A 144,179-nucleotide genomic window follows, 5' to 3' on the forward strand; every position below is an offset into this window, starting at 1 on the left:
TATCCCATATGGTCCCCATAGAGTTCCACGAGTAATTTCTGAACACAGAGCCAGAAGTAACCCCTGAGTACTGCTGGGTATGGTCCCCTAAAAAAGTATTCATGGGGCCAGAGTAACAGCACAGTGGTAAGGTGTTTGCCTTGTATGCGGCCAACACAGGACAGACCCCAATTTGAATCCCGACATCCTATAAGATCCCCTGAGCCTGCCAGGAGCGAATTCTGAGTGAAGAGCCAGGAGTAACCCCTGAGCACCACCGGGTGTGACTCAAAAACAAAACAAAACAAAACAAAACAACAAAAAAGTATTCATGAAACTATATACTAATGGTCTTGTAAAATCACTGTGCCTCAACTAATTTTTTCTGGGGAAGCAGTCACAGTCAGTAGTGCTTACTCCTGGCTTTACGCTTAGGAACAACTCTTGGTCAGGCTTGGCAGAGCATCTGGGGTACCAGGGGTGAAACCCAGGTCAGCCTCTCACAAAGCAAGCACCATACCCATGGTACTATCTCTCTAGGCTCAGTAGTTGCTTTTCTATATGTGCAATTGTCAATCAGCAAAAAACCATTATATGTATATGTGTATACGTATATGTATATACGTATACATATATATAATTGACTTAAGGCATACAATTTTTATATAAGAAGGTTTTAAACCTTAATTTTATTTTGTGGAAACATGGGAGGGGTGAGACACACCTGACAGTGCTGAAAGCTACATCAGGTTCTGTGCTCTGGAGTTGCTTCTAAATGTGCTTGGGGTACTATTTAGGGCTGGGGACAGAATTTGGGTTTGGGTCAGAGAGATAATACAGCAGTTAGGGAATCTTACCTTGATCCAAGTTCAATCCAGGCACCACATATGGTTCCTGAGCTCTGCCAGGAGTGATCCAGAGCACAGACTAAGGACTAAGCCCCTGGGACTAAGTCTGGTTCAAATCCTAAAACCAAAAAATGTGGGGAGTGAACAAACTGTAGTTTGCCACATTGGAAACCCCTGTACTATTTCTCTGGTCCAAGGAAAGTTGATTATAGGCTGATGAAATAACTCAATTGGTTATAAATAATTCACTCATTGGTATTAGGAAATTCATGTAGACACTTATTGAATAGCATGATACTTGGGAACGAAAAGACTCAAGCATCTGGGCAGAAAAAAATTAAACACATAAAGATGGTTCTAAAATGCTATGCTTACCAGGTATTTTAATTCTAAATATCAATGTTATTGTTATTTGAGAATGATGTTTTTGTGTTTGGGGTCATAGCATATTTTTTGGTTTTGGGGACATATCCAGCAGTACTCAGGGGCTACTTTTAGCTCTGTTCAGGATTAGTACTAGTAGGTTCAGGGGACCATATGGGATGCTGGGGGTTGCAAACACTGTGCTATCGCTCCAGTCCCTGGGTCCATAAATTTTATGTGGTGCTCAGGGACTACTCCTGACAGTGGTTGAGGACCAGGCCGTGCTGTGGATTGAACATGGGCTCCTGCACATAAAGGCTACATTTTAGTCCTCTGAACTATCTCCTTGCTTCTAGAATAGCTTTTTTTTTTGGTTTTTGGGTCACACCCAGTGACCCTCAGGAGTTACTCTTGGCTATGCGCTCAGAAGTCGCTCCTGGCTTGGGAGACCATATGGGAGGCCAGGGGATAGAACCGCAGTCCGTCCTAGACAAGCACTGGCAAGGCTTACCTTACCTCTAGCGCCACCACGCCGGCCCCTTGGAATAGCTTTTAAGCACAGAATTCATGTCATATCTTATAGACATAACTCCATATTTATACAGTTCAAATAATATCTCATATCTTTTACCCAAATTAATATCCTATTTGTAAGTTATGTAGGCAATTATCCCCTAAATATAATTCTAAAGTTAATATAGCCCTCAGGGTAAAAAAACAGTTTAGAGCTTAGAAGATTAATGTATACAAAAATGTACCCAGCAAAGGAAGAATAGAATAAAGCAGTTCAGGGTTTTTTTTTGTTTTTTTTTTTTTTTTTGAAAAGTTAAAAATTCCTTAATTTTTTATTCCTGGTACTACTACCACAATTTACAGGGTAATATACCTGATGTAATGAAAAGAAAAAGACAAAGATACAACAGATAAAAAGACCTCAGGAATGTACATCTAATTGACACTACATTGCATTAATCAATAGCTGCACTTTTGCAAACTGTGGCTATGACAGTCCTGAACAAGAAGGGTTTCCTGTTTGAGCTGCAGTAATTTTTCTGACAATGGGTCATTGCTCCTTCTGTGGCAGATTTTTACAGTTCCATGGATTTGGGACGACTGCAGCTTTCCTGACAACTCCTTGCTCTCTCTCCTGCTAAGAACTGTAGGCCTTTGCTGTTGAGTTTTTAGAACCTTCTGCTATCATAGCCACCACTTCCACCACCAGATCCATAATCACCACCATATTGACTGCCTGAACTTCTGACACCAAAACTGCTCCCTTTCATGGGTCCATAATTTGATTGTTGTTGTCCACTATAATTTCCAAAATCATTTTAGTTGGTACCACCACCATAGTCACCACCACCAATATTTCCTCCTTCATTGTAACCATCATATCCTCCACCACCTCCACCATATTCACCTCCTTGGTTTCCATATCCTGGTCCTCCACCATCATAGCCTCCTCTACTACTATAGCCAGGACCTCTGCCATAGTTGCCACCATACCACCAAATCCATTATATCCACCATCACCTCCTCCATAACTACCTCTGCTGCCACCACCTCCACCACCATAGCCTCCTCTTCCACCAAAGTTTCCACCACGGCCAAAGTTTCCTCCACCACCTTCAAACTTGCCTCCACGACTCATAAAGTTGACAGATCCACCTCCATGACCTCTTTGAGATCCGGCAGACTGCATTTCTTGTTTAGAAAGGGCCTTTTTCACTTCACAATTATGCCCATTAATAGTGTGATATTTCTGAACAACAATTTTATCAACTGTATCATGATCATCAAAAGTTACAAAAGCAGGGGCCAGAGAGATAGCATGGAGGTAAGGCGTTTGCCGTGCATGCAGAAGGTCGGTGGTTCAAATCCCGGCATCCTAGATGGTCCCCTGTGCCTGCCAGGGGCAATTTCTGAGCTTGGAGCCAGGAATAACCCCTGAGCACTGCCGGGGTGACCCAAAAAATAAATAAAAAGGTACAAAAGCAAATCCTCTCTTTTTTCCACTCTGCCTGTCTTCCATAACTTCTATGGTTTCAATTTTGCCATACTTTTCAAAGTAGTCTCTCCAATTATATTCCTCTGTATCTTCTTTAATACCACCAACAAAAATTTTCTTCACTGTTAGATGGGCACCAGACTTTACAGAATCCTAGAAACAGCTGTCTTTGCTTCCGCTACTCGTCCATCAACCTTATGTGGTCGAGCACACATTGCTGCATCCACCTCTTCAACACATGAGGAAGTCACAAAACCAAAGCCTCTGGAACGTTTTATCTGGAGGTCTCTCATCACCACACAATCTCTAAGTGTGCCCCATTTCTTAAAATGTTCTCTGTAAGCGGCGTTTGCCTTGCAAGCAGCGGATACAGGACCAAAGGCGGTTGGTTCGAATCCCGGTGTCCCATATGGTCCCCCGTGCCTGCCAGGAGCTATTTCTGAGCAGACAGCCAGGAGGAACCCCTGAGCACCGCCGGGTGTGGCCCAAAAACAAAAACAAAACAAAACAATCCAAAACAGTCATGTAAAGAACACCCCCCTTCACCAGTGCAACATTCCCACCACCAATTTCCCAGATCTCCCCCCTCCTCACCCCCCCACACCTGTACTCGAGACAGGCTTTCTACTGCCCTCGTTCATTCACACTGAGTAACATTGTTTTTTGGGCCACGGGGATCAAAACGCAGTGTGTCCTAGGCTAGCGCTGGCAAGGCAGACACCTTACATTCTGCGCCACCGTGCCGGCCCCTAGAGTAACATTGTTACAGGGAAATGTCAAAAAACTGTAAGAGTGTAGTTTTGAAAAAAATGACACTAACTATATAAATACAATGACAACACCAAGAAACTAGTTAAAGCTGTTGGTACAATGGATTTTATTTTCCATTTGAAACTTGGGTACAATGGTCTTTATTTCTTGCATCCCCAAACCTCCCCTCTATCTGACGATAAAGGTCAAAAGAAATGGAGACAGCCGGAGAGATAGCACAGCGGCGTTTGCCTTGCAAGCAGCCGACCCAGGACCAAAGGTGGTTGGTTCGAATCCCGGTGTCCCATATGGTCCCCCGTGCCTGCCAGGAGCTATTTCTGAGCAGACAGCCAGGAGTAACCCCTGAGCACCGCCGGGTGTGACCCAAAAACCAAAAAAAAAAAATGTTCTCTGTAGTTTCAAAACTCAAACCTACTACTCTGGTTTCTTTGGATCATGGCCTCCTCTCCACCCGGCGGCGGCAGCGACGGCCAAAGTCGGGCTGGCTGGGCGACTGGGCGGCAGTTTTACCTCCATTTTGAGACCGGACTCGCCTCTTCCAACTCGAGTTCAATATGGGACTGAGAGCCAGGGTAGTTTTTTAGTGGGCAAACTAATTGGAAATGTCATTACTTTACTCTAAACTTTTTTATTTTAATTTTTGGACCACACTCAGTGACGCTCAGGGATTACATCTGGCTCTATGCTCAGGAATTACTCCTAGTGGGCATGGGGACCATCTGGGATGTCGGTGAATGAACCTGGAAAGGCAGCATACAAGGCAAAAACCCTACAATCATTCTGGCCCTACTTTAGTCTAAACTTTAAGGATGCCTGCTGATTGGTTCTGTGAAATATCCCAATCTCTGCTCTTAATATAGCCATTGAAAAATGGTTTTTTTGGGTGCTGGAGAGATAGCATGGAGGTAAGGCGTTTGCCTTTCATGAAGAAGGACGGTGGTTCGAATCCCGGCATCCCGTATGGTCCCCCGAGGATTTCTGAGCGTAGAGCCAGGAGTAACGCCTGAGCGCTGCTGGGTGTAACCGCCCCCCAAATTTTCTTTGTTTTTGGTCATACCCGGCAGCGCTCAGAGGTTATTCCTGGCTCTACACTCAGAAAACGCCCCTGGCAGGCACGTGGGACCATATGGGATGCCGGGATTCCAACCACCGTCCTTCCACATGCAAGGCAAACGCCTTACCTCCATGCTATCTCTCCGGCCCGAAAAAAAATTTTTTTTACTTTTTGGGCCACATGTGGCTGTGCTTAGTGGTTACTTTTGGCTCTATGCTCAGGGATCACTCCTGGAGAGGGACCATATGGGGTGCCAGAGATTGAACCCAGGTCAGTCACATGCAAAGCAAATGCCCTGCCTGCTGTACCATCTCTTTGCTCTTGCAACTGGATGTGTGACTCTGGCAATGACCAGGACTAACTGGGTGCAGGCACCCCCAGTCATGACCATGGTGACAACTAAGGAAAAGGCAGGGTAGAAATGGGCTAAAAATACTAAGAATATTTTCTTCTGTATTTTGGGGTGACAGGGATGGAACACTGTTTTGGTGCTCACACACTTCCGTTGTGCACTGCCCCACATGCTGACTGTAATCACTGGTACTGCTGCTGTGGTGGTGTCCACAAGTGTGATCTCTTTTGTATCACAAATAAGAGCTCAATCCCCAGTGAGTACCACAGTCAAGTGTTTGTTTCTTTTTATCCTTTGACATTGAAACAGCAACAAAAGGAAGAAGTGAGAGGAAATGAAATGTTAACATTTAATCTCCTGTAAACTCTAAACTTTCAGAATGGCCTTGACACACCCACCTGGGCATCTAAAGGAATCTCAAATTTAGACATGTGTCAATTAAGATTTTTGTTTGTTTTGTGTGGGTCTTTTTTTTTGGGGAGGTTGGACTTAACCAGTGGTGCTTGGGGCTGTGCTCAGGTCTGTGATACTGGGGATGAAATCATGATCCCAGGACAATATATAGAGTACTGGTGATTGAATCAAATTGGCAACATGAAAAGCAAGGTCCCCTCCCTCTGTTCTATCTCTCCAGCCCCCATTGTGTACTTTTGGGGGGTTGGAGCAGCACACCTGACAGTGTTTAGGGCTTATTCCAGGGTCTATGCTTAGGTATCACTACTGACAGTCTTGGGGGGACTTTATGTGGTGACAGGGATCAAACCTGGGTGGGCTGCTGCAAGGCAAGCATCTTGCTCACTTTATGTTTTTAAACAGAAACATTTTTGATCTTTATATTTTCCATAAAAACACAATAAACCTGGTCATCCCAGAAAACTTTTATACCAGACTGGCCTTGCATGTTCTCATTTTAATTGGGATGTAAAGGCTCACGACACTCTATATCTAACAAGAGAATTTGAGAGAAATTTTACTACTTAAGTCAAATTCCCTGAGAAAGGTTCCCCTCCTTCCCCCGAAAAGTAGAGGGGTGGTAACAGATCTGGGCCGGCATGAGAGACAGAGGTTTCAGTTTCTAGGAGGTGGAGAGAAAGCAAAGTTTTCTCAGGGTTGTAGATCCTCAACTTTCAGATTTCTTAGTTAAGAAGGGAGAGGTGTTGGGCTTAGTTATCAGTCTGTTCAGACGTGGGTAATAATCTGTAAGTGCTGCAGGATTTCAAACTTTTCCAGTGTCCATCTTTGAAAACTTGATCTTGTCATTTCTCAGAAAACATTTGCAGGGAAATCAGAGAGGCCATCTCTAACAGCAAAGGACAGTAGAGATGATTGAAGAAACCAACTGAAACCGGCTTGAACAGCTAAAATTCAGTTTTTAAAAGAATGTAAGAATACTCGGGAAGCAGTTGATAGATTTTAAATCAGGCAAGCATTAGATAAATGGCCCGAGTAGTTTCGTGCTTTCTTTGCAATTGTGAACACAGTGTTCCGAGGCTGGAGAGATAGTAATGGGGAGGGGGCAGGGCGCTTGCCTTTCACTGGGCCTCCCAGGGTTAGATCATCTACATCCCATCCTGAGCCCCTCCAGGCGTGATCCCAGAGTGCAGAGCCAAGAGTAAGCTGAAGAGGAACGCCGCCGGGTGTGCTCAATCACCCCCGAAAAAGAACACAACGTTTGGATGAGTTTCAGCAATCCTTTGGTTCACATATATTTTTTTAATAAATGTCCTTTCTTAACATACTAATAATCAGGAGATGGGCACTTCTATGACAGGAATAAAAGATGCCAGCAGAAACTGGATGCATCAAACAAATTCAGCCGCAGAAACCAGCAGCTTTACTTGACTTGCATCCATCCCCTTTTCTCGGCTCGGTAGCCTCATCTCGCAGCGCAATTTGTGCGGTGCTGGTTGATTTGATTTGATTTGATTTGATTTGATTTGATTTTTTTCCCCAAACAGAATTTGTGATAAGCTGGTGTGCCTCCAGTACAGCAGGCAGGACCCCGAAATAGACGTTTACAGATTCTTTGCTACCTTCTTGGGGGGTGGATCGCTCTTTCCCCGGAGGGGCGGATATGGCCATCCCAACCATGGCCACGGCAAGAACGTCTGGGCCTTCGAGGACTTGTAAATTGCGCACATGTCCGCGCTGGGCCTCTCCGGGCGATTCAGAAAAGAAACCCGGATGTGAGGGGAGGGGGCAGGGCCGCGCCGGAGCGAGGAGCTGAAACTTACCCAGGAGGCACCGCGAGGGCATTTAAATAGCTGTGTCGGCGCTGGGCGCTCATTCGGCGCTGGGAGTCACCGAGGCAGTCCTTGCTTCGGTGGCCACCGCCGGCGGGTTTCGCAGCCCCGCTGGCCGCCGTCGTCCTTCTCGCTTGATTCGAACCCCAGACAGGTGGATGTCCGGAGCGCATGGTAAGTGTCTTCTGGGTTGCCCATATTGCGCACACAAAAGCGATGTAAAGAAATCACCACCCAAATTGTGGAAGCGCTTCTCCCGCGCGCGCAAGTGGCCTCTGGGCTTGGCTCGCGCCATCGGGCCGGGGCCGGGGAGAAAGCGGGGGATGGTGGGGATCGGGCTTCCCCCCCCCCCAAAAGCGGGGAAGGGAACGGCTTGGGCGGCGCGGTGGCGGGTGGGCCACCATCTTGCTCCAGCCCCAGCGGGGGAGGGATGGCCTGAAGGTAAAACTGCGCTGGAACGAGGCGGCTGCATTGCCGCCGGGGCCACTCGCCAGGGCGCCCCTTTCCCCCCTTCAGGGAACTAAGGTGTGTGCGTGTGTGTCGGGGTGTGTATGTGTGTGTGTGGGGTGTCGCGTCGTTCCCCAGTGGTTGGGTTTTCTGGAGGCAACTCCCCCTTGGTCTTTTGTACCTTGGATGCCGACGTTTAGCAGCGATCCGCCCCCCCCACGCCCACCCCTCTTTGGCGCCCCCCACCCCCAGATCTCATCCGATTTCGGGGGGAGCGAGTGGCGATGGCTGGAACTTTCTCATTGGCATGCAGGGCCCGAGGAGAGAGTCCTCCCTTCGGTCCCCGGCTTTCCCGCCCCCCGGTTCCCCGCCCCCACCCCTCCCTCTCCACTCCCCCCCCCCCAACCCACTGGTTGGTCATCCTACTAGGCCTGAGCCTTGCAAAGATTGCGTGTTTGCAAGACGGACTTGGTGCAACTCCTCTTCCATTCCGTTATTGTCTAGAGGTGGGGAAAAAATAAAAGGGAGAAAAACGCGGAGTGAAGATGCCTCCGGGTGGGAAGCAATTCGCCTTCGCAGCTTTTAAGGAGCCTGGGAAAAGATTTCTTCCGTGGCTGATTCTCTAGCTCTTCGCCATCGCCGTGGAGGGCGGGGGTCCTTCTAAGTTGAGTATTTTTTTTTTGATGTATTTTTTTTTCTTTCTCTTTTCTAAAGGAGAAGTAAAAAACCAAATGTCTCGTGAGCTTAGCTTCTACCAGCATGGATGATCTTCACCCCCAGAGCCTCTCTTTGTTTGCAAAGCTTTTTTTTTCCTTCCAGGTTCTTTTTTTTTTTTTTTAATAAAAACAGGTGACCTTTCATTATGTCTTAATGTTTTCGATTTCGAATGTGAGCTCGAAATTTTTTTAAGTGCCGTTAAAGATTAAACTGAAACCTCAAAATGAAGTCTTAACCTGAGAAGTTTCCTCTTTAGCATTTGGGACTCGTCCTGCTTTGGGGCCCTCCTGTGAACTCGCCAACTTTCTGCCGAAGCTGGTTTTAATGAGTGGGTAAAGGCGATGGTTTGCTCATAAATTTCACTTAGCAGTTATGAACCTTTAAGATAAATACAAAAGCCAATTAAAATCTTGTTTTGCATTTGTTTATTTTGTGGCCCTCCTTTTAAGATAGAGGATGGACTGTGGGCGGTTGATGGAACAGTTCAGAAACTGAGCAAATCACTTGGAGAGACTTGAGAGTTAATATGGCTGGAAAGTGATACTAATTCTTGAACCAAGATCTTGTAACTTTAGGTAATAGCCCACTTTTTATGGGAGATAATCGAGAATTAGGAGCAAAGGGACAGAACCATGGTCCAGGGTATAGGACGATTTCCTTCCAGGTGACAGACCTGGGTTTGATCCTTGAATGCTAAATGTTCCTCCAAGCCAGTCAGTCCGGAGTGTTCCTTGAGTACCGCTTGGTGTGGCCTAGAAACAAAAAATTAGAAGCAAGGATGCACACTTACATTTTGTGGGGGAAGGGTGTTGATGAGCCAAACCAAGAAGAACTCAAAATTAGAAGCAAGGATACACACTTACATTTTGTGGGGGAAGGGTGTTGATGAGCCAAACCAAGAACTCAAGAGCTACGCCTGGGGTTTTAATCTGTATTTACATATGTTTAGAACATTTATATACTCATACCCCTATGCCTCTCTTAACTCAGGTTCTCAGTGGTGCTTTGGGGACCATGCAATACCCAGGATGGAGCCCTACATGCAAAGTATGTGTTCCAGGGGGCAGGAGAGATAACATGGAGGTAGGGCAGGACCCGGCAACCCATACGGTCCCCCGATCCTGTCAGAAGCAATTTCTGAGTGTAGAACCAGGAGTATCCCCTGAGCACCATCGGGTGTGACCCAAAAACCAAAAATAAAGTATGTGTTCCAGTCCATTGTTCATCTTTCTAGCCTATGTTTATATTTTTAAAATTTATCTCCTAACCTCTTTAGTATTTAAGTAATATTATCACTTTATCCAGGGAACTGGAAGAGTTGAAGTAAAGCCCATTGAAAAAGACATCCTAGGAAGGATACCAAGTCTTAACTTTGATTTTTTTGTTTGTGTTTTGGGGTTACACCCTGAGATGTTCAGGGGCTATTCATGGCTCTGCACTCAGAAATCATTTTTGGCAGGCTCCTGGGATCTTATGGGATGCTGGGGAATAAAATCCTCGGTCAGCCCAGGTACAAGGCAAGCCCAGTGTACTCCCCCTCATCTTATTTTTTTTATTTTTGCATATTGAGCCATACCCAAAGGTGCTCAGATGTTAGTTACTTCTGGCTCTGCGATCAGAAATTATTCCTGGCAGGCTTGGGACTGGAACCTTATGGGATACCAGGGATCAAACCTGGATAGGTCACGTGCAAGGCAAACACTCTCCCCATGTGCTATTGCTCCAGCCCCACAATCTTAACTTCTTGGTTGGCTCATTTCCCCCCAATTAGGGTCTCTAGTCCAGTGTAGGTTCCAGGCTCAGGGCCATAGTTTAGGTCTAGAGCATCCTCTCATGTTTGAGGCCCTGGGTTCAGTTAAATAAAAATAAATTAATTAATTAAAAATTAAAAAGTTAGGGGGTGTGGGGAAAAATTAAAAAGTTTAGGGGCATGGATATGGCTCAAATGGAGCCTGACATGTCTGATACCATAGATTTAATCTCCAACAGTTATAGCCTAGATGACCACAGACACATGCAGTACTTGGTGAGTACTGAACCATCATTGGTTCTACACTGCCAGTGGCCTCTATGAAAAAATACATAAATACATGGGGCCGGAGCGGTGGCACTATAGGTAAGGCATCTGTCTTGCAAGCCCTAGCCTAGGATGGACTGAGGTTCGATCCCCCAGCGTCCCATATGGTCCCCAAGCCAGGAGTGATTTCTGAGCACATAGCCAGGTGTAACCCCTGAGCGTCAATGGGTGTTGCTCAAAAACAAAAACAATACATAAATAATATTTTTCTGTTTCAATTTCTAATAAAAATAAGCATAAAAGTCTATTTGGGGCTGGAGAGCGTATAGCATGTAAAGTGCTTGCCTTGCAGCTCACCTGAAAGAAAGCCCCAACACCACATATGGGTTTCCATGAATACCACCAGTATTAGCACAGTCATGAGTAAGCCCTGTGTTCTGCTGATTATGGCCCAAACACCCCAAAACCCCGCATAAATAGAAAGCTCATTGGAGTCCATGTAAGCTTTATTTGTTCTTAGTGTTTCTGAGACAGCATCTCATGGTGCTATACTGGGATGAGGAAGAGGGCAGAGCAGATGACTGAACTTAGAACCTTTCACATACAGGGCAGGTACCTTATGGGTCATATTCCTGGCCCTCTGTAACTTAAAACTGAAAATAGGTCCATAAAATTTGAGACTTGCTAATCTAGTGTATATTGAACTAGAAATTTTCTATTTATCAATTTATACTATGATTTTCAGTAAAGAAAGAAATTTGGAGCCTGGAGAGACAAGTATAGGGGTTAAAGTGTTTGGGGCTGGTGAGGTGGCACTAGAGGTAAGGTGTCTGCCTTGCAAGTGCTAGCCAAGGAAGGACTGCGGTTCAATACCCCATATGGTCCCCCCAAGCCAGGGGCAATTTCTGAGCGCTTAGCCAGGAGTAACCCCTGAGCATTTAAGCAGGGGTCTCAAACTCAATTTAACTACGGGCCGCAGGAGGCAAAGTTGGGGTGATCCTTGAGTGCAAAGTCAGTAATAAGCCTTGAACATTGGGGGGTGTGACCCAAACAACTAAAACAAAACAAAACAAAAAAGATTCCTCTAGGAATATTGTACAGAGGGCCGTTTGTGGCCCACGGGCCGCAAGTTTGAGACCCCTGAACAGGTGTGGCCCCCAAAAAAGTGTTTATCTTACATGCATCCAATACTGATAGGATCACAGGAACTGTATATGGCCCCCTGAGAACTGTCAAGAGAAATTGATCCCTGAACACTGAGTTAGGAATAGCCCCAGAGTGCTTCTTTCTAGATGTGGAATAACAGCGCCCCCCCCCCCCAAAAAAAATAAGGGAAAAGCTGAAGAAAGGGGAGAACCAGTGAACTAATACAAATTACCAAACAATAGTTTTCCATGTCTTATTTAATCTCAAATTGTAGTACTGCAAGGAAAACATGACATGCAGAACTAAAATTCAAGGAAGTTCTATAGTTTTCACAGAAAGTGATAGGCTCCTGATTCCCATTCATTTAACCTTTATGTCCAGTGTCCCCATCAGGTTCATCTGTTACTACTTAACGATTTTCATTAGTGGATAAGTTCTGTGCTTATAAAGTATGAGTTTTGTCATTAGGAAGGAGACTGGTGAGGTGTCACCATTTGTCTTTCCCTTAGTCTCTGCGTCTTTCCCAGAGCTTCTGTTGGCACAGTGTTGGGACTGAGCATCCAAAGGCTCATGGCCTCAGTGGACTGTAGGTGCCACATGAGGGTGCAGGGAAGAATTTACTTTTGTCATTGCAAAGCAAGTGGCAGTTACTAGTGACAATTGCTGTGTGCTTCAGGTCTGGATTTGCTGCACCTTTTATGGTAAAACACCAGCTACTTCTGAAATAGCACCTGCTGATTCATCTGTGAAACAAAATGAAGAGGAACGTTATAAGAAGTGGAATCTTGCTCATGAAAATTGCATATAGAATGCTAGATATATTTGTAAATAAAAATGGCATGAGAAAAAAGTATGAATGAATATATATTTCCTGAGTTTCTTTAGGAATTAGTGATTACATAATATCTTATAAAAACGAAAGATCATGTATATGGTTAGACTTTGATAAGAAAAATACAGTAGATATTTCTCCAGGTTATATGTTTTATACATCAATTATAATGAAAGCATATTTGGTTTGTTAGCTTTTGGAGGAGTGACATATCTGGCTATGCATAGGGATTACTCCTGGCTCTGTACTCGGGAATTACTCCTGTTGGTGTTTGAGGGAACATATGGAATGCTAGGGATCGAACCCAGGTTGGCTTCATGCAAAGCAAATGCCCTAACTGTTGTACTATGTTGGGGGCTGGACCATATTTACCATACAGGGGTTGTTCCCAGGGACCATATAGTGTTCGGGACCAAACCTGTGCCTCTAGCATGCAAAGTATGAACTCCAGATCATACCCTCAAAAATGATTTCTCAGTCAAAAGTTGCAATTCATATACATATATTAGTGGGAAGCTCTCCCCAGCCCAACAGGTTTGTTATTTCAGGTGTGTTATTTCAGTGAGGGTTTTGACTGAGTTTTTTTCTGAGCAAAACACAGTGGTGCTTGGTGGAGCATATGCCAATGATCAAACGGGTTCTACATTGGTTTGGGAGTCATACTTGGCAGTGATTGAGGGGTTACTCCCAGCTTAGTGCTCAGGGATTACTCCTGGTCGTACTCAGAATTAGCCTGTGCAAGGGACAGAAATTGGATCTCCTATGTGCAAAAAAGGTGTTCCACACCTTTGAACTATCTTTCTATGCTTATTGTTCTGTTTTGAGCCTTCTCGTTGATTCTACAGCCGACCAGGGTAGTCTTTGGAGGGGCATGTGCTACCAGGGATTGAACTGGAAGCATCCAAGATAAGGTAACTAGCGTTTACCCATCTACTTGACCCAAATCACATCCTTTTTGGGGGGTGTGGGCCACACCTGGCAGTACTTAGGGTTTACTCCCGGCTCTTCACTCAAGTATTGCTCTGGCCTCAACACAGCATATTCTTAAGATACAATCTTTATTTTAATTTTTATGTATAAAAGTTATTGTGCAGAGGGCTGGAGAGACAGGCACTCCCCAGAACTGCCTGATCTTCCAAGCACTGAGTTGGTTGTAGACCCTGAGCACTGCTATTTATGTTCCCCCAAAAGAAGACAAAGTTACTTCTCAGAAAGTAGATTCTATAGTCCCCATGACACAAATTAAAATAGAAAAATTATATTTATGCACTGAGGTTACAAAATTGTTGATGATTGAGTTTCAGTCATACAGTGTTTACCACCCTTCACCAATGCATATTTCCTGCCACCGAAGTCCCCAGTTTCTTCCCACTCTCCCCTTACCTGCCTTGGGGCAGGCATCTTATTTTCCCCTCTTTTTTTTTAACACTGTGGTTTGTACTATTGCTAATAAAGGGGTAACATGCATATCGTTTTACCCCCTTTCAGCACCCAGTTCTTGTCCAAAGCGATCAGTTCCAAGTATCATTGTCACAGTGGACTGACCATTCACTACTCTTAACTATATTCAGCACTCTTTGTGGCAAGCTTCCTACTATAGACTTCCTCTTGATCATCATCTCTGTTGTCTCTGGGTATTATTACCATACTGTCTTATTTTTCTTAGATCCCACAAATGAGTAAAATTATACTATGTCTATCTCTGTCCCTCTGACGCATTTCCAAACTTCATATCCATATATAGGCAAATTTCATGCTTCATTTTTCCTGATACCTGCATAGTATTCCATTGTGTAGATGTATCACAATTTCTTTAGCCACTCATTTGTTGGGCATCTGGTTTGTTTTCAGATACTGGCTATTGTAAATGGTGCTGCAATCAACATAGGAGGGCAGTTTTGTATTTTCATGGGCACCCTCTTACCTAAAATGTTTGAAATACTCTTAGAAACTTTAACACAATCATAAAAAAGGAGGATCTTTTCTTTTTGTTTGTTTTTTGTTTTTTGTTTGTTTTTTTTGTTTTTTTTGGGTCACACCCGGCAGTGCTCAGGGGTTATTCCTGGCTGTCTGCTCAGAAATAGCTCCTGGCAGGCACGGGGGACCATATGGGACACCAGGATTCGAACCAACCACTTTTGGTTCTGGATCGGCTGCTTGCAAGGCAAATGCCGCTGTGCTATCTCTCCGGGCCCAAAAAGGAGGATCTTGTACATTCCTGCTGACCCTGATTCAATCCTTGAATCATATATGGTTCCTTGAGCACTGCCAACAACTCTGAGCACCCCTCCCCCCGAAAAATGGGACTACAAAAGTGACATTTGAATGAACTTTAATACATTGAATGATAGTTTTTTTTGGGGGGGGTTGGACATCCGGCATCACTCAGGGATTACTCCTGGCTATGCGCTCAGAAATTGCTCCTGGCTTGGGGGACCATATGGGATGCCGGGGGATCGAACCACAGTCAGTCCTAGGCTACTGTACACAAGGCAGATGCCTTACACCCTGCACTACCCTCCAGCTCCCAGGAGCTATTTCTGAGCACACAGCTAGGAGTAATCTTTGAGCGTCACCGGATGTGGCCCAAAATCCACCAAAAAAATGCATATTTGCAACAATGTGAATAGTAGTTCTTAGAAGCTTAATGCTAAGAGAAATAAATCAGGCAAAGAAAGAAATACTAGGGGCTAGTGCGATAGGACAGCTTGTAGGGCATTTGTCTTACATATCTCAACATTGGTTCAATCCCTTGCATGAGCCCCAGAGCACTACCATGAATAATTTCTGAGTGCAGAGCAAGGAAGTAACCCCTGAGTATCATTGGGTGTGCCCCCATGACTATTCATTGTGAAATATAAAAACAAAACCACATTCAGATATAGAGAAAAAATTGGTGATTGCTAAGAGGCAAGGATTGAGGGGTGGGCACATAGGATGAAGCCATCAAAAGGTAAAGATTTCAGCAGTAAGATCATTGGTAATGTAATGCACAGCATGATTATAGTTAGCAAGACTATAGTTTATATTGAAAAGATGCTACCGGAGTAGATCTTAAAGGTTCTCATCACAGGGCTGGAACAATAGAATAGTATATGTATATAGTAGTAGGTACAGGTCTTGCCTTGCATGAAACTGACCTGGGTTCAATCTCTGGCATTCCCCAAGCCCCTCCACCAGGAGTGATCCCTGAACAGGCCAGGGGATGTGACAGTGATTATCACCTGCTTTTTTGTTTTGTTTTGTTTTTTGGGGGCCACACCCGGCGGTGCTCAGGGGTGACTCCTGGCTGTCTGCTCAGAAATAGCTCTGGCAGGCACGGGGGACCATATGGGACGCCGGGATTCGGACCAACCACCTTAGGTCCTGGGTTGGCTGCTTGCAAGGCAAATGCCGCTTCTCTCCGGGCCCATCACCTGCTTTTCATGTGCGAAGCTAGTCCTAGATTTAACCTCTGACCTCACAAAAAGAGCTCTCAGCACAAGAGAAAAAAATCATAACTGCATGGTGATAGATTTCAGAATATATAAGTTTACCAAACCTTTATGTTGCACACCTTAAACTAATGTTATATGTCAGAATTTTAGAAATGAGTACCAGAACTACATGACTGAGCTTGGTTTTCTTCCAGAAGTGTATATCTTTTGAAACAGCAAAAAATACAGAATTATATTGTTTTAGAGCTCCATTGCATCATCTGGAATATATCTGTTTTCTCCAAGGTTACATTAGTTTGAAAAATCTGTTGGATGCAAGTGTCAAAAACCTAGGGGCCCGGAGAGATGCATGGAGGTGGGGCATTTGCCTTGCATGCAGAAGGATGGTGGTTCGAATCCCGGCATCCCATATGGTCCCTTGAGCCTGCCAGGAGTGATTTCTGAGCACAGAACCAGGAGTAATGCCTGAGTGCTGCCGGGTGTGACCCAAAAACCAAAAAAATAAAAAAGTAGATTAAACCAGAAAATGAGCTATTCTGTTTTGTTACTGAAGTCTTGGTAGTAGTGAATTTGCTTCAAGCAAATTAAATGTTCATCCCCTTTTCTGCCCCAAAATGTTAGGTTTTACTATTTTTTTTTTTGTTTTTGGGCCACACCCAGCGGTGCTCAGGGGTTACTCCTGGCTATCTGCTCAGAAATAGCTCCTGGCAGGCATGGGGGACCCTATGGGACACCGGGATTTGAACCAACCACCTTTGGTCCTGGATGGCTGCTTGCAAGACAAATGCCACCACTGTGCTATCTCTCCGGGCCCAGGTTTTACTACTTTTTTAAATTGCTTTTGAGCCACACCTGACTGCACTCAGGTTACTCCAGTCTCTGCACTCAGAAATCGCGCCTGACAGGCTGGAGGACCAAATGGGATGCTGGAATCCAGCCCAGGTCTGTTCCAGGGTATCTGTGTGCAAGGCAAACGCCCTACAGCTGTGCTATCACTCCAGCTCCCAGGTTTTACTACCTTTGTTGACTTTTTTGTTGTCATTGTTGTGATTTGGGGCCTACCCTGTGGTATTCAAGGTTTATCTTCTGTTTTAGTTCTTGTGGAGAGGTGATGGTCATCCCTCCTACCTGTGCTCAGGGGACCATTTGTGTTTGAGATTGAACCTGGGTATGTAAGCCCACTATTTCTCCATCTCCTGTTGGCTACTTAGCACTTTTTTTGGTTTTTGGTGGACTACACCTGACAGTGCTAGGGGAGCATTCTGGGGTGTCAGGGATTGAATTTGGGTTCATCACATGCAAGACAACTGCCCTAACCATTGTACTATTTCTCTGGCCCCAGTTTCTTGTTTTCTTAAAATATTTGTTGAATAGTGATTCATGTAACGAAACTTATCTGTCTGAAGTGCATGATTCAGTGATTTTCATATATCCAGGGTTAATAAACATCATTGCACCAAAAATTAACCTCAGGTTTTAGCTCAATGGTGGAACCACTTTCTTGCATGTGTGAGGCTCTGGTTCAATTCCTGACACCCCAAAAGAAAATAAATAATACCATTAGGAGAAACTTAAAACCTCTTAGCCCTTCCAGCCCAACCCTAAACAATCAGTAAAACATTCATGTACAATTTTTTGGTGAACATATGTTTTCAATTCTCTTTAACTAGGAGTTGAATTGCTGGGTCATATGGTGACTTCATATGTAACTTTGTGAGGAACTGCCAAAATATTTATTTTTTTTTTGCCAAAATATTTCTTATATTGCCTACCATTTCACATTCCCACAGTAGTACATGAGTGTTCCTGTTATTCCATATCCATGCCAACACATACTGTCTTTTTTAGTATAGTCCTCTTGGTACGAAATAGCATTCATTAATTTTAAAAATACTTTTTCTTGGGTAAAGTACATAATCTATCACTTCGATTATTTTGATCCATTAATGCTTTATTTTATTTTTTAACTTTATTTATTTTTGGGCCACACCTGCTTAGGGGTTACTCCTGGCTTTGCATTCAGAAATCACCCCTAGCAGGCTGGGATCCCACATGGGATGCTGGGAATGGAACCGGGTCCCTGTGGTCAGCCACATGCAAGGCAAACGCCCTACCACTCATTGTTCTATCTCTTTGGCCCTCCATTAATGTTTTAAACACAATTCACTCTTAAAAGATAGTGGAAATTTAGATATACTAATAGTGACACCGATGGTGATGGTGAAGGTTGTTGTACATCGGATAATGGTAACGAAAAACTTTATCTGTGAAGAAAAAAGACAAAAAGTCACTTAATTTTGATTGTGTTTTGGGGCCACACCTGGCACACTCAGTAGTTACTCCTGGCTCTGTACTTGGGAACCCCTCCTGGCGGGCTCAGGGAACTATATGGGATGTAAGTAACTATATGGGATGTTCATAAGTGACTTATGAACAACCTCATAACCATGGTGTTAAAATAAAAAAGTGACATTATGGGGCCGGTGAGGTGGCGCTAGAGGTAAGTAAGGTGTCTGCCTTGCAAGTGCTAGCCAAGGAAGGACCGCAGTTCAATCCCCCTGCGTCCCATATGGTTCCCCCAGGCCAGGGGCAATTTCTGAGCGCTTAGCCAGGAGTAACCCCTGAGCATCAAACGGGTGTGGCCTGAAAAACCAAAAAAAAAGTGACATCAAAATATCTATGCAGTAATTGTGTTTTTTAATATAGGCAGATATCAAAAGTTGAGTTGGTTGTATTCCAGGATGTCTCTTTTTAAATGGTGCTGGGGCTTAAACTGAGGGCCTTACATTCCCAAGGCATGAGCTCTGCCATTGAGAAACATACCTTATAAAAAAATGTATAAAAAAAAAAAAGAAAAAGAAAAGCTCCAGCAGGATAAAAAAAAATGTATAAAAAAAAAAGAAAAGCTCCAGCAGGATAAAAAAAATGTATTAAAAAAAAAGAAAAGAAAAGCTCCAGCAGGATTAAAAAATGTATAAAAAAAAAAGAAAAGCTCCAGCAGGATAAAAAAAATGTATTAAAAAAAAAAAAAGAAAAGCTCCAGCAGGATAAAAAAATGTATAAAAAAAAGGAAAAGAAAAGCTCCAGCAGGATAAAAAAAATGTATAAAAAAAAGAAAAGCTCCAGCAGGATAAAAAATGTATAAAAAAAAAGAGAAAAGCTCCAGCAGGATAAAAAAATGTATAAAAAAAAGAAAAGCTCCAGCAGGATAAAAAAATGTATAAAAAAAAGAAAAGCTCCAGCAGGATAAAAAAATGTATAAAAAAAAAAGAAAGAAAAGAAAAGCTCCAGCAGGATAAAAAAAATGTATATTAAAAAAAAAAAAAGAAAAGCTCCAGCAGGATAAAAAAATGTATAAAAAAAAAGAGAAACATACCTTACAACCACATGACAATTGGTGGTTGCTTTTGGAGGTACCAGTGACCAAGTCTAGGGTTCCTGCATGCAAAATATGGGCTTTGGTCCTGTGGGAAATTATCTTGCTATCACCCCAAGGTAAGGATAGTTCCTGGGGCAAAAATTGTTTGGGTTTTAGAAAATAAATGGTCAGCAAAAATGTACCCAGGAAATAATAAAGTAGTGTAGAATTTTCTAGAGTAGAAGACAACATGGGCAAAATAGAATAGGTAACTGTCATGACCTTACTTTTAAGGATGCTTTAAGAATAGTATCACTCATCTATGGGTTTCAAGAAAAATAAAAGGCTTTCTTTTTGGGTCACACCTGGCAGTGCCCAGGGGTTATTCCTGGCTCTACGCTCAGAAGTTGCTCCTGGCAGACTCGGGGGACCATATGGGATGCTGGACTTTGAACCACCATCCTTCTGCATGCAAGACAAGCAACCTACCTCCATGCTATCTCTCCGGCCCCAATAAAAGACATTTTTTGTAATAATTCTCAGAGACTGAGATGAGGGCTGGAAGTGAAAGGTCCAGCTCTATATGAAGCTCACCACAAAGAGTGGTGAGTGCAGTTAGAAATAACTACACTGGGGACCGGAGAGATAGCATGGAGGTAAGGCGTTTGCCTTTCATGCAGAAGGATGGTGGTTCGAATCCCGGCATCCCATATGGTCCCCTGAGTGCTGCCGGGTGTGACCTCACCCCCCAAAAAGGAAAAGAAACAATTACACTGACAACTAAATATGAATGTTGAAAGCCTGTTTCAAATACAGGCGGGGAGGGGGTAGGGAGGTGGGAGATTTGGGCCATTGGTGATGGGAATGTTGCAGTGGTGTAGGGGGTGTTCTTTATACGACTGAAACCTAACTACATCATGTTTATAATCAAATTATATAGATAAAGATATTAATAAAAGAAAGACAAAGAAAAAAGGATGCTTTTTTTTTTGGTTTTTGGGTCACACCGGCACTGCTCATGGGTTACTCCTGGCTCTGTGCTCAGAAATCGCTCCTGGCAGGCTCGGGGGACCATATGGGACGCCGGGATTCCAACCGATGACCTTCTGCATGAAAGGCAAACTCCTTACCCTCCATGCTATCTCTCCGGCCCCGAAAAAAGGATGCTTTTAAGTCTCTGCTCTTAATATATTCACTGAATTTTGATGTGCTTTCTTTTTTTTTTTTTTTTTTTTTGGTTTTTGGGTCACACCCGGCGGTGCTCAGGGGTTACTCCTGGCTGTCTGCTCAGAAATAGCTCCTGGCAGGCACAGGGGACCATATGGGACACCGGGATTCGAACCAACCACCTCTGGTCCTGGATCGGCTGCTTGCAAGGCAAACGCCACTGTGCTATCTCTCCGGGCCCTTGATGTGCTTTCTAATTGTTCTTAGTCTCTGTGGGTTTTTTCCTCTTCTGTGAATTAAATATAATTTAACGTAACAAACACCCTAATTTTATTTTTATAAGTTGAAAGCTAGTACCTAATCTTTTTCTTTCTTTGTTGGAAGATTGACAATAGGCTCAAAAGATTTCTGAATTCCAAGTTTTACATTTCAGTATTTGGTATATTTAAAGTGACTTAAGGTTGGGACAGGAGCAGAAGTACAGTGGTTGGAGCCTTTCCACACAGCTGACCCAGGTTCAATCCCCTAGCATCCATCTCATATAATTCCCTGAGCCCACCAGGAGGGGTTCCCAAGTGCAGAGCTAGGAGTAACTACTGAGCATGCCAGGTGTGACCCAAAAACAAACAAACAAAATTAAGTGACTTATGAATTTGATTGATTTCTTTCTTTTATGCTTAGGTGACCCCAAAACTTTACGGATGACAGTAGTCCTTTTCAACCAAAAAGTAAGTATTGCAACCAATACCCATATGCACTACTTTGTACTGGTAATCTTGCTTTGTGGGAAAAGATGAAAGAGACAAATGATGGGTTTATTAAAAAGACAAAGCACCTTATTAAAGTGTTTATTAAGAAGCTGAAAAGCTAAGTGCAAGTGGGTAAGACACTTGCTTGCCAAGTGGCCTATCTGGGCTCAGCCCCCAACCCCCAGCTAGCACTGCTAGGAATAACCCCCCTCAACACAGAACTAGAAGTAAGCACGACTGGGTGTTGCTCCAGCTGTTGAGTTTCAGTCATACAATGTTCCAACACACAGCCCTACAACAGTGTTCATTTCCCATCACCAATTTTCCCAGTTTCTGGGTCCCAATCTCAACTCCAACCTACCTCTGTGACCTCCCCCCCCCTGCCTCTGTGACACCTCTCTCTCTCTCTCTCTCTCTCTCTTTCTCTCTCTCTCTCTTTTTTTCTTTTGGTTTTTGGGCCACACCCGGTGTTGCTCAGGGGTTACTCCTGGCTGTCTGCTCAGAAATAGCTCCTGGCAGGCACGGGGGGACCGTATGGGACACCAGGATTCCAACCAACCACCTTTGGTCCTGGATCGGCTGCTTGCAAGGCAAACGCCGCTGTGCTATCTCTCCGGGCCCACTCTCTCTCTTCTCTCCCTTTCTGCCTCTCTTCCTCCTTTATTCCTTATAGGCACTATAGTTTCTAAAGAGGGTGGCTTAGAGCAGCCTATATTTTTATTTGTTATTTATTGATTTGTGGCAACCCTCAGCAGTGCTCAGGGCAATTCCTTGGTATGTGTTTGGATGTGACTCCTAGATGTGCTAGGGAGACCATATGGAGGGCCAGAAATTAAACTTGGGCCAGCCGTGTGCAAGGCCAAGTGTCCTATCCAGTGTACTATTTCTCTAACCCCCACTTTCTTTATATTTTTGAAGATGTAGATTATAAAAGAAAATCAATAAAAATTAGTTACATTTATGAGGGTGGAAAGTTTTTTTGGTTTTCTTTTAAATGAACAACAAAACATTAGACAACATAATTAATGCCAAGAATGTATTCTTACATTCCTTTACAAAGGGGAACTTATATTTTATAAAATTAAGTAATTTCAGGGGCTGGAGAGATAGCATGGAGATAAGGCGTTTGCCTTGCATACAGAAGGTCTGTGGTTCAATTCCCGGCATCCCAAATGGTCCCCCGACCCTGCCTGGAGTGATTTCTGAGCATAGAGCCAGAAGTAACCACTGAGCACTGCTAGGTGAGACCCAAACCACCCCCCCAAAAAAGTAAGTAATGTCATCAGTTTGTTAATGTGTTTATTTTGTATTCGAATGCTCCCTAACACATAGTACCTTTAGATCTTGAGTAAAATGTAAAAATGTTACGTTTATTAGTAAAAATTATCTTTACAAATAGCTGCATTTAAAAATTGGATTTAAAAAATTATCCAAAAAATAAGATGTCATTTTCTAAATCAGAACCCTGAAGTCAGTTATATTTTGTGTGTGAATTTTGGGGGTTGGGCTGCCTAACCAGTAATCAGGAGACCTCTGAACCACTCCTGACACTACTTGGCCACCAACTGGACCAGATGTTTCAATGCTTTAACCCAGTGCTAAAGTATTTCTTGGGTAAGCTTGTGCTAGGAGCAACCAGGACCACCTCAGTGTTGCTCCGGCCATATAATACCAGGAATTGAACTGAGCTATAATTCCTGGGCCCCCTTTGTTTTTCAGTTATTTTTCCATACACTTGTCACTTCATATATCCAACACTGCTTGTATTCTTTGCTATTGCTATTATTTTAATTTTTCCCTCTATACTTTGATAAATTAGAATAATACATAGATCAATGCCATTTCAAATCACAAATTAAAACCAGTCTTATGAATGGTAAATATACACATGAGGAGCTGGAGAGATAGCATGGAGTTAAGGCGTTTGCCTTTCATGCTGAAGGATGGTGGTTCAAATCCTGGCATCCCACATGGTCCCTTGTGCCTGCCAGGGGCGATTTCTGAGCATACAGCCAGGAGTAACCCCTGAGTGCTGCTGGGTGTGACCCAAATGAAAAAACAAATAAAAAAAATATATACACATGAATATTGGGACCTGTGTACTTTGTTTCTTTTTTTTCCCAAGACATCCACTTTCAGTAGTTCAGCTGGTCTTCTAAAATATTTTTTCATGGGGCCAGAGAGATAGCATGTAGATAGGACATTTGCCTTGCATGCAGAAGGACGGTGGTTCAAATCCCATAGGGTTTCCCTTGCCTGCCAGGAGCGATTTCTGAGAGTACAGCCAGGAATAACCCCTGAGCACTGCCAGTGTGACCCAAAACCCAAAAAAAAATTGTTTTATTCATATTTTGAAATCTTAAAAACATACACATATATATGGGGCCAGACAGATAGCACAGTTGTAGGGCATTTGCCTTGCATGCAGTAGACCCAGGACAGACCCAGGTTCCATTCCCGGCATCTTATATGGTCCTGTGAGCCTGCCAGGGGCAATTTCTGAGCACAGAGCCAGGAGTAACCCCTGAGCGCTGCTGGGTGTGGCACAAAAACCAACCAACCAAAAAAAAAAAAAACAAGCAAAAAAATCCACACACATCTATTACTCTCTTGAATCATCATTTTTGCCACTACTTAATGATTTTTCACCAAAAAGGATTTTAGTTTTCCTTGTTTAGAATATGTTCTTGTTAGCTAATTTTTTTCAGTAGTATTGATAATTATGCCCTTGGTACAAAGTTACCTCCACCACACTAGTGCCAAAAGGATTTTAATTTTCTTATGCCTTCTCTCCCTCCACGTGTCTCCTATTATTGTTTAATCTTAATTTGAAGACTATAATAAATACTGTTTCCTAATAAACGTAGTACTGCAGTATTAATTTATATGCATACATTTACTTTTTTCATCTGTATGAGAAAGTGATTGTGTGTGTATGTGGCGTCTCTTAGAGACATTCCTCCTGGGACTAATATTATCCTGCTTTTACTCCGCCTGGTTGCTCTCTTAATCTATTGAACAGCTATTGTCCTGAGACCTTCCTTTGTCTTTGTATTATGTTAAATGTCATGTTTTTGCAGCTTGTGTTTTCTTCCTTCTTAAGTCTTTCATGTTGACCGATTCTTCCTAAGAAATAGTGAATGGGAGGTAAGTTTTATATGATGTCACTTAGGGGATTGCTCTCAAAGGGTAAGGGCCACTCTGCATTTCTTTGCTAACTGGGATAGAGAATACTAGGGCTAAAAAATGTGGTGCTGCTTGTGTCCTGCTATGCCAAGGACCATCATGGTCACCTTAGTGGTGTTTTGGGTTCACCATTGCCATAACTTGCAGTGCCACAGATCAAGCCAGGGTCCTGTGTACGTACCTTAACCATCTCCCCAGTCATTTGTCTTTATGCCCAGTGAAAAATATGGCTAGGTGAGGGACAGAGCAATAGCACAGCAGGGAGGGTGTTTGCCTTGTACACAGCAAACTCAGGTTCAATCCCTGGTATTCCACGTGGTCCCCCAAGCCTGCAAGGTGTGATTTCTGAGTACAGAGCCAGGAGTATCCCTGAGCACCACTGGATGTGACCCAAAAAATAATATGGCTGGGTATAGAATCATATGTTAAACTATTTTTACTAATATATTTAGTGAAAAAATTAGTCCTTTTCTCTCTCCCTAAGTTTTTGAGGGGCCACACCCAGTGGCGCTCAGGGGTTTCCTGGCTTTGTGCTTAGATTTCACTTCTTTTTTTTTTTCCCTTCGGTTTTTGGGCCACACCCGGCGGTGCTCAGGAGTTACTCCTGGCTGTCTGCTCAGAAATAGCTCCTGGCAGGCACAAGGGACCATGTGGGACACCGGGATTTGAACCAACCACCTTTGGTCCTGGATCGGCTGCTTGCCAGGCAAACGCCACTGTGCTATCTCTCCGGGCCCTAGATTTCACTTCTGTCTGGCTCAGGGGACCATATGGGATTGAGGGGATTGAACCTGGGTCCGTCCTGAGTTGGCTGCGTGCAAGGCAAATGCCCTATCACTATGCTATCACTCCGGCCTTCTCTCCCTTATTTGTAGTTACTTTCCTAATCTTTAACATAGTGAAATGTCATTATATGTCTATCATTTATTTTTTTTTATTTATTTTTTTTTTTTTTTTGGTTTTTGGGTCACACCCGGCAGTGCTCAGGGGTTATTCCTGGCTCCAGGCTCAGAAACTGCCCCTGGCAGGCACAGGGGACCATATGGGATGCCGGGATTCGAACCGATGACCTCCTGCATGAAAGGCAAACGCCTTACCTCCATGCTATCTCTCCGGCCCCTATCATTTATTTTTTATCTTTGAGGCTATTGTATTTTTCATGACTCATGGATATTAATGGGCTTTTTCTTTGCTTTTTTTGGGGGGGGGGGCCCACACCTGTTTGATGCTCAGGGGTTACTCCTGGCTAAGCGCTCAGAAATTGCCCCTGGCCTGGGGGGACCATATGGGACCCCGGGGTATCGAACCATGGTCCTTCCTTGGCTAGCGCTTGCAAGGGCAGACACCTTACCTCTAGCGCCACCTCACCGCCCCCCCTTTTTTTAATGGGCTTTGTCAAACTTAAAATTTGTGGCTAGAGTACAGTAGATAGGGCTCTTACCTTGGATGTGGACAATTTGGGTTTGATACCCAAGAACTCATATTTTCCCTTGTGCACCACCAAGAGTAATTCCTGAATGCAGAGCCTGGAAGTAACCCCTAGGCATTTCTAGGTGTGTCACATACACACACAAATGCTTAGGGGTTATTTCTAGCTCTGCGCTCAAGTTACTCTTGACTATTGCCTTACCTCCTTAACTATCTCACCAGCTGAGGCTGGAGCAGTGGCCCAAGCGGTAGGGCGTTTGCCTTGCACGCGCTAACTTAGGACGGACTGCAGTTTAATCCCCCGGCATCCCATATGGTCCCCTAAGCCAGGAGCGATTTCTGAGTGCATGGCCAGGAGTAACCCCTGAGTGTCACTGGGCATGGCCCAAAAAGGGAAAAAAAAAACCCTATCTAGCCCCCAAACTGGGAATTTTTCTTTTTTTCTTTTTGTTTGTTTGTTTGTTTGTTTTTGGGTCACACCAGCAGTGTTCAGGGGTTACTCCTGGCTCGACACTCAGAAAGCGCTCCTGGCAGTCTCGATGTCGGGGATCGAACACGGTCCTTCCCTGGTTAGCAGCATGCAAGGCAAACACCCTATGTCTGTACTGTCTCTTTGCCCCGGAATTTTTTGGTGGTGGTGTTATTGGTTCACACCCGGCAGCGCTCAGGGTTCATTCCTGGCTCTATGCTCAAAAATCGCTCCTGGCAGACTCTGGGGACCATATGGGATGCCGGGATTCGAACCACTGTTCTTCTGCATGCAAGGCAAATTGCACCCTACCTCTGTGCTATTTCTCCGGCCTGGAATTTTTCTTTTCTTTTCTTTTTTTTTTTTTTTTGGACCACACCCAGCGGTGCTCAGGGGTTACTCCTGGCTGTCTGCTCAGAAATAGCTCCTGGCAGGCACGGGGGACCATATGGGACACCGGGATTTGAACCAACCACCTTTGGTCCTGGATCAGCTCCTTGCAAGACAAATGCCGCTGTGCTATCTCTCCGGGCCCCCGGAATTTTTCTTATATTTTACTTTGATTACATCCTTTTTTTTCCTCTTGTATCTGGAAATTTTATTAACTGGTTTTATCTTTGAAGATGGTATTCTAGCAGTCCTGTCTTCTAGTATATACACAATCGTTTGTTTTTAGTAACATTTATTGCATATTTACACAAACATGACATTAGGTTTTTTTCACATTTTTAATTTTGGTGCTGTTCAAGACTTACTCCTGGCTCTGTGCTCAGGAATCATTCCTAGCAGGGCTCAGGGACCATATTTGGTATCGGGGGAAGAACCAGGGTCAGCTTACATGCAAAGCAAGTCATTTACCTGCTGTACTATTTCTCTGGCCATCTAGATATTTATTTATTTATTTATTTATTTTTGTTTTTTGGGTCACACTTGGCAGCGCTCAGGGGTTACTCCTGGCTCTATGGTCAGAAATCGCTCCTGGCAGGCTCAGGGTACCATATGGGATTCCAGGATTCGAACCACCGTCCTTCTGTGTGAAAGGCAAACACCTTACCTCCATGCCATCTCTTCGGCCCCAATATTTATTTTTTAACATACTTTTGGCTTTTATTTTTATATTTTTGGTTTTGGGGCCATACCTCAGGATTTACTCTGGCTCTGAACTAGGGAACATTTCTGTGCTTAGAAAGCCATAAGAGGTAAAGGAGATTGAACCCAGGTTGATTATATGCAAGGCAAGTACCCTACCTGCTGTATTGCATTGTCTGGGCCAACTGCTTGGAAAACAGCTATGTTGACAACTATACCTACATGGCAATTACAGAATTGTTGAAACTTGGTTGTGTTTCAGGCAGGGACACAGAGTTTAAACTCAAGATCATATACTTGCACGATAGTTACTCTAAGCTGCTGAACCCTCCTCAGATTTCTTTTATTACTATTTTTAGTGTTTTACTATGAATATTTTATTGTTTGGACCCCACACTGAGTGTTCAGGGGATACTGTCCCTGGTGATGCAGGAGGGACCACATAGTGCAGGGATTAAACTCCAGCCTCCAGTATGCTAGGCATACTAATCCTTTCCAGTGGTCCTCAAACTTTTTTTTTTGTTTTTTGGACCACACCCGGCAGTGCTCAGAGGTTACTCCTGGCTATCTTCTCAGAAATAGCCCCTGGCAGGCACGGGGGACCGCATGGGATGCCAGGACTCGAACCAACCATCTTAGGTCCTGGATCGGCTGCTTGCAAGGCAAATGCCACTGTGCTATCTCTCCGGCCCCATCCTCAAACTTTTTAAACTGAAGACCAGTTCACTGTCCCTCAGACTGTTGGAGGGCCAAACTATAGTAAAAACAGAAACTAAGAACAAATTCCTATGCACACTGCATATATCTTTTTTTTTGAAGGGGGGGTCACACCCGGCAGCGCTCAGGGGTTACTCTTGGCTTTATGCTCAGAAATCGCTCCTGGCAGGCTCAGGGCACCATATGGGATGCCGGGATTTGAACCACCATCCTTCTGCATGCAAAGCAAACGCCTTACCTCCAACTATCTCAGGCCTCACACTGCATATATCTTACTTGAAGTGAAGAAACTAAAACGGAAACATACAATATGTGGCCCACGGGCGGAAGTTTTAGGACCTCTGCTAAGCTATCTCCCTGACAGTGTTCAGAAATTACTCCAGGCAATGCCTGAGGACCACATATGGTGCAGGGGCTCAAACTATAAAGTTATCAATTATGTAAGGCAAGCACCTTAACCCCTGTACTATCTCTCACTATTTTTTCACTATCTTACTATTTGGACCCTCACTATATATTTTTTGGTATTTGGGCCATACCTAGTAGTGCTCAGGACTTGTGCCTGGCTTTGTTCTCAGTGATAACTCATGGTAGTGGTCAGGACACCATATGGTGTCCTGGGGATTGAACCCATGTGGTGTCCTGATCATCTGACCATGTGCAATGCAAAGGCCCTACCCTCTGCACTGAGAATTTGATCACTGAGAATTATTATTTATAAAATTATCTAGTATGTGAAAATGTATCATAACATGGGATTTGAACCACCGTCCTTCTGCATGCAAGGCAAACACCTTACCTCCATGCTATCTCTCCGGCCTGAAGCTCAATTATGAACAACTTTGTAGCTTATCTCATAGTAATTCTATTTTTTAAGAATTTTTTTGTTTTGAGGGGGAGGGTTTTTTGTTTGTTTGTTTGTTTGCTACACCCAGCTGTGCTGAGAACTTACTCCTGGCTCTGTGCTCAGGGAGCACTCCTGGCAGGGATTAGGATATAGCAGGTAGTATCAGGTTCAAATCCAGGTTGTTTAAAAAGAAATTTCTCAACTCCTGGAATATTATAAAAACTAGTCCTTAGCATACCATCAAGAATGATACCTCATCAATGATACCCAAGCTGAGCAACTAAAAGAAACTCCTGAGCACTATCAAGTTTGGCTTGAAAAATCCCCCAAAAATGTGGAAAAATTGAGCTCTAATGCTTCTTAGAATCTTTACGTTTATTCAGTAGCCATAGGCAGTATCCCAGATTCTTTGCTTAGTTTCTTGAAGGTGAGAAATACCTTGAGGTACTGAGCCTCACATAACCCCCAACCCCCTTTTTTATGCTAGTGATAAATCCCTACTTTTTTCTGTTCAGATATTTCTGAATCTGGCTCAAGTTTTCTACTACTTGTATCTCCTCATCCTATTCTTAGTTTAACCTCCCTTTTGTTATCTAAGAATTTTCTAGCTATAGGGTAGAAAACTCACTTTGAACTTACTTGATTGTTCTAAGATTTATTGGCCACTGTAAAAAAAACTGTCATCCATTATATAACTAGTTTAATTTTACCAGGTGAGTTTCCTACTTTTGTTAATACAAATAATCAGTTCAGTAGTTACTATCGGGACTTATTAGTAATAATAGTTAAAGTATTCAGTAATTACTACTAAAATATATCTTAAACAAGCTATATATTGTAGGAAAAGTATTTTTAGGAATATAGATTTGGAACGAGAGCAAAAGCTTATCAGATAGGGAATTTGCCCTTCATGAGGCCAAGTCATGTTCAATTTCAGGCAGCCCATATGGCCCCCCCCAGGCCTGCCAAGAGTGATTTCTGAATGCAAGAGCCAGGGTAGTAACACCTAACCACAACTGGGTGTGGCAAAAAATATGGGGCCTGGAGAGATAGCACAGCGGCGTTTGCCTTGCAAACAGCCGATCCAGGACCAAAAGTGGTTGGTTCGAATCCCGGTGTCCCATATGGTCCCCCATGCCTGCCAGGAGCTATTTCTGAGCAGACAGCCAGGAGTAACCCCTGAGCACCGCCGGGTGTGGCCCAAAAACCAAAAACAAAACAAAACAAAACAAAAAAAAATGTATAGACTTGCTTTTCTCCTTGTGAAAATTAGGTAATTTCAGAATGGCAGAACTTTTTATGGAATGTGAAGAAGAAGAACTGGAGCCATGGCAAAAGAAAGTAGAAGAAATGCAGGATGAAGATGATGATGAGCTGATTTTTGTTGGAGAGATATCAAGTTCAAAGCCAGCTATTTCAAGTAAGCATTTCTTGCTAAGATAATCCTAATGGAAGAAACTGGCGGGTTTTCTGAGTATTAGACATAATACATTTTATTATCTGGTTAGATTTGGAGGTAAGAGCAAGTTTAGAATAGTTCAGTATTGACATTAGAGATGTTTAATGGAGTGGCATTTTATTAAATACACTAGACATGTTGGTATGTTTAATTGCTGATGGTGGTGAAGAATATTATATTCTCTATTTTGTTTTCTTAGTCCGTGATTATTTTTATTTGAAAATAATTGTCTTATTGCAAAACTATTCAAATCATCTTAAAAACATGACAGTTCAAGTAAAGTTAAAAATAGTACTAAATTTCTGGCTGGAGAGATAGCCTAACATACATGATATTTGTAGTAGGTCTGGATTCAGTCCCAGGCTCCACATGGTTGGTTCCATGATCAGTGCTGGAAGCCAGTTTTGAGCACCAGTCTTGAGAAGTCCTGAGCACTGCTGTTGTGGTCCATAAACAAAAAAGTAGTGCTCAGTTAGAAACAGTGTATATTTTAAATCATTCTATCAAAACAAAATGGACCCCACTACTCAAATGCTTTTCTTGATATTTTTTGTCTTGGGGCCACACCTGGCAGTGTTCAGGTATTACTCCTGACTCTGCACTTAGAAATTACTCCTGGCAGGCTCAGGGGACCAGATGGGATGCCAGGGATTGAGCCCAGGTTGGCTGTGTGCAAGGCAAATGCCCTAGTCGTTGTGCTATTGCTCCAGCTCTTTCATTGATGTTTTATTATAAGTTGTAAAATATTTTAGCATCTGGAATATGAGCTACGTGTGTTTATATATAAAATCACCACAAAGAAAGGAAGCAGAAACTTATGTTAAATGGCTTTAATACCTTGAGGAACTAGAGACATAGCTTGTTATCGTCCCACAGACCCCAGTTTAAATTTCTGGCACTACACGTATAGGATACACCAACACCCCCAGCACTGCCAGTGGGTCACTCTGGAGCACAGAGCCAGGAATAATCTCTGGAACTCCTGAATGTGGTCTAACTCCCCCAAATGCCCTAAAAACTTCTGAATGAAAATACCATTGTATGAATGAGCATATCTTTCCTCATTGAACACTACTATAGTTCTTGACTCTACATTTTTATTTTCATAAAAAATTAAAACCACTACTTTGTTTTGCTTTTGGGTCTCACTTAGCTGTGTTCAATCCCTGGCTCTGCTCAAGGAGTTATTCATGGCTCTGCAATTGAAGGTTGCCAGGGAGTGGTCTACATGCAAGGCAAATGCCCTACCTCTTTACTATCACTCCACCCCCTTTATACAATATCCTTTTATACTAAAAAAGTAAAGAAGGAATTATTTTAGGTTTTGGGAGGCTAGTTTTCTTCCAAAACCAAATATCTATTTTGCACAAGTGTTAGGAATTTTTTTAAAAGGTTTCTATCCTTTCCCTAATTAATAATTTTAGGCAAATCTCTAGTCTTAAAATTTTTCATTTGGTTCATCAGTTTAGAAGTTTGGATGGAGTTCACATCTATACAAGAGTGAGCGATCTTGAGCTGATTACAATATCTTTTCATGTTAGGCTAAAATTGATGGTTGGTAGAGGCAATGGATTTAAGATTTGCTGATAAACTTGAGATTCAGTTTAGACTGTGGTCTCTGTTACTTTTTCAAAACCCTTTTCAGACCCAAAGAATAAAATGGAGGGAATTAGCACATGCTTTGCATACAGGAAGATCTGGTTTGATCCCTAGCACTGCATGGTCTCTCCATGCACCACTGGCAATAGGCTCTCACGTGGCAGGTATAGCCCCATACTAACAAAGAAAAAGATTAAACATGCAATCCAGTTTTACCCATAACAAAACTTTGAGGGATATAAACGTAGCAGGGCACGTTGGGGGCATCTTGATTTTGAGCCAGAAACATGAGTGTCACCATCAAGAGAAACGCATTTACTTCAATTATTGGTTGTATATGGATATATTTTTGTAGGTTTTTTTCTCATCTTACTATATATTCACTCAAGCAACACATTTTAAGATAAATATATATTTTAGATATTTTGAACAGAGGTAACCCCAGCTCATCTTCAAAGGGAATAAAGAATGAGACACTCAGTCAAGGTACAGTAATTATCTTAATTTCAAAGTGAAATAGTTTGATAAAATGGGTTATATAGAATGTATTCACTGTATTGCATAATTTTAAAAATGTAGGTGGTACTGATCTGATGAGGTCTGCAAGTCAACAGAACAAAAGCCCCGCATCAAGTCCAGTGACTGCACTGTCTATATTTAATCTTGATTCTGAATCTAAATCTTCACAAAGCTCTATAACTGTTTCCAATGTGTCTAAACCTGTAAGTATTTTTGAAAATATATAATTAGCTCGGGTCCACTGCGGATATAATTGTAGGCTATCATAGTTGGCCACCATTGCTAGCCAGAAGTGTTAATGCTATCAGAAAATTTTACCATCTTATCTAAGATAGTTCAGCCAATGTCTAATATCTGCAGAAACGAATCAGGTAATATGCTAAAATAGGTATTAAAATTGAAGACTGGTCAGGGAACCCAAGGAAAGTGTGGGTGCAGAGAAGGGAGGAGGGCGGGATTGGGCAGCACAAGAAAATAAATTTAAGACTGTCATCTAAAAGTGAGCAAAGGTATTATCAATGATGAATAATGGATAATAGCATAAGATGGTGAACGGAGCTATATTTCCTTTATTGGGATGTTTGTTCCAAGGCCATTGTGATTTATTCTGAAAACATTTTTGTAGTTTAGTAGGTAATGGTAATATTTAACTTAATTTTACTCTATTAATATGGGTAAGTCTTGTGTTAAATGATACATACATGTAAATTATTCTCGCCAGGTTCTAATTGGCTCTACACTTAGGGATCAAGACAGGCAGTGCTTCACAGACCATATGGCTATATGAATAGTACTTTCTGTTATATTTATAAGCTATATACTTACCAACTCAACTAAGGTATTTAAGACCCTTTATAGATAATACTTAATTTTTACTCATATAAGTTGTACCTAAGTATAACCTACTTTGCCAGTAATATTATCATTATTTTAAAGTTTTTATTGTATTTTAAACTCTTCCGGAAAAGTTCAAAATAATATAGAAATTCATGGGGCCGGGCAGTGGTGCTAAAGGTAAGGTGCCTGCCTTGCCTGCGCTAGCCTTGGACGGACCGTGGTTCGATCCCCCGGTGTCCCATATGGTCCCCCAAGCCAGGAGCAACTTCTGAGCACATAGCCAGGAGTAACCCCTGAGCATTACCGGGTGTGGCCCAAAAATCGAAAAAAAAAAAAAAAAGAAAAAAAAAAGAAATTCGTATATGCCTTTTTCCCAATAGAGGCTAATTTTCACAGGTTAATAATTAATTTTTGTTATTTAACTGAAAGCAAATATTATCTTTCTAATATTGACATAGTTAAAAAAGTTTATAAAAGAGAATCATTATAATTTTTACAGGATTTTACAAATGATTCATTAGAAATTGATTCGGATGATTCTCCAGAATTATTTGACTTGACCCAGGATTTAGAACCACTGTCCCAAGAGAAAATAACAGTTGATGCAGAAGGTTTGGCTTTTTTAATTTTATCTATGGGTAATAGATCATTGATTGCAAATAAAATGAATTTTTATTTGTTTTATATTTTATACCTTCATTTTAAGTGTTTCACATGCTATAAGATAACCTGATCATAGTTCCTAAAAGCTCTTTTAGGATGATTTTATATAAAATTTTATAGGATACTGTGGTCAGAGCGATAGTGCAGCAGTAGGGTGTTTGCCTTGCACACAGCTGACACAGGACAGACCTGGGTTTGTTCCCTGGCGTCCCATATGGTCCCCCAAGCCAGGAGCCATTTCTGAATGCATAGCCAGGAATAACCCCTGAGCATCACCAGGTGTGGCCCAAAAAAAACAAAACAAAAAATAATTTATAGGATGTGCTTGAAGGACCTGGCTGTGCTTGAGGAACCATGTGGTGCAAGGGATTGAACTCAAGGCACCAACATGGAAAGTACGTACTTGAGCACTTTGAGCTAGCTCCTTACCTCTCAGTTTTGTTTTTTGTTTGTTTGTTTGTTTGGGTCACACCCAGCAGTGCTAAGGGTTACTCCTGGCTCTACACTTAGAAATCGTTCCTGGCAGGCTCGAGGGGCTATATGGTATGCCGGGATTCGAACCACTGACCTTCTGCATGCAAGGCAAATGCCTTACCTCCATGCTGTCTCTCCGGCCCTGCCCCTCAGTTTTAATATACTTTATATTGGGGCTGTGGATATAACTTGACCATAGAGAATTTGCCTTGCATCTGTGATAATACGTATCTCGCATGAGTGGAAACCTGTACTGCTGGGGAAAAAAATCCCCTGGTTGCCTGTTATTTTCAAGAGTAATTTTGTTTGATTTAATGATAGACTAAATAGTCCATTCCTGCAACCAGCGGATACTACAGTAGGTAAGGTTTGCTTACTGCCAACCCAGGTTCAGCCCCCAGCATCCTATATGGTCCCCAGTCCCTGCCAGGAGTGATCCCTGAACACTGACTGCTGGGTATGGACCCAAGAATTAAAAAAAAAAGTTATTCTATTAGAATATCCTAAATCATATAATAATTTAGCTGTTGGAATGGTTTTAAGTTCAAGACATTTTAGTAATAAAATCTATTCAAATTGGGGCCAGAGAGATAGTACAGGGTAGGACCTTAGCCTCGCACACAGCCAACCCAGTTTCGGTCCTCAACATCCCATATGATCCACCCAAACCCACCAGAAGTGATTCCTGAGTGCAGAGCTAGGAGTATGGCATCTCTGTGTGGGACCTGAAATCCAAAAACAATTAAAAAATAAACAATAAAGTAAAATATGTTCAATGTCTAAGAGGATAAAGGTAAAAAGGAGTTTACCTGGCATTCCCATTGATATCCCATTATACTGAGTAAGTATGTTCATGATAGTGTGGTGGTTTTTCTGGTTTTTGCTTGGGATATTTTTAGTCTGATTTCCTTCATGGTTTATTTTTTTGTTTGCATGTTTTAGTTTTTGTTTGTTTGTTTTTGGTTTTGGGCCACTCCCGGCCAGCCACACTCAGAGATTACTCCTGGCTCTGCACTCAGAAATTGCTCCTGGCAGGCTCTGGGGACCATATGGGATGTGGGAGATCTACTTGGGTCTGTCCAGAGTCCGCAGCTTGTAAGGCAAATACCCTACTCGGCCCCCTTCATGTTTATTTTTTTAATTATTCATTTGGAAACTTACTTATAATTTTCTGGCATAAAAAGTTTATTTTATGAGTTGTTTAAGTATTTGTTGAGTAGGTATTTGTGCTATCTCTATTCACATACAAAGTTTGGATAGTTTTTTTGTCAACTCTCATGTCATAATTGAATGCTCTTGTGTTTAATTTAGCTCAAATTATGTTTATTTAAATGGTAAGGCCATTTTAATGGCATTTGTAAGCTATATTCTATATTAAGTACTTATAAATATTTCTCTCACTATTTAAATTTTTGTAGCTGTGGATAAAAGTGTGTCCTTAAAACGTACTTCTTTGAGAGCAAACAGTATTAATCCTAAAAAGCCAAAGATAAGTGGAGATGTTACCCAAATAAAAACTTCGGCTTCATTGTCTTTACGACGCTCTCCTTCAGAGACGTCCTCTTACGGTATGTTATTAAAACGTAAGTATAAAGTCTACATAGAATGAAGAGAAATTGTATTATCTTTAAATTTTTGAATTATAAATTTTAAACTTGTATTGGTTAAAGTTTAAAAGCATATGGGCTGAGGATGTGACTCTACTAGAGGGCATACATACAGGCATATCAGGGTCCTAGATTTGATCCTTTACATTACAGGAAAATATTGAAGATTTTGACTCATAACTGTTAATTAATTTATTTTAGGCGCAGATAACTCATCAGCTCAACATGAAACTGGAATACCTGTTAGATGTTGTCCAAAGTGCAGTGCTCACTTCAATCTTTTTGATACTTTGAAAATTCATATGAAGGTAAATCATTTTCAGAATTCAATTTTGTTTTTGTTTTTGTTTTTCGGCCACACCCGTTTGATGCTCAGGGGTTACTCCTGGCTAAGTGCTCAGAAATTGCCCCTGGCTTGGGGGGACCATATGGGACGCCGGGGAATCGAACCTCGGTCCTGATCCTTGGCTAGCGCTTGCAAGGCAGACACCTTACCTCTAGCGCCACCTCGCTGGCCCCCAGAATTCAATTTTAAAATAGTCACCAGGGGCCGGAGAGATAGCATGGAGGTAAGGTACTTGCCTTGCATGCAGAAGGATGGTGGTTCTAATCCCAGCATCCCATATGGTCCCCTGAGCCTGCCAGGAGTAACCCCTGAGTACTGTCGGGTGTGGCCCAAAAACCAAAAAAAAATAAAATAGTCACCAAGCAGACTGGAGGGATAGTATAGCAGGTAAGGGCACTTGTCTTGTATGCTGTTGATTTAGGTTTGGTCCCTAGAACCCTATATGGTACCCTGAACTCCTCCATTTGTAATCCCTGTGTACTACTGATTGTGTTCCAAATGCTAAAATAAAAATATAAGGGAGGGCCCGGAGAGATAGCACAGCGGCGTTTGCCTTGCAAGCAGCCGATCCAGGACCAAAGGTGGTTGGTTCGAATCCCGGTGTCCCATATGGTCCCCGTGCCTGCCAGGAGCTATTTCTGAGCAGACAGCCAGGAGTAACCCCTGAGCAAATGCCGGGTGTGGCCCAAAAACCAAAAATAAATAAATAAATAAATAAAAGGGAAAGAAAATTACCAGTCTGAAAATTCTATAGCTTAATATATAGTAAAAGGCTAGTTTGTCTAGATATTTAAATTGATCATAATATACATGAGGGTAGAGAGGTAGTATGGCAGGCAGAATACTTGCTTTATATGTGTCCAACTCAGGTTTGATCCTCAGCACCCTATATGGTCCCCTATATCCACCAGGAATGGGCTTGGAGCACAGAGTAAACCAGGAGCACTTCTGTGTGTGGCAATTAAACAAAAAACAAGAATGCAATTTCATAATGATGATACAAGATTTTAAAATTCTCCCTAGTGACCAGTTTGAATAAATAGTTTAAAAATATTTTTTGTTTATTAATTTTTAGATGTTTGAGCCACATCCATCTGTGCTCAAAGGCTATTCCAGAGCACTCTCTGACCCTCAACAGATTTTTTTTTTTTGGGTCACACCCAGCAGCACTCAGGAATCACTTCTGGCTCTTCGCTCAGAAATTGCTCCTGGCAGGCTCGGGGGACCATATGGGATGTCGGGATTCAAAACACCATCCTTCTGCATGCAAGGCAAACGCCTTATCTCTGTGCTATTTCTTCGGCTCCATAACAGTTATTTTTGAGGGGGCTTTGGGCCACACCCAACCATGCTCAGTGATTGCTCTTGGCTCTGTGTTCCAGGAATACTTCTAGCAGTGCTCAGGGGAACTATATGCAGGGCCAAACCCACTGTACTATCTTGATCCTGGAAATATTTTTTTTATTAACGTGTATCCTTTTTTTGCTTTCTGTATATATAGGAATATGTGAATATTCATATTCATCAATTTTATATGAAAATCATAGCATATTATGTAAATTTTCACATCTGTTGAAATTAACATTATTGGGATGTAGTGGGGGAGCTGAAGAGCTAGTACAGAGGTTAAAAGCTTGCTTTGCATGCAGTTGAACCCAGTTTTATTCTCAGCATTACATATGGTACCCTGAGCACTTCCCACAGAGTTGGAATAGCCTGGAACACAAATGTGTTCCTCAGATAAGATATGTAGTATACCAAAGGGATAGTGTTTCTTCGTTTTTTGGTTTTTGGTTTTTGGGTCACATCTAGTGGCGCTCAAGGGTTACTCCTGGCTCTATGCTCAGAAATCGCCCATGGCAGGCTCAAGGGACCATATGGGATGCCAGGATTCAAACCACTGTCTTGCGTGCAAGGCAAATGCCCTACCTCCATACTATCTCTCTGGCCCCATGAGATAGTGTTTTATCCTATAGAAATAATACTTAGTTTCTGGTGCCGAAGAGATAGCACAGTGGTAGGGCGTTTGCCTTGCACACTGCCAATCCAAGGCAGACAGTGGTTTGAATCCTGGTATCCCATATGGTCCCCCAACCTGCCAGGAGCAATTTCTTTTTTTTTTATAAATTATCTTTATTTAAACACCGTGATTACAAATATAATTGTAGTTGTATGATTACAGCCATGTAAAGAACACCCCCTTCACCAGTGCAGGATTCCCACCACCAATTTCCCAGATCTATCTACTCCCCACCCCACCCACACCTGTACTCAAGACGGGCTTTCTTTTTCCCTCATTCATTCACATTGTTATGATAGTTTTCAGTGTAGTTATTTCTCTAACTGCACCTATCACTATGTGGTGAGCTTCATGTCATAAGCTGCACCTACATGGGAAGATGGGGGGAAATAAGGGTTGGGACTGAGGCAGTAAAATATTAGAAATGAGATTTGTAGGGCGGTATCAAGGTCACAATACAAGATGGATGTTATGGATATATAAAATATATGCATACAATACTATCAATAGGAAAACAAGGAGAAAAAAATTCTAGTGACTGTCCCAACATAAACCACTACTAAAACGGCCCACCCTCCTCCCAAAGCACATTTCTATTAGTGTAGGGAAAGGTAGGGGGGAAGCTTGAGGACCACTAAGAGTCCACCTGAATCCACATCTGAGCTGGCACCCAGGGAAGGCCTGGAGTCAAGGGAAAAAGACAAGGACGGCTGGGGGCCTGCCAAGCCTCCCAGCACTCCCCAGGCCAGGGAGAAGGGCTCTGGTATGGGGCCTCCCCAAACCCCATACCTGGCAAGAGCTGGTCTCCAGAATCAAAGAGGGAACTGGAGGCCAGATGTCTGCCCCCCCCCCCCGTGCACCTCCCCCCTGGAGTATGGAGGAGCAATTTCTAAGTGCAGAGCCAGGAGTAACCATGAGCATCACTGGGTGTGACCCAAAACCTAAAAACCAAAAAAAAAAAAAAAGAAATAATACTTAGTTTCTAAGTCTGAGGTCCAAAGAGAGTACACTAGGTAAGATGAACACCAAAGACCTGGTTTGAGCCTCTCTAGAAATGATCTCTGTGTACAGAGCCAGAAGTAAGCCCTGAGCATTGCTGTGGTGTAATTCAAACCCCCCACCAAGTGCAAAAAGTAACACTTTATTGATCTAAGACAGCATGAATTTTTAAATATTTCACTGGATATCTAGAAAATTATGTTTTGGATGCACCCAGCAATGTTCATGTTCAGGAATCATTCCTGGGGCTGGAGAGATAACATGGAGGTAAGGCGTTTGCCTTGCATCAGAAGGACGGTGGTTTGAATCTCGGCATCCCATATGGTCCCCTGTGCCTGCCAGGTGTGACCCAAAAACCAAAAAAAAAAAAAAAAGAATCATTCCTGGCAGGGCTGGGGGATCATATCTGATACTGAGAATGGAACCTGGTCAGCCAAGCACCCTACCCATTGTACTATCCCTCAGGCCTTAAATCCTTAGAAAATTCTTTGGTATAGTTCTTTTCTCTGTTGACATAACTAAGATTCAAACTTCAATCTCTTTAATTATAAAGTCCAAGTTCTCATAATTCCCTCAACCCATCATATGGTGGGACTAGCAGGTACATATGGTGGTACAACAGGTAGGGCATTTGCCTTGCATGTGGCCAACCTGGGTTCAATTGCCAGCATCCCATATGATTGCCTGAGCACTGCCAAGAATGTTTCCTGAGTGCAGAGCAAGGAGTAACTCCTAAATGTTGCTGGGTGTGGGCCAAAAACAAACAAAATGACATGGCGTAGGCCAGGAAGCTGGTTCTTGTTTAATGGCTTAACCTGCTTGCTTGGCAAGGGCAGAGCCTAGTAAAAAGTACGGTTCTGCAACATGTACTGGATTTTTTAAAGAATCCAATCTTTGGTGAATCTTTTTTCCAGAAATTGCCAAGAATAGTTTGATATGGATTGATCCTAAGTATATATATATATATATATATATATATATATATATATGTTGAATCATTTCTTGTTACCTTTAAAGAGATGTATAAACACATAACCTTTTTTTCTCTTTCAGCATTGTTGTCCAGATATGATACATAAAATTTTGGAGAGCACTAAAATTGACCTTACAGATACTGAAAATACAAATAGGACTAATGCAGAAAAAGGAAAATTGATCATGCTAGTTAGCGACTTTTATTATGGCAAACACGAAGGAGCTGTTGATGATGAACAGAAGACTTACACAACCTTTAAATGCTTCAGTTGCGCGAAAGTTCTTAAAAACAATATTCGGTATGTATATACTTATTAGAATGCTGTGGGTATAGATTTTGTTTTCTTTTTGGGGGGGGGTCACATCCAGCAGCACTCAGGGGTTGCTCCTGGCTCTATGCTCAGAAATCGCTCCTGGCAGGCTTGGGGGATCATATGGGATGCCAGGATTCGACAGTGACCTTCTGCATGAAAGGCAAATGCCTTACCTCCATGCTATCTCTCCGGCCCCTAAATTTTGTATTTTTAGTTGTATTTTGTTTTTGTTTTTTGTTTTTTGGGCCACACCCGTTTGATGCTCAGGGATTACTCCTGGCTAAGCGCTCAGAAATCGCCCCTGGCTTGGGGGGACTATATGGGATGCGGGGGGATCGAACTGTGGTCCTTCCTTGGCTAGCGCTTGCAAGGCAGACACCTTAGCTCTAGCGCCACCTCACTGGCCCCAATTTTGTATTTTTATATTATTACCGTAATACTTTTCTACTAAGAACAAAAGGCAGATTATTGTGTTATAAAGTTTTTGTCCTTGCTGCAAGTTTAGAAGCTTGGCACTTAGATCTAATTTGTTATATTTCATATAGTTTAAGAAAGGAGAAATGGGGGTGGGGAGAAATAAAAGGAAAGAAAGGGGATAATATATTACTATATATTTTTTTTTCTTTTTTTGTTTTTTGGGCCACATCCAGCAGTGTTCAGAGGCTACTCTTGGCTCTACGCTCAGAAATTGCTCCTAACAGGCTCAGGGGAATATATGGGAAGCTGGGTATCAAATCTGGGTCAGTCATATGCAAGGGAAATGCCCTAGCCACTGTGCTATTGCTCTGGTCCCAGGGCAATATATTTTTTTTTTTTTTTTTTTTTTTTTCAGGAAGAATCATCTTTATTTATGCCCTTGCCACCACAGGTGTGTGGCCTATGTCAACCTTTTAAGCATTCGCCCTGCATCTTATCTCCTGTTAGCCATCTTCCCTTTGGGCTCCATGCGGCCCAAAGATCCAAAAGCCAGGAAGCCAAGCCGGGCCAAGAGAGAAACGGCCAAAGGGGCAAAAAGGCAAAAGGGCCGAATCAGGGCAATATATTTTAACATAGAGGAAAATAGCTTCTTTATAGTTATTGTTGGACTAAGAATAGTCTAAATATATATAAATTTTAACTCTTGGGCCGGAGAGAGAGTTCATCATTCTTGACCTCCCTCCCAGGAATGGACCCCCTGTGCACTACCAGGAATGATTTCTGAATGCAGATCCAGGAATAAGTCCTGAGCACTGCCGACTGTGACCCCCCCTTCAAAAAAATGATATTTTAGCTGCTTTTGATATACACCTTCTCTGTGCTCAGGGGTCATTCCTGGCAGGGCTTTTGAAACCATATGAGATGCAGGAAATCAAACTTGAGTCAGCAGCTTGCAATGCAGGCACTTGCTGTCCTGTTGCTCCGGCCCACTGAGTTCTTTTATAAGTGTTTTGTGTTTGTTTCTTTTCATTTGGGAACCATACCTGCAAGTTCTTAGGGTGTACTTCTGGTCCTGTGCCCAGGGGGACTCTTGGTTGGCTCAGGAGACCATCTGGGGTGCTGGGGATCAAATCTGGTTGATTGCATGCCAGGCAAGTGCCCTGTCTGCTGTACTGTCATCCCACTCCAATTACATTTTTCTTTTATATATTTATTTTTGTTTTGGGGCCACACTCTGCAGTGTTCAGGGTTACTCCTGGTTCTACCCTCAGGAATAATTCCTGGCAGTGCTTGGGGGATCATATGGGATGCCAGGGATTGAACCCAGGTCGGCTGTGTACAAAGCAAGTGTCCTACCCACTGTACTAGTGCTTTGCCCCCCCCCCCCCCGATTATGCCACATATGGGCCAGAAATATAGCGCAGTTCTTTTTTTAATTAATTAATTTTTGTTGGTTTGTTTGGTTTTTGGGTCACACCTGTCGGTGCTCAGGAGTTACTCGTGGCTCTATAGTCAGAAATTGCCCCTGGGAGGCAAGGAGGATCATATGGGATGCCGGGATTTGAACCACTGTCCTTCTGCATGCAAGGCAAACGCCTTGCCTCCATGCTATCTCTTCAGCCCTAAATTTATTTATTGATTGATTAGTTTTTGGGCCACACCCAGCAGCACTCGGATTACTCCTGGTTCTGCACTCAGAAATTGCCCCTGGCAGGCTGGGGGACATTATGGGATGTCGGAATCGAATTGGACCTTTCCAGGTTGGCCGCAGGCAAGGCAAATGCCCTACTGCTGTGCTATCTCTCCGGCCCTAGTTCAGTTCTTTGTATGAAGAACACCTCGGTTTGATTCCCCCCTTGAGCCAGGAGTAGCCCTTAAACACTACCCGGTGTGGTCTCAAAACCAAACCAAACCATCACTTTTGCTGCTTTTGAATAGTTTTCTATTACTTAAAACTACTTTATCTGGTTTGACTTTCATACTAGTGCTATTTAATGCTAACTGATCTATCTGTAATTTTTATCATATTTAGCATACAGAGAAATTATTTGAAGATGAACCAGTTCTGTGAAATACGTCTGTTGGTTTATAACTTAGTCTCATTTTAAAAATAAGAGGTTGGAGCCAAAGCACATATGACATTTGCCTTTGCACACGGCAGATCCAGGTTTGATACCCAGCATCCCATATTCTCCACTCCCCAGCCTGCCAGGCGTGAGCCCTTAGTACTTCCAGGTGTGGGTCCCCCCGAAAAAGAAAACAAAAAAGGAAATAAATTATCTGTAATCTTGGAGTTTTATACATGTATGCCATATTCCTAGTCTTAATTTTTTCCCCCAGAAATATTGCATGGTCACAGCATCCACTTGGCAGTGCTAAGGAGCACATGCAGTTCTGAGATTAAACTGAAGGCATGTGTGTGACATGCATGTGCTCATACCCTTTGAGCTGTCTTCTTCGTTCATGACATTCTTTTTAAAGACAGAAAACAAAATGTTTACTGAGCCACTTAGTGGAAGTGGTTATTTAAAATAAAATGTTTGCCTTTCTAGTGCATTTTAGAACTTTAGAGATTTTCTTTTGGAGAGGTAACCTCCCAAGCAGTATCTAGCAGGTCCTGACACCAGCCCCAGCTAGCCAGGGGGTTCAATGTTTGCACCCTGTGATGTGGTGCTTGTTGATTCCTGGAGTGCTAGGGTCTCTCGTGCTACACCTGGCTTTGCTGGGGGGGGGGTTTGGTGAGGGGTTTGAACTTGGTTCTCCTGTGCACATAAAGCATGTGCTTCTGACCACTGAGCCATCTCATTTCAACTGCTGCATTTTTAATATTAAAGTTCAGATTCCTCTTTGTAGGGCTGGAGCGAGAGTACAGTGAGTTGGGTACTTGTCTTGCACAGCGCCAACCCATGTTTAATCACCTGTACCCAATTTGATCTCCAAACCCTGCCAGGAGTGAGTTTTGACCACCACGAGGTGTGGCACCAAAACAAACAAAAAACAACGACAAATGGATCTTCTCGGGGAGATTTTTCTTAGGTTATAAATCTGAATACTTAAAACCTATTACATCCTTTGCAGATTTATGAATCACATGAAGCACCATTTGGAACTGGAGAAGCAGAACAGTGAGAGCTGGGAAAATCATACTACCTGCCAGCATTGCTACCGCCAATATCCGACTCCTTTCCAGCTGCAATGTCACATTGAGAGTACACATACACCCCATGAGTTTTCTAGTAAGTCGCCATTTAGTTGAACTCTGGAAGTTCAGTCATACAGATGATCGAAACTACAAGGAATCCTTGATCATTCTGGTAGATATGTAAAAATAGGAAATAAATTTATACTTTATGGACATACTTTAAAAGCACAGGTTTTTACTTGTACAAGCCTTCATTAGAATTTCTCAAATTGAAGTCCTTGAAGTCCCTCTTGTGAATGAAAACTTCCTTGACTATTAATTTCACACAGTAATAGGGCATAATAGGAGAAAATTCCACAGCTTTCTCGGTGAAACCTGTAGTCTTGGTTAGTTTATATTTTACAAAGTAAAATAAGTGTTATCCAGGAAGGTAGCTTAAAGGATTGGGGTGCATACTTTGTATTCAAGAGCCTCTCATATGATCCCTGATCTCCCATGCATTGCTGCTAGCAACCCTTTTGGATTCTTGTGGGTGCCGCCTCAAAGCTCCTGTGGGTGTGCCAAACCCCAGATCAAAGATAAGGAAAGAAAGTGGAAACAGAGTCTGGAATTAGACAGAATGACTACAACTCCCAACTCAGCCTCTTAATAATATGTGAGATCTCATTCACTTGAATCTTTCTGTCTTAGTCCCTCATCTGTAAAATGAGTATTAAAATAGTACCTCTCTCTTTAATGATACGAAGAACAAAAAGTTCTTAGAATGACATTAAAAGGTTATCAATTATAGAATTTTGAAAACTACCAGCACTCCTGTAATTACTGTTATTCATATTGTTGGTTTGAATGTACAAAATATTTATACATACTTAAAATTCTTTTTTCCCACTTTCAGCTATTTGCAAAATATGTGAATTATCATTTGAAACGGAACATAATCTTTTACAACATATGAAGGACACTCATAAACCTGGTGAAATGCCATACATTTGCCAGGTACACACATTTTCTCATTAGGTATTTGGGGTTTGGTTTAACTCAAGTACAGTAGCAGGGGTTGGATTTGGCCTGTGGGTCATATTTGAAGATCACTGTACTAGATAAACAAAATCACCTGCTGGAGAATGGCGAACAGGGTTGTTTTCACCGTTTTTAGAGATTAATAGTCTTCCAGAATTTGAAGTTGTGTCTGATTAGGAAGCAAAATTAAGGCAAAAATCTATCTGTCGGGGGCCGGAGCAGTGGCACAAGTGTTGTAGGGCATTTTGCCTTGCACGCGCTAACCTAGGATGGACTGTGGTTAGATTCCCAGCATCCCATATAGTCCCCCAAGCCAGGAGCGATTTCTGAGCGCATAGTCAGGAGTAATCCTTGAGTGTCACTGGGTGTGGCCCCAAAATCAAAAAACAAGTTCTATCTGGCATTGCTTAGGTGCCACTTGAAAGACACTAGTCCATTTTAAACAAAGAAAAAAATTATATGATGGGGAGTGTCAAAGTTTAGCATCTGAAGTTAAGATAGATATGAAAATCTGATTGAAATCTATTTGTTCATATCTAGATAGTCTTAGTTATGTTTAGGAATATCTCTGTAAACTTTAAAAGTAGTTTTCAGTGTCAGAGCCATAATACAGTGGGTAGGGCCTTTGCCTTGAATGTAGTTGACCCAACGTTTGATCCCTGGCATCCCATATCACTGGGTGTAGCACAAAAACGTTTGCTGTTTCAAAGATTACTTTTATTACTTGCAATGGGACTCTTGGTTGCATAGCAGCAAAACTGAGTTAACAGTTCATAAGGTTTCTCCAAAATTACTTATTTCTACTCTAATGGAAATTACATATCAGTTACAGTTTTTCAAATTAAACTAAACTTTTTTTACATTTAAAGGTTTGCCAGTATAGATCATCAACATTTTCTGATGTAGAAGCTCATTTCAGAGCATCCCATGAAAACACTAAGAACTTGCTATGTCCTTTTTGCCTCAAAGTTAGTAGAATGGCAGCTCCCTATATGAATCATTACATGAAGCATCAGGTAAGATTTAGCAATTTTTATTTGTTCATTTTTTCTTTGTGAAATGGTATAGCAGTTGATTTTCATTGATTCATTGTCTTGGAAACTGCAACTTCAAGTTTGGCTACAGGCTAAATGTATAAATAGTTATGTTCCTGCAGCATATTTCTGATTACAAACATCACTGTACTTTAAGTACCCCAAAGACAAATGAGTGAAATCTAATTATTTCTAATATGTTTAATATTATATGTAAACAGAAAAAAGGAATCCATCGTTGTACAAAATGCAGACTACAATTTTTGACCTGTAAGGAGAAACTGGATCATAAGAGCCAGCACCGGACATTTATAAAGCCCAAAGAGCTTGAAGGACTGCCTCCTGGTACAAAAGTGAGCTTTGAATAAGTTGTCTTTTCATATTTTATATGAGAATAAAAATAAACACCTGCCTGGTTTTATTTAATGGTAAAAGTTCATTTATGATTAACACTAAAATTTTAATTTTAGCTTCAGTCAAAATTTGGGAAATTTTTTTGAATAATACTTGGAAACCATTGTGTGTTTTTTTTTAAGTGATTGCTATGTGCCCCAAATTGGATCATAATCATGTGTAGTAAATGCAAGCAGATTAACTGTAGACTGAGTCATTGGGTTGTTTCAACATACTGTTGATTTATTTTTGGCAATTTCAGTTGGCAGTATGTAATGTGTCTGCTTCAGCTGTTAAACTATAAGGTCGGGTATCATGTTTAATTTATTTTTGTGTTCCCATCATCATTCATTGTAGTTGGAATGCCGTAGTTAGCACAAATTGGTATTTTTAAGTATGTTATTAGTGAAGTAAGTTCATTTTATTTCTGAATAACATTGTCCTCTTAAGTGAGCTAACATCTGACTACAAAGTTATTTTCCCCTTTTAACTTCTGTATCTGTTTTCTCTGAAAATTTTTTCTTTTTGTATCTGGGCCAGACCAGGTAGTGCTCAAGGCTTACTCTTGGCTCTAAACTCAGGACTTGGTGAACTCAGAAGGCTGTATTTGGTGCTGGGGATCAAACTTGAGTCTGCACCGTATCTCCAGCCCTACTGATCTTTTTCTAAGCCTATAGCCCAAATATTCCTAGGTTCTCTCCTGTCCTTGTACTAAACTGACTTTTTAATGTAAAGTCAACTCTTCCCTGTTCCAGTGGAGGGAATAAAGTGAAATAATGAATGGTCTTGTTACAATATAAATATACTTGCTCTTTGAATTGACTAAAATTGTACAAATAAATGCTCAGAAGTCATAGATTGAGAAATATCATTTAGTATCCTCTTCTGAAATAGTTTACTCCATGTTATACTAGGCATGTAGAACACTGATATTTGTGGGGACAGAGAGATAGCACTGTGGGTAGGTCAGGTGCCTTACAAGCAGCTGAACTGGGTTTGATCACTGGCATCCCATATGGTCCCCCGAGACTGTCAGTAAGAGACAGTAACCCTTGAGCACGGAAGGGTGTGGAAATACTGCACTGCAGTTCTTTTTCATCTTTCCTCATTAATAATAGCCATAAGTACATTGTTATCTCTAATGATAGTAAATGTCTTGCAGCTTATTAAAATTAAGCTGTTCATTTTGATATTTTTCCTGTTTTTTGATTTAAAGCGAGTTAGACCAGGTATGCATTTTTCATATTATAAATGAGGGTTAGAGAAGATAAATTACTTATTCAAGGCCTCATGACCAGGAAAGGTGGAATCAAAGTTTAACAACAGATCTTTAGATTACTAGTTGGGTGCTTTTTGTTTGATACCAAGCCATTTGTATTTCATTGAGCTTCCTCACTGACTGTTCAGTTGCATGAGGTAGTATAGTCAAATGTTTTCCATTATTTACCAACATTTTGTTTTTCTGGATACTAAATAGTACATTTTCCCATTTTTTTAAAGAAATAATTGACATATGTCACAGGGATGTTGGTGGTGGTGGGAAATGTGCACTGCTGAAAGGATGGGTATTAGACATTGTATAACTGATAAATCATAAACAGCTTTGTAACTGTATCTCATGGTTATTTCATTAAAGAATTTTATTTTAAAAATAAATGTTTGAAAAAAAAGAATTAATATATCACTAAGCTTATATCATATGAAGTGATGATTTGAAACATAGAAAAAATTTTTGAAAATGTAAAAGCAGGGTTTATTAATCCAGAGCTCTGGGCACTGGGGACAGCCATACAGACTGAAACTGGAAGTTCCGGGTAATCTAGGAAGGTGTCTTTTATAGGTTTAAGGAACCTTAGGAGGAGGGTCAATATGGAAAGTAGGGCTTGTAGAATGCACCTATCCCTAACTAGTTCAGGTTTAAACACAATGTCCAATCAGATGGTGAGCTTGTCCTTTTTCAAATCAGGTGAGAACCTTAGGAGGGGCGAGGAGAAGTAAATTCTTTTGCCCAAATATGTCAAGTTCCTGTTAGGAGGGCCCTTGGCTGATGGTTATCAGGGCAGCAGGCCATTGATATCTTAGATGAAATTCTAAATCAAGGAGGATCAAGAAGGTGGGGTTGAGAAAGGCTTAACAGGAATCTTATATCTGATCAAGGTGGGATCGGGGAAAGGCTTAACAGGCATCTTATAACCTATCTTAGTTATTATACCATTTATTTTCATAAATTTTCCCCTTACACACCCCTTTTCAAAAGCTTACACTGAGGAATCTTCCTCAGAAATAGCATCGTATGAATACTGCTGGCTTAAACCAAAAAGCTGTACTCTATTAACACGATCCTTAACATCTTGATCCTTGGGAACAGAAATTTTATATTTTAGCTCCCTTTAAGGAAATTTTGGCTATTCTTAAGTTCTTCATGTTGCCTCTTGAATTACTGTAAGTGCAACAATAATCTTTAGAACCATAAATCCTGCCCCATAAGCTCCAGGAAAGAGTGGGTCTCATCTGCTGGCGAGCTTTACAGTACCAAAGAGAAACAAAGGACTTTCCAGAGTCACTTCAAGCTTGGAGATTTCATGTTTTTGTCTCTATTTATGAAAACTATTTAGCTTTATCAGAGAACATAATAGCCATAGGATATGCTTTTGAAATCCATATCATTTTTACTAGTAATTATCCCTTAGTATCTGTGTTAATATAAAGATACCTTGATTATTAAGCTGCTATATCAATGACTGTAAACTAATATTAAGGTAAATTTTACCTAAGTGAGATGACCAGTTGAAGCAAATGGGAAATTTATCTAATTGTATTTGACGCTTTCAAAATAATCATGGTTAACCTTTTTTATTATTGTATTGTAATAGCGATTACAAGATTCATATACTATGTAATTTTTCTATACAAGGAATAAAATTCAACAGTGGTTTTTAGCATATTCAGAGTTGTGCAAACATCACTGTAATACATTTTTGAGGGGTTTGGGCCACACCCACCATTACTCAGGTTATTCCTGGCTCTGTGCTCAAGGAACCATATGGAGTTCAGGAGACTGAACCTGGGTCTGCCAAGTGCAAGACAAGCACTCTACTCACTATACTATTGCTCCAGCTGCAATATATTTTATTTATTTGTGTTTTGGCAACACCTGGCAATGATCAGGAGTTGCCCCTGATTCTGTGCTCAGAAATTACTACTGGCAGTGCTCAGGAGACCATATGGAATGCCGGAGATTAAACCTGTGTCAGCCATGTGCAAGGCAAGTGTGCTACCTACTGTGCTATCACTCAGGACCCTTAACCACTGTTGTGTCCCTCTGGCCTTGGTCTGTTTGTTCGTTTTTTTTTCTGTAGATTTTCTTATACTGGAGATTTTATTTAAGTGTTGTCTTGAAGTATGTGATCTTTCATGATTAGCTTCTTCCACTTGCATATTTAGTTGTATCAGGACTTAATTATTTTATGTCTGTATAATATTCCATTGTATGGATCAAATATTCATCATTTGACAGGTATTATATCTTTTTCTGTTATCTTTCCCGTTGGGATATTGTACATTCAATCGTAAATGTCTTTGTTACTTTGTTGTTGTTTTATGAGGGGGCACCCTGCGGTGCTTAAGGGTTACTCCTGACTCTGCACTCAGGAATTATTTCTGGCGGTGCTTGAGGGGACATTATGGCAGGGGTCATATTGGGTGCCAGGGATTGAAACTAGGTTGAGTCATGCAAGGCAAGTGCCATACCTGCTGTACTATTGCTCTAGCCCTCTTCGTTAATTTGGAAAGGGAAAAGGTCGCTCTTTCTCACCCTCTAGGGTCTGTAATGCAAACATGAGTGGTTTTTATCTGTCAGATGGACCCCCATGTCACAGCGTCCCACAGAGGCAAAAACAAGCATAGGTGGGTGGGTTGGTCAGTGGAGTGGACAGAGGCACAGAGAACTCCTTGCATCAACAGTTGCCTAAAGCGGGTACACGTCTCGTTCGACTGCCCCTTTTGCTGCCAATACCTCGCCCTCCCCAGTACCCTGGCTGTTATCCTGTGTCCTGGGCCAGGACACTTTGTTGTGCATGTACTTGCATTGTCTCTGAAGGCTCTTGCTGCTTTTGTGCTGCCATCTTGAATATTGCAAGAGCTGCCTGTTTCTGGGACCCTGCTTGCTTTTGTACTGCTCCCTTCTTCCAGTCCTTTTCTGCTGTTCGCTATAAGTTTAAGGAAGGAAGGCAGCGTTACAGGGCCTGTGGATTGAGGAAGAATCTATTTTCCAGGCCTCAGTTTCCTGTTTTCCTCAAAGCAACTGTCATAATAAAGCAAGTTATATAAGCTTTGTGGTTTCCATTAGCACTCAAAATTTCTGTATTTTGTGTGTGTGTGTGTGTGTGTGTGTGTGTGTGTGTGTGTGTGTGTGTGTAGTTTTTGGGTCACACCCGGCAGTGCTCAGGGATTATTCCTGGCTCCATGCTCAGAAATTGCTCCTGGCAGGCACGGGGGACCATATGGGATGCCGGGATTCGAACCGATGACCTTCTGTATGAAAGGCAAACGCCTTACCTCCATGCTATCTCTCCGGCCCCTAAATTTCTGTTTTATATACAGAGAGACAATACAGAGAGGGTTCAAAGAGATAATACAGGAGTTAGGTTCCTTACCTTGTATTTTATCAACCTGATACCAATCCTTAGTACTACATGCCGTATCCTGAGCCTGTACAGAGCCAGGAATAGCTCCTGAGCAACTTCAAGTGTGACCCCAACCCCTGCCCTAAAACGAAAGTTCCATTTGAAAGAAACAGTAGTCTATTAAGTATGCAAAAGTACTATGTCAAAAAAATTACAAATGCTGAGGCCGGAGAGATAGCACAGTGGTAAGGCATTTGCCTTGCATGCAGAAGGATGTTGGTTCAAATCCCGGCACCACATATGGTCCCCCAAGCCTGCCGGGGCGATTTCTGAGTGTAGAGCCAGGAGTAACCCCTGAGCGCTGCCGGGTGTGACCCAAACAACAACAACAACAAAAAATTACATATACTTCATTGCTGAGGCCAGAGTTCTCTCCCTGGCACCACATGGTCGTGAACACAGCCAGGAGCAACCCTGGAGCATCACTAGGTCCAAAACAAACCAAAATACTTTAATGCAAAAGTTAATATTAGTGTGGTGATTACATTGTTTCCTAGTTCAGGGAATCGAATCTAGGTTCGATCCATGCATGTAAGTAGGTACTCTGCTACTGAGTTTTATCCCCAGCTAATGATTACTTTCCTAAATCTCTTGCTTCTATTTCTGTAGGTTACCATTCGAGCTTCAATTGGATCTGTTCATTCAAGACCAGCTATATCACCTCCCAGTAGTCCTCCAAGTACTTCTTCTTTTCAGCTCTCATCTCCAAAATCTAAAAGTCCAACTGCCAAAAGCTCCACAAAATCTAATGCTGGCAAAGCTAAGGCTATCAAAGCAAAGGTGAACAAAGTTAATGCCAGCAAAGCCAAAGCTAAGGCTACCAAAGCTAAGGCCGGCAAAGCTAAGGCGATCAAGGCTAAAGCTATCAAGGCTAAGATTTGCAAGGTTAAGGCTGTCAAAGCTGCTAAGGCAGGTAGAGCTAAGGAAGTCAAACCTAAAACCAGCCAATCTAAGGCAAGCAAATCTAAACTAAAGAACTCTCATGCGACTACATCTGCTGCAAGTAAACCTAAACCAAGTAAACAAGTGAGAAATAAAATAAAACGTAAAGCAAAAATTTCTCAGCAGCTAAAGCAACAGAACAAAAAGACAACTCTTACTCTAGCTTTGAAGAATTTGAGGTAATACTTTTTATTCCTTATGTGCAATATTAATTTGCTTTTAAATTTGAAAAGTTTGTTTGAATATGATTTACCATACCATAAAATTCCCACAAATACTTATGTGATAATCACTTATCTAACATAAAGGAGGGAATAAAACAATATTGTATATAGCTGCTGAACCTAGCTTTAACTACTGTGTATTCTATCGTCATCTCTTAGATTGCACTTTGTGATAATTAAATTGAGTAGATGATCAATTTTGCAGAGCAACATTAAGAGATTTTAGATATTATATCTAACTTATTTCAAAGCAAATCAAATATAAGTATGAAACAATTAAATAATTTTGATTTAGTTAAGAAAAGATCAATAAAGCTTTCCCTTCCTTACTATCTTTGTTTTACTTTTTTGTCATTTCTTTCTATCTCCCATAAGGTGTCATCGGGGACTTCACAAGTGCATTGAATGTCATTCCAAAATAAAAGATTTTGCAGGCCACTTTTCAATATATATTCAGTGTAATTTTTGCAAATATAACACTAACTGTAACAAAGCCTTTGTAAATCATATGGTGAGGTAAGTTAATTGTCATTAAAGATGTTTGGTTTTTTAAAACAAAGTTGTCATGTTAAAAGCCAGTTTTTCACATCAAGGAGCTAACAGAAATCTAGCAGTAGGAACTTTAAGAATATTACCCAATATTGTTTCCTAGCACAAAAATTAATAAAAATCAGTAAGACAAAAGAAAAATAAAAATTTTAAAAATCAGTGAGACAAAAATTAAAATAGTGCATAGACTAAGCAAATTAAAATACATTTGTTAGGGAAGTTAATTTATGTCTTCCCAAAAGGGGTTATTTAAAATATTTTTAAGACATATAGCAAACCCATACATTCAACCAATAGTTACTCTTTCCAAAGTAGTCACTTTGAGAGTTTCCAGATTTATGAAACATGCAAAGAACATTATTGATTAATACGTATTGGCACATATGCATTCTTTCTTTTTTCCTCCTCCTTGCCCCCTCCCTTTCTCTTATCTTCTCTGTTCATACCTTTGCATTAATTTAACAAAATCAGAGATTTCAAGTGAGAGACTATGGGGATAGTCCAATCATAATAATAATTCTGTAAATCTTTTTTGTATATCCTTTTATATTGTGAATATGTTCCATGTACTTTCTGCCAAGGAGAGGTTCCAAATCTCACATTATTCCTTTAAGCCTCATTTATTGGAGCATACTTTATTTCTACGTGTAGATTTTGTTTTGCTTTTGAGCCACACCTGATGGTGCTCAGGGCTTACTCCTGGCTCTGAAATCAGGATTTACTTCTAGTCATGCTCAGGAGACCAAAGGGATCGAACATGGGTTGACTATATGCAAGGAAAGACCCTGCTCTTGCCCCAGGTTTATTTTTTTAAGTAGACAGAAAAGCTATTTATTGAAAGCCATCATAGCAAGACCTCTGTTAACTTTCTGATTGTAGTCAACTGCCATGCTCAAGGATTTTCTCCTATTTTTATGACTTTAGTCATAAAACCCTGAAAAGGCTTTTCTTGCCTGTAGAAATCAGTTTGTGTGTGTGTGTGTGTGTGTGTGTGTGTGTGTGTGTGTGTGTTTGGTCACACCCGGCAGTGCTCAGGGGTTACTCCTGGCTCCATGCTCAGAAATTGCTCCTGGCACGGAGGACCATATGGGAGGCCGGGATTCGAACCGATGACCTTCTGCATGAAAGGCAAACACCTTACCTCCATGCTATCTCTTCGGCCCCCTGTAGAAATCAGTTTTACTGCCGGGTACATATACATTTTTTTTTTGGTTTTTGGTTTTTTTGGGTCACACCCGGCAGTGCTCAGGGTTACTCCTGGCTGTCTGCTCAGAAATAGCTCCTGGCAGGCACGGGGGACCATATGGGACACCGGGATTCAAACCAACCACCTTTGGTCCTGGATCAGCTGCTTGCAAGGCAAACGCCGCTGTGCTATCTCTCCGGGCCCTACATATACATTTTTAATTCCAGTATTTCACATTAATTCTGATGTTGTATCTATTCATTACCATTCTCCCATTTTCATCATACACAGTATCTATTCTTTTTTATATTCTCGGGACTTTGTTTTGACTTTCCAGTTCAGCAGCATCAATCCAGCTTCATATCAGTCTCACCCTTCCAGTCATCTGTTTTGAACGTTGCTTCCTTTTTCTCCTCGAATTATTTTCATCTTCAGTCCTCATTACGTTAATCTTCCTATCTGTCTTTGAGTCTCCCATCCTTTTCTAATCATTTGCTATGCTCAGTTGTAGACTACCCAACTGCTACTCTTGGAATCTCTTGAGAGGTCATTAGCCATATACATACTAATTTCTGGCATACTTGCTTTTTCCACTTTGGGTGGTCATGCACACACAATGATGCTAAGACTTAATCCTAGCAGAGCTTAGGGTTTTGCCCACTACACACACTCTCCTTCTCCCTCTCTCCCTCTCCATCTTCATCTCTCCCTCCCCACTATTTTATTACCTTTTTTCCTTATAACTCTTATGCCTGTGCCTTTCTTGGTACCAAAACTGCTCTTGAGTATTTACTTTTACCTTTTATCTATAAATCGTCCAATTTCAGTGCTAAGTTTTCATGAGTTCCACCTCTTCAACTGTAAGTTATTTTTTGGATTTGGTTTGGGGCCACACCCAGCAGTGCTCAGGGGTTACTCCAGGCTCTGCACTCATAAATTACTTCTGACCTGCTTGGGGGACAATATGGGATGCCAGAGATTAAATCTGAGTCGACCGCGTATAAGGCAAACACCCTACCCGCTGTGCATCACTCCGGCCCCTGTAACTATTTTTTTTTCCTTTGGCCACACTTAGCAGTGCTCAGGAGCTCTGAGCTCAGGAGTCATTCCTGGTGGTGCTCAGGGGACCATATGAGATACCAGGGATTGAACCTGGTTTGACTGTGTACAGGACAGATGCCCTACCCACTGTACTATCATTCTGACCTGTTATAGGAGTGTAACTATTTGATGTGTGTTTTCACATTTGATTCACTTTCATCTATACAGAGCACATATCACTCAGAGATATAATTCAGGAAGTAAGGCACTTGCCTCATACACACAACCCCTATTTGATCCCTTGCACTGCTGGGTACCTTGTTTGTACCACCTACCTCCATAAGTCCTATATTAAATGTCAGGTATCCAAACAGTGTCACCCAATGCCCCTTTGGCTTTCTTTGTCAAAGCCTCAATTATATAAACATGGAGCATCAACTGGAAATAATACACTTTTAGTATTTGAAGCCTCTTAAAAGTTCTTTTAATTTGACATCATCTGCATCTAAGCCAGGTTCCAACCAGTCTCAGAATATTGCTAAGATAAATTCTAGCCTCTAATTTGAGTCAAATACATGCTTGGCCCAAAATAATTTCTTAAACTTATGTATTATTCTCTCCTATCTTCTTCCATTTTTCACAGGCTCTCTAATTGTTTTTTATAACCCCCAGCCTTATTTAATTGCAGAAGATCTGGATTGGTCCCAGATTTCCCAACTTAAGTGAAGCTTAAATCCTGTTCTTCATTGTCATCTCACATATGCTCGGCACTCTCCATTCCTCTTCTAGAAAACTGAGCATACCCACTGCAATTCTAAGGACCTCATACGTCTCTTAGCATTTCCCCTTTTTTAGTACATCATTTTTCTTGTTCCTACCCACTGTGGACTTTATGTAATAGATGTGAATTCTGCATAATTGACAGAATATGTGAAATGGTTTTTCCTTATTTATTTTTGGGAGTGTCCCTGTCTTTCCCTCTGTTTCCTCCTCCTTTGAAGCATCATAGCCACTCACAGGAATCAACCCTTTCAATATGTATGTCTTATCTGAGTTAAGAATTCCTTATTTTTACCATAACACCCACTCTGAGGATATTTTTCAGTTATCCCCAATCCCATGTCCAGTGCAGTTCCCATCACCATTGCTTCCTGACTCCATCATCTCCCTCCCTTTTCCTGCCACCATGGCCGGCACATTACAAAGTTTGATGATTGCAGTTTAGATCTCATTTTTTCAAGGTTGTTAAGTCTGTGGTTTGGATGAAGAGCTAAACCACTCTCTCAAATCACCAGAATAACCAAAGCCTTGACTCATGTTCCCCCATTACTTCCCTTTCTCATCTTCATTCCTTCCTTTATTTTCTTTTTTTTCTCTCCTCCTTCCTAAGTTCTGGATTCAAGGGTGATCTATGTTTCCTCACTTTACTACATAATATTTCCTCATCCAGTGATTCTATATACCACAGATAAGTGAGATCATCCTTTGTGTCTTTTGATTTCAGAATACAGTTAATCTTTTGTGTAAAGGTAAAGTTGGCTGATTTGGGAACATGCTTCTCAAACTTCTTTATCTTATATTCTTATATGTGAACAATTGGAAAACCTTAAGACTGATTTCAGAAGCCCTACAGAAATTATTTTATAAAGCTTGGAGTCAAAACTGACACTTTAATTATCCCCTAGGCCGTGTAAGTGCTCAATTAGCTCCTAGTATGATTAAATAGCTGCTAGGTGTTATAGGCACTTCCATGGACCACACTTTCAATTTATATTGTGCTGTGCTGTTTTTGGAGAGGGTGAGGTTTGGGCCACACTCAGTGATGCTCAGGGATTACTCCTGGCTCTGCTCTCAGGAATTACTCCTAGAGTGCTCGAGGACCATATGGTTTGCTGGAGATCCAACCCTGGTCAACTGCGTGGAAGGCAAGTGCCCTACCTGCTGTAAATTGCGCTGGCCCCTGTGCTATGCTAATTCTGGCCAATCTGCCAAGTTTTCTAAAACAGGAAAGCTTTCCTTACCAATTTAAAAGGGGAAGTATAAAAACTGTTACCATTGGCTACAAAATCTGGTTAGTGGTTTTCTGTATATAGAGGAAGTGTTTTTTTTAAAAAACTCATGAGCTTTGCTTTCTTTCATTCACTTTCTTTTGAAGCTTTCCTAGTTCTTATAAAGGATTTTTTAAATGTTTCCTTTTACTTATGGTAAGTAATGCTATTTAGCCCATGTACCATTTGCTTTGAGAATCATTCAGACTCTCCTCCTCCCTAATTGCATTAAGATTAGAGAGCAATAATTTATGGCAATTTATTTTCTAGAAAAATACATTATTAATGATCACCCATTAAACTGTTTTCAACTCCTAATAGCTGAAAAAAATAATTTTCTCTGCATTTTCACTTTAAGTTTTTTTTAATAGTGAGGATACTGCGGATCATATAAAAAGTTTAGAAAATATAAAGGTTAAAAGGAGTATAATATACAAAGTTTGAATTAACGAAAGATGACTAACAATTTTATTTTATACTTTAAATTTTTTTAATTCGAGACTTAGAAATTAAAAGTAGATTTGAAGTATATATTACTATATAGTAAAATCTCTTTGTTTCTTATCCAGCTCTCATAGCAACCCTCCGAGTAAACGGTTTTATATTTTTAAGAAGCATTCTGGAGCTCTCAGGTAATTGTTCATCTTTTTTCATTCTCTATTAATTATGACTTGTGGCTAGTCTGATGCTTGAGTGCCTAGAAATTTTAATGATTGCTATTTGGCTTAATATACTTTTAGATAAAAGAAGAGAGCATAAAATTTTTAAATAAAAGAGGGGAGGAAATAGAGACTATAGTCTATATTCTCTTATCAAACATTGTTTCAGTGATATTAGGCATTAAGAAGAAAATTTCAGGCTGGAGCAATAAGCAGCAGGTAGGGCACTATCTTGCACGTAGCCTACCTGGGTTCACTCCCCAGCATGAAATATGATTCCCCAGCCCTTCCAGGTATGATACCTTTAAGCACAGCTGGGTATCACCAAAAATCACAAGATTTTTATAAAGCATTTGCTTTATCCAATAAAAATATGGTTATCTGGGGCCGGGCGGTTGCGCTAAAGGTAAGGTGCCTGCCTTGCCTGTGCTAGCCTTGGACGGACTGCGGTTCGATCCTCCGGTGTCCCATATGGTCCCCCAAGCCAGGAGCAACTTCTGAGCACATAGCCAGGAGTAACCCCTGAGCGTTACCGGGTGTGGCCCAAAAAAACAAAAAAAAATATATGGTTATCCAACAATATTTGAATAAGTTTCAACTTATATGGTAACAGTGACTAATATTTAGTTTGATCAATATATTATAGGCTATAATTTGGGGAATTTGAAATAAATATGTACAATGCTGGGGCCAGAACAATAGCACAGCGGGGAGGGCGTTTGCCTTGCATTCAGCTAACCTGGGTTTGATCCCCAGCATCCCATATGGTCCCACAAGCCTGTCCGGAGTAATTTCTGAGCACAGAGCCAGCAGTAAGCCCTGAGTGCTGCCAGGTGTAGCCTCAAAAAAAAGTACAGTATACAGCTTGCTTACATAAAATTAACATTTCAAAGTAATTTATAATTGAGGCTGGAGCAGTGGCACAGTGGTAGGGTGTTTGCCTTGCACGCTGCTGACCTACTATACAGTCCCCAAAGCCAGGAGTGATTTCTGAGCACATAGCCAGGAATAACCCCTGGGCGTCACTGGATATGGTCCAAAAACAACAAACAAACAACCAAAAAAACCCCAAAGTAATTGATAATTAACTTTGGTTTGTACCATACACACACGAACTCGGAATTCTATAAGCATCTTCATGGGGTTTTTTGGGGGGAGGTGTGTCAGGGGTTAGGCCACACCTGTACGGTGATTCAGGGATTATTCCTGACTCTGTGCTTAGTGACTTCTCCTGGTGGTGCTTGGGATTGTGTGGTACTGAGGATTAAATCAGTATCAGGCTGCATGCATACATGCACCTTGGAGCCAGAGCAATAATGCAACAGGCATGCAGCCAACCTGAGTCGGATCCCTGGCATGACATGGTATGCTGAACTCCACCAGGAATAATTCCTGAGTACAGTTAGGAGTAACCCCTGCATTGCTGGATGTAGCTTCTCAAAATAAAACACATTCCATGGAACAGGCATCGAGATAGTACTGGGGTAAAGCCTGGCCACGGGCTGACCCTGCCTCTATTTGGCACAGCATAGGTCTCCAAGCCCTGCCAGGAAGTGATCTCTGAACATAGATTCAGGAGTGAGCCTGGAACACAGTGGGTGAGGCCCCAAACCAAACAAGATACATGGGGAAATGTTTCTTGAACTTGTATATGAATTTTCATAAAAGATAAGAATGTTTGGGGATATAACTATATTACAGCAGTTAATGGCAACTGACCAATTCTGGGCACTACAGGTGGTCCCCTTATCCCTGACAGCCAGGAGTGATCCCTGAGCACTGCCAGGCATAACCTCCAAAAGCAAAATGATAAAACTCTTTTGGGAGGCCAGTGATAGTACAAAAGGTAGGGCTCTTGCCTTGCATACAGCCAACTGAGGTTCAATCCTGGTGCTCCGTCTGGTGCCTTGAGCACTGCCAGGAGTGATCCCTGAGTGCAGAGCCAAGAGTAAGCCCTAGAGCAGTACTGATATGTGTGTCCCTCCACCCCAAGAAAAGGGGAGGAAGAAAAAACTTTGTCTTTTTTTTTATAGGGGCATGACTCTAGTGTGCCTTAAGTGTGATTTCCTAGCTCATTCTTCTAGTTTGGATCTCATGGCTAAACACTTAAGTCAGCGTAAAACTCATACTTGCCAAGTTGTTGAGGAGAAAGGTATGTATATATAATTGTATCACTTTGGAGTTCTGATATTTTAGTTTTTCAATTCGTCACAATCTTGGCTCTTACTATTATGTATACTATTTTTAATGTAAACTCTTCTTATAGTTTCAGTTCCTGGCAGTATTTCAATATCTGAAACCAATTATGAGTAAGTTTAATTTTTATTGAGTACATTTTGGACAAATTTTAGTCCTGTTTTTATTTTTTAAAGAATGAATTCTTAATAGAAATGAAAAATACTAAAATATTTTTCTTTCTGCTTTTAAAGATGCTTTTGAAATAAGATTCCTGCTCTATGGAGCTCGTGCAACCTGGTGCAAGACAAGTTGGAATTAGTTCAAAGTCCTGAAGTGTTTTCTTACTCAAATACAGTTTCCTAAGTTCAGAGTTCCTAAGTTCAAAGTTCTGAAGAGTTTTCTCACAGGAAAGCAGTTAAAACAGCCGAGTTCATGACTCTAGCTTTCATTATTTAGCTCTTTGTAGGTCTCAGATGGCACTAGATTCTTATTCCACCTTATCTTTCTGTCAGGTTAACGTATCTTAGTATATGAAGTTGATGTCAGAAAAAACTTTTCCTTGCTATGGCCTTTTCTTGCTTTGCTAAAATGTGGTTTTCACTGCTGACTTGCCTTCAGAATATCGCAATCCAAAAATATGGCTGTTTATCTTTTTTCTCTGTGTGTTTTTATATTGTTCGTGTTTAGACCAGGTGGTTGGTTGTCTTTCCCTTATTCCTTGTCTGCCATTGTTCTCAGAAGCAACGCAGAATTTTTAAAATATGATCAGGGACTTCCTGGTCAGTGTCCCCCTTCTACGGACACAGCTAATGCCTGTTTTCTCTTTCCAAGGAATGTGAATTATTTGACTGTGAGACTTCCTCTAGGTTGTGGCCTTAAGAAATCATATTGGGGAGAGTCTCTTCTTCATGACTGGCCTCCCATAAGGCTGATGCTAATTTGGCCATAGATCACTCCCAAGGCCCACCAAATTGAGCACAACTTCGTCCTGGGTGGCTTTGCTTATTGATCTTAATGGATTTATGGGTAGATACTGACTGAGAAAAGTTCAACATTCATGTTCAAGTTTGATCTGTTTTGACTGCTGCTTTTTAATCTTCTAGCATGCATGCAGTCCAACTGGTTGTGTAGGGAACCAAGTTTACTTTTGTATTCTTGGAAAACAAGTTTTTTAAATTATAGTTCCAAAGCTACAGTTGTTTGTACTGTTGTTTAAAGTTTTATCCAGTATTAACTTTAGGAGTTTTCAACTATACTAATAGTCATTTTTTTTAAGTTCGGTATCTTGTTTTTTATGTTGCTCTTCGTCAAACTATTGATGTCTGTTTTATGTCCACTTTTATTTCTTCTCTTTAAAACTCTAAAAAATTATTGAAATTCTATACAAATTCCATGTACTGATAGCTCTTCTTAATGTTCATAACATTAGATATTATTACATCCTCTATTAAAATTATCAACATTACCTTAGTAATTGAGTTCTAAAAACAAAGATTTGGCATAACCTTCCTACACACCTTAAAAAAGTTTTAAAGTCAACATTTCTGTACATCTAATACATAATATCTCTTAGCCATTAATGTAATTCCCTTGGATAAAGATAATATATTCAGAAAATATTGGGACCAAAAAAAATGCACTTGTTTCTTGCCCATATATATATAGATGTATATTTTTTTTAATTTGGTGTTTGTTTATTTTGGTTACATTGAATATAGATTTGCTGAACAGTTTTGATGTTATTTTTTTAATAAAAAATGTTTAAATAAAGATTGTTAAAGTTCTTCATGAATTATTTTCTAATAATTTCATATAGAGCTATAGGTTATTTTTATTAGAGATTCGCTTGTTTATAATACTGTTACTAATGGTTTCTCGTGCACATAACTCCAACACCATACCTATCACCAGTGTACCCTCTCCCAAAGGTCCCAATAACTCTCTCAGATCACTTCCATCTCAATTGTACGGATCTGTTTTTCCATTGTGTTGCCTTCAGACCTTTGGTGATAGCTTGTTTTGTAACATTTTTAAGTCCAACATGTGAGATAAATAATTCTGTATCTAATTTTCAGAAGTGATATAAAACTGGGAGCATTGCTTTACTGCTTACATGGGAACCTGCTTACTAGCCTTAGAAACTAAGCATTCATCTTACCTATTGAATTGATTTTGCCCTTTTATTTTTTTCAAAACAGCAACAACAATAAAGGATTGAATCCAGGGCCTCAATCATGCAAAGCAAGTGCTCTGTGCTGAGCTGTATCCCCAGTCCACCATTGCTTAAATTTTGATGAGTCTCTTTGTGATTTTCTTGTTTGTTTGTTTGTTGTTTTGAGTCACACCCGGCAGCGCTCAGGGATTACTCCTGGCTCTACACTCAGAAATCGCTTCTGCCAGGCTCAGGGGACCATATGGGATGCCGGGATTTGAACCACTGTCCTTCTGCTTGCAAGGCAAATGCCTTACCTCCATGCTATCTCTCCGGCCCTCTTTGTGATTTTTTTTTAAAAGACACCTGCTGGTGCTTAGGAATCACTGGAGATTCCAAAGATTTAGCCAGAACTCCCACTTGTAAAGCATGCATTTCAGCCCTCCAGTGATCTCCCTGATGGTCCTTTGTAAAGGCATTATTAGTCTTTTTATTCAGTCATGAGTGAGGTTTATCCCTGTCTACCCCTAGCCATTAACATCAGAATGTATTTTAACTATACATTAAAATGATCTTAGTTCATTTGAGCGACTGTTAAAAGAAAGGCATAGTCTGGATGGTTTATAAACAACTGGTATCTTTCTACACAGCTATAAAAAAAAGAGGAAATTCGTACAATTTTCTGCAACCTGGATGGAACCAGAAGAAGATGCGATGAGTGAAATTAGCCAGAGGGAGAAAGACAAGCCCTAGATGATCTTACTCAGGGAAAAAAGAAAACAAGAATAGCCTATATCAATTGATAATCAACTGGGTACTGAAGTACAAACTGAGAACACCAAATTGAGAGTGGGGTGAGTAGGTAGATGGAATGGGACAAAAGGGTATGGGGAGGACCTTGGGACTTTGGTGATGGTAAGGTTAGTAGTTAGGCCAAGACCATAAATGTCAACACCATTGTAAACCCACTACTTACTATAATAAAACAACAATTCCCCCCTAAACTTGGTTTTACCAAAAAAAATTATTTTCTTTAGGGGAAGGTGAGTTAAATGAGTGAGCCATACCCAGTGGTGCCCCAGAGGCTACTTTCGTAGCTCCACTTAGAGGCTTTTGAATGCTCTGAGGACCATGTTGTACTAGGGATCAAAATTAGGGTGTAAGGCAAGCCTTTTTACACCTATACTTATCTCTGGACTGAGATTTTTTTCTCATGTTACTAGAGACCGGGATGTTAATAATTGAGATACTTCAAGATTCAGTGGTTTATAAAGGTACTAATTCCATTCATTTGGTAACCTAGTTATCTTGCAAAGGTCCCACCTTCAAATACCATCATCTTGTGGATTAGGTTTCAACATGAGTGTGAAGACATGCTCAGGCTCTAGGGAGAAACATTGGGAGCCAGTTTTCATGAAATGGGATTGGGCCAAGTCCTCCTGCACCCACCTTCCACTGAAAACCTGGCAGCCCCCACCCACCACCCCAGGTCCCAGCAGAAATAAGGTCTTAACTCCTGCGTCAAGCTCTGAAAGAAAAAAGTGGCTGCTGTTACCAGGAAGCCCAGTCCAGGCTGATACCTCTGGCATTCTCAGAAAGCGAGGAACAGATTTCCCTTTCTGCAGGAACTACAGCAGCCCAACACCAGCCTCTATACCGCCCAGCTCCATGATTGAAACCAAATGATAGTAGCAGCTAAATTCTCTAAGGTGAGATTAGACTACCTGGTTGAAAACTAGGTCACTCCTTGAGAAATGGAATTGGGGCAAGTCCCCGGGCATCCGACCCACAACCAGAAAACCCAGCAGCAGCCCCCTCCACTGCCACCATCTTCCGAACAGAAAAGTCAATTCCTCCACCAAGTTCCAAAGAAAAACAGTTGCAGATACTTCCCAGGTAGTCTGTTCCTGAAAGAGGGCTGTTTATGAGCTAGGGCAGCCCAATGCCGTACCCTGCACCCTCTGACAGGAACACCCCAGCTCTACGACTTTATCAAACTTCCAATCCATCAAATTTGTTTTAGATCTCTTAATTCCTGAACTACTTGGCCACACACCACCTAAATATCTTATAATAGTATCAGCCCAGTGGTATCACAGGAAATCTAATGGGAAAATTACAAAGTAATCTACCAATCTCAGTGAGCCTCAACAGTAAGAGAAGGCTCAGCTGGCACCAACCATAGCCCAGTAAACCCTCACACTGACTTTAGTCCTTACACAACATAGAGATATGTAATAATCATTTCAGGTTTTTTTGTTGTTTTTTGGTTTTTGGGCCACACCAGGCAGTGCTCAGGGGTTACTCCTGGCTGTCTGCTCAGAAATAGCTCCTGGCAGGCATGGGGGACCGTATGGGACACCAGGATTTGAACCAACCACCTTAGGTCCTGGATCGGCTGCTTGCAAGGCAAATGCCGCTGTGCTATCTCTCTGGGCCCTTGATCTAAGTCTTGGTCATTTATTTGCCTTTATGTTGTAACATATGGATGGAGACAGGCTATGGTGATAGGTGTGAAATTGGGACACCATTGAAGGGAAGGTCATACTGGTGGTGGGATTGGTGTTTGAACATTTAAAGCATGAAGCAACTATACTGTGAACAATTTGATAAGTCTTGGTGATAAAAATAAAAGTTAGAAAAAATATTTAAGTCAGTTTTTTGTGCGGATTTTTTTGGTCCACACGTAGCAATACCCAGGGATCACTCCTCATAATGCTGGGAGATAAGGGGGGACAACAGGACACAAGACCATAGGCATTGCTAGGGATGGTTTTCAGATTGGCTGCATGCAAATAAAGTACCACTGTCCTATATTTTGTGCCTACAAGTAATTTTTACGTTTTAATTAAATGTCTTTATTTTAAGCATTGGTTTACAAAGTTCTCATAATACACTTATTTCTGGCATAGTTTAACACCAATCATACCACCAGTGTAACATTCCCTCCACTTTTGTCACCAGTTTCCTGACTTCCCTGAAATCTTCCCCTTGTCAGGTACAAGTAATTTACTTAATATTCCTTGGTACAACTAAAGAGTAATAGAATTATAGAAAAATTTTATTATAGGGCATAATGCTTGCCTTGCACGTGGCCAACCCGGGATGGACCCAGGTTCAATCTCAGCATCCCATATGGTCTCCCAAGCATGCCAGTTGCAATTTCTGAGCACAGAGTAACCCCTGAGCGCCACCAGGTGTGGCCCAAAACAAACAGACAAAACAAATTTCTCCTTTGTAGCATAAAATGTAGGTTTATTTTAATAAACAGAATTAATTTTTGGGCACACTTCATTTTGAAGTCACCCACATCCATTTTATTAAAGCACCATGCCTTACAAAATTATTCATAATTGGATTGCTGGTTTAACATCTTTTTTGTTTGATTTTTGGTTTTTGGGTCACACGCAGCAGCGCTCAGGGGTTACTCCTGGCTCTCTGCTCAGAAATCGCTCCTGGCAGGCTCGGGAGACCATATGGGATGCCGGGATTCAAACCTCCATCCTTTTTCATGCAAGGCAAACGCTTTACCTCCATGCTATCTCTCTGACCCCTAACTTTTGCTTTTTTTAAATTATTTTGTTTTGGGGCCACACCCTGTGGCGCTAGAGAGTTACTACTGGCTCTCTGTTCATAAATAACTCCTGGCAGTCTTGGGGGACCATGTGGAATGTTGGGGATCAAACCCGGGTCTGGCCCGGGTTTAACTATTTTCAAAGGAAAATTGAGCAGTGTTAGTACAACCACGTTTTTTCTTTTCCAATTTTACTGAGGCACAAAGTATTTTAAGCATGTAATGTTTCTTCTCTGCACCCACGATCAGTGTCAATATCCTTTCATCAGTGGCTCAAGGTCCCCTAACTAACCCCTTGTTAATTGATTTTAAACTAAAAAGATCCAAATTATGATTAGACCAAATTTTGAAGGTTTGCCTGGAGATTTTTCTTTTAATGTTTTCACATAGGTTCTCACTCCCTTGGGGTTTTTTTCTTTTTCTTTTTTGTTTGATTTTGTTTTGGGGTCACACCCAGCAATGCTCAGGGGCTACTTCTGGCTCTGCACTCAGAAATCGATCCTGGCAGGTTTGGAGGACCATATGAGATGCCTAGATTAGAACCACTGTCTGCCTTGGAACGGCGGTGTGCCTTACGGCTGTGCTATATCTCCGGCCCCTCTTGTTTTTGTTTTTGGACCATACCTGGCAGTGCTCAGGAGTTTCTCCTGACTCTGTGCTCAGAAATTACTATGGGCAGGCTGGGGGAACATGTATAATGTCGGGGATCGAATGTAGATCGGCAACATGCAAGACTTGCTATCCCTCTGGACCCCATAGGGTCTCTTTCAATTGGAAATTGCTTCCCAAACTGTTCACAGATCCAGGTGTCATTTCTAGTGATAGTCTGACCCACCAGTGTGTAGGTAAAGTGGTTCAAAGCTTGCCACACCTAGTCACAAGGTACTGTGGATTGAATTTGACCCAACACATGCAAAGCATATGCTCCAGTCCTTTGAGCTTCCTCCCCAGCCAGGTTCACATTTTGTTTTGGGACACTTGGAGATGCTCAGGGATACTCCTGACTCTACTCAGAAATCACTCCCGACAGTGGGGGGGGAGCACACAGGGGTGCAGCATATGGGATGCTGGGGATTGAACTAGGTTAGCCGCATTCAAGGAAGTGCCTTACTCATTGTACTGTCTCTCCAGCCCTGGGTTCACTTTTTACATACATACATTATCCTCTCGTCATAGTTCAAAAAATGACAAAGCTGGACCAAGAGAGATAGCACAGCATTTGTGTGCTTGTCTTGTATACACTGACCCCTTTCAATGCTCAACCCTATATAGTACCCTTGAGCATAGTCAGGTATGGCACAAACCCCCTGCCCCAAAAGAGTAGACAGCTTTCTTAGGTAGGGGTAAAACTTCCTATTATTTCATATTTATAATCCCTGCAGCTGTTGATGCAACGACCAGGGCTTCCACAGAAGCCTGACTTTGATGAGGCTGTGGTTGTTCACCAGGATTACACATCAGCTTATAGTGTTTGCACTCTCAACCTTGGTCATCATCTAGGGCTGCACTTTCCTGTTTTGTGTTACATCCAGCTATGCTCAATGCTTACTCCTGACTTGGTACTCTGGGGAGCATATTTGGTGCTGTGAATCAAATTTAGATGAACCACATGCAAGGCAAGCCCCCTACCCACTATTCTATCACTCTAGCCCCTCCTGTTTTGCTTTTGATCCACACCTGACAATGCCTAAGGGTTTCCTACCAGTTCTGTGCTCAGTTACCATTCCTGGCAGTGCCTGTGGACCCTTCGTGTTGATCCTGAGAACCAAACTAGGGTCATCCACAAGTAAGGCAAGCAGCTTAACTTAACTTCCTTTTTTTTTTTTTTTTTTTTTTTTTTTTTGGGTTTTGGGCCACACCCGGCAGTGCTCAGGGCTGTCTGCTCAGAAATAGCTCCTGGCAGGCACGGGGGACCATATGGGACACCGGGATTCGAACCAACCACCTTTGGTCCTGGATCGGCTGCTTGCAAGGCAAATGCCACTGTGCTATCTCTCCGGGCCCTAAACCACCGTCCTTCTGCATGAAAGGCAAATGACTTACCTCCCTGCTATCTCTAGCAAGTTTTAAGTTTTACTAATGGGTTTTTACTTGACTATCTTACCCTTTTTTACCTTAAGCCACTATAAATAGTTCTTTGACCTGATAAAGAAATAACCATTTCAGTGCCAGAAAGATAGCTCAATAGACTAAGAATAAGAAAAGCTCTGCGTGATCCCCAAACAACTAGGTATGGGTGATTCAACTGACTCCCCATAAATACATAACTTGTAAATTTTCTTTGGTCTAGGGGCAAGACCCAATGGTTCTCTGGGATAACTCCTGGTTCTGGGGATCATATGGGATTCCAGAGATCCAACCTTGGTTGGCTGAATGCAAGACAAACACACTACATACTGTGTTACTGCTCCAGCCCTTATTCCATAATTCTTTTTCAGTTTTTTTGGCCCTGTGATTTACAAAATTGTTGACAATAGTTTCAGGGCACAATTTTCTTATTATAATCCCACCATAGGTGTCTGCAGCTCCCCCCTATTTCCCTACCTATGGCAAATACATTTTAAGTTTAATTATTGTAATTCAGTTCCCAGATTTATAGTTGTTTGGGCTGACTTGTGCTTCTTGGTTATAGTGAATAAAAGGTATGATTGGCTTGGTTTCAATCCACTGCCACTATGTCAAAAATCATGTATAAATGATATGAATTTTGTTTCTTGTTTTTCTTAGTTACACTTTACCAAAATACCTCTTTGGACTTTTTTTGCGGGGGGGGGGGGTCACACTTTATGGTATCCTGAGTTAGTCCCAGCTCCAAGCCCATGGGTCACACCGTAGGGGACCATACAGGACTGGGAATCTAACCTAGACCTCCATCATGCAAAGCATGTACTCAGCTCATTGAGCTAACCCTCCAGCCCTGGACCTTGCTTATACGGTTGACAAATATAATTGAGCACTTAACTATATAGCTGATACTATTCTAGATGCCAGAAAGACAAACTTCTTGGAGGTTGTCGTTAAAGATTAGGTAGTTGAGGGCCAGAGACATAGTATAGCGGTAAGGTGCTTGCCTTTGACACAGCCAAGGGTGTTCAATTCCCGGCATGCTATTTGGTCCCCTGAGCACTGCCACAGGTGATCCCTAAATGCACAGCATGGTTTGTGGGCTGGAGAGATAGTACAGGGGCTAAGATCCTTACTTTGTGGAGCAAGAGCGATGGCACAGCAGTAGGGCGTTTGCCTTGCACACAGCTGATCCAAAATGGACCGCAGTTCAATCCCCCAGCTTCCCATATGGTCCCCCAAGCCAGGAGCGATTTCTGAGCACATAGCCAGGAGTAATCCCTGAGTGTCACCAGGTGTGACCCAGAAACAAAATTAAAATTAAATGATCCTTACTTTGTATGTGACCATCCCTTGTTTGATCTCCAGCCCAAACGTGGCTAGATATGAGGCTGGAGCTATCGCACAGTGGTAGGGCATTTGCCTTGCATCCTGCCGACGCAGGATGGGACCTGGGTTCAATACAAAAAAGTATCAGGGTTGCCACAGGGTGAGGTGAGCCAGGTGAGGATGAGAATGTGAACATGGGGGGGAGGGAGTGAACATGGAACAGCGCTTATAGGCAATTGTAATTATTTGCTATTTGCAATAGCACAGCGGATGGAGCATTTGCCTTGCACGCGGCCAACCCAAGTTTGATCCCTGTTCTTGACTGTCTAAAGACACTACATTATTGAAAACCAGAACAATGGGCAGGATACATAGTACAGTGATAGGACCATTTGACTTGTAAACAGCCAACCTGAGTTCAATCCACAGCACCCCTTATAGTTCTCTGAGCCTACCAGAGTGATCTCTGATCACAGTCATTAGCACTGTCCTGAACACTGCTGGAGGTGGCAAAAAATAAATAAGTGAAAACTAGAATAAAATCTCATCTGCTTCGCAGGAAAACATTCTTTCTGCACTGAGACAATCCATTTGTATCAAAAGCATGGTAATTATTACCAGGAATCCATTTCCAGAAATCTTGGCAACTTACCCAGTTTGATGGATTTTATGAAGAGAAAGTTTTATTGTAGGGCAAGGGATCATGTTTATTTGAAAGGCACATGCCTTACATATCAGACCCTGGGTTCCATTTCCAGCCCCCCCCAATTAGTAAATAAGAAAAGTGAAAGTATAAATAACAGCAGTAAAGTAGTTTTGGGGTAGGACTGAAATTATTAGTAAGTACCTGCCTTGGGGCTGGAGAACTAGTACAGAAGGTAGAACAATTGCATTGCCTGCAGCTAACCAGATTTGATCCTTGCCACCATATACAGTCCCTCAAACTTCCAAGAGTGACCCTTGAGTACTGAGCCAGTACAAAGCCCTGAGCACAGCCAGATGTGGCCCTCCAAGAAACACAAAAAATGAAAGACCTGCTTTTCTGAAAAGAAAAAAACCAGGAGGGTTGTAAAATCAATTATATTTGGCCTTCAGCTCTATTTACTCTTTCTACCTTACCCTTCTTCCATCTTTTTCCAATATATCTACCTGAATAGTTGTATTAGAACAGAATAAAAGGAATGTTCCACTAGGAAATTGAACACATTTTTTTCTTGATGAAATGAACTATTTCCATCTGTGCTCTCTCTCCAAAGCACAGAATCCTTGAGCAAATAAATAATGGTCTCAAACTTAGCAAACTAGGATATTTAACCCACTTGTCTGTTGATCGTAGCAAAAATCCTAAGAATCACAATTTTAAATGATTTAAATTTTTATCTGGTTCTTTTAGTGAATTTCAAGTGGCTTTATAGTCAAATTGCTTCAGTACTGACTGACTCATTTAAAAGAATATGCTCAATTCCGCTTTATTTTTTTAAACTAGATGACAAAAATCTAATCCAATCTATCATTTTTTTTAGTTTCTATTCATCCTTATATGAGGGGAATTGAATAAATGGCCTGTAAAGTGCATTTCACACATATTATCTTTTTTTTTTTTTGGGTTTTTGGGCCACACCCAGTAACGCTCAGGGGTTACTCCTGGCTATGTGCTCAGAAGTTGCTCCTGGCTTGGGGGACCATATGGGACACCGGGGGATCGAACCGCGGTCCGTCCAAGGCTAGCGCAGGCAAGGCAGGCACCTTACCTTCAGCGCCACCGCCCGGCCCCACATATTATCTTATTTAAATCTCCCCCCCAGGTTCTGTAAAGATTTGGGGGGCCACACTCAGTCATGCACAAAGTTTACTCCTGGCTTTGTGCAGGAATCACTCCTGGTAGGGCTCGGGACCATATGTGTGCTGAGAATCAAATCCAGGTCAGCTGAGTAGAAGGCAAGCACCCTACCTACTAAACTACATTCCGGTCCCTGTAAAGATTATTTTAATCTTTTAGAGATAAGTAAACTGAGGTCACTTGTCATTCTTTTCTGGGTGGTGCCCAGAAATGCCCAGTACTTACTACAAGCCCCAAGTCAGGGATCATTCCTTTTGGGGTCAGGAGAACCACATGTGGTGCTGGGTATTGAACCCAGGTTGGCCATGTGCAAGGCAAGTGCTCTACCCTCTACTAATTCTCCAGCCCCATTATTCTGAAAACAAAATAGTATCTGGAACACTATTGTGTTCATATCACAAAATACCATTCTCTCTGCCCTGGGTATAGTCCAAGCTCAGCATTTTCTTTGTAATGAAAGATTTGTGCGTTTGAAAGCTGATGTTTGAGCCACAAATAAGCAATGCTCTCTAGAGACCAAAAACTTATGTTCATAATTTTCTTAAAGTGTAGATGATGATCAGAAAGGGTAAGTTTTACAATCATCACTATCTTTTGTTGTTATTCATTTTTGTTGTAGAAAATTGGAAAGGATCCTAAAGGTCATTTCTTAAATGGCTCCAGATGCACCAGGGGCTGGAGAGATAGTACAGCAAGGAGGGCACTTGCCTTGCATACTGTCCACCTGGATTCAAACCTGGCACTGCATATGGTCCCCACACTTTCGGATATGGCCCCAAAAATCAGACAGTTCAAGATGCTCTTCTAAAATACTGTTGGAAAGCCAGGAGTGATTTCTGAGTACATAGCCAGGAGTGTCACTAGCTGTGGCCCAAAAACCAAAATAAAAAAATAAAATACTGTTGAAAGGCCAGAGGGCTAGTAGTATAGCAGTTAGTGCATTTGCCAACATCAAGTAGGGCATGGCCAACCTGGGTTGATCCCCAACATCTCAAATGGTCCCCCAGTACTGCCAGGAGTAATCCCTGATTGCAGAGCCAAGAATAAGCCCTAAGCACATCTGGGTCTGACCCAAAAACCAAAGTTAAAAAAACTACCTCTTGGGACTTGAGCGATAGCACAGCAGTAGGGCATTTGCCTTGCACACATCGATCCAGGACGACGGTGGTTCAAATCCCCGCATCCCATATTTCTGAGCGCATAGCCAGGAGTAACCCCTGAGTGTCACCAGGTGTGGCCCAAAAGCCAAAAAAAACTACCTCTGGATTAGAGAGATATTGCAGGGGTAGCTGTGGCTGCTGTAACCCTGGTTCGAATCTCAGCATATGTGGTCCCCCAAGCACTGCCAAGAGTGATCCCTGAGAACAGAGCCATGAGTAGTCCCTTAATACTACCAGGTGTGTCTCCCCTCACAAAAAATGTTCTTTAAAGTTTTCTTTTGTGGGGACCGAAGAGATAGCATGGAGGTGGGGTGTTTGTCTTGCATGCAGAAGAACGATGGTTTGAATTCTGGCATCCTATATGGTCTCCCGAGCCTGCCAGAAGTGATTTCTGAGCTCAGAGCCAGGAGTAACCCCTGAACACTGCCGGGTGTGACCCCCCCAAAAAAACACCAAAAACATGTTTTCATTTGTGGGGTCAGAAGATAAGCCAGTGGGTAGTGTGCTTGCCTTTCATGTGGCCAATCTGGGTTTGATCCCTGGCATCATTTTGGGTTCCCTCAGCCCAGCAGGAATGATTCCTGAGTGCAGAGTCAGAAGTAAACCCTGAGCACTCCCATGTGTGCCCCCCCAAAATAAATAGGGGCTAGAGTGATAGGACAACAGGTAGGGTGCTTGCCTTACACACAGCTGACCCAGGTTTGATCTCCAGCATCCCATATGGTCCCCTGAGTTCAGGATTGATCTGTGAGCAAAGCCAGATGTGGCCCACAACCAAAAAATAAATAAAAATAAAATTTCCATGTGTGGGCTTGAAGAATAGCTCAACAGAGTACATACTTTGCATGTAGGAGGCTCAAATTTAATTCCTGGCACTACATGGAACTCAGAGCATCACCAGTAGGAGTAGTGCCCACCAGGCAATGAGATGGGAATAGCCCGTGAGCTGTTGGGTATGGTTCAAAAAACAAAAAAGAGGAAAAATAAATGAAATTTGACATCAAAGTCCCAGTTATGAGAGCAAGCCTGTTGCTAGACTTTCCATTGGCCTGATGCGCTGTCCACCCTCCTGGTTCTTAGGAAACTATTTGATCCTCTGGAACCTCCTCAGTCCCATCTCCCCCCCCCCCCAGAGTTGCAGGAGCCAAAAGTGACTTCAGCAGCTCAGTCACTAGCATCTATCATCCAGTTCTGTCTAATCGCCAACTTTGTCCAGAATCTAGCAAAGATGAAGCCTAACCCTGGAACTCAGCAGCACGTCCTCCTCACGGGCCAAGGGAAATAAAGCAGAACAAGAAAAATCAGCATCGACAAACCTGCTCTAACATCGTGCATTTTTAAAGCCTTCTGCAATCTGCATTGATTATTCTGGGACTCAGATAAAGTGACCATGAGGAGGAAGCATGATAGTATATGTTAAGCACATAACAGAGACCAGAGACAATAGTATAGGGGTTAAAACACTTGCCTTGCACACTGGCAACCCTGGTTCAAATTCTGGCATGACGAATAGTCCCTGGACGCCACCAAGAGTGACTCTTGAGCACAAAATGCAGAGTAAGCACTCCAAAAAGAACCTACTAGAATACTGAGCAGTGCATAGTCAAAAAATATTAAATGCCACTGATAATTGTCATAGTTTTATTTGGAGCAATTAGAAGCTGAAGACTAGGTGAGGTTTGATATTCTTCCTGCCAACTTAGCTCCCTGAAAGAATAGATAGAATTCCAATATTTGGGGACCTCCCCATATCTGAAAAGTTGGGGCTTCTACCTAGGTTTCATGGGTAAGAGTCAGGAAACTGGGGCCGGGCGGTGGCGCTGGAGGTAAGGTGCCTGCCTTGCCTGCGCTGGCCTAGGACGGACCGCGGTTCGATCCCCCGGCATCCCATATGGTCCCCCAAGCCAGGAGCGACTTCTGAGCGCATAGCCAGGAGTAACCCCTGAGCGTCACCGGGTGTGGCCCAAAAAACCAAAAAAAAAAAAAAAAAAAAAAGAGTCAGGAAACTGAGGTTTTTATCCTTTTTTGATCTTTCTGTAGAAAAAGACAAAATAAAATAGGGGCTGGACATATAGTATAGCAGGAAGTGTGCTTGCCTTGCATGATGCTAACCTGGCTTCAATTCAATCCCGAGTCCCAGTAGGAGTGATCCTTGAGTGCAGAGCCAATCGTAAGTCTGAGCACCACCAGGTAAGCCCCCCCCCAAAAAAAAAAAAACAACTAATAATAAAATAAAACATTGCACTCCTTTCCCATTGTTGCTGCTGCTGCAGTAATGGGAGGCCACACATACTTTGCTGTGGTGCTGGCACATTTTCCGTTGTAGTGAATTCCAAAGTCATAGTTCATTCAAAACTTTTGTTGTAGTACTTGCACATGAACTGACCACTCCATCTTTTTGTTTTGTTTTGTTTTTGTTGATTTTTTTTTATTTTTTGGGGGCCACACCTGGCGGCACTCAGGGTTTACTCCTGGCTGTCTGCTGAGAAATAGCTCCTGGCAGGCACGGGTGACCATATGGGACGCCGGGATTCAAACCAACTACCTTAGGTCCTGAGTCGACTGCTTGCAAGGCCCCACCACTCCATCTTTTTTTTTTTTTTTTTTGGTTTTTGGGCCACACCCGGTAACGCTCAGGGGTTACTCCTGGCTATGTGCTCAGAAGTTGCTCCTGGCTTGGGGGACCATATGGGACACCGGGGGATCGAACCGCGGTCCGTCCAAGGCTAGCGCTGGCAAGGCAGGCACCTTACCTTTAGCGCCACCGCCCGGCCCCACCACTCCATCTTTTGAGTTGAGATAGTTAAGCACAGTCTGAAAGTGCCAGAGATCACCCTTCGTGGCTGTGGTGTTTGGGCATCCTTTAATTATGTCAGCCATCACAGACGGCAGAGACACCAGGATTGAACTCTACACATATGGCAGCACCAGGGATTGAACTCATGACCATAGGCTTGTAATGCAGGCAATATAAACCAGTGTTCTCTCCCCGCCACCATACTCTTTGTTTTTAATGTTTTGTAAGTTTGAGCCACACCCAGCTCTGCTCAGGGTTTACTCCTGGCTCTGTACTCAGGCATCATCCTGGCAGGACTCAAGGAACCATGAAATGCTGGGCAAGGAAAGCCAATGATGGGAATGATGGAACCCAATGCCTTACCCTCTTGTAAGCCCCTAAGCCAGTGTTTCTGCTCTCACTGTGGCCCTCTTTCTACCTTATTTTCTTCCTAAAGAGTCTTTGTGCTTCTAGTTGCTCCCTTAGGGCCTCCCCTTACAGAATTTTCACCTGTGACCTCCTTGGATTATTCTGGGGGCCCTGGGGGGGCATATGGCCACCTATTGAGAAATGCTGTTTGAAAACATGGAGTTGTTCCTCCAGGCCCCAGACCATGTTTCTTTTTTTTGTTTTGTTTTTTGGGCCACACCCAGCGGTGCTCAGGGGTTACTCCTGGCTATCTGCTCAGATATAGCTCCTGGCAGGCACGGAGGACCATATGGGACACCGGGATTCGAACCAACTACCTTTGGTCCTGGATCGGCTGCTTGCAAGGCAAACACCGCTGTGCTATCTCTCCGGGCCCCAGACCATGTTTCTTAACCTACTTTATCTGATGCTGGGAAAGGGATTAAGCACCAATCACAGAAGCAGCTCAGGTCATAAGGTCTGTTTCCCAGTCTGTTGCAAATGAGTCATGACTTAAGGACTATCCTTGGGCTCCTAGTAGTCTCTCGAGGCCACCAAGGCAAGTAACATCTATGGGCAGACAGGACTTCTGTGAGGTAGGTAAGGAACTTCTCCATCTTTTCCTTACATCCCTATTCCCAGGATAATATTTCCTTTTCTCTCTTTCTCTCTTTCTCTCTGTCCTTTCTTTCCTTCTTCTTTCCCTTTTTCTCCCTCCGTCTTTTTTATTTATTTATTTATTTATTTATTTATTTATTTTGGTTTTTGGGCCACACCCGAAGGCATTCAGGGGTTACTCCTGGATCTGTGCTCAGAAATCATTCCTGGTAGGCTCAAGGGATCATATGGGGTCCAGGATCTAACCTAAGTCAGCTGCATGCAAGTCAACACCTTACTCGCTGCACTATCTCTCCGGCCCCCTCTTTCCAACCTTTTTTACATAGGGATCTCCCATGAGGTGCTCAACGGATCTGGGGACCACTCCTGGTGATTTTCAGTCAACAGAGCCAGTAGTACAGTGAAAGTGTGCAGAGATGCTGAGGGAGGGGACTCTAGGACATGCCTAGCAACATTTGGTACCACCAGGGTATCTATCATGTGGTACTAAGCCACTTAACATGTGTCCTTACCCCTGTACTATCTTTGGTCCAGGTTAGAATTTCTTTGGGTTTTATTTTGCCTTTTTTAGTTTTAGGAGCTCATATTCTGTGGTTCTCAGTGGCTATTCCTGACTCTACTCAGGAGTGACCACTGGTGCTACTTGTAGGGAGCCATATGCTGTGCCAGAGATGGAGCCCAATTCCTTTGTTTTTTTTGTTTTGTTTTGTTTGTGAGTCACAATTGGGGGTGATTAGGGGTTACTCCTGACTCTGTGGTCAGGAATCATTCCTGGTGGGATCAGGGGACCATATGGGATACTAGGGATCAAACCCAGGTTGTGTGCAAGGCAAGCATGCTACCTGTGCGAGTTCTCAGCTTCCAGTTTTGCACAAGAAATCAAACACAGTCAAAAGTGTGTTTTTAAAAATGGCAGGGGTGTTGAGCAGCTTCTTAGGTCTTACTGAGACAGCCTAACTTCTTTTTCTGCTGCTTTCTCTGTCACTTTTATTAGCCAGAGTTTAACATGAATCACCTAATCACCTGAGGGTCAAGGTTGACATAACTAAGGGTACTTGTGCTAATCAATATAGAAAAAGGTGAAAGAAGAGGGCGGAGAGACAGCGGTAGGGCTTTTGCCCTGCTTGCAGCTGATCCAGAACAGAAGATGGTTTGAATTCCGGCATTCTATGTGGTCGCCCGTGCCTTCCAGGAGCGATTTCTGAGTGCAAAACCAGTAGTAAACCTTGAGGGCCGACAGGTGTGACCCAAAAACAAACAAACAAAAAGGAAAAGGCAAAGTAATTTTACACGTGTGCGAAGACACTACCTGCTATTCTGTTGTGCTGACCCAGGAAACCAGTGCACTAAACCCCATATAGTCTCTCTGGCCCTAAGGCTAGAATTTCTTTATTCAGTATTTCGGCCATATCTGGCAATGCTCAGAGCTCACTCCTTGTTCTGTGTTTACGGATTACTGTGGTTATTCCTGGCCATGGTCAGGGTACCCTATGTAGGACTGTACTATCTCTCTGGCCCCTGTTCAGATTTTCTTTTTATGGGCCACATCCAGTGACGCTCAGGTTATTTCTGGCTATGTGCTCAGAAATCTCTCCTGGCTTGGGGGACTATATGGAGACGCCAGAGGATAGAACTGCGGTCTGTCCTAAGTTAGTGTGTGCAAGGCAAATGCCCTACCGCTTGCACCACCGCATCGGCCCCTTGTTCAGGTTGTTTTGAGCAGAGAACTAAGACAGGAGTTAAGGCACTTCCCTTGCAAGCCTGTTGCTTTTGCTTCAGTTCTGCTTAATCTGTCCCTACCACAGCAGGAAACAAACACTGCCAGGAGTGCACTGTCTAAATACAGAGCCAGAGACAAGAATAGCTCCTGGGTACAGTTGGGTTTAACCCAAAAATCAAATATGTGTATTTTCAGATTTTTCTATATTAATTATACCTTATAAAAAGCTGGTAAAGAAAGGGGCCAGAGAAAGGTAAGGCACTTGCCTAGCCTACAACTGTGGCCACGACTCTGGTTCAACAACACACATGATTTCCTCAAACCACTAGGCATGGTCCTTAGGAGTGGAACTAGGTATGCACGCCCCACCCCAAAGTAAGCTTAGATAAGAATTCCAGGTGTTGGGGCCAGAGTAATGGTGCAAGTTGTAAGGTGTCTGCTTTGCCCACATTAGCCTAGGACGGACCGCTGTTCGATCCCTCGGTGTCCCATATGGTCCCCCAAGCCAGGAGTGATTTCTGAGTGAAGAGCCAGGAGTAACCCCTGAGCATCACCACGCGTGGCCCCAAAACAACAACAACAACAACAACAACAACAACAAGAGTGTATCTTAGGGGGCCAAAACAATAGGATAGTGGTTAAGGGCATTTGACTTGCACATGACCAACCTAAGTTCTATATTAGGCATCTCATATGGTCCCCCGTGCCTGCCAGGAGAGATTTCTTGAGTGCATAGCCAGGAGTAACCACTGAGCGTCACCGGGTGTGGCCCGAAAACAAATAAAAACAAAAAAGAATTCCAGGTGTCAAAGTCCCCAGGCTGGCCAGGTGCTTCCGTAAGAGTTTCCAGCCCAGGATTTAGGAAACCTGCTAGTCAACACGTTGCAATATTTAAAATGACCAGCAAAGGGCGCGCGAAGACATGCAATTTCTATTATTGTCAATTTCCTGTCTTGCTTCCAGAGAGGTTCTCACAGTACAAAGGTATTTATACTCTGAATTAGTTCTCTAATTGCCTCTCACAGTTAAGAGGCTCTTGTCTACTATTTTGAGGCAATCAGCCCAAGGCCATGCGGTCTAACTAGAATGTTTTCATTTATCTAATCCTTTATTCAAGGAAAGATCTTGAAGTGATCTGCCTCTCTAGGCTGGGCTCCATGGTTACGCAGTTTCTTAGGCTTGAAGCTCTGACTCAGAAAAGATAGTTTCTGGTTTTGGAATTCATTGGGAAGCCTAGGCATAGACACACATACAGACACATACACATGTGCACGCATGCGGGCACACGTGCGAATGCGCGCGCGCGCACACACACACACACACACACACACACACACACACACACAAATCTGTAGCCATGTCCTCGATTGGTTTTTCTATTTTGGTGCTGTGCAGGTGTCTGCCTTCAGCTTTGACTGCTGGGGCATTGCTTCTAAGAAGGCGATCTAAATAAACACTGCCAACACCAGAGCAATAGCCAAGCTTTTCCCTACTGAATCGCCTTTGTTTTAAAGACCTTGATTTTTCAGAAATGGCTACTTGTTTTTTTCTCTCTTCCCACACTTTATTTTTCATTTATTGGGCCACAGCTAGCACTGCTCAAGGCTAACTCCTGGCTCTTCACTTAGGGATCACTCTTGGTGGTGCTTAGGGGACCATCAGGGGTGCAGGGGATTGAACCCAGCTATGCAGCTTGGAAGGTAAATGTCATACCTACGGTGCTATCACTCTGGCCCTCTCTCCCACGCTTTAAATTCCCACATTTCCCCTTCTTTTTTTGTTGTTGTTGTTGCAACATTCATTGTTGTGATTGTCGAATGAGTTCTTGAGTATGGTTCTGACCAGGGCTCCCACATCTAGTTGCGGGTCTAATGAAACCTCCCCTTAGACAATTCCTACTTCTATGTTTAAAATTCACCCAAACAATGAGTCAATGAAACCCTAAATACTATCAACCCCAAGAAAAGCAGAACCCTGACCAATGAATTCATTTGCTAGCTAGTTTTGCTCTCCCCCCCCTGCGTTCTCTCCCTCTCTCACTTTTGTTCTCTCTTCTGCTCTCCCTCCCACCCCACTGCCCTCTTGGATGACCTTTTCCTCTCTGGGTGGCCTCAGATATACTATGTAATTTTTAATTTTTGTGAATAATTTGTTTTACTTTGAGGTCACACTCAACTTTGCTTACTCCTGGCACTATTCTCAATGATCATGCCTAGTGGGGTGGAGGACTCAAACTCCAGTCAGCTGCATCCAATGCAAGCACCTTGCCCATTATCTTCCTAGCCCCTAGATTTGAAAATGTATAAACAATGCTGGAGTATCTTTCAATCATAAGAGAAACCATAGCATTGACCATAGCATAGTCCAACCATAGCATTGGTTATTGATAGACTGAAAGTGCCACAAAACGACCACACACACACACACACACACACACACACATCAGAATCAATATGTTATTTTATTTAACTCTGTTGTTTTGGTTCTTGGACCAAACCTGATGGCAATCAAGGCTGGTACTCAGGGGACCATACTTGGTGCCAGGAATTGAGCCGGAGTACATCACACAAAAGGCAAGTGATTCAATCTCTATTCTACTTCTCTGCTCCTCCATGTCATTTTAAAAATATGAACTCTTGGAACCAGAGCAATAGTATGGTGGGTAAGGTGTTTGCCTTGCTTGTGGTTGACAGGATTCAACCCCCAGCACCCCACTATGGTTCACTCAGTTTACCAGGAGTGATCTTGAATACAGAGCCAGGGATAAGCCCTAAACAAAGCTGAGTGTTCCCCACCCTAAACAAATGAACCCGTGGGCCCTGCTCCAAGATACAGTAAGTGTCTGGGGCTAGAGCTTCAGAAATCTAATTGATCTTAACAAGTTTCCAACTATTTTCATGCTGTGAATCATTCCAACTGTGACTCAATTTTTGGAAACTGCTAATGAAGAGATATATCTGGGACACCTATATCAGTTACGTTGCCTCAGGACCATCCCTTAAGGATCTGAACAATTTATGGTACTTGGAGTCAGAACAAGGTTGGAAACCAGTGGCTGTTCCATTTGAATCTAGCTGAGATTTTTGGGAACTTAGGGGTAGCTCAGGAGCCTTAATCAGCCCTTCCACAGGCGGCAAAGCCAGTCCCAAAGAGGGATGAAATGTGTTTGATGATGGATAAAGGGAAGGCACTGTAAGTTCAGGCACAGTTTTGTAATTTGTATGTGTGTGTGGAGCACCCAGCAATGTCAGGGGATACTCCTGGCTCTGCGCTCAGGGATCACTCCAAGTTGGCTGGGAGACCATATAGGATGCTGGGGATCGTACTCAAGTTGGCCATGTATAATGTAAGTGCCCTACCTGCTGTACTATCAATCTGGCCTCTAAGGCACAATTCTGTATCCTCAATAAAACACTGTCCTCAACCTGCATCTGCTGCTAATGGTTGCTGTGGAAGTTGAGCCTGGCTTTGCTGTGAGAGCTAACATATCTCCATGTCCTACACCCCCAACCTGGCCACACATTCAGGATTTGGGGGAAGGGGGTGTAAGGTTGGGGGTCATATCTGGCAGTGCTCAGGGCTTACTCCTGGCTCTGTGCTCAGGGACTACTCTTGGTGGTGTTCAAGGGATCAGTTGCGGTGCTGGGGACAGAATGAAGACCGGTCACACCATAGCAAGAGCCCTACCCCACTGTACCATCTCTGTGTCGCAGACTCTCAGAGTGGACCGCAGTCAACTTCCTTCAGCATGGCTTTCTTCTTCAGCTACTCCAGGTGAGGTGGTGGCCCCTGGTCTCTTCTAGATGGTGGTGCTCAGAGCAGGAGGGTCTGGTCTCAGATTCTCTGACTACTAAATGGCCTTTAGATCTTAAACTAAATCTTGGAACCTAAGCAAATAGTCCGTTGAAGAGACTGAAGAATACTGGGGTCCCATGATAATATCATACAGCCCCCAACACTGAGTTGCAAAGCTATGTATGTGGCTGTGTGTCTCTTATCTATTGCTCAAGATAAGGACAAACTAGTTGCTCCTTGGACTCAGCCCTGATGCTTCTGTCCGCCAATTGACCTTCTTGGCAGGATCTGGCCAGGAAAATGTCCCAGTCTGGTTTCCCAGATATGGGTCTGCTTCTCCAAATCCTAGAGTTTAGAAGTAACTGGGAAGACAGTAGACTAGCACATAAAGAAACTCTAGTTGGAGTTTCACTGTTTTCTCCCTTGGATAAATCCCATGTGCGGAGGTTAGGGTGCCCTAACTTTCTGGGTACATGTACGCTCTTGTCTATGGGGTGGAAATCAGAGTCCCTACTTCAGAGGATTGAAGGCTACACTCGTTGAGCTAGTGCAAGACTACATGGACTTTTCTCACTCACACATAACCCATTTTAGCCTGAGAAGTTATTTTTTTAAGTTGTTTTGTTGTTTGTTTGTTTGTTTGTTTTTGAACCACACCCGACAGTGCTCAGGGGTTACTCCTGACTCTGATCAGAAATCACTCCTAGCAGGCTCGAGGAACCAATGGGATGCCAGGGATCGAACCTGGGTCCATCCTGGGTCGACTGTGTGCAAGGCAAACACCCTACCACTGTGCTATTGCTTGGGGGCCCCCTTTTATTTTTTTGGTCACACCTGGCAGTGCTCAGGGGTTACTCCTGGCTCTGCACTCAGAAATCGCTCCTGGCAGACTTAGGTGACCATATGGGATGCTGGGAATTGAACCCAGGTTGGCTGTTGGCTGTGTGCAAAGGCAAATGCCCTACCGCTGTGCTATCACTCCAGCCCCAGCCTGAAAAGTTGTTAATGGAGCCTCCCCCAACATATACCAACCTGACCAGTGGCTCAGTGCTAGAGTCCCAAATGTGTTGCTGCCTGGGCTTTGCAGTGCCAGAGACTACCAGGATCACCCAAGTGGTACTTGGGATTGGGGGACCACCAGGGCTGCTCCTGATGTTGCTCAGGACGTGTCATTGCTGGGGACAGAACCTAAGTCAGGCACAGGCAATGCACGTACCCTAACACCTGAAGCTTCTCTGAGAATTTTTTTCATGACCCTTGGGATTCGGTGTTACTCCTCTCTCCCAACTTCCTGTTTTGCTCACCTTGAGAGGCAGACCTGCCCACATCTGGGAGGGGTCTTTGGCTTCCTGTTTGGCTCACCAGGCAGATAGATTGGAGGAGACTGAGAGGGAGGTTGGGGAAAGAGGATTCATCAAGAGAGGTGGCTGCTAGAGACAGGTTGGAGTGCAAGGCTACTTATGGAGCAGACTTAAAAGGTTTATAAAGCTTAGGAGCCACACATGGTGGCTAGGGCCTTAATAAAGTTGATGTCTCCTGAAACCTGACTGCCTGTGGATCATTTACTCGCCGCCACCACCATCCCTCTCACCATCCTCCACCACTATCCAGGACTTTATAATTAATTTTTTAATTATTTTTTAACAATTCAGTATATGAAAGAAGCATGTAAACCAGGCATAGTGAATAATAAAGACACAGTTTTTGAAACAGATTTTTAAAAAAGTTTCATGTCCAAAAGTGGAGAAAAAATACAAGGGGTAAGGCACTTGCCTTACAAGCAGCAGACCCTGCTTCAACCCCCAGTACCACATAGGGTCCCCCAAAGCGTTCCCTGAGCACACAATTAAGAGTAAATGCTGAGTAGACTTAAGTATGCTCCAAAACCAAAGAAAAAAAGCCAAATCCAAACAAAGAAACCCAGAATGTTCTGTGACTGTTTAAGAAGTTAGGAGGGGGGGCCGGAGAGATAGCATGGAGGTAAGGCGTTTGCCTTTCATGCAGGAGGTCATCGGTTCGAATCCCGGCGCCCCATATGGTCCCCTGTGCCTGCCAGGAGCAATTTCTGAGCCTGGAGCCAGGAATAACCCCTGAGCACTGCCAGGTGTGACCCAAAAACCAAAAAAAAAAAAAAAAAAAAAAGAAGTTAGGAGGGAGTGGACAGATGATATAAAAGCAAACAACCCAGAACAGGGTATATAACAGGCTTTCCTGTGTTAATAGTTCTTAGATAGGCAAAAGACTGGAGGTTCCCTCCAGGGCTGAAAGATAAACAGGAGTTGAGGGGACACGGTCAGTCCTGAATTGATCCAGACACAGTAAGTCTGGACTAGAGATAGCACGTACAGCAGGGAGGCACTTTCCTTGCTTGTGACTGACCCAGTTCAAACCCTGGTACCAGGAGTGATTCCTGATAGCAAAGCCAGGAGTAAGTCCTGAGCACCGCCAGGGATGGCCCCAAAAACAGTTACTGAGACTGACCAGAGAATTTGAAAGTACCCTTCTTTTCCTCCTCTGCCTTCTTCGCACTGCTCTGCTACCTACCAGACTATTCTGGCTCTTCTGCCTGCCGAGGCCCCTTCCTCGGGGTATGTGCTGGGAACATTCCATTCCCAAGTACTCTTCCTCAATCTTAGGTAGTCCTGAATACCACTATGGCATCCAGCTAGTGCCAACAGAAAGCTCTGGAGCTGGGGGCCTAGGAGGAGTCCAGAGATTCTCAGGATTCCTAGGATTACACAATGGGAAGGCCCAGGACTTCTTGGCTCTCCTCAGAGGCCCATGAAGGGGCCCATGTTCCTATCCCGGATGGGAGCTCAAGCAGATGAGGCAGGTGGGTGGTAAGGACCACTATTGCAGTAAATAGACTCGAGCCTGAACAGGACCACAAGCTGATCATCTGGGAGAAGTTTTCACTCTTGACTCTTTGCTTTTGTTTATTCATTTTTCCGTAGCAACTTCTTCAGCAGCTCTTGCCTTGCATGTGGCCAGAGCCAGGACAGTTCAGTGCTGGGCTGGGGGGTTTGGAGTGCCATGTAACTACTCCCTAGTATATCTGAAGGGGGAAGGGGGTCCTTTGGATCACACCCAGCAGTGCTCATAGCTTACACTAATTCTATTATCAGGGCTCACTCCTAGCAGTGCTCAGACAGGACCCTGTTGTTGGACCATTGTCTGACTGAAATGTAACCAACAACTTTTTGTTGTTATTGTTTTGTTGGTTTTGGGGCCACACTAGGCAGTGCTCAGGGGTTACTACTAGATCTGTACTCAGGAATCACTCAGAGCAGACTTTTTTTTTTAATTCTATGGCCATCGGTGATTTAATTTTAAAAAAGGGAGAGGATGGGCTGGAGCGATAGCACAGCGGTAGGATGTTTGTTTTGCACGTGGCCGGCCCAGGACGGACCCGGGTTCGATCGTCGGCATCCCATATGGTCCCTGAGCCAGGAGCTTTTTCTGAGTGCATAGCCAGGAGTAACCTCTGAGTATCACTAGGTGTGGCCCCAAAACAAAAGCAAACAAATAAAAATGGGAGAGGGGCTGAAGTGATAGGACAGTGGTAGGGTGTTTGCCTTTCATATAGCGGACACAGGACCCAGGTTAGATTTCCCGACATCCCATACGGTCCTGAGCCTGCCAGGAGTGATTTCTGAGCACAGAGCCAGGAGTAACCCCTGAGCACCACCAGGCATGCCCACCCCAAAAAAAGGGGGAGAAGGGACCCTGTATGATGTTGGGATCAAACAAGGTTCTCACTACATGCAAGGCAAGTGCCTTAGCCCTGTACTATCCCTCTGGCCTGAAAGCTTATTTTCTTTATGCTGAAAGCCAGCTAGGATAGAAAAGTGATAAGCCACAAACCCTACCTCTGCAGGCACCAGGAAAGGGTTTCTTAAACCCCTCGAAGGAGCTAAGAATATCAGAAGCTCTTACCCTTGGAATATCAGCAAGCCAGTTGAAGCTTTGCCAAGGTTGTTTAGTCCAGGGGTGGCGGGTTGGGGTGGGGGAATAAGAGGACTCAAAGTGATACATGGACTATGGTGAAGGATCTATGACACTTTGGTGGGGGTGAAGGTGTGGTAATTGTACTTTCAAACCCTAAGTGTGGGACTGGAGCAGTGGGTACAGTGGGGAGGCCATTTGCCTTGCACACGTCTACCCAGGTTCCATCCCCGGCATCCCATGAGTACCACCTGGAATTATTCCTGAGTTCAGAGTCAGGCATGATTCCTGAAAACAGACCCCAGGAGTAACCCCTGAGCACCTCGGGGTGTGGCCCAAAAACGAACAAAAAAACCCCATTAGTATTAACACTATTGCAACCAGGTGCCCTAAACAGTCATAATAGAATAACAATCCAAAGGTTGTTGATTCTGGATGGTGTGAAAACTATTCAGTCTTTCCACTGACCATAGGGAAACCCAAGTGAAATGACCTGGTCTTTCTCACTGCACCCTGAGCTCCCACCCGGTGTTGCCTCACCCCTTCCTCTCTTTCCCTAGAACACACCAACCTCAAGGCCTTACTGTTGCTTCCTTTACCTGACCTCCCTGCAATTTGCTTTTCGTTTTTCTTTTGGAGGAGGCTAATTGGGCCACAGATAGAGGTGTTCAAGGCTTACTCTTGGCTCTGCCCCCACTCTTGGTGGGGTTGGGGTAGTATGTGCAATCTCTCAGGCCCCTGTACCCACATTTAATTACCTTAACAATTTTTTCATTAATGTAGGACCAGATGCATAAGAAAGATTCTAGAAGGCCTCTGAAAATTCCCATTAGCTCAAAAAGCAAAATTATTGCCCACACACCTCCATGGTCCCCCTCTACACTACAGTTGCTCAATTGTCAGTGCTCATACTTCCAGTTGTGCTCCTGCTCAGCCTTCCACCAAGGACTCTGCTGTTTCACTCCCCTTTTTTTTTGATCACACCAATGGTGCTCAAGGCTTACTCCTCCCCTGCACTCAGAGATCACTCTGCAGTGATCTAAACTAAACTAGGCTGGGCAGCAGTCACTGTACTGTGTCTTCAGCCTCACCCTCCTCTTTGATTTTGCTTTGAAGCCACACCAGTGACTCAGAGGTCACTCCTGTAGGTGCTGGGGGGTCATGCAGTCTCAAGAGATTGAACCTGGGCCTCAGTCAGGCATCCTGCCTGCAGAGCATTTATTCAGTCCATCGAATTCTCTCCCGGCTCTTCCTTGCACTTTGCCAATGGCAACTTGGTGATCCCAGGTCCAGTTCTTTTTCACAGAAAACTTCCTGACGATGAGCCCATCATGCTCTCTACTCCCATAAAACAGCCCATAGCCTCACACTTGTTTTGTTTGGGGGCCACACCCAGTGGTGTTCAGGGATTACTCCTGGTTCTGTACTCAGGAGGTCAAGACTGGGAAGGCTGGGGAACCACATGGGGTGCCTGGGAGCAAACCAGGCTGGCCATGTGTAAGGCAAGTGTCCTACTCGCTGTAATATCACTCTGTCTTTTGAAGAGGAGGTACTTCCCCAACTAACGGTCAGGGGGTACAGTAGCTAAACAGGGTCGTCCAGGTTGACTACCTGGAAGTACTGGGGGGGCATGCGATGTGAGGTATTGCATATGCAAGGCATGACCTTCAACCCTTTCAGCTGATCCCATACTGGGTGACCTTTCCTAAGTTGGTTCTCAAGTAGTTTCAATGTGCACTGTGTACTCGCAATTAGTTCAGAGGATTTTTGAACTTAGGGAACAAACCATCCTCTGGTTATCTTTGTTCCCTAGCAGGAAACAAAAATATGAGGCATGAAAGATCTTTATCTGTGGGGCCAGAGAAATAGTATAGTGGAAAGGGCACTTGCCTTGCAAGCAGCTGACTGAGGTTTCAGGCCCAGCATCAAGCAGGGTCCTCTGAGTCCCACCAGGAGTGATCATTGCACAGAGCCAGGAGTATTCCCTAAGTAGAAGCCCATGTGACCCCCAAGAAACAGACAAACCCCAAGATATGGATTACTTTGAGCCCTTATTTCTCCAAGACTCAGAAGGAGAAATCATTTAGTGGAAAACTGCTTGGAGAAACAGAAGCGGGATCTAAGGCTGGGGAGGATGCTTGTCTTGTACATAGCCATCTGGGTTTGATCTCTGGTACCCCATATGGTCCCCCAAGCCCACCAGAAGTGATCCCTGGGGGGGGGAATGAAAATAAGTGATTACTGAGTGCAAAGCATTGCTGGGTGTGTCCTCAAAACAAAACAGACCAAAACAAAAACAAAAATAAGCAGGATCTAACTTCTGGGGAAGTAACAGGGCTCAGTGGGCAAGCAGTACTTTTTACTTTTTAGCTTCAGAGATTAAAGAAAAATGCAGCCTTCACTTGTCATTCAAGGAACCTGGAAATATGACTTACTTGGTATTGCCTTTCAGAACTCCTCTGTCCTGCCCCTGCCCTGGCACCCTAGAAAAACATAGCACCTGGGCCAGGCAGATAGTATAGTAGGTAGTGCGCTTGCCTCGCATGTAGCCGATCTGGGTTCGATCCCTGACATCCCATATGGTCCTCTGAGCACCATCAGGAGTGATTCCTGAGTGCAGAACCAGGAGTAACCCCTGAGAATTTCTGGTGGTGGTGGTGGCCCACAAACAAATTAACAAGAAATAAGAGAAATAGCTGGCCTGTGTCCCGTTCCCTCTGTATCTGTGCACTAATGACACCAAGTGAAGGAATCAAGTAGTCACAAAGAAGTAACTGAAGTGATGCCAATGTTGGTAGCCTGGGAGAGAGTATCTAGAGGTGTCTTCTCAAGGCTATACAAGGTAAGTGCTTGCCTTGCATATGGCCAATCCAGGTTCAATCCCCAGCACCTCATATGATTGTCAGAGGCCACCCCAAATGATCCCTGAGTGCAGAGCCAGGAGTAACTCCTGAGCACTACCAGATTTACCCAAATTAAAAACAAAATAAAAAAAGAACTGTCTTCGGGCCCGGAGAGATAGCACAGCGGCGTTTGCCTTGCAAGCAGCCAATCCAGGACCAAAGGTGGTTGGTTCGAATCCCGGTGTCCCATATGGTCCCCCGTGCCTGCCAGGAGCTATTTCTGAGCAGACAGCCAGGAGTAACCCCTGACACCGCCGGGTGTGGCCCAAAAACCAAAAAACCAAAAAAACAAAAAAACAAAAGAACTGTCTTCTCTTGGGGGCCAGAGAGATAGCACAGTGGTAGGGTGTTTGCCTTGCATGTGGCCGACTTGGGAGGGACCCTGTTCGATTCCTGACATCCCATATGGTCCCCTAGCCTGCCAGGGACGATTTCTGAGCACAGAGTCAAGAGTAACCCCTGAGCGCTGTTAGGTGTAGCCCAGAAACCAATCAATCGGGGCCGGAGAGATAGCATGGAGGTAACGCGTTTGCCTTTCATGCAGGAGGTCATTGGTTCGAATCCCGGCGTCCCATATGGTCCCCCGTGCCTGCCAGGAGCAATTTCTGAGCCTGGAGCCAGGAATAACCCCTGAGCACTGCCGGGTGTGACCCAAAAACTACAAAAAAAAAAAAAAAGAAACCAAACAATCAAATTAATAAAAACTGTCTTCTCAAAGGAAAGCAAGACATGAAGGCAGGTGATAATCTATACAAATTTTATTTTCATATACGTTTGTATGGAAACAAGCAGGTGTCAGCATTATGCAGGCACAGAACAAAAGGAAAAGGAAAAAACTCCTATGACCGTTGCTGCGATTTTCACGCTATTTGGTTTCAACAAGGACAGGAAGTTTTGCTGTTAGCTTCCTGTGGGAACTCCAGTTTCTGCACCTTGCCCTGCTGCCTGTCAGCATCGCGGTAGAGCAGGGATTTCTGGGCCTTCAACCGGCAAGCCAGGCACATGAAAATTGACTCCACATTCTGACTCTCTTTGGGGTCCTTGGCAGATGTCTCAAACAAAAGCATGTTGTGGGCATCAGCAAATTTGAGGGCTAGGTTGGAGGGCACCTGGATCTGTTCCCTCAAGTCACACTTGTTACCCACAAGCACTTTGGGGACTAGTGGGGGCACAGCATGCCCATTGCATTCTTGGATCCACATTTTGAGGTTGGTGAAGGAGGTCATCTTGGTGACATCATAGACGAAGACCACTGCATGCACATTGCGGTAGTAATGTTCAACCATGCTTTTGCGGAAGCGTTCTTGACCGGCCGTGTCCCACACCTGAACCTGGAAGATATGAAGGCCCGTGTCTACAGTCAGAAAAGGCATTGCGACTGGAGAGGAGCAGAGATGGTTCGGTGACAGGAAAAGCAGATGGCAAGTCCTGTCACAGGAAATGATTCTTTTTGTTTTGTTTTGGGGCCACACCCAGTGGTGCTTAGGGATTACTCTGGCTCTGCTCTCAGAAATCACTCCTGGGGCTGGGCGGTGGCGCTAAAGGTAAGGTGCCTGCCTTGCCTGCGCTAGCCTTGGACGGACTGCGGTTCGATCCCCCAGTGTCCCATATGGTCCCCCAAGCCAGGAGCAACTTCTGAGCACATAGCCAGGAGTAACCCCTGAGCGTCACTGGGTGTGGCCCAAAAACCAAAAACCAAAAAAAAAAAAAAAAAGAAATCACTCCTGTGGGCCAGAGTGGTGGCGCAAGCTGTAGGGCACTTGCCTTGCACGCGACTAACCTAGGACGGACCTCAGTTTGATCCCCCGGCATCCCATATGGTCCCCAAGCCAGGAGCGATTTCTGAGCACATAGCCAGGAGTAACTCCTGAGCATCACTGGGTGTGGCCCCAAAAAGCAAAAAAAAAAAAAAAAGAAATCCTGTCAGTCTCAAGGGACCATATGGGATGGGATGATGGGATGCCAGGGATTAAAACTGGATCAGCTGCATGACAAGGTAAATGTCCTACCTGCTATGCTATTGCTCTGGCCCAGGAAGTGACTATGAAGTGACTCTGGAATTGTCCCAGCCTGGAGATAGATAGTTGCTTTCAGGATTTATAAAGCTTGTCTGTATATCTAATCACGGAGCCTACAGTACTGTAAGCAGGAAACCCAAACTACAATAACAAAAGTTGAAAATGTGACTGTCAAGGAAGCAGCAGGAGTGGGAATGAATCTGGGGACACAGCAGAAGGAAAATTGACATGGGAGTGAAATTGGTGGTGTAGCATTGTTTGTTATGCCTCAAGCTCTATTGTGAGGAACTTTGTAAATTATACTTAATTTTAAAATGTCTATTAAATTAAAAGTTATGGGGCCAGAGAGCTAGCATGGAGGTAGGGCATTTTCCTTGCATGCAGAAGGATGGTGGTTCGAATCCCGGCATCCATAGGGTCCCCTTAGCCTGCCAGGTGCGATTTCTGAGTGTAGAGCCAGGAGTATCCCCCGAGTGCTGCCGGGTGTGACCCAAAAACAAAAACAAAAAAATTTTAAAATATTTTGAATTCCCAGCCCAGAGAGATGAAACAAAGAGCTGGAGTGGATGCTTTGCATAATTTAGGACCATGTTTCATCACCAAGCACTGAGCTGGGAGTAGACCTGAAGCATGGCTGAGTATGAACAACCCTTCCCCAAAAAAGTACAAAATAATTTTTATTGGAGATAGAAATCCTGGGGCCCAAAAGAGTACAGAGGGTAAGGCGTTTTCCTTCTGCATAGCTGATCCAGGTTTCATCCTCAGCACCCCAAACCCTGCCAGGAGTGATTCCTGAACATAGATCTAAGAGTAAGCCCTGAGCACCAGTGGGTGTGGCCCAAAATTCGAAAAGGAAAAGAAAACAATTCTAGTTTAAAATCTCACATTTCATTTCAATTTATTTTAGTTCACGTTTTTGTTATATAAATTATTCACTTAGCTCACTGGATTTTTCTTCTGTGTCTCAGCCTTTGGGATAAAGGCCACATGATAAGAGAAAAACACTGATATTAGTAACATATGCAAAGACAAGTCCCAGGGGATACTATAAAGTCAGTATACGTTCAACCCTGATCTATTTCCCTTTATTCCTCCAAAGTCTTGAACAACGAAAATTCCTGTTTAGAATGATGGTCCCAAGGTTGGAGAGATAGATTAGCGGTAAGGCATTTGCCTTGCATGCAGCTGACCTGGGATAGACCTGGGTTCAATTCCTGGCATCCCATATGGCCCTCCGAGCCTGCCAGAAGTGATTTCTAAGCAGAGCTAGGAGTAACCTGAGCGTTGCCGGGTGTGGCCCAAAAACCAATACCAAACAAACTAACAAACAGAATGATGGTGTCAAAGCCATATACAATTCTCAATTCTCCAAGAAACTTTGATTTTGTTCACTAATTGACTATATGGCTCTTAAAACGAAATACAGGCTTTAGTTGGAGTTAGCAATCAGTATGTATAATCTAGTAAATATAATTTTCTTTGCTGAGTGAAGATCTTGCAAGATCCTAGAATCATTAATTGTTCTGAGCATCAATTTTCATTGTCCATCATCCTCTATATGTTGTCATTTTTTGGTATGACCTTCTGATTTCTCCCCCCTTATTTTATTAGGGGATTAGTCAAACCCAGCGGTTTTCAGGGGTTATTGCTGGCTCTGTACTTAGGAGTGACCCGTGGTACTGCTCAGGGAACCATCTGTGTTGCTGATTATTCAAACCAGGCTTGGCAGGATGACTTAAAGTTCTTTCCCCAAAGAAAACCACTAATTTACTTCACTAAAAGTAAAAGACTTTTCCCCTAGGGTTAGAGCACTAGTACAACTAGTACAACACTTGCCTTGCACACTGCTGGCTCATTTTCAATCTCCAGCATCCTATATGGTCCACTGAGCACCAACAGATATAATTTCTGAGTGCAGAGCCAGGAATAACCCCTGAGATCTCTGGGTGTGACCCCCAAACCAAAAATAACAAAAAAAATTTCCTGCTTTCCATTTCTCTCTCTAGTTCTTTGAACAGGAGAGGAGGGCTAGGGCTAGAGAGTTAATACAACAGGAAGGACTCCTAGGGATATACCCTAGAAACACAAAAACTCAAAACAAAAATCCCTTTCTCACACCTACCATATTTTCCGGCGGCGTATAAGATGACTTTTGAAACAAAAATAAGTCAACTGAAAATCGGGGGTCATCTTAATATGCCGAGTATATTCCGAAAAATATTACAATATGCCGCTAAACGAAAATTGTCTGAATATTGCCACAAACGAATTTTCCAACTCGATCCTGCACCAATCACTACCAGGCTGCTCGGACTGCCTCTCTAACTCAGCCAATCCAAGCAGGCTTTTTATGCATGCAAATTAGACAACGTTCTGGACCCGAATCTACACTGTCAAAAGCCTGCTCAGATTGGCCAGAGTCAGAGAAGAAGTCTATTACAGTAGAATCTTTGGACCTTTGCTTGTTGTGATTGGCTCACTGTGGTACATGAGCACAGGAACACATGCAGCACAGGAACGTTCTGTCTGATACAGCGAATATAGGCCTAAACCTATGTTTTAACTCCAAAATCGTCTTATACGCCCAGTCGTCTTATACGCCAGCAAATACGGTATATTCATTGCAGCATTATTTACAATAGCCAGACTCTGGAAACAACCAAGATGCCCTTGAACAGATATTTAGCTAATGAAACTGTGGTACACAATGGAATATTATGCAGCCGTCAGGAGAGATGAAGTCATGAAATTTTCCTATACATGGATGTACATGGAAACCATTTTGCTGAGTAAAATAAGCCAGAGGGAAAGAGAGACACAGAATAATCTCACTTATCTATGGGTTTTAAGAAAAATAAAAGACATTATCATTATAATCCCCAGAAATGAGGGCCAGAAAGACTGGCTCACGATATGAAGCTTACCACAAAGAGTGGTGAGTGCAGTTAGAAAAATAACTACATTAACAACTATCATGACAATGTTAATGAGTAGAAGTAGAATGCCTGTCTCAAATACAGGCAGGGGGTGGGGGAGGAGAGAGATAGGGGTCATTGATGGTGGGAATGTTGCACTGGTGAAGGGGGCGTTCTTTGTATGACTGAAACCAAACTACAATCATGTTTGCAATCAGTGTTTAAATAGACATTATAAAAAATGTTTGGTTTTGGGGCCACACCCAGTGATGCCCAGAGGTTACTCCTGGCTATTCAGAAATCGCTCCTGGCTTGAGGGGCCATATGGGATGTTGGGAATTGAACCATGGTCCGTCCTAGGTCAGTGCATGCAAGGCAACTGCCCTACTGCTTGCGCCACCACTCCGGCCCCATTATAAAAAATTAAAAAACAGGGCTGGCGAGGTGGCGCTAGAGGTAAGGTGTCTGCCTTGCAAGCGCTAGCCAAGGATCAGGACTGTGGTTCGATCCCCCGGCGTCCCATATGCCCCCACCCCAAGCCAGGGGCAATTTCTGAGCGCTTAGCCAGGAGTAACCCCTGAGCATCAAACAGGTGTGGCCCGAAAAACCAAAAAAAAATTAAAAAACATAAAAACGGGAAAAAGAGATGGGAAGCTAGTAATAGAATGGGGTCATGATCACTTGGCTTCTGCTCTGACACCTCCACTTTCAGTAGTGGTTTCTTCTGTCTATGAGGGAGACCAAAGCCCAGGCAGCCCACAGGCATGTGCCAGATGCTTTAACACCATGATCTCAGGCCTCTAAAAATACCTGCCACTAGCAGGAACACGGGTGGGAGTGTGTGAGGTGTTTGGGGCCTGAGCCGGTTAGCTGTTGAGCTTTTCCTCAGTTGTCATTGTGTGCAGCACTTCAGCTGCCAGAACTGTGGGGAGACCATGCCCCACCACCACAGTGGTGACCTCTTTTGCCTTTCCAATGCTCCGGGGAGCCTTGCGGAGCTTCTTGAGAGGCTCCCAATGTACACAGGAGGAGCCGCTCCCAATCCAGCTCTGTATAAATTCTACCTCAAGATCTTTGTGGCCCTGTTTGTGGTGAGAACCGGATGCAGACTGCTCTGAGAAGCAAATTGACTGAGGCCATAGAGTGGCCTCAGGGCTGACACAACACAGCAGGCAGGCAACACAAGTGACCTCATTTTCACTTGATGTTTGGTAACCTGGTTCTTCTCAGCAGCCTCGTGAACCTGATGGATTATGATGGGGTCTCTTTCCCTCTTTGCTCCTGGTATTCCTCTTACTTGTGCCTCCTTTCCTGTGAGCCAAAGGCACACAGATGCCTGAAGGTTTTTTTTTTTTTTTGGTTTTTAGGTCACATCCAGTAGCGCTCAGGGGCTACTCCTGGCTGTGCACTAAGAAATCACTCCAGGCAGGCATGGGAGACTCTATGGGATGCCGGGATTCGAACCACCTTCCATCCTCGGTCTGCTGCATGCAAGGCAAACACCCTACCGCTGTGCTATCTCTCTGGCCCCTGCAATCCTTTTCTTTCTGAGGGCCAGTGGTTGTTCAGACATGGCAGAGTCCAACCAACATGGGCCAATCTAGTCCTAGGAATCAAGCCTCTTCAGGCAATTTATGGACTTCAGTGTCTGACTTTGGAAACTAAGAGCAACCCCCAAATCTTTTTTTGTTTTTGGTTTTGGGGCCACACCCAGCGATGCTCAGGGATTACTCCTGGCTCTGCACTCAGAAATCGTCCTGGGCATGGGAGACCCTATGGGACGCCGGGGATTGAACCTTGGTCCATTCTAGGTTAGTGTGTAGAAGGCAAATGTCCTAACAACTGCACCACTGGCCCCAAACTCCCAAATCTTGTAGGGATGTTGGGAGCATTAGCATTCCGTAGAAGTCAAGTCACTGTGCCTGACACATACTAGCCTGCCTCCCCAATCCTCTACTCTGGCATAACAGCCACAGTGTGGCTGACAAAGGCAGCAGTAGCTCTAAAATTGAGAGGCCTGGCTCCCCACTCCTCAGCTTCCTGAGGAGAGATGAGGCCTAGAAAGTCTCATGGGACCGAGAGGCCTTTTGGCCAAATATCAAGAGCTCTGCATGAATATGCATTGTTGTCACAGTCTCTGAAGTTTCATCAGCTCTATCTTGGATCCATTAGGTCTCATCCTGGAAAACACAGAGCTTGGCTTCTTGGCTGGACTGCCAAGGGCAAAGCAGTCTGATATTGAGGGAGAAGAGGAATGAAGGAAGCCTGCCATGGGATGGCTGGGGGAAGGTCCCAATTCACTGAAGGATTTTGGTGCAGGGTTGAGGTCTTGCATGAAGAGTTGCCAAGGGGGAAATTTCACCCTTTCACCACTTTCCTGGGGCTACGGCTGCCCAGGCAAGCTACAACAAGCTCCCCCACCCCGCCCCCTGCATTTATTCTTAGTTGACATGGTATTTCTTTTCCTTAAGGAATATGTCTAGCACCTTTCTAGAGAGAAGGCCTGAATATTCTTTAGTTGGAGGCCAGTGGGGTGCGAGGAATGGAAAAGAAGAGTTGGGTAAAACCTGCAACCTTTGGAAGATAAGATATCAGGTGGGGGTGACAGAAAAGGTTTCAAAGTTTCTTCAAAAAATTTTTTTTCAGTTTTTGGGCCACACCCGGTGAAGCTCAGGGGTTACTTCTGGCTATGTGCTCAAAAATCGCTCCTGGCTTGGGGGATCATATGGGACGCCGAGGGAGGTCTGTCCTGGATCAGCCACATGCAAGGCAAATGTCATACCTCTGTGCTATCGCTCTGGCCCCTCTAAATTTTTTTAACTTTTTATTTATTGATTGATTGGTTGTTGGGCCACATCCAGCGGTGCTCAGGGGTTACTCCTGGCTCTGCACTCAGAAATCGTCCCTGGCAGGCTGAGGGACCATATGGGATGCTGGGAATCAAATCAAGTCCCTCCCGGGTCGGCTGCATGCAAGGCAAACACCCTACCACTGTGCTCTCTCTCTGGCCCCTAAAATTTATATTTTGTTTTGGGCCACAACTGATAATTCTCAAGATGTATTCTGGCTCAATGCTGAGGAATCACTCTTGGCAGGGTTGGGGGACCAGATAGGGGGCTCTAGAGCAAACCCAGCTCTGTTGCATGCACAACAGCAACCCATCTGCTGTCCTATTGCTCTGGCTCTCAAATTTTCAAATACTTTTTTGGTTGTGGGACCAGAAGAGTAACCCCTTGGAACACACCAAGCTGTGCTCAGGGATGACTCCTCACTCTGCTTAGTAGTTGTTTCTGGCGGTGTTTGGGAGACTATCTGATATCTTTTTTGTTTTTGTTTTTGGGTCACACCCGGCAGTGCTCAGGTGTTACTCCTGGCTCAGTGCTCAGAAATCACTCCTTGCAGACCATATGGGACCATATGGGATGCCGGAAAGCAAATGCCCTACCGCTGTGCTATCTCTCTGGCCCCTATCTGATATTGTTGATCAAACCCGAGTTCTTGCTTGAAAAGTGCACAGTCAGCCTCTTGAGCTCTCTCTTGGCCCCACAAATCTGTTTCCTACCAACTGAACTGGGGTATTTGAGGAGCACACAGTAGGTTGACATTAAGAATGGCAAAGGATAAAAAAAATTAAAAAAAAAAAAGAATGGCAAAGGAGGAGCAAAACCAAAGAGCAGCTAGAGCAGAGAGAGGCAGCAAAACACAAAGAAGGGTTAACTCTCCAATTAAGCTTGCTGGCTGAGGATGGCAGCTCAGAAGCCCTAAGTCCCAAGGAAGGCATGATGTCATTCTGCCTGCAGCAGCTTCAGAGTAAACGCTTAGCTCGGCCTCTATCCCCTCAGTAATGCAACTCTGCAAGGTCTTTTTCCAAGGGCTCTGCAGCAGAAGAGAAATCCACTGTTCTGGGTACTCACCACTATGACTGGCCTGGTTTTGCCTGCTCTAGAGGATTATTCTGGGGGAAAGGGGGCACGTGCCCCAGCCTGTGGAAAGAACCAAACAGGCAGAAGGTGACCCCATGGGCTTTTACAGAAACGGTTAAAAAAAAGACGGGAGGAGATGGGGGGCATTGGTGGTGGGAATGTTGCACTGGTGAAGGGGAGTGTTCTGTTTTTGGGGGGCCACACCCAGTTATGCTCAGGGTTTACTCATAGCTATGCGCTCAAAAATTGCTCCTGACTTGGGGGACCATACAGGACGATGAGGAATTGAACTGCGGTCTGTCCTAGGTCAGCTGCTGCAAGGCAAACGCCCTACTGCCTGTGCCACCACGCTGGTCCTGGCAATGCTCTTAGTTAAACTGAAACCCAACTACAAACACTCTGTAATCATGGTGCTTAAATATATTATTTAAAAAAAATAAAAAAGAATTCAAAGCAAAGGAAAAAAAACAAAAATAATACAGATGGCCAAAAAGCACATCATCAATCACCAGGGAAATGCAAAAAAAGGTGTTCTGAGCCTCCTCTCTATTCCCTCCCTTTCCACACCCTCAAACCCCCATGTGAGATGTGGTTCTCTCCAATGATTTAATTTTAGGAGTTGGATGTATTTGAGGGCCATGCTCTGCTGCTTTCAGGGATTATTTCTGACTCTCTACTCAGGGGTCACTCCTGGGGCACTGGGTCATATGTGGTGTCAGGGATTGAACTGGGGTTGTTCACGTGTAAGGCAAGACTTTATCTGCTGTATTATTGCCCTTAAGATGGCTTAGAAATGGGGGGTGAGCCATGTACAGTAATACTCAGTGTTCATTCCTAGCTCATGCTTAGGGATCACTCCTGTCAGTGTTAGGGGATCATGTAAGGTACTGGGATCAAACTGGTCCACCTTGTCCATGTGCAAGGCAGGCAACTTAATCCCAGTGCCTAACACTAAAATCAGCAGGGCATGGCCTCTGCTGTGCTAACTCTCAAGCCCATCTGATGCTTTTAAATTTAAAGGGGGGCTGAATTGATAGCACAGCAGTAGGGCGTTTGCCTTGCAGGAGGCTGACCCTGGATGGACCCGGGTTCAATTCCCGGGATCCCATATGGTCCCTCAAGCCTGCCAGGAGCTATATCTGAGCAAAAATCCAGGAGTAATTTCTGAGGACATCGGGTGTGCCCCCCAAAAAAAACACACAAAACAGAAAAAACTTGGGGTCGGAGAGACAGCACAGGGGTAGGGTGTGTGCCACTGGGTGTGGCCCCCAAAACAAAACAAAACAAAACAAAAAAAAAAACAAGCAGAAAACTTAAAGGGATGCAATCCTGGCCGGTGAGAAGCACAGCAGTAGGGTATTTGCCTTGCAAGCAGGTTCAAATTCCGGCATCATATGGTCCCCCATGCCTGCCAGGAGTGATTTCTTTTTTTTTTTTTTTTTTTTTTTTTTGGTTTTTGGGCCACACCCTGTGACGCTCAGGGGTTACTCCTGGCTATGCGCTCAGAAGTTGCGCCTGGCTTCTTGGGGGACCATATGGGACGCCGGGGGATCGGACAGCGGTCTGTCCTAGGCTAGCGCAGGCAAGGCAGGCACCTTACCTCCAGCGCCACCGCCCGGCCCCAGGAGTGATTTCTGAGCGCAGAGCCAGGAGTAATCCCTGAGAACTGCTAGGTGTGACCCCAAAACAAAAATAAATAAATAGGCACAATACGACTTAGCTGAAGGCCTACACAGGGTCTGAGCAAATACAGCAAATACGTCGTTGCCTTTGCATATGGCCAACCCAGGTTTGATCCCCCACACCTCAAAGGATCTCCAGAGCCCAGCAGTAGTTATCTCCAAAGCCCATTTGCTGTTTCTCTCAGTGTCTATGACTGATAACTTTGCAGGGGCTGATTTATGCATCTAAATGAGGCAGCATCCTTAAGAAAAAACACTGCCAAAAGATATTGGGGAAACCTAGGGCCTGTGTGATCTTGGCCTTTCCCTTTCTGAGCATCTGTTTCCCTGTGAAATGAGTTGAAATTTTCAGGGGCTGGAGTGGTGGCGCAAGCGATAGGGTGTTTGCCTTGCATGCGGCTAACCTAGGACAGACCTTGGTTGGATACCCAGGCACCCCGTATGGTCCCCAAGCCAGGAGCTATTTCTGAGCGCATAGCCAGAATAACCTCTTAGCATCACCGGGTGTGGACCCCTCAAAAGCAAAACAAATAAACAAACAAAATGAGTTGAAATTCTGACATCTTTCCAGATCAGAACATTCTCTGAGGGGCTGGAATGGTAACACAGTGGTAGGGCAATTGCCTTGCATACAGCTCACCCAGATCAGATGGTGGTTTGAATCCGAGCATCCCATTTGGTCTCCCGAGCCAGGAGTGATTTCTGAGTGCAGAGCCAGGAGTAACCCCTGAGCACTGCCGGGTGTGGCCCAAAACAAACAAACAATTCTCTGAGACCATCTAAGAGCACAAAAAGGAAAACCCAACCCCAAATTCCATACCTGATGTGCAGCGAAGGGAGCAGCTTGAAGGCTCTTTGGATTTAGGGTTTCTAATCCAGGGCCCTTGACCTAGAGACTCTTAGGTTGGCTGCCTTGCTTGCTATCTCCCCCTGCACACCTTTTCCCTGAGGCTAGCAGTGGTTCCCCTAAGAAGCAAAAGGGGAAATAGAGGGACCGGAGCAGTGGCACACCGGTGGGGCATTTGCCTTGCATGCAGCAGACCCAGGACAGACTGCGGTTCGATTTCCCAGTGTCCCATGTGGTCCCCCAAATCAGGAGCGACTTCTGAGCACATAGCTAGGAGTAACCTCTGAGCATCACCGGGTATGACCCAAAAATAAAAAAACCCTGCCCCATCTCAGAAGACAGGAGAGAGAGAGTGAAGTGCTTGGACTCCAGGGCCAAAGACAGAAACTCAGATCCAAGTACTGTTGGGCCAGTCAGCCCTGAAAACTGGATGTCCTTATCTATTGGTTCGAATGATGAGAAAACAGCACTGTGAAGATCAGAGAGTGACTGTCAAGTGCCTCATTGGGGCTCATTGCTTATATATGCATATCTTATATATGGAATTGATATATAAATTTAAGTTGACATAAAACTTATATATAAACTGAATTGGAACAGTTGAGACCACACCTGGCTGTACTCAAGGGTCACTCCTGGCTCTGTGCTCAGCAGTCACTCCTAGTAGTGCTCAGGGGACCATCTGGACCATGCCAGGGATCGAACCCAGGTCAGCCCAATGCAAGGCGAATGCTCTACCTGTTGACCATCACCATCAGAACTAAACTGATCTTGTTTAGTGCCTTCTCCTCAGAGGCTTTCCTTAGCACTCATGTTAAGACACATTGGTTTCTAAATGGGAGAAGGGGAGGAGTGGGACACTTTGTGTGGAGACCAAATGGGTCTTCAGAGCCCTAGGGAGAGGCCAAGTAATTAAGACAGCAGCTCATTCAGCAAGTTTGGTCAGTGCAGTCCCTCTCCCCCAAGACTAATCCCAGTGAAATCTGGGGAACCAACTGAGGCATCACTGAGAGGCAGCACCCTGCCAGGCTGGCCTCTGCTCTATGGTTCTGGCACTCTGGGAGGGCTAGCACTTGACTGACGGCTTGGCAGCAGCCTTTTATGGCTGGCTGTGGGTCTCAGTCCACCTCCGCCTGTCACACTGGACTTTTCCCTCTCACCCCCAGGGGGAAGCCTTTGGCAATCAGTCACCTCCTAGCGTGGTTTTGGCACTGTTCCCTAAGAAACTCGAAGCCAGCTGGAGCGTGGGGTAAACATCTTCTAGGCCTGGCTCAGGAGCTAGCTGCCAGGCTCGGCTGTCTTCCTCACTGTCAACCTGGTCAGCCAGCCAGCTTGGGGCCTTGAAGTAGGAACAGCTGTACCATGGCCCATTCCCATGGCCCACTTGGAATTTCTTCCAAATCTGCCCTTGGACGCATCTCCCCAGTGTCACAAGGCTTGTCCTCTGGATAAGCTCGTCTTTCCCCAAAGCCTGTGCTAAGCATTTATCTGCTGGCTGTGTGGTGCTGAGTTTAGTGTTTAGTGAGTTCCACTGTCACGGGCACTGCCCTCTGGGAGAAAGTCCGGGGATCTTTGGCAGTGACAATACAATCCAGTTTGCCTAAGTCTGAGGGGATTCAAAGGGAAGGAATCTTTTCAGAATTCCCCAAAGGTGGTGACCTTCTCCTCCAATTTTTCTGTTTCTAACTTCCTCCTCTTTCTGGAGATGCCTAAATCTGGTCCAGAGACAAAGTACAGTGAAGAGATTCTTATTTTATCCAAGGCTGACCTGGGTTTGACCCCAGGCATCCCAGAGGAGCCCCATTTAGAGAGACTCCTAAGAATAGGACTAAGAGAAAGTCCTTGAGCACTGCCATGTGTGCCCCCAAACCAAAAATAAATGAGTAAATGCTGCATAAAACTGTTTTTGATTATTATGGGGGTTGGAGTAAGCCCTGAGCATTGCTGAGCATGGCTCTTTCCCACAAAAAAAACCCTAAAAACCATAAACTCTAAAATCCTTTTTCTTTCATCTAATGTCAACTGGGTTCGTCCCCCTATTTTAAATCAACATAACTCTTAAACCCAGAGTGTGCCGCATGATTTTAATCAACATCCAATTGTAATATTTTTTTTTTTTTTTGGTTTTTGGGTCTCACCCGGCAGTGCTCAGGGGTTACTCCTGGCTCCACGCTCAGAAGTCGCTCCTGGCAAGCACGAGGGACCATATGGGATGCCGGGATTCGAACCGATGACCTTCTGCATGAGAGGCAAACGCCTTACCTCCATGCTATCTCTCCGGCCCCCAATTGTAATATTTTTAAGGGTTCAAAAGTACACAAGAGTTCAAGAGTAAAAACATTTCAACTTTTGGACTTAGTTATGATTTAGAAATCTCACAATCTCACTGTTTTATATTAAAGAAGTTGATACATTAGGAAACATTCCAATCAGCAAAGGTCAACATCTATGCCTAGGAAAGGGCAGAAACAAAGATCTCTTTGACTTAAATAAAAGAAATGGCAGGGGCCTAGGAAAGTAGGGTGAAGGACTGAGTCCCATGCTTCACATGCAAGAGACCTGTGTTCAATCCCCAGGACCATATGGTACCCCAGCACTTTGGAGAGCAACCCCCAAATACTGAGCCAGGAGTAACCTCTGAGCACTGTCATTTGACAAACAGAAACAAAAGAAAGGCAGGGGCCAGAGCGGTGGCACAAGTGGTAGGGCATTAGCCTTGCTGCTCACTAACCTAGGAAGGACCGCGGTTCGATTCCCTGGTGTCCCATATGGTCACCCAAGCCAGGAGCTATTTCTGAGTGCATAGCCAGGAGTAACCCCTGGGCATCACCGGGTGTGGCCCAAAAACCAAAAAAAAAAAAAAAGAAAAGAAAAAGGCAAGCAAGGAGTGTAGTTCAGTATGTATGAGACTCCAGGTTCGACCTGTAGCAAGGAAAAACAAATAAAGGAAAATAGGGGCCGAAGCGGTAGTACAGCAATTATTTAGAGTGTTTGCCTGGCATCCTGTTTGGACCCCTGGGCTCCATCTGGTGTGGTCCCTGAATGCAGAGCCAGGAGTAAGCTGTGATCACTGATGGATGTGGTCCTCAAAAAAAGCAAAACAAAAAGAAATGAAAAGAAAAATGTGGGGCACTAGAGGTATATTTCCAAGAGAAAATATGCTTGCCACAGAGGCAGCTGAGGGGCAAGGTGGAAACTGGGGACATGGGAGGGAAGTGGACACTGGTGAAGGAATTGGTGTAGGGACCTGAAACTCAATCATAAATAATTTTGTTATTCACAATGATTCAATGAAAACATTGTTTAAAAGAAAGGCATGATTTCCCACCCCACCCCTGCAGATGTGAAGTCCAAGAATAACAACAACAACAACAGATTGTTTCAGGGACAAAATGATAGTACAGTGGTATGTTCTTTGCCTTGCACGCAGCTGACCTGGGACTGACCTAGGACTGACTCAGGTTTGATCCATGGCATCCCATATGGTTCCCTGACCTAACAGGAGCAACTTCTGTGCACAGAGCTAGGAATAACCCTTGAACGCTGCTGGATGTGGTTCCAACCCCCCAATAATTATTTCAGGGGTTGGAGCAAGATAGCACAGCGAGTAGGGCATTTACCTTGCATGCAGCCAACCTGGTTCAATCCCCAGCACCCAATCTGGTTCCCTGAGCCAGGAGTAACCTCTGAACACTGCTGGGTGTGACCCACCAAAACAAAATAAAAGATTATTTTAAAATGATGCTAGAGCAATGCCTGAGCAATTGTACAAAGGGTAGGGCACTTGCCTTGCAGAAGGCCAGCCCAGGTTTAACCCCTGATCTCCAAGCCCCACCGGGAATGAGCCCTTCATCTCCTCAATGCTGGGCACAATTTTCTTTTTACTTTTGGGCCACACCCAGTGATATTCAGGGCATACTCTTAGCTCTGCACCCTGGATTCACTCCTGGTGTTGCTCGGTGGACCATATGGGATACAAGAGATTGAACCCATGTTGGCCACATGCAAGGTCAATGCAAGGCCTTACCCATTGTATTATTGCTCTGGCCCTCAGTTTTGTTCTTAAGAGGGCTTCCTTGCCAAGACTGAACAACACATCTTACTAATACCTAGTGCCATGATCCATTTTATGACAAGAAAAGAGGAATGGAACCCAAGGCATTCCACATGCAAGGCAAGTGCTGTACCATGGTCCCATATCCCTGGATTCTTTGTCCACTTTCTGAAGCCACTTTAAAATATTCATTTTGGCTAAGGAGATTACTAAACGAACTAGTGCCCCACTTCACATATTGGAGGCAGGGTTCAATCCATAGCATTTATGATCCCCTACTCACTGTCGTGTACAACCCCCAATACTGTGTCAGAAGTAGCTCTAGCTTCTGAGCAGCACCAGGTATAGTCACCAAACCAAAGATTATATATACACATATTGATATTATTTATCTTCATCAACAAAGAGCCTGAGATTAGACTGCTCACCATTCTCTTCAGTTACTCAGTCCTTTTTCCCCATAGAACTCACAAGAGAGGCTCTGTGGACATTTTGATTCAGCAAAATGGGGGTTCACCATTCCCTGCCAGGGTCCAACCATAAACTCAAGTAAAGGACCAGTTATGGCTCTAGTGGGTTAGTCTTCAGTTCCCAGCGCTGTCTGGGGTGCCTTTCTTTCTTTACCAGCACCCTGAGACAGAAAACTGTCCTTGCTATGTCCTCTCCCTCACCACCCTCTCTGCGCATGAAAATATTTCTGTCCTATCAAGTTTCTGCCTTTTCTGGGCCCAAATTGAGCAGTAATGGTCAGGCAAGGACATTGGTGCTTAGCTTATTTAATCAACTGCAAAAGGGGAAGACCCAAGAGCCCCCCCCCCTGAGCCTTCAGATAAGTTGCTCAGCATTTCACAAAGACCTGAGGAAGACAATAAACACCAAGAAGGAAAGAGCAGTCCGTTCAGTAGGCACCAGGAACAAATAAAGTAGGGCTTCCTTTGGGGGAGACCGTTGGAAAGAACAACTTTCATCTGTTCTGAAGGTCTGGAGGGCGACCCAGTCTCAATTTCCTTAAAAGGGATCATGGCTTTGTGCCCAAACCACCCACCCCATCCCCCCATTCCAACTCAGCCCTATTCCTCTTTACCCGGAAGGTAAAATGCAGCCCATTCATTCTCCAGGGATTGCCACCCTACCCGCCCCATCGCTAATGCTTCAGGGCTTAACCAAAGTGGTTTTCTGCTGTTGATCGACCCAAGAGGCTTGAAGAGACCTCAAAATATGTCAAAGAGCTTGGGGATCCATGCTCACAGCCCGGGTCCGAGAGCCGACCCATATACCTTCCTCCGCCCACAGGTGCCGCTGCACCCGGCTTGGGGCTAAGGATAGGAATAAATCGGCTCTTCCTAGCCCTAGCAGGCAGGCAGGCAATAAAGCAGGAATATAACCCTTCTGGTTGCACTGAAAGCAAATAAAAATAAAATAAATAAAAACAAACCAACCGACCCCAAACAAGCGGGTGCAGTGGAATCGAGGCAGGAAAAAAAAAAAGAAAGAAAATGAGGTGTCCAGGGTCCTGGGCTAGGCTAGAAGTCACACAGCGGCTAGTGAAATGTTTACAAAGCCAAAATCCCAGGCGGGGTCCCCTCCTAGCTCCCCCCACCCAATCCCTTCTCTTCCCTTCCCAGGCCGTCTGCATCACCTTGATCTTCTCCCCCTCGATCTCCACCGTCTTCTCCCTGAAGTCCACGCCGATGGTGGCCTCAGTCTTGTCCGGGAAGGTCCCCCCGCAGAAGCGGAAGGTCAGGCAGGTCTTGCCCACGTTGGAGTCCCCAATAACGATGATTTTGAAGATGCGAATCTGCACGTACTGGTCCAGCGACGAGTCGAGCTCCAGGGACGCCAGGCCAGCGGCCGAGGCGGGCTGCAGGCTTCCCTGGCCCAGGATGGGCTGCGCCATCTCCCCCGGACCGAACCGGGGCCCCAACCCCCCTCGAGGGCTCCACACAAAGAAAACGGCCACGTTCCTGTGCTCGAGGCGAGCGAGCTTTGTGCAGGAGTGTGTGTGTGTGTGCGTGTCTGTGAGTCTGTGTCCGCCCGTATGTGCGTGCGCCTGCAACGTGTGTGCGCGCGCACGAAGGGGGTGCCTCTTACCCCAGCCCCCCTTCTCCTCCAGCGCACCCTCCTTGCAGCACAAAAGCCAGGGAAAGGAACAGAGATGGAGGAAGAAGAGGAGAGCTGCAAGGCTTTTCCTTCTACCTGCACCCTCCCCCTGGAACACTTTGGTGTTTTGTTTTGTTTTTGTTTTTGTTTTTTGGTTTGGGGCCACACCCGGTGACGCTCAGGGGTTCCTCTTGGCTATGTGCTCAGAAATCCCTCTTGCCTTGGGGGACCAGATGGGACACCAGAGGATGGAACCGCGGGTCCATCCTAGCAAAGCAAACGCCCTACCGCTTGTGCCACCGCTCTAGCCCCCCACTTTGGCCTTTGATCCTAATGCATTCCCCAAGCCACCACCAAGCCTTTGCCCAGACCACCCCTAGCATAGCCAGGACCCTCCAGCGACTTCCAGGAGGGAAGAAAACAGATGGGGGAAAGAGTTGGGTGAGGAAAGCCTGTGCACACTACCCAAGGATGGTCCTTTTCTCTTTGCGCCTATTTGTATGACAAGAGTCAGGGTCCGCACCCCCACAGTCTGCGAGCGCACAGAGCAAAGCTGGGGAGGACAAAGAGAAGCTGCTCCGTGAGGCATTTCTGCAGCATTTGGGCTTGCGAGCCACTGGACTTGGCGTTATTTAAGAGCCCCCTGTCACCTCTGGCGCCACCGCGGGCAGCTGAGCCACACGCGTCAGCCGCCCTAGCTTCAATGGATGCTCTGTTAGATGCATAGAGCAGGTGCACTAGTGCACCCCAAGAAACCAGAGAGGGCGCTGCTAAGACAAACCGTGGGTTGTGGGGAGCCGTGCAGCTGAGAGCTGGGAGTCGGGGGGCCCCGGCGTGCGTGTTTCGGGGGGGGGGGAGTTACAGCTTCTGTTACAGACTTGCCAGCTGTTAGTTGGTGGGTGGTAGGCGCGTGCCAGGCACCAACCTCCCCCTCATCACACCACGAGCACCCACCCTTTGAGTGTTCAGGAGAGCAGCCCCCATTGGCTGCCGCAGTCGGTTGTGCAGGACTGGCCAATGGGGAACGCCCGCTGCGGGAACCGGCCAGACGCTGGGGTAGGCGAAGGTGGGGGAAGCATAGTGGTGGCAGCCCAGCCAAAGGGGACTTTGTTTCCGGCCTAACCACAGCCGACCCAGGTAGAGGGATCTTGGAGCAAGAGAGAAAAGTCACAGGCCGTTACATTCCCATATCTTCCTTGTAACCCTAAATCCATCCGCCATAGTGGTGTTCCAAAGGGAACTGGAACCCCTTAAGAGGGCTCACCCCTCTGTAACTGAATGTAAGACATAATGGTTGCGTCTAATTTGTCTGATGCCTAGATTATGCTTGGAAAAGGATAAATGAACGGAACATTATTTTTCTTTTTTTGAGGGGAGTATATCCGGTGATACTCAGGGCTCACTCTTGGCTCTGTGCTCAGGGATCACTCATTTGAGATGCTATGAAGACCATATGTATGGGGTGCCAGAGATGGAACCTGTGGTTTGAAAGGCAAACTCTGCCCCAACCTGCGATATTCTCTCCACCAATGAACAGAAAGTTCTTAACGGTGACATTAGGGTACAGTTTTCCAGAGACACACATCTTGACCAAGACCACCAATATTCCATCTCTCCAAATTTGGGTTACTGGTTCAGGATTTATTTGAAATCAACTTTCCTGAAATCCAATTTATAAACAATGAGGCACACCCTTTTTATGAACTTTTAAGACTCTACCTGTCCTCCCACATATCTTACAGGGCAAGAATGTATTGGCACATGCTCATAGCAACACATGAATTATCTTTTAATATCTTCAACGTTAGGGCATCTGGCCGCTCACACTGGTGCACTCTTTATTTGTGTGTGAGGCTGCACTACAAAACACACACACACACACACACACTTTACTCACTCCATTCCCATTGAGAGAAAAATAATTCAGTGCACACGTGATGTATTTGTAAGCAAATGGCTCTGCCAAGTTCAAACTACTCAAAAAGGGCTGGAAAAGTAGGGTTTTCTAGTTAATATGATATTTTGCCTGAGTGACAGATATATTTAGAGCAATATATCTGTTAATATTACATATATATCATTTAGCAATAAGGTCATACTTTTTTAAACATTTATTTATTTAGGTTTTTGGGCTACACCCAGCAGTGCTCAGGTGTTACTCCTGGCTTGTGCTCAAAATTCGCTCCTAGCAGGTTGAGGGTACCATGTGGGATGTCAGGAATCAAACTCGGGTCTGTCCCAGGTTGTCCACATGCAAGGAAAATACCCTGCCGCTGTGTTATTGCTTCAGCTCCCAAGGTCATACATTTTTAAAACTCTAGATTATACTGTTCAGTATTAAAACTATGGAGGATTTAATCTTGGCTAATCCAAACCATCATTATATGAACTATCATGGTACAGTGGGAACAGCAATCATCAATGTATGCAGTACTTTGGATGTTAGATTGACTGAGGTCTAGTTAACAGTTAGCTGCATTTGGGGCCAGAGAGATAATACAGTGGGTAAGGCCCTGGCATTGCATGTGACTGACTGGAATTCAATCCTCTGCATCCCAAATAGCTCCCCCAGGGGCTGGAGCAATAGCACAGTGGTAAGGTGTTTGCCTTGCATGAGGCCAACACAGTACGGACCCTGGTTCAAATCCCGGCATCCCATACTGTCCCTAGCCTGCCAGGAGCGACATCTGAGCGCAGAGCCAGGAGTAAACCCTGAGCAATGCCAGGTGTGGCCCCCAAACAAAAACAAAACAAAAATATCAAATAGTTCCCAGAGCACCAATAGAAGTAATCCCTGAGCACAGAGCCAGGAATATTTTCTGAGCACTACTGGGTGTGACTCCAAACAAACTACTGGGGGGGGGGTTTTGGGCCACACCCGGTTGATGCTCAGGGGTTACTCCTGACTATGCACTCAGAAATCACTCCTGGCTTGGGGAACCATATGTGGGACGCTGGGGGATGGAAATGCAGCCCGTCGTAGGCTAGTGCATGCAAGGCAGACATCTTACAGCTTGTGCCACTGCTCCAGGCCCAATTGTTTGATTCTTTTTTTTTTTTTTTTTTTTTTTTGGTTTTTTTGGGTCACACCTGGCAGTGCTCAGGGGTTATTCCTGGCTCCAGGCTCAGAAATTGCTCCTGGCAGGCACAGGGGACCATATGGGGCGCCGGGATTCGAACCGATGACCTCCTGCATGAAAGGCAAACGCCTTACCTCCATGCTATCTCTCCGGCCCTGTTTGATTCTTATGTATAGAAGGGAAGCTGCAAAAATGGAGGGATATTTATTTACACAAAGCCAATCAGTAGAGTAGAAAGAAGCTTTGCCAGTCTATGGCCAGTGTAGATTAACACATTAATTATAAAGTATTTAATGGTGGTGGCATATGGTGAGATGGATGGATGGTGAGGCCTTTCTCTGCCGACCTGGGCCACACTCCTGCAACTCCCTTCAGCCAGCGTGTCTGAGGGGTTCGGGATAGCCAAGATAAAATAATCCACAGGCAGTCAGGTTTCAGGAGACATCAACTTTATTTCAGGCCTAGCCACCATGTGTGGTTTTTAAGTTTTTTAAACCTTTTAAGCCTGCTCCATAAGTAGTCCTGCATTCCAACCTGTCTCTAGCAGCCACCTCTCTTGCTGCTTCTTCTCCCATACCCCGCTGAATCTCTCCCCATCTATCCTCCTGGTGAGCCAAACAGGAAGCCAAAGACCCCTCCCAGATGTGGGCAGGTATTCCTCTAAAGGTGAGCAAAACAGGAAATTGGGGAGGAGAGTAACAGGCCAGAATTAAAACTAAGCTCCTGAAGAAAAAATACTTATACTTATCGAGTCAGAAAAACAGTACAGCAGGAAGAATGCTTTGTTTTCACAAAGAGGGCCTCAGTTTGGTCCCTGGCACCATATTGGGTACCCTGAACACTGCCAGGAGTGATCCCTGAGAACAGAGTAAGGAGTGAGCCCTGAGTGCTTCGGGGTGTGGCCTCCAAAGCCAATATATACATATATATACATATACATATGCACACATAATAAGATTAATATTTCCAGCAGAAACTTGACACCAGTTCTGTTTACATTTCATTTATAAGGTGTAACACTAACTTCTGGAAATATTGTGTCTCACAATGGATTCCATATCCTAGAAAAATTTGTTAACCCTGTGAGATGAAATTTGGGGGAACTTTTGTTTATATTTTGAAATTAGTTTAAGGTATGAAAATTGTTTTTGGCCCCGACTGTGAAAAACTGTGAGTGCTGCCTGTGTGTGTCTGTCTACTATCCTGTTGCGTGAACCTCTTGGGAGTGGGCCGAAAAGAGGCTCCAGCAGAGTACGGCCAATCCGCTTCACTACACGGCCATGCGCTCTTTCTAAGAAAAGAACACCATCGTAACAAGAAGGAAAAATCACACTAAGAACTGTGCTGGGGCCCGGAGAGATAGCACAGCGGTGTTTGCCTTGCAAGCAGCCAATCCAGGACCAAAGGTGGTTGGTTCGAATCCCGGTGTCCCATATGGTCCCCCGTGCCTGCCAGGAGCTGTTTCTGAGCAGACAGCCAGGAGTCACCCCTGAGCAACGCCGGGTGTGACCCAAAAACTAAAAAAAAAAAAAAAAAAAAAAAAAAAAGAACTGTGCTGGATCACTAAAGCCCAGCATTTCTCTCCAGACTGTCTTCTCTGCTGCGTGCTCGGGCCTAACATTTGATCCTGTGTGAGGCTTCATCCACAGAGGACTCCTCTCCCTTAGAGGCAAGTTGGCCCATCCAGAAAGGGCGGAGCCACAGGAGTGTGCCGCCTGCATCATTTAGCCAATGAATACCACCACAACATGTAGAAAAACCCACAATACAAGTGTGACAATGGGGAAACAACGCAGGCCAGCATCAGACATAGAGAATGAAGATGACAATTCTGATGACCAGATAATGACCAACCAACTAATCAACCTCTCAGATAAGGACTTTAGCAATATGGAAGATGCTCAATGAACTCAAAGAAACCATGGATCGAGTTGAACAGAACACTAATAAGAACCAAGAAAATATGAAGACAGAAATCACAAAACTCCAAACTGAAATAACATGTCAACTAACAGGCCTGAAAAAGTCAGTAAACGAAGTGATGACAAAATGGATAAGCTCTGGGAAAGGGTATCAGAAGCTGAGAATAGACTTGGTGCTGTGGAAGATGAGATACATAACAATTCCATACAGCAGGAGAGATTGGAAAAAAACTTAAAGCAAATGAAGACAATGGAAAAATTAGTCAAAGAATGGGAATAGATGAAAATAGAAGTCTATGATAAGCTCAACAGAAACAACTTAAGAATCATTGGAGTCCCAGAGACCCAGGAAGAAAATTTCCAGAAAGAATCAACGGTCAAGAACATCATTAAAGAGAAACTTCCAAAGCTAAAGAATATATGTGATCAAATCCTGCATGCTCGAAGAGTACCAACCAAAAGAGACCCCAGAAAAAATACCCCAAGACACATCCTAGTCACAATGACGAATCCCACAGATAGAGACAGAATTCTGAAAACAGCAAGATCAAAAGGGGAAATTACGTTCAAGCAAACATCCTTGAGATTTACAGCAGACATGTCACCAGAAACACTCAATGCCAGAAAGCAGTGGTGGGATATTGTGACAAGACTGAATGAAATGAATGTTTCTTTTTTTATTTTTTTTGGTTTTTGGGTCACACCTGGCAGTGCTCAAGGGTTACTCCTGGCTGTCTGCTCAGAAATAGCTCCTGGCAGGCACGGGGGACCATATGGGACACCGGGATTCAAACCAACCACCTTTAGTCCTGGATCGGCTGCTTGCAAGGCAAACGCCACTGTGCTATCTCTCCGGGCCCTGAAATGAATGTTTCACCTAGAATACTGTACCCAGCAAAACTCACTTTCTGGTTTGATGGAAGAATACATGGTTTCACAGACAAAAAACAGCTCAGAAACTTTACAGACTCAAAACTAGTCTTAAGAGAAAAACTGAAAGACCTAATTTAAGACAAGACTAACCAAAAGACACACCAAATTTCGATATAAAGATGGCATTAAATCCCAGGACAATTCTTTCTCTCAATGTCAATGGACTAAATGCACCAGTTAAGAGACACATAGTGGCTAAATGGATCAAAAAACTCAATACAACCTTCTGCTACCTACAAGAAACGCACCTGAATAGTCAGAACAAACATAGACTCAAAATAAAAGGCTGGAGAAAAATTATCCAAGCAAACAACACACATAAAAAAGCTGGAGTGGCCATACTAATATCAGATAATGCAAACTTTATACTCAGGAAGGTTGTAAGGGACAAAGATGGGCATTTTATATTAATCAAGGGGTATGTAGAGTAGGAAGAAATCACTCTCCTAAATATATATGCACCGAATGAGGGGCCAGCAAAATATTTAATACAACTGTTGACAAATCTGAAAAATAATATCAATAACAACACAATAATTGTGGGGAACCTCAACACGGCTTTGTCAACACTGGATAGGTCAACCAGACTGAAACCCAACAAGAATATACTAGACCTGAGGAAAGAAATGGAAGAAAGAGGCCTAGTGGATATATACAGGACACTCCATCCCCAGAAACCTGGATACACATTCTTCTCCAATGTACCTGGGACATTCTCCAGGATAGACTACATGCTGGCACATAAAACATACCTCCATAATATCAAGAGGATAGAAATTTTGCAGACTACCTTCACTGACCACAAGGCTCTGAAATTATTTGTGAATTCCAAAGGGACTCAGAAGAAAAACTTTTTAAACAGCCTCATGCTCAATAACCAGTGGGTCCGAGATGAAATCAAGGAGGAAATCAAAAGGTTCCTGAAAACAAATGACAATAAAGACACAAACTATCAGAACTTATGGGACACAGCAAAAGCAGTACTGAGAGGAAAATTTATAGCTTTGCAAGCACACATCAGGAAGGAAGAAGGAGCTTACCTGAGTAGCTTAATGACACAGCTAATAGAACTAGAAAGTGCTGAACAAAAGGACCCAAAAATAGGGAGACAGAAGGAAATAACAAAGCTGAGAGTAGAAATCAACGAAGTGGAAACCCAAAAACAATCCGAAAGATCAACGAAAGCAGAAGTTGGTTCTTTGAAAAAATAAACAAGATTGATAGACCACTGGCAAACCTAACAAAGAAAGAGAGAGAGAGAAACTTGATAACTCATATTAGGAATGAAAAAGGAGAGATCACTACTGATATGACAGAGATTCAAAGGGTAATCAGAAACTACTTTGAGAAACTCTACGCCACTAAAAATGAGAACCTGGAAGAAATGGATAAATTCTTGGACTCTTACAATCTTCCACGGTTGAAGGAAGAGGATGTAGCATATCTAAACACCCCCATCATCATTGATGAAATTAAAACGGTAATCAAAGGTCTGCCGAAAAACAAAAGCCCAGGCCCAGATGGATTCACTAATGAATTCTTTCAAACTTTCCGAGAGGAACTACTACCAATCCTGGCAAGACTCTTTCATGAAATTGAACAAACGGAAACACTTCCAAATAGCTTTTATGAAGCCAACATCACCCTGATACCTAAACCAGACAGAGATGCTACGAAAAAAGAAAATTACAGACCAATATAGCTGATGAATGCAGATGCAAAGATCCTCAACAAAATCCTGGCAAATAGGATTCAATGCCTCATTAAGAAGATCATCCGGGCCCGGAGAGATAGCACAGCAGTGTTTGCCTTGCAAGCAGCCGATCCAGGACCAAAGGTGGTTGTTTCGAATCCCGGTGTCCCATATGGTCCCCTGTGCCTGCCAGGAGCTATTTCTGAGCAGACAGCCAGGAGTAACCCCTGAGCACTGCCCGGTGTGGCCCCCCCCAAAAAAAGAAGATCATCCACTATGATCAAGTAGGTTTCATCCCAGGAATGCAAGGATGGTTTAACATCCGTAAATCTATCAACATAACACACAACATCAACAAAAAGAAAAATAAAAACCGGGCCCGGAGAGATAGCACAGCGGTGTTTGCCTTGCAAGCAGCCGATGCAGGATCAAAGGTGGTTGGTTCGAGTCCCAGTGTCCCATATGGTCCCCCGTGCCTGCCAGGAGCTATTTCTGAGCCGACAGCCAGGAGTAACCCCTGAGTACTGCCGGGTGTGGCCCAAAAACCAAAAAAAAAAATTAAAAAAAAGAAAAATAAAAAGCACATTATCATATCAATAGATGCAGACAAAGCATTTGATAAGGTCCAACACCCATTCTTGATCAAAATTCTCAGCAAGATGGGAATGGAAGGAACCTTTCTCAATATAGTTAAGGCCATCTACCACAAGCCAGTGGCAAATATTATCCTCAGTGGAAAAAAACAAAAAGCCTTCCCTCTAAATTCTGGCACAAGAAAAGGCTGTCCTCTCTCACCACTCCTATTCAACATAGCACTGGAAGTACTTGCTATAGCGATTAGGCAAGAAAAAGATATCAAGGGAATCCAGATAGGAAAGGAAGAAGTCAAACTCTCACTGTTTGCAGATGACATGATACTCTACTTAGAAAACCCTAAAGACTCTACCAAAAAGCTTCTAGAAACAATAGACTCATATAGCAAGGTGGTAGGCTACAAAATTAACACAAAAAAATCAAAGGCCTTTCTATACACCAATAGTAAAAAGGAAGAAATGAACATTAAGAAAACAACCCCATTCACAATAGTGCCACACAAACTCAAATATCTTGGAATCAACTTGACTAAAAATGTGAAGGACCTATACAAAGAAAAGTATAAAACTCTGCTCCAAGAAATAAGAGAGGACACGCGGAAATGGAAACACATACCCTGCTCATGGATTGGCAGGATTAACATCATCAAAATGGCAATACTCCCCAAGGCATTATACAGATTTAATGCGATCCCTCTAAAGATACCCATGACATTCTTCAAAGAAGTGGATCAGGCACTTTTGAAATTCGTTTGGAACAATAAACACCCTAGAATAGCTAAAGCAATCATTGGGAAAAAGAATATGGGAGGAATTACTTTCCCCAACTTTAAACTGTACTACAAAGCAATAGTTATCAAAACAGCACAGTATTGGAATAAGGACAGGCCCTCAGATCAGTGGAATAGGCTTGAATACTCAGAAAATGTTCCCCAGACATACAATCACCTAATTTTTGATAAAGGAGCAGGAAATCCTAAATGGAGCAGGGAAAGCCTCTTCAACAAGTGGTGTTGGCACAACTGGATAGCCACTTGCAAAAAATTGAACTTAGACCCCCAGCTAACATCATGTACGAAGGTATAATCCAAATGGATTAAAGACCTCGATATCAGACCCCAAACCATAAGATATATAGAACAACACATAGGCAAAACACTCCAGGACATTGAGACTACAGGTATATTCAAGGAGGAAACTGCACTCTCTAAGCAAGTGAAAGCAGAGATTAACAGATGGGAATATATTAAGCTGAGAAGCTTCTGCACCTCAAAGGAAATAGTGCTCAGGATACAAGAGCCACCCACTGAGTGGGAGAAACTATTCACCCAATACCCATCAGATAAGGGGCTAATCTCCAAAATATACAAGGCACTGACAGAAATTTACAAGAAGAAAACATCTAATCCCATCAAAAAATGGGGAGAAGAAATGGACAGACACTTTGACAAAGAAGAAATACAAATAGCCAAAAGACACATGAAAAAATGCTCCACATCACTAATCATCAGGGAGATGCAAATCAAAACAACGATGAGATACCGCCTCACACCACAGAGAATGGCACACATCACAAAGTATGAGAATAAACAGTGTTGGCGGGGATGTGGAGAGAAAGGAACTCTTATCCACTGCTGGTGGGAATGCCGTCTAGTTTGGAGATTCCTCCAAAAACTGGAAATCGAGCTCCCATACGATCCAGCTATACAACTCCTAGGAATATACCCTAGGATCACAAAAATACAATACAAAAATCCCCTTCCGTACACCTATATTCATTGCAGCACTATTTACCATAGCAAGACTCTGGAAACAGCCAAGATGCCCTTCAACAGACGAATGGCTAAAGAAACTGTGGTACACATACACAATGGAATATTATGCAGCTGTCAGGAAAGATGAAGTCATGAAATTTTCCTATACATGGATGTACATGGAATCTATTATGCTGAGTGAAATAAGTCAGAGAGAGAGAGAGAAGCGCAGAATGGTCTCACTCATCTATAGGTTTTAAGAAAAATGAAAAACATTCTTACAATAATAATTTTCAGACACAAAAGTGAAAAGAGCTGGAAGTTCCAGCTCACCTCAGGAAGCTCACCATAAAGAGTGATGAGTTTAGTTAGAGAAATAACTACATTTTGAACTGTCCTTATAATGAGAATGTATGAGGGAAATGGAGAGCCTGTTTAGAGTACAGGCGTGGGTCGGGTAGGGAGGAGGGAGATTTGGGACATTGGTGACGGGAATGTTGCACTGGTGATGGGTGGTGTTCTTTACATGACTGAAACCCAAACACAATCATGTTTGTAATCAAGGTGTTTAAATAAAGTATAAAAATATAGAGATATAAAATAAATAAAGAATACATTAAAGTAAAAAAAAAGAAAATTGTTTTTGCAAAAAAGGTAAAGTTAGTTTGTTTTTTATTTTGGGCCACATCCAGAAGTGGTCAGGGGTTACTCCTGGCTCTGCACTTAGAAGTCGCTCCTGGCAGGCTCGGGGACCATAGGGGATACTGGGGATCGAACCCCAGTCTATCCAATGTCAGCCACATGCAAGGCAAATGCCTTACCACTATGCTATCACTCCAGCCCCAAAAAGTTAGTTGGTGTTTTGGGGGCTGGCCACACTCAGATGCACTCGGGTGTTACTCCTGGCTCTATAGCCAGAAATCGCTCCTGGCAGGCATGGGGGACCATATGGGATGCCGGGATTCCAAGTCAAGTCTGACCTGGGTTGGTTGTGTGCAAAACAAATGCCCTACCGCGTGCTATCTCTTCGGCCCTCCAATAGTGAGTTTTTACCAAAAAATAAAAAGTTTTTTGGGCCAGAGAGATAGCATGGAGGTAAGGTATTTGCCTTGCATGCAGAAGGACAGTGGTTCTAATCCTGGCATCTCCTATGGTCCCCTGAGCCTGCCAGGAGCGATTTCTGAGCATAAAGCCAGGACTAAGTCCTGAGCACTGCCGGGTGTGACCCAAAAACCAAAAAAAAAGTTAGTTTTTAATTAAAAAACAAAACAGAAATAAACTATAACACCTATTGGAAAACTAAATTAAATATGCAGTACAATAGGTCATCTTGATGTTCACTGTACATTATGGTGGGAAATTTGGTCCATACCCAGAGGTGCTCAGAGTTTTCTTGTAGCTTTAGCTCACAGATCACTATTAATGAGCTCAAGGATTGTATGGGATGCCGGGGATCAAACCTAGGTCAGCAGTAAGCAAGGCAAGTAATACTTGCTGTATTATCGCTCTGACCATAACTGTGCTTTTTTTTCCCTTTCATTTTGGGCCACACCTCGTGGTACTCAGGAGTTACTCCTGGCTCTGCACTCAGGAATTACTCTTGGTGGTGCTTGGGGGACCATATTGTATCCTGAGGATCAAACCTAGGTCAGCTCTGTGTAAGACAAGTGCCGTACCTATTGTATTATCACTCTGGTCCCTTTGTATTATTAGATGTTTTTAAACTTATCCAGTTGTGGGGCCGGAGCCCTGGCACAGGCGTAAGGAATCTGCCTTGCGTGTGCTAGCCTAGGGCAGACTGTGGTTTGATCCCCCGGCGTCCCATATGGTCCCCCAAGCCAGAAATGATTTCTGAGTGCATAGCCAGAAGTAAACCCTGAGCGTCATTGGGTGTGACCCCCCACAAAAAAAACCCCATAAACTTATCCAGTTGTTTTCATAGGCACCTGGTCATGATGAGATTGACAGTGCTTTGCTTTTCTATTGCCTTTTTCACCAACAGATATAACTTGTATTTCAACAATCTCTATTGACTATTGGTTCTTGCCCCACTTGGGTTCAGTCACTGAGAGTCAATATGGTCCCCAGAGCCTCCCCTTCTCCCTGACCCCAGGAGTAATCTTTGAGGATGAAGACATGATAAAAATAAGCATCCCTGGGTGTGGCCAAAATTAATAATAATAATAAATTAATTAAAAAACAGGGTTCTGAGTGATAGTACAACAGACAGGGTATTTGCCTTGAATGCAGACAATCTGGGTTCAATCCTGGCACCCCCTATGCTCCTGTGAACACCACCAGGATTAGTTCTTCAGTGCAAAGCCAAAAGTAACCCTTGATCATGGCGGGTGGGATCCCATAACAAAAAATATTAAGTATAATTGAGGGCTTGGGGACAGTCCTAATGATACTTGGTCTAATTATACTGATGGGATAGTTCAATACTTAGGTCAGGAGATGCTGTGCTGCTCTTGCTCAGGGTGCTGGGGACAACCAGGTCCATCTCTGGGTTGCTTGGGCATCACCAGGCTATACACAGCTTTGTAAGGGAAGCATGAGGTGCTAGAGACTGGACTCAAAGCTTTGTACATGTCAGGTATCTCTCTAGTCCTCTGTGTTAACTTTCTGGTCATATATATATATATATATATATATATATATATATATAATTGTTGTTTTGTTTTGGGCCCTTGACGCCTCACCCAGCAGTGCTCAAGACTCACTCCTGACTCTGAGCTCAAGTATCATTCCTTGATATATGTATGTCTCAGCTGTATGGAGTGCTGAGAATTGAACCAAGGCAGACCACCTACAAGTCAAATGTTCTACCCACCATACTATTTCTCTAGCCCTGCCAGTTATAATTTTTACATTATTTTGGTTTATTTTATTATATTTGGTTATATTATTTATTATTTTGTTTATTATTTATTATATTATTTATTATGTTTGGTTATATTATTTATTATATTTGGTTTTGTGGGGCCAGAGAGGAATTGGCCAGTAGTGTTCAGGGCTCTAGGGAAATATGGGGGGCTGGGAATTAAACCCACATGGGTAACATGCAAGGCAAGTGTCCTGCTCACTGTGCTCTCTTTCCAGATCTTATCTTATTGAGGATTGCCAGCATGTACTCTTCAAAGAACCCCTAAGTAAAATCATCCATTGTCTGTACTTCCAACATCAATCAATCAATGATTTTTCATGAGTAAGGGAACCCTGAATTTTCACTTAATGAAGATGCTTTCTAGGTTAAAATCCCCCAAACAATACCTTGTTTCATTTTGTATTCTCATTCTACTGGGAAGAATACAAAACAAAACAAAAAAAAATTTTTTGGTTTTTGGGACACACCCGGCTCAGGAATTGCTCCTGGAAGGCTCAAGGGAGCATTTGGGATGTCGGGGATCGAACCCGGGTCCGTCCCAGGTCAACCGTGTACAAGGGAAATACCCTACCGCTGTGCTATCACTCTGGCCCCAACAAAACAAAAAATATTTACCTACAAGATTAGGGTCAAACTCTTGGCAATTCTTTTCTGGCCCCACAATGTTATTCTGTCCTTATCTACTCCCAGTATGTAACTCACTGCCCTGAAAATCTGGGCTTAGTTTTGTATCTCCAAGATTTTCAATTTAAACAGCCTGGTGCTTTCTGCAAGATACTTTATAAATACTAACTCATGTGATTTTCAACCCTGTGAGATTAGTAGATGAGGGAAGTAAAGTCCACAGTCAGGATTCCACCTGGCAAAGACTGGACCCAAAGGCAGCACAGTTTAACCACCACAATTATTCACAATTGGTCTTAGTGTATTCACTATCTGAAGTATTACTCTTCTACCACTATTTTTGTTTTTGTTTTGGGGCCACAACCGGCAGTGCTTAGGAGTTATTCAAGGCTCTGAGCTCGGGCCCGGAGAGATAGCACAGCTGTGCCGATTCAGGACCAAAGGTGGTTGGTTCGAATCCTGGTGTCCCATATGGTCCCCCGTGCCTGCCAGGAGCTATTTCTGAGCAGACAGCCAGGAGCACCGCCCGGTGTGCCCCCCCCCCCCAAAAAGGCTCTGAGCTCAGGAATCATGTGTGGTGGTGCTTGAGGAACTGTATAGGATGCAGAAAATTGAACCAGGGTCAGCTGCATGCAAGGCAAGTGCCCTATTCACTGAACCTCTCTCCATTACTAGAATTTTTTGTTTACTTAAATTTTAGTAATGGCCTTTCAAACACGGCTTAAATAGTTTTCGTTATTTTTAGGACCACGCAGATGTGTTGGAAGTCAGCTACTGTAACCACAATACCACCAACAGCACACAGAGGTTTTGAGGGTGTACTTGCAGCTCTGTGCTTGAGGGTAGAGGCGGGCAGTTTGAGGTACCTTGGGAACAGAGTGTGTGCTCCTCTTGCTGAACTATTTCCCCACCCAACAATTAACGTTTATTATTTTTAGTTCATTCTTACTTATTTCATCCCTTACTTCTTTCTCATACTCTGGCATTGCATCTGATATTTTTTTTTTTTTTTTTTTTTTTGGTTTTTGGGCCACACCCGGCGGTGCTCAGGGGTTACTCCTGGCTGTCTGCTCAGAAATAGCTCCTGGCAGGCACGGGGGACCATATGGGACACCGGGATTCGAACCAACAACCTTAGGTCCTGGATCGGCTGCTTGCAAGGCAAACACCGCTGTGCTATCTCTCCGGGCCCGCATCTGATATTTTTACACCACCCTTCAATACACATATCTGTTCAGGGTTGTTCTGCTCTGGAGGACTATGTGGTGCTTGGGATGGAATCCAGGCCTTCTACATACTAAGTGCTCTAGACTTTTGAGCTAAATCTTATCCCCGGATGTTATTTAGAACATCATCATGGCATCAGATAATACAGGAGTTAAAGTGCTTGCCTTGCATCTGGTAACTAGATCTTTCATCCTAGGCAATGCATGTTCTCCTGAGTATTACCAGGAATGACCACAGAGCCTGGACTAGTCCCTGAACATCTCTGGATGTACCTCCCTAAGATCAACATATATCAGCTCTCCCCAGCTGAACAATTATCACTTTCTGTTATTCTCATATCACCCCCAAAGTCCACTTTCAAAGTGTAGTACAAGTGATAAGTTGCTTAACAAATAACTTGTTAAATGAACATGTAACCCAAAGCTCTAAAAAAGCCATGCTGGTTTTTCCCCCCTCATACAGCTAAAAATGTCTTTCCAAGTCAGCTTACATTGGGGAAGAATCTATGTATATTTAGACTCGCAGCTGGCAAGGAATGCTTAAGTTTTTTCACAAAAGTCTGCATTTTTGATAGCTCCAAGCACGCACGCACACACGCGGGCCCCGGTAGCAGGAGAACGCGCACCACCTGGTAGTCTTCAGGACCCAGCATAACACAGCCGCTACACGCACAAAGGGTGAGCAAGGGGCCAGAGTGGTGACGCAAGCGGTAGGGCGTCTGCCTTGTGCGCCTAAGCCTAGGGCGGACCGCGGTTCGACCCATCCCCCCCCTCGGCGACTCATCTGGTCCCCCAAGCCAGGAGTGATTTTTTTTTTTTGGTTTTTGGGCCACACCCGGCGGTGTTCAGGGGTTCCTCCTGGCTGTCTGCTCAGAAATAGCTCCTGGCAGGCACGGGGGACCATATGGGACACCGGGATTCGAACCAACCACCTTTAGTCCTGGATCGGCTGCTTACAAGGCAAACGCCGCTGTGCTATCTCTCTGGGCCCGCCAGGAGTGATTTTTGAGTGCAGAGCCAGGAGTAAGCCCTGAGAGTCAACGGATGTGGCCCCCCCAAAAAAAGATAGCAAGTTTTCCTGCCCCCCCCCCGCGCAAACTGTGGTCTGGTGGGAATATGCTAGCAATTAGTAAAAGAAGGAAGTTCAATCCGGATCTGAAGAACCAATTGCCCCAACTCAGCCCGAAGGAAAGAGTGGCAGTGGACTTTCGCCAGAGAAGCTAGAAAGCTCAGTAGTACTGGTAGTGACCGAAATCGGAACAAAGTACGGTGCTGGGGTCATGCTTTATAGAGGTGCTATTGGCCGTTCTCGCCGCTGACAACCACACCGGCACGGTCCCAGCTGCCCGACAGAGCGATCCCCGCCAGGATCCCCTTGGGGTAGTCGGTCAAACACGCCGAGCCCCCAGCCCAGAGTAGCCACCCGCTGAAACTTGCAAGCTCTTCTCGGAGCGTGGGACCGCTGGGCGCATGCGCGGGGCCATCTTTCTCGGCGGACCAATCAGCGCGCGCCGCTGAGGGTTGACGCCTGCGCAGTCGGCCGCTGGCGGCGCTTCCCCTTCCCCTGCTCTTGCCGGGCGGCCGAGCTGTCCAATGCACTCCGGGAGCTGGAAGGAGGAGCCTGCGTCGGGTGCGTGTGAGCGGGCTGGGTTCCCCCCAGGTTCTGACCGGCCGGCCGGAGCGTGTGGGAGAAGAAAGAAGTAGCGGTGCCGAAATGTTCCGGTGCGGCGGCCTGACAGCGAGGGCGTTGAAGCAGAAACTGGCGCCCTTGGTGCGGACGCTCCGTGTCCCAGGTTCGAAGCAGAGGAACCGGCTTCCAGGTGACTTGGCTCATCCCGGGCACCCCTTCACCCCCAAAGGGCCGGGCGCCATAGGTTCCCTAGATCTTGCAGCCCGTCCCCGGCTCCCTCTCCCCGCCCCTCCTGGTGGGGTTGGGGGGAGATTCCAAGTCACACTTTGCCTCGATTTCCGATTGGCGGGCTTGAAAGTCGGAGTTTTGCCAGACATGCCTTGCCGACTGACCTTCAAGGGAATTATTCCAAGCCTGCAGCCGGCCAGGAGGCCTTTTCCCCGGGAGGACTTTGCTGTTCAGGCTTAACTAACCAGGCCCTCTGGTTTGCTCCAGTACCACCTTACCGCCACCCCCCAAAGCCGCCTTTTCGAGCCAGGAAGAGTTGTCATGTCAGATCGTGGACTGCAAGCAGGACAGGTCAGCCCTGTGCCTCCGAGCCTTGTGTAAATAAGGGTAGTATGGCTCCATCTTCCCATCCAGAAAAGAGATCTAGAGTTGTGATTGGTGTGTGACACAAAAGCGGTGCCGTGCCAAGTCAAGACAGAGTTGGCTGTACACCTGGCATGGCAGGCACGTTGGCCCAGAGTTAACTTGAGATGTCTGGTCAGGTAATTCTTGGTGGACTTAAAAGAAATGCTCTGCAGGTTGCATTATATGTGCCCTTTACAGCTGGAAGGGAGTTTGTGGTGAAGTTTAAGTCGCTTGATTTTATAGATTATAAACGAAGACAAAGAAGTGAAATGAATGGCCCAAGGTCACATACCTAATTAGTAGGTAGAGCAAAGGATTACTTTGCTGGTTTCTAGGCTCCCAGTTCTCTTGCTGTAACTGCACTCCACACTGCTTGCTTTCCACAGTTTGACATTGGGAGTTGAAGAACTACTCTGTTGAGTCCCTCGTGCATCGGATATCTGTGAATGAATCTGAGAGTGTCGTTGGGAGTGGGTGGGATGGGGTTTGAGGGGCACTGTCTGTGCTCAGGGGCTACTTCTGGCTCTGCTCAGGGGACCATAGGTCGCTCCAGGAATGGAACCTGAGTCAGCTGTATGTAAGGCAAGTGCCTTAATCCCTATATTATCCCCCCCAGTTGTCTAAATCCAGTCCATTTGCAACTTGGTCAAGTTCAAGGGGGTAATTAATTATCCAGCTGTAGGAAGTAGGGTTTTTAACCTGTAATGTTTAAAAAGCCACCCGAGAACATTTCATATTTGCAGTGTCAAAACTAATCTTGTGCATACTTTGAAATAAAAAATGGAAAGCATTTCCTCAAATTGTATGTGTTCAGTGCATATGTGCATTTGAACAGTTTTTATAGTTCTTGTGCCTTAACAATGTTTCCTACTGAGTATATCTGATGTGTGCCCACCTCAAGACATATTACACTTTGAGCTTAAAAACTTCTGCCTGGGGACCAGGCGGTGGCGCTAGAGGTAAGGTGCCTGCCTTGCCTGCGCTAGCCTTGGACGGACCGCGGTTCGATCCCCCGGCATCCCATATGGTCCCCCAAGCCAGGAGCAACTTTTGAGCGCATAGCCAGGAGTAACCCCTGAGCGTTACCGGCTGTGACCCAAAAACCAAAAAAACAAACAAACAAAAACTTCCTGCCTGGTGCCAGAGTGATAGGACAGTGACTAGGGCACTTGCTTTGCCTTGGGTCTACCTAGGTTTGAACCCAGTATTCCATCTGGTCCCTTGAGCTCATCAGAGTGATTCCGGAGCACAGAGTGAGGAGCACATCCTGGTTACTGCTGGATGTGCCCCATAAAACAAACAATTTATGCCTTGAGGCCAGAGTCACTGTATTGGGGTTAAGGTGTTTGCCTTGCCTGGAGTCTGATTTGATTCCTAGCACCATATATGGTACCCTGAGCATGGCCAGTGGTTACTCCTGAGTACTAGCCACTTTGTGTGCCCCAAACCAAAAACCAAGCAAATGAAAAATATCTTTTCCTTGACTTCAAATTAATACCCCTTGGATAATGTTAATCTGTGTGAATTTTATGCAGTCAAATGATAGTGTACTAGACACTGTACAGAAATTGATACAGAAACTGAGGTCAGCTGGAGGTCCCCCCCCCTTTTTTTTTTGGTTTTTGGGCCACATCTGGCGGTGCTCAGGGGTTACTCCTGGCTGTCTGCTCAGAAATAGCTCCTGGCAGGCACGGGGGACCATATGGGACACCGGGATTCAAACCAACCACCTTTAGTCCTGGATCGGCTGCTTGCAAGGCAAATGCCGCTGTGCTATCTCTCTGGGCCCAACTGGAGGTTTCCCTTTTATACTTTTTGTATACTGTTTTTACTTTGAATTCCCAACTCTGGAGGAGGCCAGGGAGATAATATAGAGGTTGTCTTGCATGTGACTGCAGCCCTGATAATGGTTCAATCCTGGTACCACATACGGTTCCCCCAGCACCACTTTGAGTGGGCCCTGAGCGCTGCCAAGTGTGCCTCCCCTCCCAAATTCACTATTTTTCCAGCATTCTGAAGTCTGACCAAAATTGATCAATTACATTTGGATTTACAAAGTTGAATTGGTTTATTAGACATTGAAGGTGCTTGCTACTATTTGAACTACTGAAAAATAATTTTGCAGTACTGTTTGCCTGTTGTGTGACTTTGTTTGAAGGCAAACAAATAGATATAGATGTATACTATAGAATATATTCTGACTTTGTGATATGCCAGCCATCTCTCTTCTTTTAGGGGGCCATCCAGCAAAGCTCAGAGGTTACTCCTGGCTCTGTGATCTCAGAAACTATTGCTGGCAGGCTCAGGGGAACCAAATGAGATGTCAGGGATCAAATCCAGGTCAGCTGCATGCAAGGCAAATGTCTGACCTGTTGTGCCATCATCCGGCCCCCAGCCATTTCTTTGTACATGCACCAGAACATAATGTCACCTGTCTTCAGATATGGGTAGGAGGGGCCTGCCGGTGGCACTAGAGGTAAGGTGCCTGGTGCCTGCCTTGCCTGCGCTAGCCTTGGACGGACTGCGGTTCGATCCCCCGGCGTCCCATATGGTCCCCCAGCCAGGAGCGACTTCTGAGCGCATAGCCAGGAGTAACCCCTGAGCGTCACCGGGTGTGGCCCAAAAACCAAAAAAAAAAAAATCAGATATGGGTAGGAGGGGCCGGAGAGATAGCATAGAGGTAAGGCATTTGCCTTGCATGCAGAAGGACGATGGTTTGAATCCCGGCATCCCATATGGTTCCCCGAGCCTGCCAGAAGTGATTTCTGAGCATAGAGCCAGGAGTAACCCCTGAGTGCTGCCAGGTGTGACCCCCCCAAAATAAAACAAGACAAAAAAAGAAAACCAAAAACGAGATATGGGTAGGAGTGTAGTTACAATTTCAAAAGAAAGTCATTTTGGAAATTAGCCCTGCCTTGTACTTTGACTACAGATTTCTTTAAGTCCAGTTTATTTCCATCATAGTGTTATCCACCATATGTGGGTTAGTTTTTTGTTTTTGTTTTTGTTTTTGTTTTTGTTTTTGGATTTTGGACCACATTTGGTGGTGCTCAGGGGTTACTCCTTACTATGCACTCAGAAATTTCTCCTAGCTCAGGGGACCATATGGGATGCTGGGGATCGAACCCAGGTCCATCCTGGGCAGCTGCATGCAAAACAAGCACCCTGCCACTGTGCTATCGCTCCAGCCCCATCCACCATATGTTTTTGCCTAGATGGGGAAGAGATGTCATTTGTATATCTGTCATATATTCCTCTTTCAACCCTCCCCCAATCCTTCTTTTTTTTTTTTGAAAGACCCCCAAATTCATCTGTTTCTTGCATCTGACAGCTTTGGTCTGTTGTGATTCTTTGCCATAGTACTTAGCCACAGAACAACTGCAGCCAGTTACTTTGTGGGGTTCCCTCTCTGTGTGAATTTTACAGAGACAGACCTATTCACCTAGTTTCTTGTCATCGGCCATCATTAAGTTGAGCTGTTATTCAGCACAAAGATCCTCCACCGATTTGCCATACATAGGCTCATCACAGTTGAATGCAAGCTCTCACCAATGGGCCTGGTGCTTTTCTCAGATTTTGGCAGCTTCAAGGATTCCACATGTGAGGCCTTAGTGAATGAGCTTATTCTCACGTCTTGTTTTTTTTTTTTTTTTTTTTGGTTTTTGGGTCACACCTGGCAGTGCTCAGGGGTTACTCCCGGCTCTAGGCTCAGAAATCGCTCCTGGCAGGCCCGGGGGACCACTTCTCAACTCTTGTAAAGCAGTTTTCTGGTCCATTATGCCTCCAGCAGCAATGCTCGCCATGCCTGGGAATTACTGGTGAAGCCGAAATTTGAATGCCCCCAAACCTTCCACCCCTGTGCAGTTCCACAGCAGCCAGGAAAAGACCGATGCTTGGGCAGGATGTTAGCAAACCTACTTGCAATGACAGCACATCATCTATCCCCGTTGTCAGGTACATTCCCAGTGTATATTGCCTTTTGACTTTAAAAATCATAATTATTGGGACTGGAGCGATAGCACAGCGGTAGTACATTTGCCTTACACATGGCCAACCCAGGACAGACCCTGGTTCGATATGGGGCGCCGGGATTTGAACCGATGACTTCCTGCATGAAAGGCAAATGCCTTACCTCCATGCTATCTCTCCGGCCCCGTTTTTTTTTGTTTTTGTTTTTGTTTTTTGTTTTTTGTTTTTGTTTGTTTTTGGGCCACACGCGGCGTTGCTCAGGGGTTACTCCTGGCTGTTTGCTCAGAAATAGCTCCTGGCAGGCACGGGGAACCATATAGGACACCGGGATTCAAACCAACCACCTTTGGTCCTGGATCAGCTGCTTGCAAGGCAAACGCTGCTGTGCTATCTCTCCAGGCCCAAAATAATTTTTTTTTTGGTTTTTGGGCCACACCCGGCGGTGCTCAGGGGTTACTCCTGGCTGTCTGCTCAGAAATAGCTCCTGGCAGGCACGGGGACCATATGGGACACCGGGATTCGAACCAACCACCTTTGGTTCTGGATCGGCTGCCTGCAAGGCAAACGCCGCTGTGCTATCTCTCCGGGCCCGCTTTGGTTCTTTTTTAATTAATTAATTTATTGATTGATTGTTTCTTTTGGAGGGCCACACCCAGCGGCGCTCAGAGGTTACTCTTGGCTCTGCATTCAGACATCACCCCTGGCAGGCTGGGGGATCATATGGGATGCTGGGAATTGAACTGGGTCCCTCTCCAGTAGGCCGCATTCAAGGTAAATGCCCTACTGTTGTGCTATCTCTCTGGCCCCCCAATGCCTTGGTTCTTTAAACCTGGAAGATAAACCTTTTCCCACATTTTTTCCCCGAGGCAAAGCTTTCCAGGAACATATCTGGGGTAGGAGAGATAGTACAGCTGGTAGTGGGTACTGCCAATCCAGTACCCCAGATGGTCCCCCGAGCTTTCCAGGAGTGATCCCTGAGTGCACAGCCAGAAGAAACCCCTGGCCACTGTAGGGTGACCCCAAAACAAAAAAAACAAAAGCACAATATCTGACAAATTAGCTTTTCTGCAATCAGTTGATACTATAATTAACGGCAAAACAGTTAATTATACAACAATTTCTGACATTTTGAGAGACATGCTGCATGCTGTATGTCTCTTCCAAAAGCTGCCTGTTTCCATAAACCCAGTAGAGGCCTCCTCCTCCAACCTAGCAAATGCAAATCTCTGCACAAGACCCCCGGGGAAGCCGTGTTTTAACAAGCCCCTTATAATTCACAGGTTTTGACAAGCTGGGAAAATACTTTTGCTAAAGGCTTGCACATCAGGTCTGCAAACCTTACCAAGGTTCACACTCCCTTTAGCTGCAGTGCTCACACGCATGTTCACCAAGACTTGCTTTTATTTACTTTGAAGCACATAGGCTGTGGTTGTGTTCATTGGGGTCACCGCCAGATTCACCCACGGGCTCCCCAAAGCTTGGACTTCCTGGTTGTGCTACTTGCACATCTTCAGGAGAATGATGATCCTTTCCCTTCAGTTTCACTGGGCTAAGAACTTCAGAAAAACAGTGGCATCAAACAGCCCCTGAGCCTCTTCTTGCTCACACCCCATTTTCCCATATTCAGCAGAGCAGCTGGGGATGGAGTACATACTTTGTTATGGTTTTTAGGCCACACCCAGTGGTGCTCAGGGCTTACTCCTGCCTCTGTGCTCAAAACTCGCTCCTCGCAGGCTTGGGGGAACATATGGGATGCTGGGGGTCGAACCTGGGTCCAGTTCTGGGTCTGCCACATGCAAGGAAACACCCTACTGCTGTGCTATCATTCCGGCCCCCAGAGTACATACTTGATGTCTTCAAAGTCCTAGGTTCCAGCCTCAGCACTACCCAACCCAGACCAAGCACAAAAGTAAATACCACTCTCCTCTAAGCTATTCTCCCTTAAGCTATAATGCTTAAGGGCAAGCATTGTATTCTGAACTGGACAGTGCTAAGAGTGGCTGGAGGCCTTGGATGCAGGTGTCCTACTCTCCGCCTCCTGAGCACTGGCAAGAGCAACAAAGGAGCACAGAGCTAGAAATAGATCTCTACACTACCAGTTATGTCCCAGAAACCAAACATTGAAACAGATATTGTATTTATTTTGGGGTCCTCCATGTTTTGTTTGGTGTGTGGCACGTGATAAGTCCTCCAAGACTACTGTCAAGGACTTATATTTGCAGAATATATTTAGATCTATTTTCTTTTTTTTAGTTTTTTGGGCCACCACTCGGTGGCGCTGACGGGTTACTCCTGGCTCTACTCAGAAATCACTCCTGGTAGGCTTAAACTGAGTTGGCTGTGTGCAAGACACCCTACCCACTGAGCTATTGCTCTGGCCCCAGATCTCTCTTCTTTCTTTGTCATTTAAATTATGTTTCCTTTGGTGTCTTGCATTAGGTGACTCACAGTGTACTGTAGTTATTACTGTTAATTTTTTTCTGATAGTTTATTAAAGGTTGATAAAAGTAAATGATTGTTGGATCCTCTGAGAAGAACCTAGCTTCATAATTACAATGCATAGGTCATCGAAGCGTATCCTGATTTGGGTCCTCTCCATGTTAGAAAAGGCAGTTTGGGGGATCGAAGCGATAGCACAGCAGATAGAGTGTTTGCCTTGCACACAGCCGACCCAGATTCGATTCTTGGTATCGCATATAGTCCCTGAGCCTACCAGGAGCGACTCCTGACTGCACCTGGGTGTGGCCCAAAATTCTCCCACAAAGGTAGTTTGAGGCTTGATAGATAGTATAGTGGGTAGGGTGCTTGCCTTTTACATGTCTGACCCTACTTCGATCTTCAGCATCCCATAGAGTCCCCTGAGCATCACCAAGAGTAATTCTTGAGTGTAAAGCCAGTGTAAAGTAATTCATGACCATCACCAGGCATGGCTCTTCCCCCAAAAAAGAAATCTACAGAAATGAACTGGCTGACTTAGATACTATTTGAACGTTAGGTCTGTGGTATTTGAGGTTGCTAATTTATTATCAAGCACCTGGAAAGAAATGGAATGTGCCTAATACTTTTTGCAAAGTATTCTTCAAAAATACTCAGACCTTTATTGAATAGGGAAGAATTTCTATTTTAATTTGTTCATTCAGCTAGTATCTATTAAGCAAACACCTCCTTTGTGGGATTGTGGAGCATTGGTTTAAGAATTGAATCCTGGGGGCCCGGAGAGATAGCACAGCGGCGTTTCCCTTGAAAGCAGCCGATCCAGGACTAAAGGTGGTTGGTTCGAATCCCGGTGTCCCATATGGTCCCCCGTGCCTGCCAGGAGCTATTTCTGAGCAGACAGCCAGGAGTCACCCCTGAGCACCGCCGGGTGTGGCCCAAAAACCAAAAAAAAATAAAAGAATTGAATCCTGGGGCTGGAGAGATAGCATGGAGGTAAGGTGTTTGCCTTTCATGCAGAAGGACGGTGGTTTGAATCCCGGCATCCCATATGGTCACCCGTGCCTGCCAGGGGCGATTTTTGGAGCATGGAGCCAGGAGTAACCCCTGAGCACTGCCGGGAGTGACTGAAAACCAACCCTAAAAATTAAAAAAAAGAATTGAATCCTTGTACCATGCAGTGACTCTGGATTCTGATTCTGTATTCTCATCACATTTGCTCAGAGACTCGATTTAATGGTTCCAACTAGCTAAAAGGCCCTGATTAATATGTGATATGATAAAAGTGCTCATTACTGCTACAGTGGCAGTTCTGGAACATATACTTGTAAGGATGAAAGCAGTATCTTTATTACCAGGCCTGACTGCAGAAAATGTTGGCCAGATCCAATAGAACAAGATTGAGAAGCCACAAAGTCAGTTGGTGTCCCATGGTAGTCAGACAAGTAAAGAAAGCACATTATAGTTATGTCCAATTATCTGGAAAAAATTTTTTTTGGTTTTTGCGTCACACCCAGTGGCGCTCAGGGTTTACTCCTGGTTATGCACCCAGAAATCGCTCCTGGCTGGCTTGGGGGACCATATGGGGTGCCAGGATTCGAACCACCGTCCGTTCTGGGTCGGCTGCATGCAAGGCAAATGCTCTACCGCTATGCTATCTCTCTGACCCTTGTCTGAAAATTTTAAGCCATGGAGGAAGGGGGAAAGAGGTATTGTAATTTTATGGACAAGAAAATGGGGAGATCATGAACATTTGTATAATATGTGTAACTTTTTACAAAAGTAAACTGAAGTCATAGTCCAGGGAGATAAGTCACAGGGCTAAGGGCCAGAGCCATAGTACAGTGGGTAGGGTGTTTGCATGTGGATGACACGGGTTCAGTCCCTGGCATCTCCTATGATCCCCTGAAGTACTACCAGGAGTGAACCCTGAGCACAGAGCCACGGGTAAGCCCTGAACACCAACGGGTGTGCCCAGAAACAAATAAAGAAGTCACTGACTGAGTGCATGTGTAATGCCTGCAGAAGACATCATCCCATGGTTCCCCCCAACCACCGACAGAAATAACCCCCAAGCTTTTACTGGCCCCTAGCTGAATTGGGAGTAGCTCCTTAGAATCACTTGTGTGGCTCCAAAACAACAATAACAAAAAGTCACCTTCCAAAGTCTTTAGAGAGTTGGTAGGATAATGATAATAGTAATTTTACATTTCTTTTCAACTACTAGTTTAAATGTTAACCATGTTGCTTTTTAAGCATTTAGTTGAACACAGTGGGTAACCCATGTTTGATCCCTAGCATCCCAGATGCCTGCCAGGAGTGATTCCTGAGTGCAGAGCCAGGAATGACCCCTGAGCAAGTTGGGTGTGCCCCACAAAGTAACATCAAAAACAACAAAAAAAAGAATTCAGTTTGCCTTTAAACACCTTTTTGGGTTAGTATGATGTGACAATGGTGGAGTATATGCCATGCATATGCTAGGCCCTAGGTTAGTTAGCTCCCCCAGTATCACAAAAATAAAATAAAATAAAAACCTTCTTGGCAGTGAGGCAAAACTACTAAACTTTACCAAATTGCTCTCATTTTTATCAGTTTGTGAAATGCAATTAAAACCATATCTATATATTAATAGTGTAGTAAAATAAAGTTGTGAAGGTTTCTGAAGTTATCATTTTCTTTTTTTTTTTTTTTGGCAGGGGGACAGACCCATTGACGCTCAGGGGTTACTCCTGGCTATGTGCTCAGAAATCACTCCTGGCTTGGGGAGACCATATGGGACGCTGGGGGATCGGACCACAGTCTGTCCTAGGCTAGCGCTTGCAAGGCAGAAGCCTTACCTCTAGCGCCACCGTTCCGGCCCCTGAATTTATCATTTTCTAAGGGATAAATGGAAACACTTGTTTGATTTGGGGCCACACTTTCCTGAGCTCAAGGACTATTCCTGGCTCTGTGCTCAGGAGTAACCTGCTGGTGGGGCTTGGGGCACTTGTACATGGCACTGGGTAGTTGAATCAGGATCAGCCATGTACAAGGCAAGCACCTTAACTCCTGTACTGTCTCTTCAGCCAGAAAAACAGAATTAAAAAAAATTATTCCCAGAAAAGAGAATAGGTAGAGGTGGGGGAAACTAAATGAAAAAAATCATTGAATGAAAACACAACTACATGAAACTTTTTTTTTGTTGTGGTTTTTGGGTCACACCCGGCAGTGCTCAGGGGTTATTCCTGGCTGTCTGCTCAGAAATTGCTCCTGGCAGGCACGGGGGACTATATGGGACGCCGGGATTTGAACCGATGACCCCCTGCATGAAAGGCAAACGCTTTACCCCCATTCTATCTCTCCAGCCCCTACATGAAACTTTTTATTTTTTGGTTTGGTTTTTTGTTTGTTTTTGGTTTGGTTCTTGGGCCACACCTTGTTGTGCTCAGGGGTTACTCCTGGCTCTATGCTTGGAAATTGCTCCTGGCAGGCTCAGGGGACCATATGGGACGCCAGGAATCAAATCCAGGTCCTTCCCGTGTTGGCTGCATGCAAGGCAAATGCCCTACTGCTGTGCTATCACTTTGGCCTTCATATGAAACTTTCTTTTCTTTTTTTTTTTGTTTTTGGGTTACACCCAGCAATACTCAGGGGTTATTCCTGGCTCTGCACTCAGAAGTCGCTTCTGGCAGGCTCGGGGGGCTATATGGGATGCCAGGATTCGAATTGGGGTCTGTCCTGTGTTGGCTACTTATAAAGCACATGCCTTACCACTGTGCTATTGCTCCAGCCCCACACATGAAACTTTTTCGAACCAACTAATTTCTTTTTATGAGCTTTGAAGAGTTGTCAGATTAGACATACTTGCTACTTCATCATTTTTATGGACTTCAGAAGTTTGCCAGATTGAGATAATCTTCTCCACCCTTTTCACATGTTTTTCTTTTCATGAAATGTTAGTTCTAAATACAAAGCATTGGAGTTTATGCAGTAAGAAAGGATTCTAAAGCAGGTCAGAAATCACAACCAAAGAGGAAATAAAAAAAATCAACTTCAAAAGAGCTCTTCAATTGTAAAAGTAGTTTCTTATTTATAATCAACAATAAAAATAGGACTCAAAATCTAGCCTTTACAGGCACTTACCAGTAAAATGTGGCCTAAATTAAAGAGTCTGTTGACTATTTATTCTCTGTCCCACTTGGTGTGTTTGGTTAGATACAGCACATGTGGCCGTGGGTTGCTGCCTCTTGCTGGGCTGGGTAGACCATTCTCTGTGTTCCTTATACCTTATATATGTCAGACCACACAAATAGTGGGCCACGTAGAGAGTACAGTGGGTGGGTACTTGCTTTGCACATCCGGGTTCTATTTCTGACACAATATATGGTTCCCTGTACCCTGCCAGGAGCGTTTCTCAGCCTTTTGGCTAAGATCAAGTGTATTATCTGTTCTTATACAGAGTGATCCCTGAGCTCAGAGCCAGGAGTAAGTCTGAGCAGTGTGGGTTATGGCCCCAAAACAGAACAAACAGATGAACCCAATATAGATGAAAACCACACAAAGCTGAGTTCTGAGATATAAAGGTTATGTGACTCTCGGGCTGGAAAAGATTGGTGTGGAATGAATTTCCCCCCACTGCCCTGAAGTTGTGCAAACAGGGAAGTCTACTCCCTGTCTCTGACCTCTTCAGATATACAAGGAATTCTGCAGTTAGTGTCCCATCTGGCTGTCTATTATTTATTTTATTTTGTTTTTGTTTGGGGACCACACCTAGCAGTATTCAGGGCTTACTCCTGGCTCTGCACTAAGGAATCACTCCTGGCTGGGTGTGGCGGACCAGATGGGATGCTAGGGATTGACTCTGGGTCTGCTATGGGCAAGGCAACTCCCTACCCACTGAACTATTGTTCTGGCTCCACCTTTGTCTTTTTCTTTTTTTGAGGGGGAGCAGACCCAGCAATTCTCAGGGATTATTCCTGGCTCTGTACTCATATCACTCCTGGCAAGGTTTGGGATGGCAGCCAGCACTGTTGCTCTAACCCATCTATTTTGGGGGGGAGAGTCACATCCAGAGGTACTCAGGGGTAACTCATGAGTCTGTACTCAGGAATCATTCCTGGCGGGCTCAGGGGACCATATGAGGATGCTGCAGATTTAATTTGGTCAGCCACATGTAAGGTAAAAGCCCTACGCACTGTGCTATCACCCCTTCCCCATTTGTCTCTTTTTGATTTGTTTTATTTTTTTTTTTTGGTTTTTGGGCCACATCCGGTGGTGCTCAGGGGTTACTCCTGGCTGTCTGCTCAGAAATAGCTCCTGGCAGGCACAGGGAGCCATATGGGACACCGGGATTCGAACCAACCACCTTTGGTCCTGGATCGGCTGCTTGCAAGGCAAACGCTACTGTGCTATATCTCCGCCCCCCCCCCCCCCATTTGTCTCTTAAAGCCAATTCAGACCAGGAATAGCTTTTGTAGCCAGTAGACCAATGTTTCCCAAAGTGTGATACTTGGCCCAGGAAAGGAGTGGCAGAGGTGATCACGGTGCTGGAACTATGGTGGTAGACTTAGTAGCTTTGGGTGCATTTGTGGAGGAACTACCTGATTGCTTAATATTTAGAGGAGCATAATTGTTTTTCAGTCATAGACCAAATATGTTCATGAGTCTCTGCTATAAACCATTGATTCTCAAAGAATCAGCATCAGCTGAAAACTTGATAGAGATATAATTTTTCAGATCAGAGAGTTAGTACAGGAGTTAAAGTTGCTTGCCTTGCAAGTGACTACCTTGATTCGATCCCCAGATCTGGATAGGGTCCTCTGAGCTCTGTCAGGAGTGATTCCTGAGCATACAACCAGGAGGAAGCTCTGAGCACACCTTGGTGTGGCCCCCTAAATGGGGTAAAAAACAAACTCTTGATCCCTAACCTAGATAGCCTGACTTGGCAGCTTGGGTGAAGAGGGGCTAAATGTGTTTTAATGAACCATCCAGCAGGTTCTGCTGTACATTCATGCTTTAAGATCTGGATCAGTATACTATAGCCCACGGGTCAAACCCACATGGTTTTGTTTGCCTTTGACCTAAAAATGGCCCTTATATTTTTGGGTCCCCCCCCAAAAAAATTGTAGCAAGTATGAACTTCCCATTGAATGTCCATTAATAAAGCTTTATTGGTTCACAGTCAACTCATTCCTTTGTATTTGACCTGTGACTTTGGTATCAGTAGAACTGAATGGTTGCAATAGCGACCCTCTAGACCACAAGGACTTACTGTTGGGTCCTTCACAGAAAACGTTTGGTAACTATTGCCTCCAATCAACTAGCCAACACGAGGGACTGCCCTAAGTCAAGAAGGTACTGGAAGTTTGCTTCACAAATCTGTGAAACTTTTCTGTTTTCCCATGTGAGAATTGTTAGGGTCATCAGACTATAGCATATCCCTCGAGATGTACAACAGCAAATCTATGTATTATTTTGGATATATCAGAGCCAAATGCTTGATGTTTTTACGTTTTGCCATTACAAAATACTTTATCAGGGGCTGGAGCAGTGCCACAAGCGGTAGGGCATTTGCCTTACACGCGCTAACCTAAGATGGACCTTGGTTGGATCCCCTGGATCCCCATATGGTCCCCCAAGCCAGGGGCGATTTCTGAGTGCATAGCCAGGAGTAATCCCTAAGCATCACCAGGTGTGGCCCAAAAAACAAAAACAAAAACAAACCCCCTCAAAAAAAACCTTCATCATCCATCCAAAGTACATTTTTGTATGAGTGATCAGTTCACTTAAAAAGTTATTTTCTAACTAGCTTCCTTTGAACTCTTAACATTTATGTCTTCCAGGACACATTATTTTTCACAGAAGACTGAACTGTCCTGATTACATTGTGTTCCAGAGTCTCATTTTATGAAAAATTTGAGTTAGATATTTAGATTGGTTCTTAATGGTAGTTAACATGTACCAACAAGCTTCATGTCCCAATGAATCTTCTCATTCATATCTCTGTGTTTACTTCTTTGTGGTAAAGAGATGAAGAGAAAAGTATTTGATGAACTATGTCAATTGGGTTTTTTTTTCTTCTAGAAGCTGGAATTTTCCTCTCTGGGCTGTATTAAATTGTTGTCCCTTAAAAACTCCAGCATTTTAAAGACTTTGTGTTCTAATATTTATCATACTTCTGTGTACAATTTTAATGATTTTCCCCTAGCATTTAACAGTGAACATCTCATTCAACCCAGTGGGCAGTAAGTATTTGTACAATGCATCAAATTTAGTCATAAACATGTATTAACTTTTATTTTTGTATATGTGTGTCTAATAAATTATGTTCCTTAGGCAACTTGCTCCAGCGATGGCATGTACCTCTAGAGTTCCAGATGACAAGACAAATGGCTAGCTCTGGTGCACCAGGGGGCAAAATCAATAATTCTGTGCTTGTCCTTATTATGGGCTTATCAACAATAGGAGCTGGTGGATATGTAAGTAGAAAAGCAGCTTGTGAACAAAAGCTGCCGAACAGCTCCCATTAATAGTCTCAGCACTGTTCTGCTTCCAAACTTTTGTAACTAATTCTTCTTTCTCCTTTAGAAGACATTTCCACAGTCTTCTTTAAAGCGCCTACTATCCAATGCCTTTGGGTGCCAATTTGGGAATGACTGAAATCTAATCTCATGTTGATTGATCTTCTCTTTTCACTTGTCTTTTGACTCTCTATTTGAAAACCATTGTGATTTTTGGATTTCACTTACCCACCAAATTCTACCTGTGTTCTTGGGTGCATAGTAACCACATATGTGCAGTAACCACATATGGTCAAAATTCATTGCAGCCCTTAGTACAATATTTGGTTTTGAACCCATTGTCAAATACTCAGCTCCTGTTAGACTTAAAATTAAAAGCACACACACACACACAGTCTTCAACCCAAAATAGTAAACTTTCTGAAAAGGTGAAACTATCCCTGAATGTCATCAAAGACTGAATTATAGAAGGAGGCCAGTTTGAGAATAGTTTCTGTGAGGTGAGAAATACAGTTTTAACTGCTACAGAAGTATTATTAATACCACTCTATCTCCTTAGATGAACTCTGATCAGATTTGTTGGTTAAAGGAATGATTCTGCGGGGCGTTGGTTTTTTTTTTCCTTGTTGGCAGGGTTTCCTCTGACTAAGCAGATCATTTTAAAGTTGGATCATGTAAGGATGAATGAACCAAGTTAGATTAACACCTACTAACACCCTTGATAGAAGGAAATTGCTTTACTTAACTGGGAACAAACGGTAAGCTGCCATTACAATTTGACTTCTTTCTGGAAAAACAGTAGGACTGTAAACTTACCTATTTCCCCCCTGATTGTGAGTTTTAAAAGAGAAAAGAAAAGGACCTGAAAGTTCTTTGAAACGACCTCCATCCTTGCTCCCTGACCTGCCTCTCAAAATGCATGGGTATGAATATAGTTAGAGTTAAGATAGCAGATGTTTAGGAAAGATTCATTCTTCTCTAATCTGGGGCAAGCAACCTCCCCACCTCTTTTTTGCACAGAGTAACCAAAAATTCTCCTCTGCCTTTATTTTGATCGTTTCTTTATTAATTCTTAGTGCTTTTTTTCTCTTTCCCTCTTTGTTTCTGTCTTGGCCCTCTCTTTACCTGCAGTTGTACAGTGTCATCACCTACGGTCCCCTTCTAGATCACTAGCCTCTGCAGGTGCTTCTGGGAAAGATGGCAGCAAACTAGTATACTTCTTAATTGTAGGAGCAACAGTCACTGGGGCAGGAGTTTATTATGTAAGATGTTTCCACTAAACTATCTATCTGGGCAGGGTGGGGTGAGGCCATGGCACTAATGAAAATTCAACCCATTAGAAACCAGTGAAATAGTCACAGCATGTACTTTTCTAAGGATTGTTTAAAGGGACATTGTCAGTTACTGGGGAATCTGCAAATCTCACTCTTCTGGGCTGAGGAACTTCCTTTTTCGAGATGAATCTAAAACCCATTCGTTTCATGGCTATTACTCGCCCTTCAAAACTTTTGCCAGTTTCCCAACTCTTTTAATTTTTTCCCAACTCTTTTATTTTTAATACTCAATGTTACTGTGCTGCAGACCTAACAAGACAGTCTGGAAGAGGAAAGTTATGAATGCTTACTTGACTGCCATCCATTTTGTTTTGTTTTGGTATTTTTTTTGGGGGGTAGCAGCTGGCAACACTCAGGCTACTCCTAGCTCTATGCTTAGGAATAACTCTGGCGGTGCTTGGGGGAACCATATGGGATCCCAGGGATGGAACCTGGGTCAGCCATGTGCAAAGCAAATGCCTTCATACTATCTCTCCAGTCCCAACTGTAGTCCATTTTGAGTCATTTTTAGGTACAGTAGAATGCTTGCATTTCTTGGGAAACAATTAACTTGTTTTTATGGTGAATAAGGCATTTTACTGAATGCTGCTGAGGATGTCCAAAGAGCCACAGAAGTGGCAACGTTCTCCCACAGCCCACCTCAGCCTCTGTTTCAAAGTCAATTCCTTTGGCAGTGTCCCTTTTGTAATCTCTGATTTGGTCGAGCTAGAGGCCGAAGTGGCTCAAGCTAACATATGAAGTATGCTTGCTTAAATGCCTCTCGTTCATGATGCTTCACTTTCCCATTTCATAGCTCACTCAACTCTTTTCTCACCTCTTTCACCTCATTTATTCAAAAGTAGATGTGATGTCTTTGTTTCTGATATCTTCCTAACAATGTAAACCTATTTAAACTCTGATTATGTTGCTGAGCTAGAGTTGGATGGCCTTACAGAGCTGGCCAGGCAAATTCCTTGATGCCAGACCATAGGACATGACAATTATTATTGGCTTTCTCCCACCTTAGAATTACCAGTGAACTCCAAAATTCTCTCAAGCCATTTGATTAAATGCCTCATTGCCCTCTGTGCTTATCCAACCCTGGTGACAATAAGGCTACTATATTACAGTGCTTTTAGGTTAAATGATAAGCTTTGTCTACATAGAACTTATTAAATTACTTGATAGCTTTATCAAGTTTTTGGGGGGTTATTTTGGGAGGTGTCATACAAGCACCTTAGCCTCCGTACTATCTTTCTGGCCCCTACTTTGATATTCTGCTTTGTATCATTAAAGACATTAAAGATTCATCTGGTACTGGAGAGATAGTATAGAGAGTAAGGTGCTTTCCTTGTAGTAGGCAGCTCTGGTTCAATCTTTAGTACCACCTAGTCCACTGGGCACCATTGAATGTAACCCCCAAGTGATATCTACTTAGTACTACCAGGTGTAGCCCCAAACCCCTCAAAAATTTTGATCTACAGTAGCCTGGGTTTTGGTTTTCGCTCTCCAAACCCACCCACACCCATTTTGGGGCCACACTTGGTGGTGCACAGGGCTGACTCTTGGTCCTTCACTCAGGAATCACTCCTGGCGGGTTCAAGGGATCATATGGGATGCTGGGGATTGAACCCAGCTCATGCAAGGCAAATGTCCTCCTTACTTTCTGTACTATTGCTCCGGTCTTGAAAACTGGTTTTAACCTCGAGATCTGTTAATTTAAAATCAAAATTTTTAAAATGTCAAAATTCAGGGTCCAGAGAGATAGTGCAGCTCCTGAGATGCTTGTCTTGCATGTGGATGACCATGTTAAAAGAAAATAATGGTCTCTACTAATAATTTTCATAAATCCATAGTTTTCTTCACTTGATAGGTATTCGTATTACTAAATTGTTAATCTTTGGCTAATTACAGCTTGGCAATACTAAAATATCTGGAGTACAGGCAAATGTTTATTTAGCATGTCTCTAAACTTACTTTCACATCACAATACTTACTTACTTAAAAATAAAACATAAAAATAGATATATTTATCTATATATAGATAAATTTATGACAAACCTCATTTTTGTCCTGTCCCCACTAAACCTCAAAATATTTTTTCGGGACTGGAGTGATAGCACAGCGGGCAGAGCATTGGCCTTGCACGTGGCCAACCCGGCATCCCTGGCATCTCATATGGTCCCTTGAGCCTATCAGGAGTAATTTCTTTTTCTTCTTTTTTTGGTTTTTGTGCCACACCCAGCGGCACTCGGGTTACTCTGCATTCAGAAATTCCTCCTGGCAGGCTATAGGACCATATGGGATGCCAGGAATCGAACCTGGGTCTGTCCCAGGTCGCCTGCATATAAAGCAAATAAATGCCCTACTGCTGTGATATTGCTATGGCCCCAGGAGTAATTTTTTTTTTAATTTTTTTAAAAAAAGTATATGTATCTGGGCCCGGAGAGATAGCACAGCGGCATTTGCCTTGCAAGCAGCCGATCTAGGACCAAAGGTGGTTGGTTCGAATCCTGGTGTCCCATATGGTCCCCCGTGCCTGCCAGGAGCTATTTCTGAGCAGACAGCCAGGAGTAACCCCTGAGCACCACCGGGTGTGGCCCAAGAAAAACCAAAAAAAAAAAAAAACAAAAAAAAAACAAAAAACAAACAAAAAAAAAACTTCATGTATCGATTGGTTGGTTGGTTAGTTGGTTTTTGGCTCACACCAGGTGGCGCTCAGGGGTTACTGCTGGCTCTGCATTCAGAAATTGCTCCTGGCAGGCTCAGGGGACCATACGGGATGCCAGGAATCAAACCAGGTCCCTCCTGGGTCGCTGCATGCAAGGCAAATGCCCTACTGCTGTGCTATTTCTCCAGCCCCCACCCAGGAGTAATTTCTTTTTTATTTTTGTTTTTGTTTTTCGGGGGCCACACCTGGTGATGCTCAGGGGTTTCTCCTGGCTATGCACTCAGAAATTGTTCCTGGCTTGTGGGACCATATGGAATGCCAGGAGATTGAACCATAGTTCATCCTAAGTCAGCATGTGCAAGGCAAACACCCTACAGCTTGTGCCATTGTTCCGGCCCCAGGAGTAATTTCTTTTTTTTTTTTTTTTTTTTTTTTTTTGTTTGTTTGTTTGTTTTTTTGTGGTTTTTGGGTCACACCCGGCAGTGCTCAGGGGTTTTTCCTGGCTCCGTGCTCAGAAATTGCTCCTGGCAGGCACGGGGGACCATATGGGACGCCGGGATTCGAACCGATGACCTTCTGCATGAAAGGTAAACACCTTACCTCCATGCTATCTCTCCGGCCCCCAGGAGTAATTTCTATGTGCAGAGCCAGGAGTAATCCCTGAGTATCGCCAGGTGTTGACCTCCCCTCCCCCAAAAAAGATGCTTCTTGGGCTCAGAGAGATAGCACAGCAGTAGGGCATTTGCCTTGCACGAAGCCAACCCAGGACCAACGGTGGTTCTATTTTGAGCATTCCAGGGGTGATTTTTGAGCACAGAGCCAGGAGTAACCCCTGAGCATCACCAGGTATGACCCCCCCAAAAAAAAGATGCTTCTTGTTATTTTGTGGTCTGTTTTTCTTTTCACATGTAAAGCTGTATAAAGGTATAAATAGGCTGGAACTATCTTTGGTTATGCCTTTTTTTTTTTTTGGTTATGCCTTTGAAGGTGAAAATGACCCCAGTTTCTCTGTTCAGTATTGTTGACCATCTTGATAAAGCCATTTTAAAAGTAAAAGTCTCTTTCTTTGAAAAATGGATTTTTAGAGGCCAGAGCAATAGTGCAGTGGCAGGGCGTTTGCCTTGCAAGGGGCCGATGTAGGACAGACAGTGGTTCTAATCCCAACATCCCATATGGTCCCTTAAGCCTGCCAGGAGAGATTTCTGAGCCCAGAGCCAGGAGTAAGCCCTGAGCGCCGCTGGGTGTGACCCTAAAAATGCATTTTTTTTGGTTTTTCGGTCACACCCGGCCGATGCTCAGGAGTTAATCCTGGCTGTCTGCTCAGAAATAGCTCCTGGCAGGCATGGGGGACCATATGGGACACCGGGATTCGAACCAACCACCTTTAGTCCTAGATCGGCTGCTTGCAAGGCAAATGCCGCTGTGTTATCTCTCCGGGCCCCTAAAAATGCATTTTTACGGTCTGGGTAAATAATTCAAGAGCTGAGACTCTTAGTTACAGCTCTGGTACTGCATGAACCACTGAGCATCTCTGGATCCCAGCCCAGCAGCCTCCAGCATAAGTGTCTTCTCGTTGCCAGGCCTGACCACCTAACCATCAGACATTTCTGGGAAAGCCCCTACTTAAACAAATAGCAATTTAGGGTCCCAAGTGATAGTACAGTACATAGGGAACTTGCTTTGCATGCAGCAGATCTGGATTTAATCTCCAGCGTCTCATAGGGTCCCCCAAGCACTACTAGGGGTGAATTCTGAATACAAAGCCTATAATAACACCCAAGTTTTGCTGGATGTAATAAAAAAAAAACCAGAAAATTAAAATTTATTTAGGTATGGTCAAATTCTAGACTTGTGTTTAATGTCCAGTTTCCGGATTTTTAAATATCTTCCCTGGGCTTGAAATATGGCTCAGTGGGAGAACACTTGCCTTGCATGTGTGGGCTCTGGACTCAGTCCTCCTCACCCTCAAAGAAAAATAACTTTTGAGGCCTGAGAGATAGCACAGCGGTAAGGAATTGCCTTGCATGCAGCCAATCCAGGACAGATGGTGGTTTGAATTCTGGCATTCCACATGGTCCCCCAAGCCTGCCAGGAGTGATTTTTTTGAGCGCAGAGCTAGAAGTAATCCTTGAGTGTTGCCGTGTGTGACCCAAAAATAACAAAAAAAGAAAAATAACTTTTTAAAAGTTTTATTTTATTTTTTATTTTGGGGCCACATCCAGCAGTATTCAGGGCTTACTCTTAGCTCTTTTTTTTCTTTTTTTACTCTTACCTCTTTACTCAGGAGTCACTCCTGGTAGGCTTGTGGGGGTCATATAGGATGTTGGGGATTGAAACCAGTTCAGCTGTATGCAAAGCAAATGCCCTAACCATTGTGCTATTGCTCTGGCCCCCAAACCCTTCCAAAATTAAATATTAGTTAAGCTTCTTTTATGAAGTTAGTGGTAAATTCAAGGAGTAGATTGCCTCAACAAACAGTTCTTTTGTTTTTATTTCTTTTTCTTTTTTTTTTGTTTTTCGGGCCACACCCATTTGATGTTCAGGGGTCACTCCTGGCTAAGTGCTCAGAAATTGCCCCTGGCTTGGGGCGACCATATGGGATGCCGGGGGATTGAACCGCGGTCCTTCCTTGGCTAGCGCTTGTAAGGCAGACACCTTACCTCTAGCGCCACCTCACTGGCCCCATTTTGTTTTTATTTCTTTGGGCCACACCCTGCAGTGCTTGGGGGTCATTCCTGGCTCGGCACACAGGGTTCAACCCTAGTGGTACTCACAGGACCATACGGGATACCTTGGATGAAATGTGGGTTGGCCCACTGTACTATCTCTTCCGTCCTCAATATGTCTAGTCCATGCATATCTGAGGTCAGTTGTTTCCAGATTCACAGATGTTAGGTTCAGAATTCAGGGATCAGATCCCTGTTGCCTAATGTACTACTCCC

General features: G+C 43.9%; 3 protein-coding genes, 1 long non-coding RNA gene and 2 pseudogenes across 7 annotated transcripts in view; 4 read left to right on the forward strand and 2 right to left on the reverse strand.

Moving 5' to 3' along the window:
* Nucleotides 1-2,371: 2,371 nt before the first annotated feature.
* On the reverse strand, nucleotides 2,372-4,485 carry LOC125998638 (heterogeneous nuclear ribonucleoprotein A3-like; annotated as a pseudogene).
* A 3,191-nt stretch (nucleotides 4,486-7,676) lies between these two features.
* On the forward strand, nucleotides 7,677-58,377 carry ZNF280C (zinc finger protein 280C). The gene is made up of 17 exons (XM_049766663.1): nucleotides 7,677-7,792; nucleotides 21,421-21,467; nucleotides 24,592-24,635; nucleotides 30,498-30,644; nucleotides 32,703-32,768; nucleotides 32,862-33,004; nucleotides 34,138-34,249; nucleotides 36,194-36,343; nucleotides 36,584-36,690; nucleotides 40,801-41,021; nucleotides 44,532-44,689; nucleotides 45,491-45,591; nucleotides 46,485-46,631; nucleotides 46,871-47,002; nucleotides 52,337-52,848; nucleotides 53,269-53,409; nucleotides 58,287-58,377. The coding sequence occupies exons 3-17, from the start codon at nucleotides 24,629-24,631 to the stop codon at nucleotides 58,351-58,353; spliced, it is 2,211 nt and encodes a 736-aa protein (XP_049622620.1). The 5' UTR covers nucleotides 7,677-7,792; nucleotides 21,421-21,467; nucleotides 24,592-24,628; the 3' UTR covers nucleotides 58,354-58,377.
* A 1,760-nt stretch (nucleotides 58,378-60,137) lies between these two features.
* Nucleotides 60,138-62,319, forward strand: LOC125998675 (uncharacterized). The gene is made up of 3 exons (XR_007492088.1): nucleotides 60,138-60,528; nucleotides 60,643-60,685; nucleotides 60,806-62,319. It is a non-coding gene; the product is annotated as an uncharacterized LOC125998675 (long non-coding RNA).
* A 27,262-nt stretch (nucleotides 62,320-89,581) lies between these two features.
* Nucleotides 89,582-106,367, reverse strand: RAB33A (RAB33A, member RAS oncogene family). Its single transcript, XM_049766693.1, has 2 exons — nucleotides 105,917-106,367; nucleotides 89,582-90,169 (listed from the first exon to the last, which is right to left on the reverse strand). Exons 1-2 carry the CDS (start codon nucleotides 106,172-106,174, stop codon nucleotides 89,714-89,716), a joined length of 714 nt encoding a protein of 237 aa, XP_049622650.1. The 5' UTR covers nucleotides 106,175-106,367; the 3' UTR covers nucleotides 89,582-89,713.
* A 16,340-nt stretch (nucleotides 106,368-122,707) lies between these two features.
* The window catches only part of AIFM1 (apoptosis inducing factor mitochondria associated 1), a 51,595-nt gene continuing 30,123 nt past the window's right edge, over nucleotides 122,708-144,179 (forward strand). The window contains exons 1-2 of one of the 4 annotated variants that reach the window (XM_049766666.1): nucleotides 122,708-122,909; nucleotides 137,069-137,211. In XM_049766666.1, coding sequence (XP_049622623.1) covers nucleotides 122,804-122,909; nucleotides 137,069-137,211 — 249 coding nt within the window. In that variant the 5' untranslated portion in view covers nucleotides 122,708-122,803. Of the gene's footprint in view, nucleotides 122,910-136,922; nucleotides 136,978-137,068; nucleotides 137,212-138,384; nucleotides 138,516-144,179 lie in introns of those variants that run through there. The other 3 variants (XM_049766667.1, XM_049766668.1, XM_049766669.1) reach the window with 3 other exon arrangements.
* LOC126000036 (uncharacterized) lies at nucleotides 134,140-134,275 on the forward strand (annotated as a pseudogene).

The sequence above is a fragment of the Suncus etruscus genome, chromosome X, assembly GCF_024139225.1.
Source record: "Suncus etruscus isolate mSunEtr1 chromosome X, mSunEtr1.pri.cur, whole genome shotgun sequence".
In the NCBI taxonomy this organism is placed as follows: Eukaryota; Metazoa; Chordata; class Mammalia; order Eulipotyphla; family Soricidae; genus Suncus; species Suncus etruscus.

What these genes read in the sequence shown, in the direction of transcription:
- ZNF280C (XM_049766663.1), top strand. An exon ending in AATAACAGTTGATGCAGAAG is followed by an intron (nt 34,250 to 36,193) that starts GTTTGGCTTTTT and finishes AAATTTTTGTAG; the next exon opens with CTGTGGATAAAAGTGTGTCC. An exon ending in TACACCCCATGAGTTTTCTA is followed by an intron (nt 44,690 to 45,490) that starts GTAAGTCGCCAT and finishes TCCCACTTTCAG; the next exon opens with CTATTTGCAAAATATGTGAA.
- RAB33A (XM_049766693.1), bottom strand. Translation starts at nt 106,174, where the DNA reads ATGGCGCAGCCCATCCTGGGCCAGGGAAGCCTGCAGCCCGCCTCGGCC. An exon ending in TCGAGGGGGAGAAGATCAAG is followed by an intron (nt 90,170 to 105,916) that starts GTGATGCAGACG and finishes CATATCTTCCAG; the next exon opens with GTTCAGGTGTGGGACACGGC.